Source organism: Paramormyrops kingsleyae, chromosome 1, assembly GCF_048594095.1.
Source record: "Paramormyrops kingsleyae isolate MSU_618 chromosome 1, PKINGS_0.4, whole genome shotgun sequence".
NCBI classification, from domain to species: domain Eukaryota; kingdom Metazoa; phylum Chordata; class Actinopteri; order Osteoglossiformes; family Mormyridae; genus Paramormyrops; species Paramormyrops kingsleyae.
In genome coordinates this window covers 21092196-21236374 of record NC_132797.1, presented here as the reverse complement: position 1 = coordinate 21236374, position 144179 = coordinate 21092196, and the positions used below count along the sequence as shown (strand labels likewise).

At 41.4% G+C, this 144179-nt stretch overlaps 5 protein-coding genes, 1 long non-coding RNA gene and 1 other non-coding gene across 10 annotated transcripts in view; 4 read left to right on the top strand and 3 right to left on the bottom strand.

Annotated features, from left to right (window-relative positions):
- LOC111841588 (CDK5 and ABL1 enzyme substrate 1) overlaps positions 1–15633 on the top strand; it is a 20807-nt gene extending 5174 nt beyond the window's left edge. Inside the window, exons 2-10 of one of the 2 annotated variants that reach the window (XM_023807442.2) lie at positions 4886–4957; positions 6762–6854; positions 8049–8126; positions 9910–10015; positions 10572–10728; positions 11356–11453; positions 12745–12851; positions 13072–13279; positions 13428–15633. In XM_023807442.2, the coding sequence (XP_023663210.1) occupies positions 4886–4957; positions 6762–6854; positions 8049–8126; positions 9910–10015; positions 10572–10728; positions 11356–11453; positions 12745–12851; positions 13072–13279; positions 13428–13568 (1060 nt within the window). In that variant the 3' untranslated portion in view covers positions 13569–15633. The remainder of the gene's footprint in view (positions 1–4885; positions 4958–6761; positions 6855–8048; positions 8127–9909; positions 10016–10571; positions 10729–11355; positions 11454–12744; positions 12852–13071; positions 13280–13427) is intronic. The other variant, XM_023807443.2, reaches the window with a different exon arrangement.
- A 1425-nt stretch (positions 15634–17058) lies between these two features.
- tmem241 (transmembrane protein 241) lies at positions 17059–28224 on the bottom strand. 3 transcript variants are annotated; one of them, XM_023807435.2, is made up of 15 exons: positions 28084–28224; positions 27724–27770; positions 27265–27342; positions 25720–25801; positions 25398–25475; positions 25255–25280; positions 24426–24513; positions 23641–23689; positions 23215–23260; positions 22535–22570; positions 21976–22010; positions 21699–21768; positions 20466–20559; positions 18767–18831; positions 17059–17957 (listed from the first exon to the last, which is right to left on the bottom strand). In XM_023807435.2, exons 1-15 carry the CDS (start codon positions 28153–28155, stop codon positions 17891–17893), a joined length of 933 nt encoding a protein of 310 aa, XP_023663203.1. In that variant the 5' UTR covers positions 28156–28224; the 3' UTR covers positions 17059–17890. The 3 variants fall into 3 exon arrangements, 2 of the variants coding, with proteins under 2 accessions (XP_023663203.1, XP_023663204.1); XM_023807436.2 differs by having other exon boundaries at positions 24462–24513; XR_002837712.2 differs by having other exon boundaries at positions 17874–17957; positions 18767–18966.
- Positions 28225–28713: 489 nt separating this feature from the next.
- On the top strand, positions 28714–34721 carry riok3 (RIO kinase 3 (yeast)). Its single transcript, XM_023807433.2, has 13 exons — positions 28714–29055; positions 29666–29781; positions 29871–30010; positions 30522–30629; positions 31218–31327; positions 31409–31552; positions 31681–31808; positions 31932–32114; positions 32500–32659; positions 32825–32905; positions 33149–33238; positions 33833–33940; positions 34037–34721. Exons 1-13 carry the CDS (start codon positions 29020–29022, stop codon positions 34145–34147), a joined length of 1515 nt encoding a protein of 504 aa, XP_023663201.1. The 5' UTR covers positions 28714–29019; the 3' UTR covers positions 34148–34721.
- A 2181-nt stretch (positions 34722–36902) lies between these two features.
- Positions 36903–49381, top strand: rmc1 (regulator of MON1-CCZ1). Its single transcript, XM_023807486.2, has 20 exons — positions 36903–37060; positions 37551–37627; positions 39298–39382; positions 39529–39585; positions 39673–39759; positions 41381–41521; positions 41844–41947; positions 42581–42670; positions 42760–42865; positions 43042–43150; positions 43241–43285; positions 43940–43993; positions 44120–44248; positions 44755–44861; positions 45183–45302; positions 47115–47192; positions 47363–47467; positions 47687–47755; positions 48132–48357; positions 48517–49381. The coding sequence occupies exons 1-20, from the start codon at positions 36962–36964 to the stop codon at positions 48594–48596; spliced, it is 1968 nt and encodes a 655-aa protein (XP_023663254.2). The 5' UTR covers positions 36903–36961; the 3' UTR covers positions 48597–49381.
- Positions 49382–58831: 9450 nt separating this feature from the next.
- Positions 58832–61291, top strand: LOC111841560 (uncharacterized). Its single transcript, XR_002837706.2, has 3 exons — positions 58832–59017; positions 60973–61056; positions 61269–61291. It is a non-coding gene; the product is annotated as an uncharacterized lncRNA (long non-coding RNA).
- On the bottom strand, positions 60122–60203 carry trnas-uga (transfer RNA serine (anticodon UGA)). The gene has a single exon. It is a non-coding gene; the product is annotated as a tRNA-Ser (tRNA).
- Positions 61292–62571: 1280 nt separating the features above from the next.
- Positions 62572–133768, bottom strand: LOC111841598 (epidermal growth factor receptor-like). Its single transcript, XM_023807456.2, has 27 exons — positions 133415–133768; positions 89666–89817; positions 87572–87779; positions 86975–87109; positions 86473–86541; positions 86100–86218; positions 84977–85118; positions 83718–83834; positions 82430–82556; positions 82192–82265; positions 81968–82058; positions 81435–81634; positions 81111–81243; positions 76469–76559; positions 75202–75359; positions 75077–75115; positions 74251–74395; positions 73728–73850; positions 73354–73452; positions 73010–73195; positions 72109–72264; positions 71665–71740; positions 70154–70300; positions 69270–69367; positions 68209–68382; positions 66115–66196; positions 62572–65891 (listed from the first exon to the last, which is right to left on the bottom strand). Exons 1-27 carry the CDS (start codon positions 133512–133514, stop codon positions 65521–65523), a joined length of 3612 nt encoding a protein of 1203 aa, XP_023663224.2. The 5' UTR covers positions 133515–133768; the 3' UTR covers positions 62572–65520.
- Positions 133769–144179: the final 10411 nt, after the last annotated feature.

Here is a 144179-nt window from a genome sequence, read left to right as displayed (position 1 = left end):
TAGTCTGTAAATTAAGAGATGGTGATATGTAGGCAGCATTTTTTCCCCCTTTTATTTCCCAAAGCACCGATTTTGTTTTGATGTTCCACTCAGTATTGCCACTGTCTGATGAGGTCACTGGTCACATCTGGGCTGCATTACATAATTCCTTATTGATGAGGTTATTATCTAAGTCTGGGCTGGGATACCAAGTCTCCCCAGCTCGTAAGTAATTCCTGTCACTGCGCAGTTCTTTGTTCATGGGCCCAGCTAGCGGACGACTGCTGATGCCTCATAACTCACCTCTGGACTCTTCCAGCTGCATTTCAGGGGAGATTTTTCCTCCTGCGGTAGGAGAGGGACTGCAGATTTAGATGGTATTAATGAATGGCAGGGTTTTGACTTTGTTGTTGTCGCTTGCACCGTATAATTGACAGTCCTGGTGGCCCTAGACTGACATCAACACAGACACGCAGGTGTTGCTGGGGGGGACTTAGGAGTACCCCCCCCCCCCCCCCCCCCCACCCCCCACCCCATCCCGATCAGCATAATATACAGAGGGGCCTAAGGTGACATTTCTTCAGGAGGCCCTGAATTCCTTACTATGGCCCTGGTCCTAGGCTATAGTATATGCATATTTTCACCCCTGCTAGTCGAAATGCCTCTGAAGCATTTTAAGTCTCTGTGTTTTATTTAACAATTAGCCGATAAGCGTTGATGGATTGCTGCCATGTGAGATCCATTCATTGTGCAGTGAAAGGGAAAAAACACACCAGTCTTGCAGCCCAACAGGTTCTGCTTCAGATTTTTTTTTTGTTTTCAGAAGTGGCTGGATTGGAACGGCGTGTCCTGTTGGCAAGACCCCGCTGGATCGCTCCACATAACTGCCTGCTCTGTTCTTGTGTGCTTACACTGATCTGAGTCCAGTTCTTTTCAGGACATCATCTATAACCACTACTGCAGTTGTTTTTCTTAATCCCCAGCTTCATAGTTTCTGCATTACTAATGCACGACTGATTCTTACAGACTATCTTTCTTGGTTTGCACAAATAACAGATAAATGTTGTCTGCAATGATTGAACTATATTTATTAATGAATTCTTATCTATAAGTACTGATCAAGCTAAGCTGGAATTCTCATCATTTGGCTGTTGAATGAAATTAATTTAATCTTTATCATTTGTACAGCAACAGTTACATTTTTTGTCTTTTTCGGCATATCCCATTAAGCGCAGTATCAGCCGTCCATCCAGCGCCCCTGGAGCATATTTCAGTCAGTCATATTTATCATAGGGTTGAGAATGTTGCTTTGAATTCCGTATACAGAGAGGGAAAAAAATATATCGACGATTTAAAATCTAGTCGCGGGTCTTTCGTTTGTATCTGGATTTCTGAGCCCCGAAAAACGCGTTTTTGAGGAAAAATCAACAGTGCCGTGGAGAGACGCGCGCGTGTCACGGAATAACAGTGGCGCCGTGGAGGCGTGCGCGCGTCACGGTATAACAGCGGTACCGTGGAGAGGCGCGTGCGCGTCACGGTATAACAGCGGTGCTGTAGAGCGAAAGGGTCTGGATGGCAGAAGCACCGTCTGGGCTTGTTTTTAATATTCTCAGCGCAGCTGCTGCTCTTGAACCTGTCGCTGCATCTGTCCTTCCTGCACAACAGCCAGATGAAGAAGCTCCTTGTGCCCCCCCAGCCCCCACCGTAGCTCGGAATAGGCTTCGTTACCCGCGGTGGAAGGGGAGTTTGTAAGATTAGCCACCCACGCGGGAGTGACTGCATCCAAACCCGGGAGCTGGCGTCCATCCTCGGCGGTCGGGAGTGGCCCAGACTTTCCCAAACAAAGATAAAGTGTCCCGGACATAGCATAGCGGGCATGTGTTTCAATAGCGTTATTTTTAAGTGTTAACAAAGCCTTGTAATGATATCTCGTTTCTTTCATTTGCATTTAGATTCTATGATATCCAAATGCGCAAATTCTCCATGTACGTAAATTGAAATTGCGAGGATTACACTTGCGGAGCCTCTCACTAGCAAAATTGTTTATTTTATAGCAAATGGAGTAATATGATACACCCGAGACTGAAAGGCAGCTCATATGCAACTTAAGGACAGGTCTTTAACCCCGTTCATAATTGATAATATTTATCATTTATTTATATTGCACGTGAGACAGGGTGGGGTGGTGACTTCCCACGGTGTCGGTGTGAAAACATTTGACCAGCTTCTCCTCCCAACGCTAATTCTGTCTCTTCTTTCTCACCTTAATGGTGCCAGATGAATGCCCCATTTTTTCTGGCTTCCTCAATGAGCATAATCCACTTGTCATCCCAGAACAACGGGGAATCCTCAGTGTTTTCTAGTATTGGAAAACACTTATTGAATTATTGAAATTGTCAGGAAGCAAACTAATAAATTTTGAATGAATTATTAAACGGACTTTTCCATCCACCCGTTTTCCAGATGCTCATCCTGACTCTCCTACACCCTTTCAGTCAAAGGCAAGGAACGTGCATGTAGACTATAGGAAATTCAGAGACACCATTTAGTCTAGCTACATGCAGGGCTGAATGGAGATTAAAAATCACCCCTGAACTTTGGGGTCCCCTACAGTAAACCGGAGGGTCCTACAATAAATTTTTCAGGTCCATATACCTGTCAGCACATCGGGGAAGTGCCTGCTATGCCAGGCAGCCAGTCCAGTGAAACGGGACTAACCAGAGAACCCACAGAACACAGGGGGGAAAATGCAAATTCCACAAACACACAGGGTTGTATTCAAACCCCCATCAAAGACGGAGGTGGCAGGCGGCAATGTCCACTGTGTCACTGTGTCACTGTGTCACTCTAAGAGGATGTTTGTGTTTATATTTGCAGTGTTTTACCCTGGTGGTGACATTGGTGTCAGAAACGTGTCCAATTAAAGACGATTTTATTTTCTAAGATTTGCACTTTTCTTTGTAGTGTAGCAGCATCAAATGAACATATCAAATGGACATAATTTGTCTTTATATATCTCTCAAACCTGATGCCTGTTTGCGTAATAAGATGAATCGCTAAGCGCTCTGTATACAGCATCGGACATTTTGCCGTAGGGAAACATTTCTAATCATAGCTGTGAAAAATGTTCACAATGGTTTGACCCATTTAACTGAACTGCAATTAAAATAGGTGTGTTGGGTAAAGATTGTTGTGAGTGTGTAGTTTGAAACTGTAGTTTAAAAATAAAGTCAAGAAAAAGTTTAAAACAGGCTTATGCTAGTGTAATAAAAAATGCTAAATCATAAATTTCCACAAGTTCCAGTTCAGGGCTGCATTGATCCCGGTTTGAAGCCGGGTTCAGTTGGAATGGGACACCGGGCCCAAGCTTTTATTTTAAACGTGAGGAGCATGATTAAAACAAGGAGAAATGCATGAGCAGGAGACGCTGGACAGCAGCACTGTGTCCTGGCAGCTCCAGGGCAGACAGTACAGATCCCCACTCCGCCCTGCCTTCGCTTCTCCAGGTCCAGTCAGTTTCCTACAGTACTCTGGGTTTCTCCTGCAGTGTAAATACATACATAACTAATGGGGGTCTATATTAGTCACGTGTGTGTGTGTGTGTGTGTGTGTGTGTGTGTGTGTGTGTGTGTGTGTATGTATATATATATATATATATATATATACACACAGTATATATGACACATTTTCTATTTATTGATGTTTCTTGCACTATGACCTATAAGGTCGAAAGTTCATCTGTGTGTGACCCATGCATCATATAGCTGAAGATGATAATATAGAGACTCTGACTTGTATTGCACATAATATATGCCTGTGTGTGTGTGTGTGTGTGTGTGTGTGTTCTGTAATGGGCTGGCATCCCATCCCATCCCACCCAGTGCCCCAGCCTTGTGCCCTGTGCTACCTGGGATAAGTCCCAGGTCCCTTTGCAACCCTGACCAGCATAAACAGTTGGAAGACGGATGCATGAAAAAAGCAGCTCATTTACAAATGGGAATGTTGACATTAGAAATCCTGTGAGCCTTTTAAAATGGGTATTCAGTATTCTATGTTACCATTTGTTACGATTTGTGTGCAATATGAGGTGTCTGTTTAATAACTTGAAAAACATAAAGGGTGCTGTGTCAGTTTTAAGTTTGTACATTGCTGATGCATGTTTCTGCATCTGTTTGGGCTTTATCTAAAGACTGGCGTCTCGTCAGGGTGCCCAAAAGCTAGCAACCTGTGTAATCCACGAATTTCTAGGCCAGAAAGCTGATTATCTTAGACTAGACTCCTCTTCCCCTTATTGGAAATAATAATACTCTTTTTTTTAAAAAAAAATCATGTTTTTGTCATTGGAGCTTTTTTTTTTTTTTTTTAAAAAAAAAAACCTGTCTTTTGTTTGTGTCTTTATGTCTTTCAAACTTTGGACATTTTTTTTTCCCCTGTGAGGTCGCGCAATGAATAAGCACTCAATTTCCCTTTTGAAACACCCCCTTTACACTCTCTTGGTGTTTATACTACCTAACAATACCACTTCCTGTAGTCATTGTCCTTCTCTCAGTGTGATGGAGGAATTCTGGTCCCAGTTTTCTCTGTAGAACTTTCTGGAATAAAACCAAAGGCTTGCCAAATCTCTCTTACAAGCTGGTGTGAACTTTAACTGGGCCAGTTTAAAAACAAAAAAAAAAATAGATACATTCTTTTTCAACCATTCTGACATGTACATGCCTAATGTGTATTTGGTGTGTTCTGGAGGCAGCAGCTGTTCAGCATCAGCATGGAGTTGGATGACGTGATGTTCTCCTCTAGAACTTTCTGTTGCAGGGCAGAATTTGGGGGCCCACCTGTAGCCACACACTGTGGGGTGAGCCTGTACCTCTGGCGTTGCCGTCCTCACTCTACCATTTTTTTTCAAAAGGCGGAGGCTCATCTCGCAGCGTTCGTCCCTAGAGACGTTGGAGGACATTGAAGAGAATGCTCCACTGCGCAGGTACAGCAACTGTCACTGCCTTAGGTGGAGCATCCAGCTTGCAAGTGTCTTTATCATTGGGTATTTGGTGACTTGGCTGCTGTAAGGAGACCATGCAGGGCCGTGCTGTGCTTGTGTGACGTTGATTAACTTAAAGAAATAAAACAAAGCATGAATTACTGCCCCACAAAGGCAAAACGCTGTAACTACACTGACACTGAAACCTAGCAACCAGGGCTTCAAAGTTTGACTGTCCTCCTGCATGTGTACTAGGCAATAGGTAGCAAAACCTAAGCGACATTCATTTGCACAGTAAAAATAAATATGTAAAACAAAAATTCAAAAATCATAATGAACAATCATAATGAACTAAGTCTTGCCTGAATCTCGAGTTCTCCACTACCGAATGCGGTCACGTATCTGCAGCGTTAAACACCCCTGTAGCCAAACACTCATACATATATATATTTTTTAATTTGGTCTGAATTTCCTGGCAAAAACATCTTAGGTGCCACTGGGAGATTAACTTGCAAAGGTGATTTCTACCTTGCTCTGGTCATACACACACTTGGATGATGTCGCCTCTTATGTGTTGGCGCAAGAGATGCGTTTCCAGCAAGATATACGAGTTTGTCATAAGAGCCAACAGATAGTCTTGGTCTTATAAAGTACTTTCTTATAAAGTCTTCAGTGCTGATGTGATATTTTTGGGAAACCAAAATGTTCCCATACCCTGATTATGACTGACATGAACCAGCATTAACCGTAACCAACTCACAGCCATAATTAGCATGATGTTTTCCGTGTTGAACATCTACTCGTGAACTTAGTTATGTATTCATTTCATTGTGCGTTGAGAACGGAAAATGATGTAATTGAACACTACACGATGAACATGGGTACTGTTGCAGCCCTTGTCTTCACTAAATGTAGACCTGAATTGCTCTTCAGCAAATACCATTAAATTATTGCGATACATATGAAATCTGCAAACAAATATTGATATAACAACAATCTGGGAGGTCTCTGGTTAATTCCCACCTCTATGAAGAATGATGTACTCATTGAAAACCAAACATAGTCTGATTCAGATATTTTGTCACGAGATAAAACAGAGCTTGAGAGACCTGGGGATGTTCCTTGAAGCAGGATTTCTCAGTTAGCTGGGTTAACTGAAGCTAGAAGTCATGATTGTCCAATAAAAGTTAAGGTAAACAGCATTCCATTGGAAAGCCATAACTTCTGTCTTAAGGTAACCGATCTAACTGAGAAATCCTGCTTTGTGGAAGACTCCCCTGATTTCGGCCATACCTCATTTTTGATAAAATGTGTAGTTATGCTGTTTTGCCTTTGCATGCCAGAATATAATAAGATTAATGAACTGGGTTAGCATCCAAAGGTTGAGCAAGAACTGCTTGAATCTTTAGGGAATACATGCAATCTAGATTTCTTAAGGAACCTTAAACATCTAAAAAATATATGCTTCTGGGTCAGTTGTTTCAAAAAAGATTTAATAAAAAGTTAAATCACTGCAGTAGGAAATGTCACAGGATAATAAAGTAATGCTGTGGATCATTGCTGAAGCCTTTGTTCATTTAATGTCCCATTTTGTAAAGTTCCCCGTTTGCTCATATGTTTTCTGGGCTTGTTATACATCAGATGTTTGGATTGCATGCCAAATCCAAACATAATGAGATGTTTGCGGTCCTGCATCGTGGTGAACTTCACTTTCAGAAGTAGGTTCCCCATGCGTGTCAGGGGGCGGAGAGAGAGGGCTGTTCGTGAAAAGAGGCTTCCTGTATGTGTGTCTCTCGTTTGTGCTCAGATGCAGAACTATGTCAGGTTCTCCCAGACCAAAGAGCTCCAAGAAAATTCACTTCATCAAAAACATGAAGCAGCATGACACGCGCAATGGCAGGTACAGGAAATGACATCGTCATGCACCATCACGTGCTCTCAAGATCTGTCCGTATCATGGCCTCTTGAATATTTTGTCCTCCAAATAATTTACATGACAAAATAAGCATAGTTTTTTTTTTTTTTTTTTAAATATTGTTTCATTTATAATATACTAGAGAATTGTACACATGATTATGCATGCTTGTTTTGAAAGTTAATAAATGCTCATCTGCTCAAGATGCATTGTGACGAAGAATGGTGGTTTTTTTTTTTTGTTTGCTTTTTCTTGCATGAGCATTTATTGCACACTTGCATGTAAAATTGTAGAGGACTAAATAATAAAAACCCTGAAACAACTCAGCCTCAAATGAAAAACCAATACAATTTCATGCTGAAAACTTTAATATTAAATGAGAAATACAGCCCAGCCTTTGGGTTGATTACAGGACAGTCTTTCTCACTCTAGTCATTAGGACACCTGGGGCCTGTATCACAAAGTAGGATTTCTTGGTTAGCTGGATAACCTGTTGCCTTTAAGGTAGTCTGGGCTAAATGTAAGCGAATGAAGATACAGTCCATTTAAACTGCGGTACCTTAATTGCGACAAGTTTTCTGGCCAAGCAGGGAATCCAGTCAAGTCAAACCCAAGAAACTTAAACAAGTATTAAAATTAGAAGTCGAGGAATCATTATATATTTTGTTTGTCATATATTCATAAAATGCTCTTCCTTTTTTGTCCAGAATTCACTCTCCAGGTGAATCCCTTAAACGTATTTGAGAGTAAATTTTATACAAACAAGATTGCTCGTTTCTGTCCATCATAGATTTTATTTATCACAGGACATTTGCTCACTGACAGTCTTTATTATACATTTCATATTGTTTGAGCAATGTTTCTTCCCATTGTGAATTAGAGAACATGCATAAGTCATCCATTCTGTTGGCTTCATTATGGATCATATTCAATGAGAGGAGCTAGAATGTCTTGCTTTATGGTAATAATTGATAATAACAGTCTATGGATTTCTGGAAATAATGTATCTTTATAAGGAAAGTGTATAACCGAAGAGAATATGAAACTCAAAGCTACTTCTTTCCCTCCTGTTCTCTAACTTGCTTAACTTTATTCAGTAGATCTTTCTCTATTGTCGTTTTAGTTTTGGCATTGACTTGCTGAAGGCTGCCGATTGATTGTGGTATTTGTTGTTTATAGGATAGTCCTCATAAGTGGTACAAAGTCCCTGTGTAGCGTCTTCTCAATTCTGCCGTACCAAGACAGCCTCCAAGCAGGGTATGTATTCTTTAGCAGTCTAACAATTTTCCTTTAAACAAAAAAAAACAAAAAAACTTGTCTTTTCATGTTGTGGCAACTTGATACTTTTGTATGCAGAAGTGGATTTTGGAAACAATGCTGTGTGAAAGTCTGAAATCATTGCCTAAGACAAGAAATCTAATAAAACCTTTTGTATCTGAACTGTGATATTTGATGAGGCTACAGTGATTAAGTTTGGATCGTCCTTTTGATGTGGCTGCGGTGTAAGATACTAATGTGTCTTTCTGTATGCCGTTCAGACATGCATGAATTTTAGTGATGTTATTTTCAGGGAAGAACTCCCCACATTCCCATCACAAAATAATAGGGGCCCTCCAGGGGCTACATTCTTTGTTTTTTTTCTTCTAATAGAACAATAGCCTTGGTATGTGTTCAAAACATTACAGCGGCCAAAGACGTACTACTATGCATAGCTAATTGTTTCCTTTCTCTGCTTTGTGTGGGGGGAGAAAAGAGATTTATTCCAGCTACATGTTATTGTGCAGCAGCAATTTACAATATAATTCAAGGTGCATTCCATTATGGTTGGCAGGTGTAGAGATATTAATTTGTAAGTCTGGTCTTGCTTGTAATACATGTACATTGGGCATTTTTTTCAAATACGCAGTTCAGTCTCTCAATATGACATTTTTGATACATTTTTTTTTTTTTCTATTGAGATGTAAAGCTGGCCTTATCTGTTCAATCCTATTCCGTTTCTTAGCATCAGAATGTAAAACTGAAATTAAATTTTGTTTTTGATATCTAACAGAAACTGAACATAAAACTCAGCATCTCACAGTGCTAGTGTGCCACTGAGTCATGGGGTTGAATCCCACCTGATACAGTATTTAACCAGATTCATTCCTTACTGAGGGGAAAACCAAACAGAATGAAACATAGCTGAGATATCTTCACTTGTAATGTGATTATCTTTTTCTGGTTAATAGAGACTCATAAGCCTTTTTAAAGACTGGTAATAGCTGGTGTGTCGCAGACTGTTATTCTCACATTACGGCAATTAAATAGTGTGGCTGTACAGGTAGGGGAACAGAATGTTCTTTGGGAAGTACAGTCTAGTGCTCTGGGCTGCTGCCTTAAACAAGGTCTCATACTGTTTCTTACCAGAGTAAATGACTGGGCGTGAAGCTTGGGATTTACTCGCCAAAGTCAATCATTAACTGAATAATTCAGTTAGCTCTTTTCTTCTGGAATATTGGTTATACTACTTCTTCACCACTTTTACTGCTTAACTCCAAAGTTATTGACTGTTTGTAAATCTCATTTCCCTGCACAATCCTTCCTCTTAAAAGCTTGAGGTTTAAAACATTATTTAAGGAAACTTGAGAATAAAAAGTAAGCTGGTGAAATAGTGATAAAATAAAATGTCCTGTATAATGACAACGGATTGCCAGTCACAGCCTGGAATATGCTTATAAACTGACGTTTTACATTCCAATGACGATTCATGAACCTTGTAAACAAAAGTCTGAATAACTGGGTCACCTAATTCCCAAAGGTTCAGACAGATCGATCTAAAAATACAGCCATAGTGTTAAAATGGGGAGGAAAAAAAATGTCCGGTCTATTTTTACGTGGTCTGTTTTTTTAGACAGATGATATATGAGCTTTATTGCCAACATGAGTGTACGTGTACCGCTGACCGGCGGTAATGTCAGCCAGATGCGGACGAGGCTGAGGTCTGGTGAGGTGGTCTGGGTCCCTCCAAGGAGCTTGCTAACGTGAAGTTGTGCCGTGGCAGGGAGCAGAAGTTGGAAAGCGGCCGCCAGCGGCATCACTCCGGGGGAGTCGGCGCTAAGGACATGGTGGTGGGGCTGGAGGGTGTGGAGCTGGGTGCGGATGGCAAGGTGAGGCTGAACGGGGTGACCGATTCAAGGGGTGTTTCGTAATACCAAGAACACAAATATCGTACTTGTGGTCTTGACAAGACTGGTCTTGCTAACTTGCCTCCCAAGAACAAACTTGAGGAGCAATGATCTCGCTTGGCGAGGATGCATCCTTGATATTTGGGGCCGGGCAAGAACACCAGCTGGGGATTTTTATCATTCTATGTACTTCTGTTCATTCAAACTGATCTTCAGCAATGTAAGATGACGTACAACGGGTACATAACACAAGTACAGTCAAGTACACATATTGTGAAAAACCCAAGCTCTCTGCTGCAGAGTTTCCGTACCTCGGAGGGGTTTGTAATCTGGTCCATTTAATACGTAGCTGTCTGTTACCGAATAACCATTTGTTTATTCAGAATTTTCCGTGAATGCATTCTCTCGATGATGAGGGTGGATTTCGACATCTTTCTGGAGATGCTTTCTTCATCGGCAGGCTGCCGAATCCCCTCAGTCATTACTGCTGAACTGATATTAACTTGACATTTATCACGCGCACGTTCTGCCCCCCCAGACGGTCTCCTACACCCAGCTCCTGCACCCCACCAGCTCACTGAGCTGCCGCAGGAACACCATCGATTCCACCTGCTCCTTCTCCCAGTTCCGCAACACTAGCCACCGCAGCCTGTGCCTGGCACGGGCCAACAGCATCCAGGGCAGCATCGACGCAGGTCCACTCACCCTCCCGTCACTCGCTGGCACCATCAGACCCCATTTACAAATGGTCCATAAGCTAAAAAATGGAGCTTGTTATCATCAGGGTCAGATACGGACAGGAGTGGATGAAAATCGTAGTCTAACGAGAGGAGGTTTTGTGACACTACCATTGTAGATGTGTTCTTATATGAATTACGCCCCTTAATCACATAGGAGTGTATTGGAAACAAGGACCACATTTTCAGAATTCCTTATTCATTCAAACTTTACATTAGAATGTTATTACAGTGTTGAGTGTGTCTGAAGGTGAAATGTCGGTGTCGAACATGGTGGGTCAGTGTGTTCTAAGGCGGGCTAAGGAATGCATTTTCTTTATACTTGTTAGATTCTTCTTTTCCATCCATCCATCTTCCAACCTCTCATCCTGGTCAGGGTCACAGGGGGGCTTGGAGCCTGTCCCAGGCAGCACAAGGCTGAGGGACACACACACACACACACACACACACGCGCGCACAAGCACTATATTAATGTGTCTCACCTTATGAATGGTGATGCATAATAGAAGGCAGTGGTCTGGTAACAGTGTGTTATATCTCCACGTCTTGCTGACTGATCTGTGTCCCTGTATTCTGCAAGCACAGATGTGGGCGACTTCCTTGATTACGACCCCAATCTCCTGGATGATCCCCAATGGCCGTGTGGGAAGCACAAGCGGGTTCTCATCTTCCCCTCCTACATGGTGAGTATCACTCTGTCCGAGGGCAAGAACCGCTAAAAGTACAAAAAATGACATGATGACATCTGAGTATGTCCTTGTAGATCAGCTTTGCATTATCTTTTTTTGAAAATGTTACAGGTTTCGCTTTGGTTCGAGAGATTGAATTTGTTTGTGATGACAGTTAGTTCTTTACTATGTAGTTCTGACGATGATCTTGCCATTTATGCGTATGAGAACAGGCACATTGCAATGTGCCTCTTTTCCCGATGTGTCCCACCTTCTTCTCCTGTTCTTTTTTTTTTTTTTGTACGCAGACATACAGAGGTGAGAGTGAAGTTTGTGGTCTGAGTACAGGGTCAGCTGTCCGTTGTGAGCATTTTTCGGCGGGGGGGGGGGGTGGGGGATTAAGGATAAGGAAGACGTGGTTGCCCTGCCAAAGATGAGATTTAAACCCACAACCTTCCAAAGACCATTGAGCCGTAAGCCACTGGGTCACACGCCACCTGAGAGACGCATGGGTTACAGGCTAGATTTAAATTGAACTCCCTTTAAACACATTACTGAGCTGAGTAATGACGCTACATTAGATATGCACCACACTCTTTTTAGAAATGTTTTTTTTCTTTTGGCAATATTTTTCATGGTCATTCAATTTCTAGTGAGCATTTAACATCATCTAAACTGCTCTTTAACTAGACTACATATATTTTTAAGTATTACATTGATTATTTTTGTATTATAAAATACTCTCTTCACGCAGTTAATTCAGCTGTAATTTTTAATTTTGTGCATGCTTAATAATGTCCTATGCTCCACAAAGTATATTGAGCAATATCTCTGCAATCCATTTTGGCATAAGATGTACTTAAAACAGCACGTCTACCCATTCCCCTGTAGTTTCATAATAGTGCTTTATGCACTCTGTTTTAACAAGTCCATATAGACCGGGGTTTACAAGCCTGAAGTCTCCTTGAATAGAATGATTTTAATCAGAGGGATTGTGGTCCTTGGTGTTTTATAGGATTTTATAGCCATCAATCACTACAGGTGAACCAACATTAGCTTGATATTTATGTATCTGCACTGTAGCATGAGCCCCTCAGTGCTGTGCTCACTGTCATGAGGGGTTTTTGTGATTATTAATTTTACCTTTCCCATTTTCAGGAGACTAATAATATGTGTGGCATTCTGCTCCCCTAGTAACCTTGACTTTGGTTCAGATACCAGTATCCTTGTCTGCGTATGATTTTCTTTGGTCCTTGACTCCTCCACCAGAGTTTATGGCTTTTCATTTTTACCTCCCTCTCTCCAGACGACGGTTATCGAGTACGTAAAGCCCTCAGACCTTAAGAAGGACATGAACGAGACCTTCAAGGAGAAGTTTCCACATATCCGACTGACACTAAGCAAGATCAGAAGGTACCCGCTTTCACATAGTGCTCACATCAGTCATCAAGGTTGGGTTTCCACTGTCCCAGATATGAGACCTCGAAGTCTCTTACTGGCCCAGGTGTGATGCCCCTGTGAAGTTGTGAAGTTCCTGTACAGTTTTGCTAATGCCCATAGTTGGATTCCTCGTCACTGTCAAAGCGATGAAGGTGACCTCCTGTGTCTGTGTGCTCTGCCGTGACTACGGCAGTTTGAAGAGAGAGATCCGCAAGCTGGCGCAGGAGGACTGCGGCTACGAGGAGCCCACGGTTGCCATGGCCTTCGTCTACTTCGAGAAGCTGGCACTGCGCGGCAAGGTGAACAAGCAGAACCGCAAGCTGTGCGCTGGCGCCTGCGTGCTATTGGCCGCCAAGATCGGCAGCGACCTCAAGAAGCACGAGGTCAAGCAGCTCATCGACGTGAGTTTCTCGAGCCCCTGCTTCCGTGGTATTTTAAATTTCGCGAACACGCTTTCTGTTTAATTCTTTTCCTGTCACTCCATGTGGCGCTCCTCTGTTTCTCGTCCATTTTCCCTTTGATCAATAAACTGCGGACGGTGTTTTTCAGAAATTGGAAGAGAAGTTCCGGCTAAATAGGCGGGAACTGATCGCCTTCGAGTTCCCCGTCTTGGTGGCCCTGGAGTTCAGCCTCCACCTGCCAGAGCATGAGGTCATGCCCCATTACAAACGCCTCCTACAGAACTCCTAGCATTGGCTTCACTTCAGGAGAGCCCAGATCGCCATCCTCTCCTGACCTGGAACTCCTTCCACGGCTACATATTCTCCTAACGTATCACTCATCGATTATATGCAACCATACTTCTTGTTTCTGCTGGGATTTGAGCACTTCCTGTCACATGGTACCCCAAAATCCCAGCATTCTTTCTTCTTTTCTTTCAGCAGATATTCCACTCCACACTTAATATGCAGTTTAAAATATAATTTGTATGGCAAACAAGCAAGAAGCTTGAATAGGATGCACTAAACTTTTTACTTACATATTTGTACTATGACAGATTTCTTTCATCTTTTAATATACTTGTAGCTTTAGCAGTTTTGCTAAGAATGTATGTGAAATGTATGAGATGAGCAGCTTTTTATCCGTAGCAATAAGCCAGACAGCTTGGAGAATTATTCATGCTTTAACATTATTTGAGTGTTGTTTTTAGGTCCCAGTTTTGGACTGGTTGTCTAAGATGTTCAGGTGGTTCTAATTTTGGTTCAGGGATTTGCAATGAAGTCATACTTTTATGCCTTTTTTTGGAAAAAACAAATCAATGTCCTCTGTTACCAATGTTGATCAAACTCACTCGATAGCGATATCCAGTACTACTACAAGTACAGACCTGCAATGCGGCCAGTGATGTATTTTCTGTTTGTTAAGGATTGTTAATTTATATCTTTTGACCATTTATTGTTTTTTGACTTTTATTAAACAATCTGCCACTCAAGACAACAATACTGGAGTCTTTCAGAGAAGTGACGTTTCCACATTACAGGTTAATGACCTGCAATCTGGCATAAAATAACATGAATCATTTATAAATTTGTTTTTTTTTTTGCTAGTGTTTTTTTTGTACTGGTGGTGACTGACCCTGCACTCTTCAGTGTTTCACTTCCTGTGCTCTATGTTAGAGTATTTTATTGGCACGTTAATGGTGCTGATCTATAAGACATTTAAGGCCAATGAGCAATCATGTAGATCACATGATAGTCATGTGCTCATCACCCATGTGACTTTGTATTATCCAGTAGCAAAGGACTACCCAGATTATATCTCCCTTGTTTTTCTCTTCTGTTTTTACACAGGAAGAAACCAATTCCTGTAGATAGTTTGCACTAGTCTGGTTTAAGTAAATTGCTCAGTACTTTATTATTATGGACTGTAGATGTGTTTTTTCCCCCCAAATGTTTCCATTTGTATAGGTCCTGTTCTCAGCTCTAGCTGTGCACTCAGCTTTTTTCAGGAACGTAGAACCTCCCAGCTCCAATGCTGCGTCAACCAAAGCCACAGTTTCTCCTTGGCCTCACCTCGGTGACCTTTAAGCCTGTGCTACTTGCAGTTAATGCATATATTTGCATAATTTTCCACTGTCAATCTGCAGCCCCACCCCCACCCCAGAATACAAGCACATACTCATGTACCATCATAAATATATGGCCATGATTTGCATATATCCGTTAGCATCACCAGTGGGCTTGCCGTGAAATAAAACCTTCGCTGTAGTACACTTATGGAGAAACATATAAAATTATGAGGAAGAATTGCATTATCCATTTAATTATGGAAATTTATTATGCTACACATTTTTAAAAAATCACTTTTTTCATTGTAGAAAACTCTTATTTGCATATTGTGTCCCTTAGTGGATCTGTGTAGTCTTTGTTTACAAGTGACAAGCCATTAAGGTAATCTTCCTGCTTTATATGCCAGGATCGCAGAAGGTTTTCTTTCCTGCTCTTTTGTTAGCCGATGTGGGGGCTTGGCATTACAGGCCCTCAAAAAGGAGCTTGATTCAGTGAATAATATCAGCTTTTCTTCCTTTCTTATATACATGTAATCAAATAAGTACAAGCGGTAGCACAAAAAGCTAAAGAATGTGTAATTGAAGTATTTCTGATCTGATCTGATTTCTGAAGGAAATAATGGGGAACCTTGAATGTGCAGCACAGGGGAACAAAGACAAATATTGTTTTATGACTCTGGTAAATATTTACACGTTGTGTACAGAAACAACTTTGCTTCTTCAAATAAACAAGATAATGAAATTGTTCTCATTGAGTCACATTTTCCTTTCAACATCCTTGCTCTGCTTAGTTATGGTTTCGTTTCTCCTTTTAGACTGCCTGACGCTTTGTGCCGTTTTCATGCTGGGTTTTTTAACCGCTCAGCTGGTATTTTCGGAACGGTGTGCACCACCCATGCCCACAGTGGATAAACTGGCCGTGATTGCACTTTCGGGAAATTAGGCAGAAAACAGATGCTGATTTCACACACTGATTGTTGATGGCAGTAGAGGTATTCACATTAGATTTAATTTCATAAAATTCTTATCCTGACCACCCACGTTGTTATTTTTAGTAATCTGTGCCTTGAGGACCTTTATCGGGTAGAATCGCTCTGCATTCAGCATTTTTCCAATTTACTCTAATCTAATTCAGCTCAATTGTGTGCAGGTTAACTATAACAAAACGGATTTTAAAATCAGGTCTTGGCTATTTTTAGGATCACCCACTGTTATAAACACAGAACTTCTTACAAGAGAATCAGGCCAAGGACTTCCTCTTTTTGGAACTTCCTGTTGATTGTGGTATGTTACCAGTTTGCCGCTGTACCTTTTTAAGATGTCTGTCATTGAACTGCTATTACTACTTGATTTTGTAAAGCCAACAAAGAACCAACAGCACCAGTCAGCTTTCTCAATCAGTACATGTGGATGCCATGTGGCCATTTCATGAGGTACCAAGTAGCATCGTGAAATTTAAGAGGAACTGGAAACATTATGGATTTATGCTGACCCTATAGTATCATACACAGATATTTCAGCCAGACCATCTGTTGTGGACTTATGAAACTCAGTTCTTGATGCTACTCCAGTAAACCAAACTGGCTGGAAGCACCTAGAGACGAAGCAGCCTTCATCATGACACAGCCCCATATCCTGGAAGTATCCATTTGAATAAGGGTAGACTGGTCCTAATGGTCCTAAACTGGGACTGCAGTATGTGCCAGGAAAACATTCCCCAGACCATCAAACCAAGACCACATGAAAAGGTGCAGGCCTCTTTGAATCAGTAGAATGGAACCATAGATTTATGCTAATTTTTACCAAATTCTAACTTTACCATCAGCCACCTGCAACAAATCTGATGTTTCTCAGATCAGTAGATGTTTTTCCACTCTACAATCATCTAGTTTTGGGGATATCATACCCACTTTAGCCTAGCCTGTTCTTAGCTGATGAGAGAGGAGCCCTGAGTGGTCTTTTGTTTTTCTAGCCAATCCATGTCAAAAGCTTGTCATGGCTTTCTGCACATCACTGCTTATACTTAGCTGTTGTTATTTTTGCACTTGTGCCCTTCCTGTCTGTGTTTTAATGAGTCTGGCCATTCTCCTCTGTCCTCTTTCATTAACAAGGTGTTTCAGCCCACATATTTTCTGTCAGCTAAAGACATTATATTGCAAGAAGGCAAAGCACTTAATTTTTTTTTTGTTTTTATTTATTTGCAAAATAAATTTTAGTACAGTACTTAAGGGGAAGATTTTTTAAATGGCCACATGATGAACATCTGTTGATGACAAACAAAGACTTAAAGGAACAAACTGGATGATCAAGTTCAGGAGAAATTTTTCCAACACCGTTAATTTCAAAAGCACCACATATTTATAAAATAGTCACGGAGCAGATATAATGTACATTACAAAATGGCTCCCCCTTGGATGGTAAAGCTTCTCCGAAGCAATAGCACTTCTAGGACAGACAGAATTACTCTCTCAAGTTTAAATGTGCAAAGCTATGTTCTTCCATGGGAGACAAAACCCCACAGATAACATTTTTCCAATGTTCCTATGCTAATAAGGCAAAGTGACACACTGGATGCTGACGTTATTGAAACATTGTAAGAACATTTTTTTGTTACACCAGATGTCACTCCAGTAAAATACGGTACTACCTCCGAGTACACTTCTGACACACTGAATTAGAGGAATTCACCTATATTCATATTATGTATGGGACACACTACCACTTATTTAATTGAAGAGCTGAACACAGAGGTGATCATTCCCCCCACCTCTTATTTAGAGAAACATTAAGATAACAGCACTCTATTACGAAGAGGATATCACCTTTGGACTAACCTGGAAACTTTCCAAAACCTCTTTTCCTGTTTAGGTGGCCATTACTGGAGGATTATCTGCTTTTCAGTCAGCACATAGCTAGGGGGGGGGCGGGGGGTGGTAGTGCATTGTTTAAATTCCCTTAATAATAATGTTTACCTCCCTTTCTCTAAGCTCCACTATGTGGAGTCTCATCGACTGGCGACATTATACTCTGAATATACCAGCAGTCCCTCTCCGGCGTAGTTGACCAGGAGGCTGTGGATGTAACACAACAGTGGTTAACAGCAGATCAGGCTGGTTTTAAATGCACTTATAAGCATCAGTCAGTCCTAAAACCCCCAACCTACAGCATCTATTCATCCCATTACCGCCCTCTGTTACCTCTTCTACCATGCACTCATATAGTACCAGTCAAAAGTTTGGATACGCCAAGCCACCTATAAAGTAGAGTGATCGTGTGGTATCACATGACCTAAACATATGGTTGCGGAGGAGTGAAGGAAAAAATGGCCAATGAGTGCTCAGTGACTGGCACAGAAGGGTCAGCCAGTCCTTTGAGCAGTTGGCATTAAGGGACATCACTCTGCCCCCGACGAGGTTTCCGCAAACCGGAAACCTACGGAACTGCCCCCCCACCACATAAATTAATTTTTGTTCAGTACTTTTTCGGTCAGTACATAATGCCGATGGGTAGGTGTAACCAAACTTTTGAATAGTGCTGTATTTATTCTCTAGCGATTTATGTTTATCATACCGCCATTAATGTGCACCACTGCATACTGGAGCTCAGAACATGCAAATGTCATCAACTGCAGTGTTGAATACATATGAATTTCTCACTGTTCATCTTGAACTGGAAAAGGCCCATCTAACATATTAAGTGCTTGCCGATTTACATCAAAGTGTCACAAATCAAAAGCATCTATATCAACTGCAATCTGAGAAAAGGAATTTAGCACCAAATACTTAACTGATATAAATGTATTAAAAATCTGCATTTATGCATTTCATCTGCATCCCCACTGGTAGAATGTAAAACTCAGACAGTAAAGGGACATACTTACCAACAGAGAGCAGACTTGCTGACAACAATGTCAAAGACAAACGGAGACAAGCACGCGGCCAGGATCTACACGCAGGGCAAAGGACACATGGGACATTAAAAGGAGGCAACGGGACGGAACACTGGGCATGGGACATAGCCGCTAGCCTGCCAGGGCTCCTCTGGGCAAAGACGGGCATCGTATTCACGACACGGCATGACCTGCAATGAAACAGCCCAAATGGCTGCACCTTTTATTTAATCAACTTGCTAAAGTCATGTCACCAATCCCAGTTAGCTGAAAGTCTACACTGGGAGGACTTTGTTTAAGGGTGTAACAGTGGTCTTTTACCAATAATGTCGCTATCAAACATGCAGTTGTACAGGAGGCTCAGGGGAAAGAGCATCCCGCTGTTCGTAGGTAAGAAAAGGGCAGCCCTGCTCGATCTGTGCCCGCGTTTTTTGTTGTGTATTATGCATGAGTTTATTTTGGCATTTTGAGATGTTTCCATGGTAAACAATATAAAGAGAATAATATGCCGTGCATAGGAAAAGTCCTACGTGATTAGACGACTGACCACAAACATTTATGATCAACTTATCTAAAAAAAAGCAGACTTACAATGATATAGTAAAGTTCATACATTTTAAAGCTAAATGGTATACTAGTGGCTCAGTGGGTAGCATTGTGGGTAAATCTTGCTTGTGTACTTGCATATGATTGAGATGATTATAAACTTGCAAACCGTACATATAGAGCAAAGATGGGATTCGAACGCCCAGCACTGGAGGTGTGAACCACCATGGTGTCCCTGCTCTTCACTGCTGTACCCAAATTAATTCCCTAACCCTTGCTCCAATCCCACAGTTACATGATTCCATTGGCTGTCCGGCCCAGAGCCTGTCTTAAAGTGTCCCAATACTCCACGCAAAAAGTGAGACATAAAATACCAGAAGATACATACCGCAGACATGTGAATGAGCAGAACACTTAAATACAATGACAGATACGTACCAGGACACAAGTACATTTTACACTTGCATCCTGCTAACAGCTGTTAATGATCTCACAGGGGCAGCCTGGTAGCTATAGAAACAGTAACATTAATATTTCAGGAGCCCTTAGAAACATCAGGCACACTGTGATAAAGCTACCATCAATCTTCTCGACACCTCTTCGTATTACTTCATAATTATTAAATATGACAATGATTTAAACTGAAATAGGTATTTGTTGATTTGTAAACATAAAAATGTCCACCATAAAAAAGAAAACTAGATATCATAGAATGCGATTTTCTTTCTTTTCACTCGAGATTTGATCAAAGGCATATCAGGGTATGTAAAGCTGCTTATGCTCCGGCCATTCTGGAGAAATTTACTTGGTACAGAAATCCGTCCAGAACAATGAAGTGAGCCGATCACAGTGTAGTCTCAAGCTTGGCTACAGGAAGTCTAGCTGGAATTTGTGCCATATCTTGGATATTTAAGGCACCTTTAGGGTAAAAACTGGTAAATCTATATGGTTAAAAACTAGTGTTATTTCCAAAAGACACTAAAATGGCAAATGAACCCAACTCTACAACAGTTCACTTATAATAAAATTCGTAGAAATAAATGGTAGATAAAGTAAGCAACACCTCAACGTGTCTTTCTGAGTGTGTACATAGAAACCTGTGCACAGCATTTACCGCAGTATAAGCTAACGTGATGCTACTCACCTTGGCCAGGAAGAGCCAGCTCGCGCAGTGCTCCAGGGGAAGGCCATTCTTTAGCTTCACTGCAGTCAGTAGCAGGAAGAATCCTAGCAGTGCACTGTGGGACATGGTCAGGTGGGAGATCAGTGTGGATCACAAACGGCCAGGAGGACACTTACAAGCCTCCCCACATGCAGAAGCAAGGCAGGAATCTAACTCAAAGCCAAAAAGGCCATAGTGACGCCCACTGGACCACCACACAACCCTCCAGCCAAATCACTGCTTAAAAACTATCAGAAACCGGAAGCTAAAAATACTATGCTAGCAAACCGCCATAGAGAAACATGCCCCGAGCTTGCAGGCCTGCAAATCCATCCAGCTGGCCCTACTTATCCATAACTAGGAAATGACTCCCATCAGCATCAGCTGGCTCTCATTAAATGTGGCATCTGTGGGATACTGGACTGGTCATCTATCACAATGGTGACACAAAAACGTCCCCGAGGCCACACAGCATTGTTTCACCTCCCCCGGCCCCCACTTTCCACATCACTGTGTCCGTTAAGTAATCAGGCCCACGCTTCCTGTGCTGGCTGCACATCTTGCAAATGTGTTACAAGTGGATTGAAAGATCCAAATACTGGACGCAGAAGTTAATAAAGCGGGCAGTCGGGCACGAGGAGCGCTATGGCGCCATCCTCCATCACTGGGATTCAAGGACAGGCTTGTGCGAGAGGAAGAGAGTCAGGGACGAGGCTGAGACAGACCAAATTTAATTAGTCAAAAGTGATTTAAATGAATCACTAACCCTGTGACTCTGAACAGGACAAGCTGTTTCAGAAGATGGATGGATGGATGGAATTGCTAAATTATTAAATTAATAACTTTTAATCCACTGTTTGCCCCTCCAGTCAACATTTTTTTTCTCATTTTTGCTCCCTCCCAGCTCCCCCACACACCTTTACCAGGTATTCAGTGTTACTGATTGTTCTTGATAGTTCTATTTGTTCTTGAATGTTTGGTTCAGGTGCGCTGGGAGCTGAGAAGCAGCAAAATGTGGACTGACTGGGTCTCTGAAGACTGGGTTGAGAAACACTGCACTGATCGATTTATCCATAGATTTTCAGGGTCGATACTCTGCTAAGAGAGACGTTTATTTGTTGGTTTAATCGAGTGTGTACACATTTAGTGGAAACCCAAAGCTCCAGAGGAACTGGATGCACACATGTGAGCATCCCAGGAAATGCAAGCACTGACCTGGCACAGCAGCCACTGTGGAACCTGTAAGACTGCAGGAAGGGGAACTCGAAGACACCAAAGAGGTCACCTGACCGAAAAAGGTGAACAGTTGACACAGAAATGCGGCTACATCCCTCAGAGCCAAAACCAGTGTGCTACTTTAACACCATCGGTCCAGAACCCATTCTGGGTTCTGCTTTACTTATTGCCAAATAAAAATGTGTCCCCAATAACTGTATGTACCTTAAAAAGTTGGTGGGGTAAGGAGTGAATGTCACAGAAAGCAACAACATACCTGTCGGATGGGCAGCGACGGCTAACAGCAGAACACTGAGAGGAACAAAGGAATAATTACACAATTACAATTACACAGGCAATGGCGGCACCCATGACAGACAGCATAGGCATATGGTACAAACAACAGACTCTTGTCATCACCGTCATGTGTCATTTTGGATCTACACATGCTTTATTTCCAGGTTTATGCTAGAGTGTGTTTGCCATTGGATTCAATCTCAAATACCTCCAGACATTGGGAAATCATTCTACAAACAGGCATAGTCGAAACCATCTGATAATTAAAAAAATACACACGCACACACATTTTAACTTCCATAAAGATCTCTCACCAACAAATTTGTACAGCTCTGAGGTTAATTTTTAATTACAGCAATGCTGTCTGGCTTGTAGAGGATCCAGATGACCGAATCACTTGAGGGTTTTGTGGGAAATCATTTTAACTGCTAAGAATGATTTGCTTGTATTTTGCATAACGCTAGTAGCAACGTTTGACCTAAAAGCTCTGGTATTCATTCCTTACATGTCTGACGGGGAATGAGTCAGTTCAAGCTTACCTGAAAATGTAGTTGATGCACTGCTGTTCAAGGTCACTGAGATAAAACATATGCATTAGTAAAGTTATGCATTTTAGATGCACAATTATCCAGCCACCCCAATTAGAAATAAATACAATTCAGATTTTCTGTTATCTGAAGGGGCCTGATGTCATACCTTATAACATCACAATTAGAGTCCTGAATGGATAATGGACATGGAATTTAATGAAGCTTAAGTTATTTTATCCCTCTGAAAATCCCTCACTTATGCATTCATTCTATTAGCCACATTTATAAAGTCCAGCTCTACAGTCTCTCAAAATAAACATTTTGATGTTGCTTTAAAAAGCATACAACAGCAAAGGCTGATTTGCTGGAATCTCATACCAGTAATCAGATTCAAAGTAAATGCGATCTGAGAATTCAGTTCAATTTAGCAGAGACTTGTCAAGAATGACATACAAGTGAGGAAAGCTTATGGTCAGAGATTAAGGTAGGATGACACCTAGTGCTCCTAAAGCAGGTGGGGTTAAAGGCCTTGCTCAAGGGACCAATAGTGATAACCCTGCCGACCACAGAATTCAAACCCACAACCTTCCGGGCATGGGCACAGATCCCTACTATTTTGCTATATTAAATTCACAGCCGCATTTTCATAGTATGATTGTAGCAAACATAAGAAGGTCATTTGTCTATACCTTAGATGGCTATATTTGGGAAGCTTCTGGAATACTCGGTATGCCCCTGAAACAAAAGAAAATTCATATATGATTATGCTCAAGGAATCCAACCCCAACCAGTAAATGGGTTTCATAACACTTCAAGAATCGACCTCCAAGACCTATCAGAAAGCATTAAAGGCAGATTACATGCAGCCAATTTTATAGTGTCCGCATCTCCACATAGCAGTATCCCTTTTTCAGAAGATAACCAGATGCCAAGTGAAGTTTACCATAGTGTTGGTCATAATGATCAGCCTGCCACATGGATCAAACTCAAATAGTGATTTTTGGTTTGGTTAAGGACACTGCAATGCTGGGCTCTTATTAAAACACAGAATTCACAGACAGAGATAAATCTGAAGAAGCACTGTCAATGCAGAACTGACCGTTGGCGAATCTTACCAACACACAAACAGTGGATCATAGCCCAAAAGTAGCCACCAGGATCAAACTGCAAACAAATGAAAGTTATTGTAAGGATTCACACTACGGTAACAAGGTTCCACCTAGTGGTGCCATGAAAAAGTACAAAAAAATACAACTCATTAACATACATATTTTCATTTGCTACACGTACCACAGGTCAAAATTTACAAACAGCTTTATTCTTACATGTTGCATTGGAGGGACAGTTTGTGTGATGAATGCACGAGACCAAAATACTAATCAGTAATACCAGTAATATGGGCAGGCCTTGACAAACAGCCTTGTGACCTTTACTCCGGAATAAAGGACTACTCAGAAGATAAAGCATACCACAGCCTGCAACATGCGAGGAACGCTATGTCTCAAATGCCAGACGTATCAGAACAATGACAACAGAATCCACAAGTCTGTTTGTGAAATCAATTCACTTTAGGTTGAACTTTAAAATTGCAACAGTGCGAATTCTTTTTAGGGAATCAGAAACATGTCCTTTATCACTTTAATTTTTTAAATTATAAATACCTCTATTGAACAGCAGTTCATGTACAGCCTTGTGTATTACATAAATCTCCCTAAGATTAGTTTTTTAATGTGGTTGTATAATTGTACTTTCCCCCCATATTATCTGTTACTTCCTGAATACTGTACCATGTTACAATAACAAATTACTCCAGCAAAGCCAACCTCATTTACCAAGCATGCTAGTCATGTGACCTGGCAGCACATCCACCACGACTCGGTGCATCTGTTAGACATCTTACCTTAAAGCTCCACAGAAACACAGATATGAGACTGACCTGTGGGTCGACCAGGGGAAGGCTGACAGCCGACACCAGCAGCAGACTAACACTGCACGACAGAACAAGAAGGGGCACATATTTTTAGAGCTGCAGGTTCACGCTCCAAATGAAGAAACAGGCGATCCATAAACTCTGCCAAACAGGGCGAGTTCTGCTGGGCGAGTTCAGATATTACGGCAACTGGATCCATGTGTGAATACAAGGTCTCCCAGAATATACTCAGCTCAGGAGATTCCATGACGTAAACACATGCAAAGATTTACACAGCTTTTTAAGGCATAAGAAACCCGAAGGCTAAAATTAACAAATGAGAGACCTTGAGCCAACAATGTTGATTATTTATGCAAATGGTTCTGTCTAAGTAATAGACAGACAGCACAACCATGCCCGTAGCTACCATTGAGGACACTGAGATCAAGTCCTCAGTGTGTATTCTGCAACTTCAATAACCACTATCCATTACGGGCACACCTAGGATGGGGTAACACTTTTGACCTCGGTATTTTAAAAATCCTGGGTATGGCCTTGAGCACAATAGCTTAATTAACTGATTGATTAATTTATAAAGTGCATAGTACAGTGCAAGTGGTACAAATGAGAAAGGAACCTAAACTGCAAACATGGAAGATGTAGAAATATATAAAAAAAGAAAATAATAAAAAAAAATTGTTGAACTTGATGACAGTTCAATTTTATTGACTGATTAAAAATTTTATGATTTTTTACACTTAATTTGTACTCACCAGTGCGATTTGAAAAGAAATGAAACAGAGATAATAAAATTACATACCTGAGAAGTTTTGTCCAAGATGCATGCTGGTTTAAAACAAAAAGAGATAACATTAATAATCCTCATCCACTGTATAATGCTGATGCGCAATCCGGGAACAAGAGCCATTAGCAATAGCCACACATGATCAGCTGACCCCATACCTCTTTTTGGGTCAGCCTTGAGGTCACATGGGTCACCACTTCAGAGGCATTGTGTAGCGTGAAGAACATGGGGATGGGCTAGAGAGCACATGTAATAAAAGCATGGGCAAATTTCATAAATTATTAGACATTCTGAAGCAGAAAAAGTGCCACAGGCAGAAACAATAACAGTCATCACTTGTCTATTTTTTGTTTGTTAATTTGATATAGAATTGTACTTTACCCAGAGGGACTTGCAGCAAATAAGGATTTTAGCATTGTACAAATAAAAAAAAAACTGATTTCAATATCATTGGGACCAAATGTTTAAAGTGCCACCTACCAAGCGTGACAGTGCCCTGGATCCAGCATAGATGTTTCCCACAAACAGCAGGGACCCAGGCAGCCAAGAGAGAACAACAGCTCTTAAAGGGAACAACACACAATCAGGTCATTGTTACCTACAACTCCTAATCTGGGCCGCCAGTCCGCAAGATTAAAAACAGTATCTTACTAATTACCCTCAAGTGCTTTATACAGGTTACATATGCAGAGATGCAGTTATTTTCAGCCTTTCCTCACAGTGGCATTGGGGTGGCACAGTACTGGGCTGTTCAGAATGAGTGATCGAGTAGAGTTACAGATATTCAATATCTAAGAAGAAGGATCTACTGCAAGTAAGCGTATAAGTTCCAGGAAAACCTGCAACACTTGCTTGACTTGTGCATGTCCAGAGTGCTAAACATGATTAGGATTAATTAGTTATTTGGTAATTAAGTCTGTTGTAACTGAACACTATGGCTGTAGATGACTGCTCCATGTTGCAGAACATATGTTCTTACATGTTTTATTTGGAAGAAAATCTGGAATAAGAGCATGTTTTAGAAAATCATTCATACTACCGAATGGCTTTGTATGAATGTCCTCCTTCCGATAAAATCATTCTATTATTTACCTGCAATGACTTGTTTTAACACAATAGCTCAACTGATAACAGGTCAGGTCAGGTTGGGGAGCATGTACTGATGCAGCGCGCTGCTGCACGCAGCAGATGGCGAAACTCCTCGGGATCCTGGCCGGTGACCCCCCAGGCAGATACACGGTCCAGTCCCACCCTCCAGAAGTGACCATCCATCTGCCACAGCCAGGTGTTACGTGGGCGTTTTCCTTGGCCTGATCCAGCCACTCGGGTCCTCACAATGAGGGTCCTGTGAGCTGGATCACCCTCAGGGAAACGCGCCACATGGCCGTAGTGCCGTAACTGACACTCCCTCACAATGCAGGCGATGTGCCTCATTCGGGACTCCTCTAGCAACCGCTCGTTCGACACAAAGTCAATCCAGCGGTACCCAAGGATTCTCTAAAGAGACACAGTACCGAAATCTAACTGATAGCATTACATTAAAATGTGGTGTTCACTCACTATTACTCATGGCTCTGCAGACACCCAATCAGAGCAAAGAGTGGCTTTAGAACCCAGTCCTCAAATGGCAGTTTTGTGTTCTGTAGCTTGGTGTTCAGTAGTTTTGTGTTCAGTAGGCCTCTTCTTCACAGAGAACAGATATGTGGGGATCAAATGGAAATCTGTACCATAACATACTCGTACATCGTTCCAGAAATTAGATTTTTGTGGTTTGAACACAACAGAAGTAGTTTTTGTAGATTAATTAAATTTTACCAATTTAAGTTTCAAACGAAATGTACTAGAAGGTTGGTCTAAACATGTGTTTTGCTACACACGGATATGGCCACCCAGAAAAGCTCTTTCAAATTGCTTGTAGTGGTTTGAAAAAGTATAATAAATGCAGTAGCGATTAATCAATTTCGTCATACCTCAAATACCAAATTACTGATATAAATTATTGATTATAACATCCAGGATAGTTACCTAGGAAACCTACTGATCTCGACCAATCCCAGCCTCCCAGAGACCAGCAAGAGCAGCCCCCCAACAAATGTCTGCCACCTGTAAACCATGCGTGCACAGTAAAGAATGGGAAATTAAGAAAACTGAAACGGAACATGAGGAACTTCAATTATAACTCATTTTGACAGCATTGCTGAATATTGTTATGTTTCCCGCCTCATAGGAAACACACTCCAAACTTTAGGTTAAGTTTCAAGACCACCTGTCAGAGAATCATACGCCCTTTAAAAAGAATCAATGTTTATTTATCGACGGTAGATATTTCTTTGGCCAACAGAGAGCTATCAGTACACATACCACTTTCACCCCGCCCCCTAGAATATAAGGCTACTATGTTTAGTCTACACAATGTATACATTAATAAACGAAACGTGTGAAAGGGGCAGATGGGCTGTGCAAGAGAGATGTATGTGTACTTACCCCTGAAACAGGGTGGGATACGTGAATTTCAAGACAGAAAGGACATACTGTAAAACAAACACGTTTGCTTTATTACGTACCACACGTATACACGTATATACACCCACAAAACACAGGAAATAACTAAGGAAGTACTGCTTTACTTTTTCCTAGTGTCCACGAGCGTTTAATTAATCATCTCTAATAAGTAGGAAATGTTATTATAAGCGGGTCATCGTTGTTTGGAGTTCGACATCTAGTTAACATTATAAATCTAGTTAGATAAACCAGTTAGTCTCCCCATTGATATTACATTCAGATATTTACGCTTTACCGTACAACCTGAATTAATAAGAAAATGGAAAATCGATCCTAACCCACCTTGTTGGTGAAATACGACACGACATAAAAGCAGCAAAAGAGGAGACCCAGAGCATATCTATTTACAGTCATTTGTTCATGAACATTGCCTAGTGAGACGCGGACACCATCTTTCGGGACTGCTTATCCCAGCGCACTTCGGCCTCGATGGCTGCCGCTTCGCTTCTAGGCCAATCAGCGCCGAGCGCCACCACGCCCCTATTTTCATCTTAAAGGGACCACTGCACACATTGAGAAAACCACAAAAACACGGGGAGACCTCCTCACGCAAAGAGTGGGTAGGATTTAGCAGAAGACACGGTGTAACCCTTAAAGGTTGTGGTCATGAGTAAAGTATATTATAGACATATTAGTAAGAATTAAAGTGAGCACAAACAACATAATATATTTAAAAAGATGAACTCCTTTTTAGATTCCATCCATCCATTTTCTGGAACCGCTTAATCCCAACTGGGACCTGTGTAGATTGTCCTCTGTAAATAGCTACAAGGTAATTTGCATTGATTAACAACCTTTTCAGTTTCTGTGGTTTAGACGCGTGTGTAGTGCAGCATACAGAGTGCCAAAGATGACAGATTGGTTGATTAAATTAAAAGATGTAGCTGCCCCTTTAAGAGCCGCGTGCTCCACGTCTCACCTCCTTTCGTAGCCTTAAAGTCCTCCGGGCGTCCAGTTGCAAGCTATTCGCCGTATCGGTGGTACTTTGTGTGTTTCGCCTATTTTGACAGTATCTGTTCGTTTTAGTCAGTTTTTTATCGCGTATCGTGATATCTATTTTTCGCTGTCGTATTTATCATTTTGTTAGCCGTAGCCATTCGCGCGCCGTTTTAACAGGATTGGTGGTGCACTTTACAAACTTGTTCAGGCCGCGTTTTTTTGCTTGTAAAATAGGCGTTAACTATTTCTTAACGACGACATTTATATAAAAATATCAACATGGATCAAATAGAAATCACTGCCAAAGAAACAAAGGTAAGAACGTCCGTGTTTTACTGGTCGGTCCGTGAATTGAGTTGTGATATAGCTGGTGTAACTGACTGCCGTGGGGTAGCAGGCCACATAGTTAGCATGGTGTGTGTTAGGGAGGCTAGCGCGATAACCAGCTAGTGGGCTAACTGTAAGACTAGCATGTTAGCGGGCCGACGTTCTGACAGACATTTGCTGTTTGTTTCGGACATCTAACTGTGTTGGCTAACTGTCATAAGAAAAACATGATCAGAACCATCGTATAAGTACTTGTGACTCCTGCCATCGCATAAGAATGATTTATTATTGGTTCAGGGTTGTGTACTTCCTTGTTTCCCAGAAGAACGAATTACCGGTGCCTTTTTAGTGGCTGGCCGGTTCATTGAGGAGTAAAGGCTGTATCTGGCCGTAGATGGCGGTGTGGTGAGTCGGTAAATGCGGAAGGCAGATCCGGGTCGCGTTTGGAAGCGATATTTACTTTTTGCCCATTAGCTGTTACACGGAAACCTGCCCCCCGTCTGTTAATCGAGACATCTGATTAGTATTTGCTTACGTGTGGGTTGTCGCCACCGAATGTTACGTTGCAATACTGGCCTGACAACAAGTTTGTTCTCAGAACCCATGGGGAGCGTCAAACGAGGCTGCCACCCCCTGCTCCTTGGCTGATGTTATGAGTGAACAGCTGGCCACGCAGCTGGATGAGGAGTGCAGTGTCTTCCCCGCCTGTACAGAGTACGTCCAACAAAATCCAGTGCTTCGTTAACATAGACCAGCGGTAGACGTAGTCCGGTGGTTGTAGTGAATATTGTCCATGATTGCAGTGTGGATAATGTCATCACGGTGGATAATGTCGACACCTCGAGTGACCTCATGCTTGCCCAGATGCTACAGATGGAGTTTGACAGAGAGTTTGATACACAGCTGCGCAGAGAAGAAAAGAAATTCAATGGGGATAGTAAAGGTAAGAGATGTCTTTTTTCATGAAAGCCCCCAAGAATATGTTTGTGGTATACAAGAGGTTTTTGTATCAGACTTTGTTGAACAAAGAGATTTCAGTATGTTTTTTTCATCACGATCCTCATGTTTTTTTTGCATTCCAGTGTAATAGCAAGAGTCAAAGCTCAGTGTCCTCTGACTCACTGTAAATTCCCTGCATATCTGCTGTGCTCTTTGGAATGATTTCCTGGGTAGCCAGTGATCTTAAACCTGCTTTGCCTCATCACATAACTGACTACATAGTAATTTTCTAGTTTTTCCACCATTCCAGTATTCATCCATTACAGTTTAATTTCTCAGGGTTGATTTTGAGATATAGAGTAAGAAACTTGATATTATGGTGACTATTTTAGGGTGGTAAGTCCTGCTTTTAAACATCACCTGTTGGTTGTAAGTCTTTCAATCAATCCCCTTAATTACTGGTCATCATAAATATTTTGTCATCCCAGAGGTTTCATCTTTTGTATGCATTGCAGTGTCCATTTCTTTTGAGAACTATCGCATGGTTCACCCTTATGATGACAGCGATAGCTCAGAAGATGAAGTGGATTGGCAGGACACTCGTCACGACCCCTATGGACCAGGTGACCATAAGCACTGTGGTTATCGTGTAAATATATGTATGTGTGTATAATGTATATAATAGCGTGACATTGCCATACATGGACATACTGATTAATAAGCAGAGATTGACTGGGCAATTATTGACTCATGGAGATTTTTATCTTCCTGGTTGTTATTTTAGATAATTTAAGGTACTAATAATAGTGACATCCCACATCCAATAGGGAAATTACAAGCCTAATGATGTGATTGCCAGGGTCAAGAGGGGGAAAAATACATAGAGCAGACCAATGAAGTGCGTTAATCCTGTAGGACTGGAAGCAAAGCTCTAAAGCCACAAAGAAGACTAGCAAGCCTTTATACACTTCTGAATGCTACCAGTTTAGACCTTCTGTCATCCATGGACAGTGAGGGACCTGAGCCTATATTAGGTCTTTGTCTTAAATGAGTCGCCAGTTTGCTGTAGATTAGTTATGTTTCAAATGGTGCCTTAAATTTTGTGCCCTGTGTAACTGTATTTGTTTGTTTTTTTTGTTTTTTTTTTTGGTATGACCATGTTTGATTTCTACCATCGATAGTATAGCTGAGGTTAAAATGTCTACTTCCAGATAAGCCCATGACCACCCCAAGGAAAGGCTTTACAGGAAAAGGCAGGAACATCACTACGAAGCACGATGAAGACGTGTGTGGGAGGAAGAACACGGCCCGCATGGAGAACGTAGGTCATATGGTCTTCATGTCATCTTCATTCTGAGACCACATCACCCAGCTAATTTTTTTTTATTGCCCACTTGTCCAGTTTGCTCCTGAGGTCCAGGTTGGTGATGGCATCCGAATGGACTTGAAGCTCTCCAATCACGTGTATAATGCTCTGAAGCAGCACTGTTATGCCGAACAGCGCAGGAGCGCTCGTCTGCATGAGAAGAAGGAGCACTCCACTGCAGTAAGTTCTTACTTCACCCCTCCTGAGGGTCGGAGCTTGGTAACAGTCATGTGACCTATACTTTAGCTTTACGACTGTTTTGTATGTCAGACTTTTTGCATTGACTTGCTTGGTTTTATTTTTTATAGGAGCAAGCTGTAGACCCCAAGACTCGCTTGTTGATGTACAAGATGGTGAATGCTGGGATTCTGGAGAACATCAATGGATGCATCAGCACAGGGAAGGAGTCCGTGGTTTTCCACGCTGATGGAGGGAGGTGTGTGTCTTTTTTTTATTATTTATTATTTTTTTTTTGTTAATTCCCAGTGGATTTTTTCATTTGTTCGTTTGGGCACACTTAATCTTCTCTCCTGCTGTCATCCTCCTCTGTCCTCCGAAGCCTGGAGGAAAAAGCCGTCCCTACAGAATGCGTACTAAAGGTGTTCAAGACGACCCTGAACGAATTCAAGAACCGAGACAAGTACATCAAGGATGACTATCGCTTCAAGGACCGCTTCAGCAAGTTGAACCCCCGCAAGATCATCCGGATGTGGGCAGAGAAGGAGATGCATAATCTGGCCAGGTCTGACTGGGTGGGGGTGGGAGGTGCTGTTGGCGGGGGGCTGGGCACCCCCTAATATAATGGTAGGGAGAAACACTAGTGTAATTTATTGCCTGAAATGCTTCTGTCACATTTTTTGGTCTTGTCAAGTAGTCAATGACTAAGGAATGGTTTCCACTCTGAAAACACAATAGCATGTATGCATATATTTAGAAGAGAAGAGGAATTTTAGTTGATACCTCTATTAAAGCTAAAGAGAAGCAGTGCTGGAATGACCTAAGCACATTTTCTGACTGAATCTACCCTAGTCTTGTGGCCTCTGCCTGGGATAGACTCCAGGTTCCTCACAACCCTGTTCCGGAAGTCGGGAGGATGGATGGATGAATATTTTGCTGTATTCCATCAGGATGAAAAAGGCTGGAATTCTCTGCCCAGAGGTGGTCATTCTGAAGAAGCACATACTGGTGATGTCGTTCATCGGCCTGGACCACGTGCCGGCGCCGAAGCTGAAGGAGGTGAAGCTGGGTGCTGAGGATATGAAAGGAGCCTACTACCAGGTGCTGCAAGTAAGTAGCCACACTGTCGATCCACTGCAGCATGTTGTTTGTACTTAATTTCTGGACAGACATTTGAATTTCATTCTGGAATGACACACCCTGCTCTCCACTGCCCTCTCCTGGCAGATCAAACAATTGTCTTTTTTTACCCCTGTGTTTCTTTCTATCCTTTAGGTGATGCAGCAGCTATATCAGGAATGTAACCTTGTGCACGCTGACCTGAGCGAGTACAACATGCTGTGGCATGATGGGAAGGTAAACTTTCTTTTCATCACAGAATTTCTCTGCCCAGATATGACAACCCCTGACTTCAGTAATGGTCAGTTATGGTATTGGTCAGTTACACTAATGTTAGCTGTTGGTGGTCTGTATTGCTAACACTGGCCAGTGAACTGGTAATAGGCAGTAATACTTATGCTGGCCAGTTTGCTGGTTATGGTCAGTAAGACTAATGCTGGTCAGTGACATACTGATGTTTACATTGCCCTTCTGCTACAGGTGTGGCTGATCGATGTCAGCCAGTCTGTGGAACCCACTCACCCTCATGGACTGGAGTTCCTGTTCCGAGACTGCAGGAATGTATCTACAGTGAGTATACAGACCTCCTCTCATGAAGCTCTTCATAACGGTGCATTATTATACCCTTTGTCACTGTTATATGCATTAAATGTGTTACATACAATAGTCATTTGTCAGGTGCAGCACAGGATCTGGGTGGTGTTTTGCATTCAGTAATTAACTAGGGCTTTTCTCCTATTAGGGATCTCTTCTGTGTTAAGGTGCGGGATGGATGCTTGAGGAGAAATATGGTTCCTGGAAACCTGGGAAAATTTGTATTTTCTCTATATGAACTAATTTAGTCAGCAGCATACAGAAGCAGATAAGTTTATATGTCGGATTTATTTAAATCGTATCTACGTTGCATATAGAAAAGGGTTTGAAAACCAATGAAATTGTTAATTTAGGAGCACCTGTTCAGTAGATGCTGCTCTACAATTATAGAATGGCATACAAACCTGTCAAAATAAAAGCCAGTAGCTACTAGAATCATTAAGTTACTTTGGTGGTAAGAAGCTAGTATTATTGCTACAAGATGTGCCAGCTGAATTTGAGATTACCCTTAATTGCAGTTTTCCTTCTTTCATGTATTTCTTTTTCTATTCCCCTCCATCTGGGACACAGTTTTTCCAGAAAGCGGGTGTGGCTGATGCCATGAATGTTTATGATCTCTTCAATGCTGTGTCCGGCCTCCAGATACAGGCTGACACTGAGGCAGAGTTCATAGCTCAGGTAACCGGTTCTGCATTCATTAACCGTCACTCATCCTGTCAAAGTACAGATCCGTGCTCTGTTATCTGCATGTGACGCCCTGCATTTCCTTGGCAGATTGAAGCCTTGGAGAAGATGAACGAGGACCACGTGCAGAAGCGTGGGAGGAAGACCGCAGCCTCCATGAATGATGGCGGGCCGCCTATATTGAACAATGACGATGATTAGTGACGGTGATAAGTCTGGCTTAACAGCAGAATATGTATGGGTTTCAGAAAACTGGATAACACCCCTCCTGACCTCAGCGCGGGCACAGCGGAAATGTGGACTGTTACGGGTCACATCAGGGTGATTTAATTTGCAAACAAGACTACAGTAGATGTCCATTTGAGGTTTTGCAGTTAAGTTTTGCTGTAGTTGGAGTGGAGTGATTTTTGGAGGGTTGCAGTAAATTTGCTTATGTAATTGCATCTGAATTACAATGGGGAGCTATAAGTGTTTAGATACTGAACATGTTCATTCTAAGGCACTTTTTAAGATGTAACGTGGAAGAATCTTAATTTTGAAAATAGGGAATGATGGTAAATGCCAATGTATTAACTACATTAAATTCAAACAAGTCAAAATGACATAAAAAAAAAAAATCATGCTGTAAAATCGGTGCAGTGTGATAGCTGCTGTGCTCTGTTCATTGATCATGCTTTTGTGAATGTTGTTGACGTGAGATCACCACCATTGTGTGTTATCTAGAACTTTGTCAATGCAAGAACCATTAAGTAAATATAAGAATTTTCCTCGTAAACTGCAGAATATTGGAGATTATTTACAGTCTTGCAGCATCTCATCTCACTGGTTTATTTAAAAAAAAATATATATATATGGGGACCACACCCTTTGTTACTATTTGTAAAGTGTAATTTTAAAGATAATCAGTGATTACTGGCTACATTTTCAGGTTGAGTGTCCAGTTCTTTGGATAGAAGATACTCACTATAGTATACTATGCTCTCTCAACTGTTGGTTACAGGCTTGGGGTGTGTCAAAAGTATGTGTTTATTTTTAAACAAGAGCAGTGTGTTTTTGAGGGCAACCAGATTTATTGATTTTATTTATTTTAATATATAAAATGGTCTCCACTTGACTAGGCACCACACTTGCCTCAGGCATGTGACTTTAAATCACCAGCTGAATATTTTCTTTTTACATACATTGGTACTCAAACTTAATTCATTTCAGAAGGCTAGTCCAAGTCAAGTTTCCTCGTAAGAAATAACGTGAATTAGTCTAATCCTTTCTAGACCCCCAAATGATTCCCTAATTAAATGTATCTACCTACCTAATAATGATGAAAAGCATTAACAATCAATATAAAGCTAATACACACATGAAGAAGCACACATACAATTCTGGCTGTCCTTGACTTGATTCTGTTAGCATGTAATTGGGCCAAAACACATGAGCATAATCACACTTTGGGTATAATTACCACACACGGAGTGGTGTCTGAAATGTGACCACCTCTCCAGTATATCAATCCTTTTTTAATAATTTACTTTTTATTTAAAAAAAAAAAAAAAAAGTTAAAATGTACAACTGTCTGAAGCAGCAGTCAATAAAGACACACAACCTCAATATTGGGGCTTATTTAAAGTTTATTGAAACTTAATAATGAATACTTTACACAAATGTCCAAAAATGTAAATGTAGGAAAAAGGCTGAAAATGACTTTTCAGATCTTTTTCTATTGCTCAGGGGTTTACGTTTTATGCTCCTTGTACTAGGTTATATATTTTTGTGCATTGGTCTACAATATAAACCATTAATAAATATAAATCATAAATCACACCTATGTGAAGATCACAACATACTTTCTTTTTAGGCTGGGTCATAGAGATGCAGATTCAGTTTTAATGTATTTTTGTGGTACTTAGCAACTATCCCATCATGTGTCAATCTAGCACTTTTGGTGAGCTCCTTTCTGATGCAGGTTGTCTGTGTTTGGCAGGTGCTGTTATGATTTTTGAGAATGAATCCCTTGACTTATGGAATTATTTTTGTGACCAATACACCTGCAGGTCAGGCACAGACTGGCCTCTTTAGCTACCCTGTGTTACTTTGAGAACTCTCAGCCATAGTGCTGACTGACAAACCTCTCTGGCATTCAACCAAATATGAGTCACCATTGCAGGTGTGTTTGCAAAAGTGATTTAGCTATTTCAAAGTTTATCCACTCCCAGTTTTCTGAAAGCTAGTCTCACTCAAATACTTTTTAAAAAGTCATTCAGGTTTAAATTTGTATTTATTTCATGACACATCTTGAACTTATGTTATACGACTTCCATTATCTCTAGATAGGCTGTACGGCCATGGAACTTAATCCCTCTGATTTATTGGACGTAACTGTGAGAACAAATATGGGGCATAATTAAATAATTGTAATTATAACTATATTACAGATACAAAATCAGCCTAAAGGCCAAAGAGATATACAATAGAAAAATCTTTACTTATTTTACATCAAGTATAAATTGCAGTTAGGCTTTACACCATCGTCCCGTATAATACGGTTGCGACATGTTCCAATACGGGATCGTCCCGTATTACAATTCACGGGTGGCAGCCCGAATTTCAATGAAAGGTTATTGGATCAGTAAGGGTGAAAGAAACTCAGTGGCCTTGGCGAGAGCTTTGGGGATAATGTTTGCTTTCATATTTGATTGGTGTCATGCACATGTATACAGTGTGTGATACATAAAACGTGAGAATAAATTCTATGAGGTACGGCAAGTACACTAAGATTTCATCATCTGTACAATACTGTACATGAACAGGAATAGACCAAGACATAAAATATAACCATTTAAAATGGTCCGAACCACAGACCAAAGTTTTCAGAAAAATTTGCCGATAGTTCATACACAAGCAGGACGTACGACGTGCTCTGGTCATATGACACCGTGTCACATGACGATTTCACGTGACGCAGCCCTTCCTGAAGTGACAGTGACGCTATTGACACTCAGCTTTTCAAAGCCTGAAAATATGAGTGAGGAGCATTACCTAGAGCTGTGCGAAAGCCCGGTCCAGTTTGAAAATGCTTCTGCCGTCAACAACGTGTTTTTCGATGAGGCAAACAAGCAGGTGCCCCGTGTGTGCATGAAGAAGGCTCTAGTGTCTTTCTTTTGTATTAATTGTTCTTGGTTTGCTGTTGGTACAACTATGACAAACTGCATACAGTAACATGAAGTGGATTTGCTTTTTTTTTTTTTGCACGAAGTATATTTGTGAATATGATTCATTTATTTGAAAGTATTTGCGTTATTATAATCGTTTTGACAAATGTCAAACTAGCGAAGGTAGTTATAGCTAGCTAGCATGTTATGTGCAGCTGACTGCCACCGAGAATACGTTTGTCTTTATGACAGCTAGTTAGACATTGGCTAGCTGCTTCGCTTTGTTTTAGGGGTTAATTAAATATTCACAGTTTTCCTATATATATAAAACGATACATATATATAACAATATTAGCTGCAGCGCTTTATGGATGTATGATTGGCCGTGGTCACATTTTACTGCACTTAAAATATGGACTGGCCACATTTGATTAAATAGCATTTCTCTTATTTTAAAGGTGTTTGCGGTCCGGTCAGGTGGTGCTACTGGTGTTGTGGTTAAAGGACCCGACGATAAAAATTCAATTGCATTCAGGTATGTATGTACAGGGAGTGCAGAATTATTAGGCAAATGAGTATTTTGTCCACATCATCCTCTTTATACATGTTGTCTTACTCCAAGCTGTATAGGCTCGAAAGCCTACTACCAATTAAGCATATTAGGTGATGTGCATCTCTGTAATGAGAAGGGGTGTGGTCTAATGACATCAACACCCTATATCAGGTGTGCATAATTATTAGGCAACTTCCTTTCCTTTGGCAAAATGGGTCAAAAGAAGGACTTGACAGGCTCAGAAAAGTCAAAAATAGTGAGATATCTTGCAGAGGGATGCAGCACTCTTAAAATTGCAAAGCTTCTGAAGCGTGATCATCGAACAATCAAGCGTTTCATTCAAAATAGTCAAGAGGGTCGCTAGAAGCGTGTGGAAAAACCAAGGCGCAAAATAACTGCCCATGAACTGAGAAAAGTCAAGCGTGCAGCTGCCAAGATGCCACTTGCCACCAGTTTGGCCATATTTCAGAGCTGCAACATCACTGGAGTGCCCAAAAGCACAAGGTGTGCAATATTCAGAGACATGGCCAAGGTAAGAAAGGCTGAAAGACGACCACCACTGAACAAGACACACAAGCTGAAATGTCAAGACTGGGCCAAGAAATATCTCAAGACTGATTTTTCTAAGGTTTTATGGACTGATGAAATGAGAGTGAGTCTTGATGGGCCAGATGGATGGGCCCGTGGCTGGATTGGTAAAGGGCAGAGAGCTCCAGTCCGACTCGGACGCCAGCAAGGTGGAGGTGGAGTACTGGTTTGGGCTGGTATCATCAAAGATGAGCTTGTGGGGCCTTTTCGGGTTGAGGATGGAGTCAAGCTCAACTGCCAGTCCTACTGCCAGTTTCTGGAAGACACCTTCTTCAAGCAGTGGTACAGGAAGAAGTCTGCATCCTTCAAGAAAAACATGATTTTCATGCAGGACAATGCTCCATCACACGCGTCCAAGTACTCCACAGCGTGGCTGGCAAGAAAGGGTATAAAAGAAGAAAAACTAATGACATGGCCTCCTTGTTCCCCTGATCTGAACCCCATTGAGAACCTGTGGTCCATCATCAAATGTGAGACTTACAAGGAGGGAAAACGGTACACTTCTCTGAACAGTGTCTGGGAGGCTGTGGTTGCTGCTGCACGCAATGTTGATGGTGAACAGATCAAAACACTGACAGAATCCATGGATGGCAGGCTTTTGAGTGTCCTTGCAAAGAAAGGTGGCTATATTGGTCACTGATTTGTTTTTGTTTTGTTTTTGAATGTCAGAAATGTATATTTGTGAATGTGGAGATGTTATATTGGTTTCACTGGTAAAAATAAATAATTGAAATGGGTATATATTTTTTTTGTTAAGTTGCCTAATAATTATGCACAGTAATAGTCACCTGCACACACAGATATCCCCCTAAAATAGCTAAAACTAAAAACAAACTAAAAACTACTTCCAAAAATATTCAGCTTTGATATTAATGAGTTTTTTGGGTTCATTGAGAACATGGTTGTTCAATAATAAAATTATTCCTCAAAAATACAACTTGCCTAATAATTCTGCACTCCCTGTGTGTGTGTGTGTGTGTGTGTGTGTGTGTGTGAGTGAGTAAAGACTATTTATGGGCCACCTAACAAACATTTAACAAACTATGTTTTTTCTCTCTTTCCAGAATGGATGACAAAGGAGAAGTGAAGTGCATTAAGTTTTCCTTTGAAAACAAGATTTTAGCTGTCCAAAGAACATCCAAGTCTGTGGTGAGAATAAGCTGATTGTCTGTTGTTTTTGTGTGTTTGAAGTATTTTTATATTATTATTATTATTATTATTATGTGCTACCTGAAGTCCTACAAAGGGTAAAAAAGTATGTCATTGCTTACTGTTCTTTAATATTCCTTTTTCAGGACTTTATTAATTTCATTCCAGAATATCCTCACTTGGAATTCTCCCAAGAATGCAAGGTATGTTATCCATGCAGTCAAAATCTGCAGAACCACTGTGGATGTGCCCTTGATTGTGGAGTTTACTGCTGTTCTCTCAAACTCCAGACAAAGAATTCTTCTCTGCTTGGATTCTGCTGGACCAACTGGAATGAAATCATTTTCATCACTGACCAAGGGATTGAGTTTTATCAGGTAAGGTATTTAGATGTAATAACCAGATAAACATGTACATTTTCGCTTGTTCACTGGTGATGCCCATTGTGCATCTTTCACCCATAGTTAATGGGAAGCTGAAGAGTATGATGGAGGAATTGCATTAGTCTGGTGCTGGTGGTAGATCTCCATTCTGGAATTTATGAGAAACGCAGTTGGAGAGATATGGAGAGATATGAGCATCTGTCATGTAAATGTGAACATCTGTGAGTCTTTAAAACTAGTTATAAAATTCACTGTTGAACAGCGATACTCTGTTGATCCCCATGGGGAAAATATTTTTTTTCCACATATCCCATCTTGTTTTCCATGAGAAACGCATACAGGGGTTGGACAAGGAAACTGAAACTCCTTCTTTTAGACCATGATAATTTATTAGTATGGTGTAGAGCCTCCTTATACAGCATCAATTTGTCGTAGGAATGACAGATACAAGTCTGTCACAGTGACCAGATTGTGAGCCATTCCTCTTCCAGAAAAGTGGCCAGGTCACTATGTGATGCTCATGGAGGAAAACGTTTCCTGATTCGCTCCTCAAACACCTCAGAGTGGCTCAATAATATTTAGATTTGGTGGCTGTGCAGGCCATGGGAGATGTTCAGCTTCACTTTCATGTTCATCAAACCATTTTGTCACTAGTCTTGCTGTGTGTATTGGTGCGGTATGATCCAGGTACATGGCATCTCCTTCTGGGTACAAAGTTTAAACCACTGGGTGAACATGGTCCTCAAAAATGGTTCAGTAGTTCTTGGCAGTGACGTGCCCATCTAGAAGAAGTAGTGGGCCTAGGGAATGCCATGATATTGCAGCCCAAACCATTATCTACAGCCCAATTTTTGCATTGTTGGCACTATTACAACTGACATTTCGCATTGTCACATATTACCAGAGGTTTGCCTATAGCAGCCTGACCATGAATATTGACCCCGTGGAACTCTCAACAAGCAGTTTTGGTGGAAATGGGAGAGTTGAGGTGCGCATTTATTTCTGCAGGGGGTTAGGCAGCTGTGATTTTATAATACAGTCAGGGTTAGTACCCGGACATCACTTGCAGACAGCTTCCTGTTGCCTCCTCAGTTATTCCTGTTGGATGTGGTCCATCCTTTGTGGTGATGTGCCAACCAACAATTTGAACTCCGTCTCCCATTATGTTGTGTGGATTGCAGTATTTTATGTACAGCTGTGCTATTGCTCTTCTAATTCAAGCATCACACTCTGCTCTTACTGATGGAATGTGCATACAGTGAAGATTGGCCAGCAGGCCATGGATATATAGACGTTAAGCTTCAAACACTATTATGACCAGTGTTGCGGTTTCATTGTCCAGCCCATGTGAAGGTGTGAGTAAGCTTGGGGTCGTAGTGCAGCACCCGACAAGTCATTTGAATTAAAGGCCTCGATTAAGGATCCAACAGCAGCATCATTCTGCTGGCTCTGGGATTTGAACCAGGAACCTTATGGTTACTGGCACAGCCAAACCCCACCTTTAGATGCCCAGAGGAAAGTTTTTGGTACCAAATCGGTAAGCAGCTTTTTAATATGTGCCTAAAGACCAGCTTAATGAAAGGTGATGGTTCAGTGTTCCTGTCTCTCCCCTAAGGTGTTTCCCGACAAGCGCAGTCTGAAGCTTCTGAAGAGCCAAAGCATCAACGTGAACTGGTACATGTACTGCCCCGAGACCTCGGTCATCCTGCTGTCCACCACCGTGCAGGGCAACGTGCTGCAGCCATTCGCCTTCAAGGTGGGCGGACCCACATCACAGGGAACGTTCTAGTCCTTAGTGGTCGGGTTCTCGGTCGCGACCCACAGTGCTGCTGGCTTCAGTGTCAACGAGCCCCTAGCAGCAAGTCTGTTTAGGAGCTTAGTATGACTGCTTGATGACTTTTTTAAGTTTGTTAGTTAAATAACGTCTTGTTTTATTTTGCATTTACACTCTTAAAATTTAATGGTAAAAAATTATTTTTTAGTAATAGTAGGTGCATGTTGCGATGTTAGCTGATGTTGCTGTTAATTATCATTGTCTGTTGGGACAGTGCTATTCTCCTTATGTTGTTTCCATCCAGAACGGGACAATGTCCAAAATGTCCAAATTTGAGATTGAACTGCCTGCAGTCCCCAAGCCCGCCAAGCTCAGCCTGTCAGAGCGAGATATCGCTGTGGCGACCATGTGAGTCACAGACCTGTCATGGGTCTGCACTGTTTGTAGGGCTTTTTACCTCATGTGTGCCATAATATGTTTGTTTCAGGAAATGTATTAAATTTAATTAATTAATTTACTGATTAATCTTTTTTTTTTTTTGTACAGTCAAGTGTTGCTTAATGACGGGGATACATTCTGATAAATCAGTCATCAGATGATTTTCTTGTGTGAACATCATAGTGTCTTTACACAAACCCAGATGGTGCAGCTTACAACACACCCTGATTAATCTTATACGATAGTGTACAGTATCATAAATACACAAACCAGTAACATGATTCTGGCAGCACAGTAGGCTTTTTTTTTTTTTTACACCAGCTTCACCACAAACACATGAGCGATGCGTTGCGCTGTGACGTTACGATGGCTACAACGTCACTAGGTGATTAGGAGTTTTTAAGCGCCATTATCTTTTGGGATCACAGTCGTATATGCGGTCTGTTCTTCACTGATATGCCATTATGAGGAGCATGACTGTATCATGGGTTTGTCAGTTTAAGGCTTTTCTTTAGTTTATTTTGTTAAAATTGTGAGTTAGTGTTACTGCTAAATGCATATTAATTGATTGTGTGATCTTGGATTTTTCCTTTGTGCTTGTAGATATGGTCAGCTGTATGTAATGTATTTGAAGCACCACTCCAGAACGGCTAATAGTCCTGGTGCCGAAGTGGTCCTCTATCACCTCCCAAGGTCTGGGCTGCTCTTTTAACACCGATTAATACATGTGAGTTCAGTGCTTCTGCAAGGGAGAAGGTGCTGAAGAGTGTCTGTCTGTCCAGGGAAGGGCCCTGTAAGAAGACCCACACGCTGAAGCTGAACACAACAGGGAAGTTTGCCCTGAACGTGGTGGACAACTTGGTGGTCGTGCATCACCAAAGCTCTCAGGTGAGCAGGTGGTGTCACTATGGACCTATGGACGGCTGTAGGTGCAGATGCGGTCTGGTTTTATGTTGTAGGAATTCAAGACAATTTCTTAACAAAAACTGAGACCTTAAAATCTTTCTCATTTTGTACATTGCATGCACACAATATGTTCTGTGACTCAGTGATTTCTTTTCTAGACGTCCTTCATATTTGATATTAAAATGAAAGATCCAGACAGCACTCTGAACATTCACCTGCCTGTTCTTCCTCCTTGGTCCATCCATCCCTACAAAATCCCTCTGACTGGTACATCTTGCTGCGACTCCACCTTCGACATGTCAAATACAGTGTGACCCTGTGACTGTGGTTTACCTCCATTCTGTCCTCTTCCTCCAGGTCCAGTTGCTGTGGCCGCCCAGGCCCCAGTGTCCTGTGAACTTTGTATCCTTTCTTAGTAAGTGTGGTAGATAGGAAAAATTTGCTGCTCTGCGCCTGTGATCAGAAGGTTGCCAGTTCAAATGCCTTAATCGTCAGAGGAGTTGCATCACTGTTACTCCCGTGAGCAAAGCCTCTAACCCCAAAAATGTTTAGTGAAGCTCAATAAATGGCTCATCTGTGCTATGACCATCACCTGTATATGTGTGTGTGTGTGTGTCTCAGTGTCTCAAAGGAGAGCAAGATGGGATGTGCGAAAACTAAAGAATACCTGTGTACCTGTACTCGTAATTACACAAATGGCAAATAAAGTATCAGTTCATTCTTATTATGGTTTAGGTATCCCCAAAGAAATGTGATCTGTAATAAATATAATTATGGAACTGTAGTAATTAGCACATTGCTTGCTGTTAGTACTGTATCATGTTATTAGTCTTCAGAATTGCTATTCATTATTAATTGAGAGTCACAGTAGTGTACCTGTAATGTACAGGTCATTCCACTTTAATTCAACAAATTTCCAAAAAGTGTTTTTTTTTGTATCATCATTTATGATTTTGATGAAATATGCCATGCAAATGACATACCTTCCAAAGCTCAGAAATGATTTTATTTGAAAAATTTGAGGTTGGTCGTTCCCATGTTCACCTTGACTTTCAGACTCTTCAACTTGGAGTGTCTTTCAGCCAGACATTATCATAAGTGCCAGTGAAGGTAATTTCATGAAATGGTATTAAAAGAGCGTCGCATGCATTGTCTAACTCTATTCGTTAAACCCATATTTGCTGTTGATGCCATGTCTGTTTGTGTTTGTTCGTCATGGGGGTGGGGGGGTATCAGGCTATCTATGGCATCTACAGGTGAAGCTCCAGCCTGTGGTGAACCTTCTGCAAGACAAGGGCAAGCTGATGGACTTTCTGTTACGGAGAAGGGACTGCAAGATGGTCATCCTGTCTGTGTGCTCTCAGAGTAGGTTTTTTTTTAACCCTTTCATGAGAAAATGTGTGCGTGTTTTTTTTTTTTTTTTTTTTTTAATTAACTAGACAATATAACAATAATCTCCCAAGATTAGACTTAATCTTTAATCCTTATTAGTAGTATTTGATTTGAGCCATACTGTGCACTAAGCATGGTTACATACTGTGGAATTCAAAGCCTGAGGGATACAGTAATGCTGTAATTCAAACGTCCTGAGGGATACAGTAATGCTGTAATTCAAACGTCCTGAGGGATACAGTAATGCTGTAATTCAAACGTCCTGAGGGATACAGTAATGCTGTAATTCAAACGTCCTGAGGGATACAGTAATGCTGTAATTCAAACGTCCTGAGGGATACAGTAATGCTGTAATTCAAACGTCCTGAGGGATACAGTAATGCTGTAATTCAAACGTCCTGAGGGATACAGTAATGCTGCTGTGAACCTGCTCTTTTTTACCATGAAGAGTCTGTAGCCTTGTGTCTGTCTTGGGACAGTGCTCATCAAAGGAGACAAGGGCAACCTACCTGTGGTGGCCACGGTCTTTGACAAGCTCAGTCAGGTCTATAAGGAGTATCTGGAGGCAGAGCAAAGTTACACCACGGTGAGTCCACTAGTCCCTTAATAGATCTTATATAAATAAACCCGGAGCCTGTCCCAGCAAGGATGGGCCGGGATGCCAGTCCATTACTGTGCACATGCAATAACACTCACAGTCAACATCTCACAGACTGCATATGAGAAATCACAGGCAGGCTATGCAGGCACCATAGGGCACCAGAGAGGGGTACACCCTGAATGGGATGCCAGTCCATCACAGACAAACACGATCAGTAAGATGACAGATGGGTGCTCTCCTTGCAGATCTGCTGATGAGATTTCTGGCTTATACTTCATTGTATCGTGTGTCCTGATGTATCTTCAGGCTGTGGAGTCTGGTGCAAGTCGGGCCAGCACTGTTCACAAGAGGCCGGTACGCACGCAGGCCGTCATCGACCAGTCGGACATGTACACGCACGTGCTGTCCGCGTTCACAGAGCGCAAGGTACCGTATCTGGGTGGCTGGACTCACAAAGGCTGCATGAGTCTCCGAGTGGCGTAGCGGGTTACGCTACTGTACTGGTCATCGGAAAGTTTATGGTTCAAATCCTAGGATTTGACTAGGAGTGATGTCACTGTTGGGCCCCTGAGATTTTTTTTTTTTGGATAAAAGCATCTTCTGTTAAAAAAACATACCTACAAGGCTAATACCACATTCCCATGTTCTCTACCACTGTTTGGGGAAGCCAGTGTTGTGCCTTAGCTGTAGGGTGTGTGTGAAATGATTCTGGTTGGCAGTAAAGGGGAATTAAGAGTCAGCTGAACCAATGTGCTGTGTAAGTCAGCTCAGTGTCTAGAAGGTTTTATTTTGTCAAGGATCTAGTTTGTTTTTTCAGATTTCGTTTTCTCTTTTTGTCAAATGAGACAAAATAAGCTGAATTAGCTAATTAGTGGTTTAATTAATTAGTGGCTAATTGGTCAGATTACTTTGATCTCATTAAGGTCTTCCAGAATTAGCATGTGAATGCATGTAAAATAGTATCATTTAATTGGAGTTGTCACGATTACTTGATTTTATAAAAGAGCATTGATAAAAAATTTTCTAATCAATTATTCACTAAGGGCGGAAGGAAAACAGATAACATGAGCAAAAGCTACTACCTTGAGTGGAGATCACTGGGCATCAGTAAGCAGCCACAGTGACCTGGGCGTAGCGGCACATTTTACTGGTGACTGCTGGCATCTGCATGCGGTTGCATCATCCAGTGATGCAAACGGAGGAAAGGCACTCTGCCGAATCCCATGCTAAGAGTAGGGAGACTAATCATAAAATCACTCTTGAAGGAACAGGTAGCACCCATAATATGATCACTAGAGCAGGAAATATAGCCTGTGTACCACACGTTGTGCAGAGAGCAGTCTCAGTGTTTGACAGTGTGAGATAACGTTTTTACCATGTCCCGGAAATTAACACAGTCCCAATGCTTCAAGTGTGTGTGAGTGTGTGTGTGTGTGTGTGTGTGTGTGTATGTGTGTGTGTGTGTGAGTGTGCGAGTGAATGAGTGAGAGAAAAAAACAGTTTGATTGCTCCAGTTTTCTTGTAGTGTTTAGGCAATTTTGTTCAACCAGCAGAGGGCAGTCATGGCCTGAATAACATCTTATTCACATTATGTGTGTTTAAAATGTAGAGTCATAAAAGGATAATTGATCAATTTTGCAAGTAGCAAATTATACTCAAACTGGTACATTCATTAAAGAAACGTAATATGAAGATTTTCAGTTCTTAATAGTAATAAAACAAATTCTATACTGTAATTAATCAAAGCTTGCATTCAGTACTGCTGTTAGTGGTTTGTATACATTTTGAAGAAGACAGTGTGGTCCCTTAGGATTAGGATCAGAACCAAGAACCAGAGGCAGTTTGACTGCTTAAGCCAAGAAATGGCCTGCAATGAGATCCAGCCACCCTATGACTGGATGTGGCCTGAGATTCCTGCTCCAAGTGCTTAACCGGTTCTGCATCTTGGTGGATCACACATGAGATTCATCAGTTGTTGATTTTAAGTCCAGATGAGATGCCATAAACAATTAACAAAAAGTGTATTCTTTAGCAGATTGTTATACTCAAAACAGTATAAAGTTATTCCCTTTGCCTTTTTATTTTTGATATTACCTTATGGATTAATTAACGTAACACTCATTAATTACACACTAAAGTTTTTCTAGGCACCAGGTTGCAAGTACAGTTAGAGGAGCACTGCTCCCCATGCTAGGCCAAGTACTGAAGTAGTAGATATTAACACTCTCTCTCCACCAGGATTCATCCCACAAATTTGTCATTGCGGTGCTGATGGAGTACATACGCTCTCTGAACCAGTTCCAGATTACTGTGCAGGTACAACCCTGACCACTCTTGTTATAACCAAAGAAAACTAGTTTATTTTGAACTTTAATGTTCCTCAAGTAGATTTCAGTCAAGCTAATGATCAAACACTAGTTTCAGCTTCGGAACATTGCTGTTATCAGATGCTTTTAGTTTTCTGAGCATGCGACTGTCTCTTACAGCACTACCTGTATGAGCTGGTCATCAAAACTTTGGTCCAGCACAACCTCTTCTACATGCTTCACCAGTTCCTCCAGTATCATGTTCTCAGCGATTCCAAGCCCCTGGTGAGCGTGACCAGCAACGGTTAAATCTGAATCATGCATAAAATAAAACGTGAAAAAGATGTTTATACAGCCAAAATGCACGACTGAGTCTTTTGAGCTACTGTATGACCCAAGTCGTTGTAGAGGATGCCAATGTTGATAACAAATACTAATTCTAAGGAAAACAATGGACTCGCTTATTCTTATAAAGGGATTCTGCGTCTTCCTCCTTCCTGCCAGGCCTGCCTTCTGCTCTCACTGGAGAGCACGTACCCCCCCGCGCACCAGCTGTCCCTGGACATGCTGAAGGTACCACACTCTCTTCCTCCGTATTGCGTGCGATGTGTCTTTTGTTAACTATACTATATGCTGCTATTTATGGCAAAACTTGTCTGGGCAGACCTGAGGGCCATAAACTAGGTTCAAGCTCACATTAGACAAATAACCCAAAATATTAAACTTTCTCACAAACCTGCTGTGCAACAGGGGTCATGTTAAGTGATCTATAAAACACAGCTGCCACTTGGAGTCCCAACTGAAGCAAACACAGCTACATACTGTAATTGCTGGTTAACAGTTTGTTTGAAGGTGCTCATGGTTGCCCTAGTTTTCTGTCACGTATAGTTCTTTGTTGTTAAATTCTCGCTCCTTGGCCTAAATATGAGCGGTGCCTGTGTGTCAACAGCGGCTCTCCACGGCCAATGATGAGATAGTGGAGGTGCTGCTGTCCAAGCAGCAGGTTCTGGGGGCATTGCGTTTCGTCAGGAGCGTAGGTGGACATGACAACATCTCTGCCCGCAAGTTCCTCGACGCTGCCCGCCAAACCAAAGACCAGATGCTCTTCTACACCATCTTCCGCTTCTTCGAGCAGAGGAACCAACGGCTGCGAGGAAGCCCCAGCTTCACTCCAGGTAATCTCAGCAAGTTGGTCAAGGAGAACATTGTAGGTCTTATAAAATGTCAATTTTGACTTTCACAGATAACAGATAATTTTGTATTTATTGCCAGAACTGTTGCTTCGTATAAACTCTACATGTCACTGAATATTGAACACCTCTCTTTTCTGACAGGAGAACACTGTGAGGAACATGTAGCATTCTTCAAGCAATTGTTTGGGGAACAAGCACTAATGAAACCTGTAACAGTTTAAGTAGCTGATATGGTGGAAATGCTGACTGTACATAATGTTTATGTACGGAACTTATTTATCTTATATGAATGCCATATGCTTATTGCCTCAGTTGATTTTGTGAAGGCATTGATGCAGTTTTGGCTGCTCTCTGAAATTACCAGGGAAACAATACTAGAATAATAGATTACTTATAATTATTAATTTTGTAGAACATACAAACCTAAAATGGAGTGAAATCTTCTGTGACAGCAGTTTTTGAATGCTCGTATTTCTGCAGTTGTGCCTGGTGAAAGTCTTAATAGGAAGCTATTGTGAGTTTATCTTGATGCTATACAAAGGATGAAAGTGTGAATGTAGATGGGAGTTTACCATAGCTACTCTTATTACCACAGCCGTCGCCACCTAGAGGTTGAGGAGTGAATGACTCTCTTGCTACCCGCCATTGAAGTGCTCTGTTCTGTCTTTAATGTGGCACCTAGGTGGAGACAGAGGACAGTTTGTTTAAATATGTGTTCAGTGAACGAGATGGTAACACAATTAAGTTAAACGGGGTTTACCTTTAATGTGTACTGTCTGTAAGTGCAGTGGCTACTCACTGGTACCACGTGGAACGATGAAGTATCCCTGTGAAAACCGGTGCCGCATGGAATTAAAGACGTGAAATCCTAAGTTGTAATTTACAGTTTCTCCAGCAAGAGTATATTTTTAATAAAGAGGGACCCATAAAGCTGACATGTAAATTGTCTAGTTATTTTTGGAGCTGTTGGCTTGATGTGTGAATAAAGCTTGTCTCATAGGTGTAATTCTTTTATTACACAGCACTGACCATTTAGCTTAAGATCATTACACTTAAATATAATAACATGATAATAATGATGAAATTAGCATATCGTTCCAAAATTCCATAAGGACAAAGGTGATAAACACAATCGTCCACCTGTGCTTTATTAGCAGTCCTGGAAGACTGGGTCCAGTCCCCCACCCCCACGCCCAGAATCTGTGCCCAGAGCACAGTGCCCAAGCTTGCACACAGCTGTAGCCCTTTCAGTGATCCAACATCCATCTGTTTGCTCTGTTCTCCCTCAGTCTGATGCCAAACCAGATGTCTTTTGTTTTCATTTATCTCCACTGTTTTATAAATCCCCCCCCCCCCCCCCATTCTGATATCTAAATAAAGACTGTGCCTCCCATCCCTGTTTAATGTGGTTTTGTTAAGATCTGCTAGTCTTAAGAATTAAATAACAGCACATAGTACAGAGGTTCACTGAACAGCCATAGCATTAAAACCACTGCCAGGTGACATAAATAACATTCGCAAGTGATTGTTCTAAGACTACACAAGAAGTACAGCTTCCTCACAAAAATTCCAAAAGAAATGTATCAATGCAAACATTTTATTTTGTGATTATAAGTGTAATCTATCTTATCTTTGAAGCATAGTGCTGATCATTTCATGGAAACTGCTTTCGACAACATATTTGTTAATCTTCCCTTTGAAAATGGAGTAGTTACAGCCCATCAACACCTCCTCTGTAAGTATGTGGAAGATAACAGTCCGCTTTGTCTAAATGGAGAGTAGGTGAAAGCTTATTGGTAAAAATGCTTCTATTAACTCAGAGCCACAGAGAGGGTTGCATCACTGATTGATCTCACTGCCGTCACATTGCGTGATTCACGAAACCTTCGATAGTTCCAAACAAACTCCTTGCTGTTAAGTATTCTTATGGGACAGTCAGTGTCAAATGTGTCATTAAATGATAAATGTAAAACCATTGGTGTGTGTTGTAACTGCCTTTACTGTATAATATGCTAATGTCAGTTTGGAATGAGTGGCAGTGTGACAACTTAGTTTTATTTGTGAAGGGAAAGAGTTTGTTAGCATACATTACTCAATGCAAGATTATTAGTAGTCAGATTTATTTTTAGATTTATTTATGTATTTTTATAATTTGCAAATGTTCATTTTAATAGAACATGCAGAAGAGTTATTTCCAATCATAGCTCTTGAGACCCTTCAATAAGAAATACAAATACAGAAAGTGGAAATGCTGCTGCTTTGGAAAAAGTCTGCAACGTACAGAAACTGAAAATGCGCGGAGGGCTTGTGAACAGGAACCTCGAAATCATTCCCAATAACATGAACCAGCGGCCCTGGAATCACACATTACAACAGTCACAGAATACGGTGAAACGCCAGAAACCCATGGTTCTTAAATTTTAACTAAGGAGTAAAAATTATATTTTAAACTGGAAAGAAACAGTGTATTGACATTTACTGTGACAATAATTACTATCGACCGATATGAATTTTTTTATCATGATAACATCTTTGGCCATATCCCCCAGCTCTAAACTGACCCCCCCTGCATAACTTTCCTGAGGATTTCTAATATAAAATGTTTTTTGGCCATATATTACACAACAGCCGTGTTATTGGGTTCATGAGATTTGGCTGCATTAACTTAGCAAACATAAAAAATACTACCCTACATGACTTACCTGGGATCTGTGTCATGAAGCTGGATTCCTTGCTTAGCCAGATAACTTCGGGGATACAGTGCCTAGAAAAAGTATTCATACCCCTTGAACTTTTTCACACTTTGTCACCTTACAACCACAAACTTAAATGTTACTATTGAGATTTTATGTGATAGACCAACACAAAGAAGCACATAATTGTGAACTGGAATGAAAAATACATGGTTTTCAAAAAAGTAAGCAAAGAAAAATCTGAAAAGTGTGCCGTGCATTTGTATTCAGCCCCCTGTATTCTGATACCCCTAAATAAAATCTAGGGCAATCAAATGCCTTCAGAAGTCACCTAATTAGATAATAGAGTCCACCTGTGTGTAATTTAGTCTCATTATAAATACACCTGTTCTGCAAAGGCCTCAGTGGTTTGTTAGAGAACAGTAGTGAACCAACGATATCATGAAGACCAAGGAGCTCACCAGACAGGTCAGAGATAAAGTTGTGGCAAAGTTTAAAGCAGGGTTAGGTTATAAAAAAAAATATCCCAAGCTTTGAACATCTCAAGGAGCACTGTTCAATCCATCATCCAAAAATGGAAAAATTGTTGAAGGAAAGACATAAGAAGTCCCATTTGCAGTTTGCCACAATCCATGTAGGGGACACAGCAAACGTGGAAGAAGGTGCTCTGGTCAGATGAGACCAAAGTTGAACTTTTTGGCCAAAATGCAAAGCGCTATGTGTGGCGGAAACGTAACACTGCTCATCACCATGAACACACCATCCCACTGTGAAACATGGTGGAGGCAGCATCCTGCTGTGGGGATGCTTTTCTTCAGCAGGGACAGGGAAGCTGGTCAGAGTTGATGGGAAGATGGATGGAGCTAAATACAGGGCAATCCTGGATGAAAACATGCTGGAGGCTGCAAAACACTTGAGACTGGGAAGGAGATTCACCTTCCAACAAGACAATGACCCTAAACATACAGCAAGAGCCACAATGGAATGGTTTAGATCAAAGAATATTCATGTGTTAGAATGGCCCAGTCAAAGTCCAGACTTAAATCCCATTGAGTATCTGTGGAAAGACTTGAAAATTGCTGTTCACAGACACACTCTATCCAATCTGGCTTAGCTTGAGCTATTTTGCAATGAAGGATGGGCAAAAATTTCAGTCTCTAGATGTGGAAAGCTGGCAGAGACATACCCCAAAAGACTTGCAGCTGTAATTGCAGCGAAAGGTGGCTCTACAACAGGCACGTGCAGAGGGGGGGGGCGGAGGGTGCTTGAGCACCCGCACCTTTCCTCCAGGATGCCTCAAGTGCCCTTTTCTTGGGTTTTTTGTTGTTTGTTGGTTTTTTAAAAAATTTTTTTAATGTGTATGTGCATATGGAGCCCTGTCTTTGCCCCTCAACAATAAAATGTAACTATTAATCTCAATTTTGCTAAATAAAAGGATCTGGCTTGCATCAGTCACATGACTGCCATTAACCAATGCTCGCCCTTGAGGGCAGAGCGCGCTCGTTACGAGCCGGGTACGAGCTCACAAAGTGCACGCGCATTTTCTGCAGGCTGGGTGGTGCAGAGCTGGAGGAGAAGCAGGCAAATTAATTGGAAGGTGCAGACTGCAACAAAACAGTAAATAGGGTGTACAGCGCACACTATAGTCTATAACAACAAATGAATTGAAATAAATGAGCGTGCTGTTAGTGCAACAGCGCGACAAACATTACCTGTCCTTTTATGAACTGCACAAGTAGTGGTGGTCATTAACTGCTAGCTAACTTGGTAAGGGTGTTACAAGGGGGTCTGTAGCTCTGTCCACCGTTTTAGGGAACATGTTTTGTTTTAAAGTAAGTTACAGGACTTTTCCCTTCTTTTCTGGAGGGCTTTTATTTCACTAAAAACGATCTAATATGGATATCCACATAATTCCATATTAGATTCGTCATGAATGTGAGTTGTTGTTATTCAGCCTGTTCTATCTTTTTTAACTTTGAACACCCGCCCCTTTAAACGTCTCTGCACAGCCCTGCTCTACAAAGTATTGACATAGGACGGCTGAATACAAATGCACGGCACACTTTTTAGATTTTTCTTTGCTTACATTTTTGAAAACCATGTATCTTTTTCGTTCAACTTCACAATTATGTGCTTGTTTGTGTTGGTCTAGCACATAAAATCTCAACAAAAAACATTTAAGTTTGCAGTTGTAAGGTGACAAAATGTGAAAAAGTTCAAGGGGTATGAATACTTTTTCAAGGCACTGTAAGTAATGGTAACTCTGCCTTTTCGACAAGGCTGGTTCACTTCTTAACAGGCTACATCACGACTGTGACTCATGCAACAGAACAAAGATTTTAGGACCACTGATCTCAAACAGTGCTTGGACCAATCAAAGAGAAAAAGCAGTATATTACCTGACATAACAAATGAGCTATAATTTTATACTGGGATGTCCCCTAGCTCCACCACACATGCCTGATATTTTAATACTTTCACACGTAACATAAGACAAAAATATCAATGAATACTAATAACTCCTCAAATTAAATAAGCAAGTTTGGTCAATAGTGCAAAAGATACAAACCAACCAAATGCATTCAAAATAACAATTGTAACACGTTACGGCCCAGCTGGTGAACCTGCAACATAAAATGGGAGGCTGACACAAATTTAGGTTTTAAATAAAATAATTTATTAAATGGTTTCAATGTTGGCAACATAAGAGAAAAGGATAAGACAAAATGGTGGAATGTGTGTGAAGATGTGTGGGTGAACAAAAACAAATAACAGCGAGCCATGGAGGAAAACGTGGGTGGTTCCCCATTTATTGGGCACAGCTAGGCAGGTGTGACCAATTTAACTAATAATTTCTCTCCACTAGCAGCAGAGCCACATCACTGCCAGTGCTGGACTAGCGGGAGCACAGTGTCATACCGTCTCCCTCCCTAAAAGGGCCCCTTCATTAGAAGGAGAATGAAGTCCTCCTGAAATCCTCCTGTGGACATTCCAGTCAAACCTCACGTCCGTCTGGTCCTCTGCATCCTTGCTTTTGACGATGAGGGAACACACACACGGAAATTACAATGCTGCTTAAAATCTGGAGCACAATCTAAATTATCCCTGTAATGTGAGCGTCTTGAAGTACAAAGAGGACTTGGACCATGTCTTTACTCCTGCCTGAGACAGAAATGCCCCACCTCTTAAGCACAGTGATCATGACATATATGAGTTGCATGTGATATTGGTATTTTAAGAGAACAAAAGTGACGTAACACAATCGATACACCATTGTTTTGTAAGGATTTGTCTTCTTGGTCTTGTAACGAACTCTGGCCTCTCACCTAATCTAAGTCAGGGAGACATGCGTGGATAGGTGGAGATTGCCACCCGTTCTTTGTGGTCTGCACTATTGTCTGAGGTCTGACAGCAATGACTGTAGCTAACGTTTTATAAGAACATAAGAACATAAGAACTATACAAACGAGAGGAGGTCATTCGGCCCATCGAGCTCGCTTGGGGAGAACTTAACTAATAGCTCAGAGTTGTTAAAATCTTATCTAGCTCTGATTTAAAGGAACACAAGGATTCAGCTTGCACTACGTTATCAGGAAGACTATTCCATACTCTGACTACACGCTGTGTAAAGAAGTGCTTCCTTAAATCCAGTTTGAAATGTTCTCCCGCTAATTTCCACCTATGGCCACGAGTTCTTGTATTTGAACTAATGCTGAAGTAACTATTCGGTTGAACAGCATCCAAACCTGTTAGAATCTTATAGACCTGGATCATGTCCCCCCTCAGTCTCCTTTGCTTGAGGCTGAACAGATTTAGCTCAAATAACCTTTCCTCGTAGGACATTCCTCTAAAACCAGGAATCATTCTTGTGGCCCTACGCTGCACCTTTTCTAAGGCCGCTATGTCCTTTTTAAGATATGGTGACCAAACCTGTACACAATATTCTAGGTGAGGTCTCACCAAGGAATTGTATAATCTTAGCATTACCTCCCTTGACTTAAACTCCACACACCTGGAGATATACCCCAACATCCTATTGGCCTTTTATAGATGAATTGTCATACAATGGTTGGCTGTGCGGAATTTGGATGCAACCGTCAGTCAAAGAAAGGAATGCTGTTGTATGGCTTCGCAAAGGAAACAGACAGAATAAAGAAATGGTTAGGAATGGTCACCAGAAGCAACATGACAATCACACTACAATAACAGAAAAGCCTGTCAAGTAAGTTATGTTTAGACAGGTGAAATAGAAGTTACTTGTGGTTAACATTTATGCTATTAAATGTAAAGCACAATGAAATTCCATCTGACTGTTATGCAATATGCCCGCAATATGTCTGGAAACTGAACGTGCAAGCCTGTCTTCAGGCACATTTTGAGACGGATCACTTCGTTGCCACAAACAATGAACAAGTGAATTTCAGGGCTGATGCCATCCCCACAATATTAGTACATCGCCTAAAGGCTAAAAGGAGGAAAGCCCTTTCACTGAGAATCCCACCAGTATTAGTAATGGTTAATGCAATGGCCTGTGACCACACCCACTGTGCTACAACAAACTTCGTAGGATACATTTAATAATATTTAACAACATTTAATGTCTAGCCCACACTCCCACCATGTAGCAACAACAACAACAACAATAACAACAACACCTTATTATTACAGAGATTAATAGAGAATGTGAGGGCAGGGACGGCACAGATTGTGATTATTGTGAGATGAACAAGAGACTGTGAGCATGTAGTCAGTGTAGCAGGAGTCAATGTATCAAGAGCCGATCAGCCAGAAGCCGGTCAGCCAGAAGCTGATCAGCCAGAAGCCAATCAGCCAGAAGCCGATCAGCCAGAAACCGGTCAGCCAGAAGCCAATCAGCCAGAAGTCGGTCAGCCAGTAGCCGATCAGCCAGAAGCCGGTCAGCCAGAAGCCCGTCAGCCAGTAGCCGGTCAGGCAGAAGCTGGTCAGCCAGAAGCCGGTCAGCCAGAAGCCGATCAGCCAGAAGCCGATCAGCCAGTAGCCGGTCAGCCAGAAGCCGATCAGCCAGAAGCCGGTCAGGCAGAAGCTGATCAGCCAGTAGCCGGTCAGCCAGAAGCCAGTCAGCCAGAAGCCGGTCAGGCAGATGCTGGTCAGCCAGTAGTCAATCAGCCAGTAGCCGGTCAGCCAGAAGCCGGTCAGCCAGAAGCCAGTCAGCCAGAAGCCGGTCAGGCAGATGCTGGTCAGCCAGTAGCCAATCAGCCAGTAGCCGGTCAGCCAGAAGCCGGTCAGCCAGAAGCCAGTCAGCCAGAAGCTGGCCAGCCAGTAGCCGGTCAGCCAGTAGCCGGTCAGCCAGAAGCCGGTCAGGCAGATGCTGGTCAGCCAGTAGCCGATCAGCCAGTAGCCGGTCAGCCAGAAGCCGATCAGCCAGTAATTGGTCAGCCAGAAGCCGATCAGCCAGAAGCTGATCAGCCAGTAACTGGTCAGCCAGAAGCCGATCAACCAGAAGTCGATCAGCCAGTAGCTGTTCAGCCAGTAGCCGGTCAGCCAGAAGCCGGTCAGCCAGAAGCCGATCAACCAGTAGCTGGTCAGTCAGAAGCCAATTAACCAGAAACCAGTCAGCCAGTAGCTGATCAGCCAGTAGCCAGTTGGAAGGACCGGAAGGAAGAACTGAAAATTGAAAAAGCACTAAGAAGATAATCCTTGAAAAAACAGTAGGGTTCCAGCACTACATGCTTAGACCCCTAGAGAGCAGAGAGAGAGCTTTGAAACAGCAGAAAAGAATAAATGCAGCACTATGGTAGAGAAAAACAATATGATTCAAAAGAAATTTGCCGAAATTTTAACAAAAGATCAATTCCAAGCAATTGAAATAGAGGGATATGTTAGGGAAATTAAACTGTAAGAAAAGCAATAACAATCCAGTTCACTACAGTTGCAGCAGGCTTCAAAATGCTTTAGGAAATGCAAATTCCACTGCTGGGTATAAGAACCATACAAAGGAGGATGCAGCACAATAAGGTGGAACCAGGAGTATTAGGAGAGGTGTTTGAGATAGCAGATGGCCTGAGAAAGATGCAGAGGGCGTGTGCACTTACTCTGGATGAAATGGGACAAGGAAGCTGTATGGGGATGTGACACTACCCAGCCACAGAGGAGCTGCACACGGGAATGGGGAAGCTGCATGGGGATGTGACACTACCCAGCCACAGAGGAGCTGCACGCGTGGACGGGGAAGCTGTATGGGGATGTGACAATACCCAGCCACAGAGGAGCTGCACACAGGGACGGGGAAGCTGTATGCGGATGTGACACTACCCAGCCACAGAGGAGCTGCACACGGGGACGGGGAAGCTGTATGGGGATGTGACAATACCCAGCCACAGAGGAGCTGCACACGGGGACGGGGAAGCTGTATGGGGATGTGACAATACCCAGCCACAGAGGAGCTGCACACGGGGACGGGGAAGCTGTATGGGGATGTGACAATACCCAGCCACAGAGGAGCTGCTCGCGGGGACGGGGAAGCTGTATGGGGATGTGACAATACCCAGCCGCAGAGGAGCTGCTCGCGGGGACGGGGAAGCTGTATGGGTGATGTGACACTACCCAGCCGCAGAGGAGCTGCACACGGGGACGGGGAAGCTGTATTGGGATGTGACACTAACCCAGCCACAGAGGAGCTGCACACGGGGATGGGGAAACTGTATGGGGATGTGACACTACCCTCACCTATCATCAACTGCCCCTATTATACTGGACTGTTTTGGACATTGTTGGTAGTGTTTGTTGTTTACTGTTGATCGTTGGAGTTGTAATTTATGATCGCCGTCAAGGACCTGGGGGAGGACTTTCTGTACATGGTTTCGTTATATTGTGTGTTCTATTTAGTTTTACTTGTTCAGAGTGTTTAGAGCAGGGGTCTCCAACTCCGGTCCTGGAGAGCTACCGTCCAGTAGGTTTTCTATCCTACCTGGCTTCTGATGAGCCACACCTGTTCTCAGGTAAATACCAGGAACAGGTGTGGCTCATCAGAAACCAAGTGGGACAGAAAACCTACTGGATAGTAGCTCTCCAGGACCGGAGTTGGAGACCCCTGGTTTAGAGTATGTCAACATTAATGTTTTTCAGTAATAGGATCTTTTGGAATTACATTAGTGAAAATATGAGTGCACTCTACCAAAAAATCCAAAATTTTGATTGTGAATGTTCAAGTTTTGGTCTTGTTTCGGTCTTGATTGAAAGTCTTGATCTTGTCTTGGTTGGGATGGGTCTTGGTTTGGATGAGTCTTGATTTTGAAACAGATGGTCTTGAACACATCACTGGTGCATGCTTGTACAAGGCACTGTACAGGATTTTCACACTCTTTTCTCTGAGACACTCTGAGATTCCCACAGATGCACAGACAACAGAAATGCATTCTTTCACATTCAAAGACATACCCTATGGTACTGAACCCCCAATTTTTCATTTATGCAATAAGCAGAATCTTTTTCTGTGCTTCAACAGATTCTATTTTGTGATTGTACTTGAAAGAGATTAGTCACTGCATAACAGAAGGTCTGGTTTTAGTGATGTGATTACTGGTGGTCTAGGTATTATGTGATGGAACTGAGAGAGAAGAGAAGCTTCCCAAAAGTAGGGCAAAGTTAGGAGCTTAAAACCCTGCTTATTACATTCTTTATAGACTCATTGATTTCAGGGACAAATATGCCAGCAGTATGTTTGTTTCATCAAGCAACAGCCCTCTCAGGCACGTGAGGATGGAACTATGTGTCTATTTTATAGGTGATTAATACCCTTAAAGTAGCACAACGTCTGCTGAAAGCACTGGGGCCCATCGGAGCAGGTAAACGGCTGGGAATCACAATCTGCAAGCCCAGCTTCATCACCAAGAAGAAGGTGACCTTCCTGTGGAAGCATTGCCAGCGGCCAGGAAGCTTGGAGCTCACCTGAGAGAGCATAGTCACCTCAGGTAAGAGATGTGTCACCTGGGGATCTCATCCAGGTGGAAACTGGTGTTTAATGGAAGGCAGATATGACCCCAGGGCTAGAGAGAGCCTCTGGGTACATGGGCAGCTCAGTGATCCATTTCCATGTACAGTCCAGTCTATTTATCAGAACCATTCACCTTCTGTCTGTAACCATTAATATTGTTAATTGGGGATGTTGCTCAAATTCTGCATTTATGACTTAGTGATGGTTTCAGAGGATTTGGCTGTGCTATAATGGCCCATGTACCCATCAGATACACAATTGCCCTAAACAAAAAATATCAAACTATTTTTACACACTTGGTAATTAATGTGATTTAAATAATAATTAATCAATGCATTTGAAATATATTCCTTTTGGAATCCATGCCATGTGAATTAAGTGGAAAACATTTGTACTCTCCAAAACCATTAACGATCATTATAAGACATTACAAATATGTTGTTGTCAGGTACGTAAAATAATCAGAAGTTGCAGTGTAACAAAAATTATACTGGGCAATTCGGTGAAATCATGCCCCGGGTGTCACTTAGCCCCTGTCTAACCAGTGGCAAAGATAAAACGACAGCCACAGGCACAGATGTGGTGAACCTGACCTGATCACTGAGACACAAAGTTGGGCTTTTTGAATATCTTATATCATCTTGTCTGATCTTCAAGGTGTATTTCATTCAGTTATTTGGACATGCAGAAGACCTGTGAGCAGACCCAAGTGAAAGTCTACTTTTTTGGTCTCACCAGAATAAAAACACAGCTTTCTGTGAAAAACAAGGGCATGGTAAAGTCTCTGTGTCATGTTAAAATGACATTTGCATTGGCTTATTCAGCAGCTGCTTTTGTCCAAAGCGACATACAAGTGCAGTTGGTGGGATATCCCACCCTGGGTCAGTGCCACACCTGCCAGCTGTGATGCAGTGACTTCATTTGGTCTCGGGCGTCTACTGGTCTCTGAGCTTCTTCTTGTGCTTTATGGAACAACTATTCATGTTCATAGTGCCAAGTAATAACTGATAAATGAGACACTGCATCTTCACCTCAAGAAATGGTGCCCCCCCCTCCCTAGAATGAAAGGCTAGGAAAGAAGCGCTGTGAGTAGAATTCGAACCTACACAGGGAAACCCCATTGGATTTCAAGTCCAACGCCTTAACCACTCGGCCATCACAGCCTCTCCTAGGGGCTGATTTGAGCACCACTGTTCTCAGCCTGATATATAGGCCTACTGATAGCTATCTAATAGCATTTTAAGCCAGTTAAGTAAAATAATATTTTTCTGTGGGCATGACATAATCTTTTTTTTTCTTCATTTTTTCTTGTTCAATTAATAGCCACCAGATCATTTTTTCTCTAAATGGGGAAAGATAAGAAATATATGTCATATGCAAATAAAGAGGAGACAGTTCAAGGAACATATTTAACCTTTATTTTCAGAGCCTGCAGTTCTACAACATGTTAATCCACTGCTAATATTCTTCCAGGCTGTGTTTTTATACATTGTATTTTACAGTATCTTACCTTTAATATTTTTGCATTTTAATTTCACTTGAATTGAGGTATACATGTGAAAATATGTGTAAACCAATGAGGCATGTTAAATGGGGTAACTGGGAGGGGCTTTGTGCCAGCACCCAATGTGCTACCCACTGCATGTCTGTCATCTCACACATGATCACCAGTGGTCTGCTCATTTGTGCATAAGTGTAACAACAGATTAAAGCACTTCTTCTGGCCTGTTCTGTAATGCTATGTAGTTGATCTTTGTTGCGCAGTCACTCATGTCAGTATACAGGATAAATCAGGTGATAACTCCCGCTCCCCTACGCTCTAGCCTTGGTGCTGGTCAACCTCCTCAGTGTGCCTTAGTAGATTGTGCTGGATCTCTTCCGAAAACCAAAGCAGGTGATCAGTTTCTACTCACAATCATGTGCTGCTACCAGGTCTCCTGAAGCTGTGTCACTGAAGCATATAACTACTGCAAAGATAACAGCTGCCGAACTTAAATTATCACCACATTCGCACTGGTAAGTCCCCCTGACTCCCCATGCATCTGAACTGTCTCCCTTAGTAACACTTGACTCTTTTTTGCAATACACCGTTATACCTTCTGCTCTCCGGAATGCATCTTCCTTCATGGAAGGCTTAGCTCAGTGTCATGCATTCTGTGGTTCATTTAGTGTAGAGAAACTTGGAAAACGTTTTATTATTTTCTGTTCTTTAATGCTCCCTTCCTTAGTGGACGGACTACCCATCATGGACGGCTGGAAGACTTTATAACATTGTATGTATTGTATATGTGTATATTTATGTATATATTTAACTGTATAGCTCTTAAGCCATTAAAAGAACAGAATCTACTCCGGTTGTGTTTTGCGTTACTCTGCTCAGGTTCCCTGTGACCCACGACACGTTTATGTCACCTGACCTAGTCCAGGGGCCTGTACTACAAAGCGGGGTTACTGGCTTATCGGGGTAACTTGTCGGATTTAAGGTAGTCTGGGCAAACTGTAAGTGAACGAATATGAAGTCCATTTAAACTGTGGTATCTTAAATCCGACAAGTTGCCCCGATCAGCCAGTAACCCCACTTCGTAGTACTGGCCACTTGGGTCATAACAGGGACAAAGTGTTTTTATGCGTTTTATTTATTATTGTGCAAACATAAAAAAAAAACTCATGTTATGACAATTTATCAAAGTACTGCTGCATCAGGAGATGTGATGGCTTCTGTGTATGCACTTTGTATGCCGTCTCTCTCTCTCTCTCTCTCTCTCTCTCTCTCTCTCTCCCCCCCCAGGGCCAGTAGGGGGGGTACTAGAAGATATAAGGAAGAGGAAGTGAAGATATCGAGAGGCGGACAGGTCTCTGTGTTTGACCTGTGTTTGTGGTGCATGGCCTCAGTGTGTTTGGCCATACTGTTGCCGCTGGCACTTCTGCTTGGTTTGTCTTTATTGTATTAAGCTCTCAGATAGGAGAACTTTGTCACACTTAGCACACAGCTATATGTTCCAGGGATAGACCCTGTAGGAAAAGGGGGCCTTTGTTTTCAGGGGGGGGATTTTTGTGCCTGTGTTTTGGTTAGTTAGGGAGGTAGTAGTAGGTTTGTGTCTTTTCTTTCCATGTTTGTTTTGAAAATAGGTTGGTTAGTGGCTTATTTTGTCTCAGTTAGCATTTGGGGTTCTGTTTACTGTTTTGGCCACATCCCTTTTCTGATGTCAATGGGTCAAATAAATAATCAGACACTTTAAGCTGCGTCTTGAGGTCATCTTTTGGGTCTGGATGTCATGTATTAAGGTTTATGTGCGGCCCTTTTGAGCCAAGGTTCTAACATAAAACAAGAATCACTTTATTTTAACTATATCAAATAGCCTTTGTTGTACAAGCACCATCACTGGAAATGTGGACTAGCAATGTGACTTAGCAACAGTGATAATGGATGTGCAACCATCAGTGTTTTCCTAATTATTTTATATATATTTAACCTAGAAGTACATTTCTAATGAGCAAGATTAAGAGAGCAAAACAGGCAATTTATCAAGATTATGAATAGTAACTGGAATGTTTTAATGAATTTTGACAGTAGTCTCATAGCAAACGTGTGACATAAGACATTAAAAGTGAAATACTGTTTATGTCACTTTATCATAACATTTTACTATATCATCAGATTATGACAGTAAGATGTCCTAACCTGCTGTGACATGTTTATAATAATGAAAGCATCATAAAAGGAGCCTTCAAGTGGCTTAACAACTGTACCAGATCTCTTTTAAACAACAATCAACAGTAACACCAATGGCCAATGATACTTCTCCAAAAGCAAGAGAACATTTCAGAACAGAGAAAAAGTATAAAACAAAATTCACAGTGTTTACCAGGTTATAATATTCAAGTTTAAGGTCAAAAGAAAAGACTTGCATTATTCTACTTCCAAAATGGAAAATAAAAACAATTCTAGCAAGTAATTCTATTTGTGTAATGCTATATGAAGACTATGCAGAATATTATCCTTTTATACAACTCTTAAAAGGAATCTATTACATGTAATATAAGAATATTACCAAATTCAATGTCCATCAGTCCATACATTCATGACTTTTCTAGACCAATCATCTAGTTGGTTAAGGAGGATGCATGCAGACCAACCAACCCCATAGCAACTATGTTACTCTTGGTGATTTCCAAAGTGAGGCCAGGCCAGTCAGGCATTTTATCCTCCCTGTATGCATTTAAATAGCTGTTCGCCTTGTATGTAGAACAGAATGTAAAGAGAGAAGTCGATTGAAGAAAGCAATGTTATCAACCTTCAATGAGATTATAACGCCACATTTTCAGCAGAAGACAAAAGATACATGAGAACCTTTATAAGGAACATTAAAGGGTTAAATGAAAAGATGGGGCTAAACATGAAGGGAATAGAGGTTACGACCATGGAAACTGCAGTCAGGTGTAGTGTTACTGGTGAAGGCCTACAGCTCATGACGACTATTGACTCTTTGAATCAAACCTCAACAATGATGATGAAGAGCCTAGAGTAAAGTCTTCAAAAGTACTGAAGTATCTCTAAGAACAAAGATTAGAAATATTCAGAATATACTATTTCCTATGGATGTGAAAGCTGGACAATGAAGAAGCAAGGCAGCCTTTGAATTGTGGTTTGGGTGAAGACTTCTAAGAAAAAGCTTTGCACCACAAGGAAAACAAACAGGATTCTTCATAAAATTAAGCCCAGACTTTCACTTGAGAAGACCCAGTGCATTGGAAAAGATCATATTACTTGCAATAGTTGAAAACAGAAGAAGAAAAGGACATCCAAGAAGAAGATGAATGAACTCAAAAATCTGAAGGCCTAGAGGAAACCAGGTTCTGAAGCAATGCAGTCTAAGAGTCTCCATCCACATCAGTTCAATGGTGTCTAATAATAATAATGGCTTTCGATCTCTGTTGAGTCAGATATTCCTAAGAAAAACTTCCAAAACAAGCCATTTTTGTACTGAATTCTGTTTTGAAGTTTAAAATCTAATGAATAGTAAAGCTGGTTTTATAAAATGTAGTTGACATCTCAAAGCAACAACTTGCTACATGTACTTGAACTTTCATTCCGATAATCACGGTAAAACCGTCAAATGCTCTCACATGTTGTCAAACTGTCTTCACTCCATGAAAATACATTTTACTGAGACTGGGCGGAAGAATAGAAAAGGTCAACATTAGCTTTAAAACACATTTCATTACATTGAAATGGCATTTCCATGCTTAACCTAGATTAAGAAAGCAAAGTAACATAACCACAATTGAACATCAATTATTAAAGGCTAATTTCAAATTCAACCTTTGGGTAAAATAAATTATTTTAAGCACTTCGAGACCGAGTGCTTTTTCCATTAAAAATATTGTGCTACTGCATTCTAAGATTTGCTACCCTAACCTAATTTGAAATGAACATTAATTGACACTCAATCCTAATTGTTAAATTACATCTATGTGAAGCAGTTTAACAAGGAAGAGCAAAAGCTAAATCACATGGAAAATCAGACGGAGATGGTTGATTCAGCTTTTTGAATAAAGTTAAACCCCAATACTATGACAGACCTTAGTATCCCAAAGCATAGAGAATCTTGGCATTGAAATAAAAAATATAAACAATCATCAATGGCCGTTTATACAAAAAGCATAAATTAAAAGCATATTAAAGCATACATGTTTGGCAGTATATCAATACATTCTGACATAAATACCATGTAACAATAAGTAGCATTCTTTATATATTACACATCCTGGTATCCAACAAGGACATCAACAATGTCTTCTTTACTGTTTATCACTGTGTTTATGCCCTCAAGGCCAAAATTGTAAAACTATAACTCTAAATCTAAGCTATATTTGCCCATATGAGCATCACGGATCATCAAAGATCTGTTTGTTTCTTCTTCCATTGACCCACGTCCTTCTTATTCACATTTTAGACAAAAAAAACCAACAAACAAGAGAAATTGGGATGCATTTTTTTTCTGAGAAAGTTTTAAAAGGGTTGATGGAATCATCAACATTAAAATAACAGTTTTGCACTGGATCAATGCTGGATTTATACACAAGAAGCTCTTTTAGACCTTTGTGTGAAGATCTTGCATTAAACATCTTAAAGATAAAAGGTGTCAATGTCTTGAAATGTACACTTGGCCCTGACACCTCTGGTGCTTCCAAACGAAAGGTAACCACTGAAAAAGAGCTTTTAAGACACATAAACTAAGTAACGGAAATGTCATTTAAAGGTCAGAGATCATTCCTGTGTGCTGCATTTTGGTTGTTTCTCATCATCAGACAGTCACTGGAGCCTTCAAAGCAGACTTCTATGACATTAAGCAAAGACAAACACAAATGAAATCAACCTATAACACCTCCAAAACACTTTCTGCTACACAAGCTGGAATCCCAAGAGTCTGGAAAAAAAAGGAATATTTCCTGAAATGTTCATTCCTCTTAACTCCACTAGTGGACCTCAGCCTGTACAGCAGTGGTCAAGCCCAAGTATTCAAAGTTCTCTGTAGCTGGCAGGTAGTGTCCATTAAGTTGAGACTTATCCATGGGGGAGAAGTTCTGTTGATAGTCTGGGTTGTCCAGGCTAGTCTGATAGTCACCGAGACGAGGCCGGGTGAAGGTGGCCCGGGGGAGGGTGGGTTGTGCTGTGTTCAGGTACTCGGGTCCCTCAGATATGCTTTTGAAGGATTTAAGGTACTCAACTTCTGTCTCCTCAACATCGCCCCCAACAGGAGAGGACAGACTGAGGCAGGGAGGCCCGGGATCTTGGTAGTTTGGATTCATAACGTCTGACAAAGCGGTTTCACTCTGGTTCACATATTCTAGAAAACAGGAAAGAAACACTCAGGGTGTGTATTAATGGACGGATGGATGAACTGATAGCGATGACCTGTTTTATTATTTAATGGTAGTATTGTCTCAAAGCACAATACTGTAGGTTTTACTCACTATTACTCACTAATTAGTTACATCAAACATGAAATCAATTCAGAAAGCAGATCCTTTGAGTTAGCTACAAGGAGATTTAAAGTTGGAAGAATTTACCTGGAATAGATTGCAGGTCCTTCTCAAAGGAGCCATCCGTTGGGTCAGTGATGTAACGGAGGATGAAATTGGGATATCCATTCTACGAAAAAAAAACAATAACAATACAAAATAAACTATCAAGTAAGCAATGTTTATTTGCTCAAGTTTGCCTACATATGAGATTAATATGAAATCTCAACAATCTAAACTAAGACAATTGTCACACATCTCTAGCAGAGGGCTTTGATGGCTCTAAAAAATCAGGTCTCGAAATCTCACCTATTGACATATATCCATTTATCAGTCTCAAACTAATTACTTCCCATTGACTGGTACACAAAATTTCAAACCTGTACTAATGCCGTTTTATCTGTTAAGAACATAAGAACATAAGAACATAAGAAATTTACAAACGAGAGGAGGCCATTCGGCCCATCAAGCTCGTTTGGGGAGAACTTAGCTAATAGCTCAGAGTTGTTAAAATCTTATCCAGCTCTGATTTAAAGGAACCCATGGTTTTAGCTTCCACTACAATAGCAGGAAGACTATTCCATACTCTGACTACACGCTGTGTAAAGAAGTGCTTCCTCAAATTTGTTTTAAAATGTTCTCCCGCTAATTTCCACTTATGGCCACGAGTTCTAGTATTTAGACTAATATTGAAATAGTCATTTGGCTGAACAGCATCCAGACCCGTTAGAATCTTATAGACCTGAATCATATCCCCCCTTAGTCTCCTTTGCTCAAGGCTGAACAGATTCAGTTCCGCTAACCTCTCCTCGTAAGACATTCCTCTAAGACCAGGAATCATTCTCGTAGCTCTTCGTTGCACCTTTTCTAAGGCAGCAATGTCCTTCTTGAGGTGTGGTGACCAAACCTGCACACAGTATTCTAGGTGGGGTCTTACCAAGGAATTATATAAGTGTAACATCACCTCCCTTGACTTAAACTCCACACATCTAGAGATATAACCCAACATTCTGTTCGCCTTTTTTATTGCTTCCCCACATTGGCGAGAGTGGGACATGGAAGCATCAACATACATACCGAGATCTTTCTCGTAATCAGCTACCTTTATTTCAGTGGAACCCATAAAATATCTGTACTGTATATTTCTGCTCCCTGCATGGATTACCTTACATTTATCTGTGTTAAATTTCATCTGCCAAGTATCAGCCCATTCGCTAATTAAATCCAGATCCCGTTGAAGCCTCTCTGCTGCTAGATTAGTATCTGCTACCCTGCCCACCTTAGTGTCGTCTGCAAATTTAACCAGTTTACTGTATGTATTCGTGTCAATATCATTAATGTAAATTAGGAACAATAGTGGTCCTAAAATTGAACCCTGCGGTACCCCACTATAAACGGAGGCCCACTGTGACATAGTGCCTCTAATAACTACTCGCTGCTTCCTATCAGTTAGCCAGTTTTTGATCCAAGCTGCCACAGTTCCTAAAATTCCTGCAGCTTTAAGCTTTAACAAGAGCCGTTTGTGGGGGACAACATCAAAGGCTTTCTGGAAATCTAAGTAAATCACATCATAGGCCTTTTTGTGATCAATTTCACTTGTAGCTTCCTCAAAGAATTCAAGCAGATTCGTTAAGCAGGATCTACCTCTCCTAAATCCATGTTGGCTATCCTTTATAATGTTATTTGCATCTAGGTAATCTACCATTTTCACTTGAATTATAGCTTCCATTATTTTTCCAGTAATGCTAGTTAAACTGATTGGCCTATAGTTTGCTGGATTACTTCTATCCCCTTTTTTGAATATGGGTGTTATATTAGCATGCTTCCAATCTGATGGTACCACACCGGCAGATAACGATTTCTGGAATATTAAAGTCAAAGGTTGGCTAATAATATCCCTCATCTCTTTCAAGACTATAGGTAAGATGCCATCAGGCCCCTGCGATTTATTTATTTTGAGTTTAGCTAGGCTTAGTATCACATCAACCTCAGTTATACATATATTGGTCATAAATTAATGTTAATTTCTTTTTTTTTTTTTTATATATTTTGGATAAATTCTTCAGATAATAAAAATCCATTGGATTTCCCCCAAAGACCCTGCACCTACAGCTTTGAAGAGTAACACTTTGTGTCGGTTACCATGGAGTTCAGAAGATGTGGCTGGGTGTGGGGAGTGTTGGGCCCATTGAAGAAACCGCGGTATGGGACGAGGTACTCGTCTGCGTCCACCACGTCCTCCATGTCCTCACTGCTGATGAGCGTGCGGTAGAACTTCGTGTCGGTGGGCGTCGGAAGGTTCATGCACTCATCTCCCTGCGGCAAAATCACATGCATAAAAAGCCAAAATAGCTTTGAATTAACATGCCAACTGCTTATTTAATGTCAGAGTTGGCGCCACAAAGGGCTCGGGGGGGGGGGCAGACCCCTACAATCAATTAAATGTGCCCCAAAAAGCAAATTTTCGGCCAGGACATCAGACTTATACTGGCACCGATATTACTCAATGTGAGAATGACTTTGCCAAATTGAAACCTATTATTATAAGATTATTAAAGAAGATTTACAGTTCCTGTTGCCTATGGATTCATTCACTTAATGGAAAGATAATAAGCACAAGATATACTTTACTGATATGAAAATGACTAAACCTTCTTTGATATCCAGAAATTAAATGAAGTAGTTAATTCTGCACTTGTAATTTTAAATCTGAATACCATGATTAAATTATTATGAGTAATAGTTTAACTTCTAATAAACAACCAAACATGATTGGCTGAGCAGTTATGTGTTCTTTTCCCTCATTTAATAATTACGATGTGCAATGTTTTAACTTGCAGTAAATTATCAAACCTGATTGGTTGTGCTGTTATTTATGTATCCTTTTATCTTATTCAATAATTGCAATGTGTAATAATAAACAAACCTGATTGGTTGAGCTATTATTTGCATGTTCTTTTATCTACATCAATAATTATGATGTTTAATGTTTTAACTTCCAATAAACAAACCTGATTGGTTGTGCTGTTATTTATGTATCCTTTTATCTTATTCAATAATTGCAATGTGTAATAATAAACAAACCTGATTGGTTGAGCTATTATTTGCATGTTCTTTTATCTACATCAATAATTATGATGTTTAATGTTTTAACTTCCAATAAACAAACCTGATTGGTTGAGCTGTTATTTATGTGCTTTTACCTGAATCACGAGGTACCGCTGTGGGTCACGGGCCATCTTAGAGAACTCAGCCACAAGCTCCCGGAAACGAGGCCTGCTCTCCGCGTCAATCATCCAGCCTGGCAGGAGCCCGACCAGAAAATAAGGCAGTAAATCACCATTCACAGGAATGCATCATGGATCATATTGCACAGTAAATCATGCCTTACGGATCCTATTATACAGTACATCAGGTCTCATGGGAATGCATCATGTGTCATGCTACAGAGTCAGTCAGGCCTCAGGGGAAGATTGGGCTTCACTGACTCGACACCTTGCCATTCACCAAAGGAGCCATTTTTATTAGGCATGACAGTTTTAAAGATACATAACATTTATCTGGGTAATCTGAATGTGAGAATGCTTTTGGGGTTAGACAAAGAGACACTCACATAAGGTATTAAATTGCGTCTTCAGAAGTTAAAAAAAAAAAGGTCTCCCTGTTATTTTCTGTATTAACAAAATCTAATAAACATTAAACTATTGTGATATTATTCCAGAAACTATGGAATTAAGGGAAAAAAGGCAACTTCACAGAGGAGTAAAATTTCCATTTAATTAATGTATGAGCAACAATATGTATAGGATACAAGTCAGTGATTTGTGATTTTATTTTCTTTTTTAAAGTTCCCAAGGGCCATAATTAACCAAGTTTCTGTGAGACATCAAGCACATTCAATGAAACAAAAATTTATGGTAGGAACTTTTGGTAGAAACATATTATATGAGAAATGAAATAATAAGATGCCTGCTACGGTTATTAAAAGAGCATTTCTGAAATCGACGAGCACAAACATGCAAATTTTACCGTTATATTGATCTGAGTCAGTGACTGAGGCTTAACATAAAAACACCGGCAGACTCACATTTAACCATGATCATGTAGACGTCGATGGTGCAGATAGGCGGCTGTGGCAGGCGCTCGCCTTTCTCCAGGACCCCTGCGATCTCATTGGCTGGGATGCCGTCGTATGGCTTTGACCCAAAGGTCATCAGCTCCCAAACTGTCACGCCTACCAAGCAGAACCAGAATCAGGCTGAGAGCAATTGTCTCAGGACCTTGGGCTTTGCTGTCTCAGGCCGTCAAAATAATTACAGTATGAGCGAAGAAAACAAGCAGAAACGTAAAGGCTGCCCCAGGGGAGAACCAAACTCCCAGAGCTGTCCTGACAGGAGTATAGCATCGGAACTTGTGAAGATGATTTTATGCAATGATTGTGCAAGAACCAGGAGGGGCTGGGATAGGGGGGCTTTTCATGTAAAGTTCCTACAAAAGGAAAATGCACAGAAGCCCATAAACACATTTTGTTGTTCTTTAAAAATTCAATTGACTGAAGCTGTGAGATTTATGGCACGTTTCAGCATTTACGATTGAGTCCTTCTCAACATTCCGGGGAACACAAAGGCAGGAGCCGCTAAGCTGCATGAGCATGTGCCAACCTCTCAGATGCTGCTTTTTACCAGGAAGCAGCTGATTCATCATATATCACACATACAGGTTAATAAACCCGTCTCAGGGTCTCCCTGGGAGCACTGAAGGTTTACGAGAAGAATAGGTCTCCTGTCTGTGGTTGGACTCTGCCAAATTCATTCATGCTTGATAGACGGTAAGGAACTCTTGGGCTTTGGGAAAGAAAGAGGTTCATTCGGACTGGATGTGTGGGATACCCACATTTTATGGGGAAAAACAGAGGCTGATTACTGCTCTGAGTCTCAGAAGGAAGGGGACCTACAGTGATGTACAGACTTGCTTTGTCACTCTTCAGAACTTTATCTTTTATCTCCAACCTTTATCTGTGGATTAAATATATGCAACTACTGCAACAAAGTAGATAGTCATACACATGGTTTTGGGCACAGGCTGCATATAAACTATCAACTTTAATGTAAAAATTAAGTGGACTGTACATTGTCTCTGGCCGGATAAGTTTGTAATAATTAATAATAATACTGTAATAATTAATTAATACTGGAGCTATATCATAAATCTTGCACCAGCAGTGTTGTGTGACCAAGTCTGGAGAAATGTTTATATATTTGTTCTGGTCATAAAAACTAAACTGCTTTCAGCTGAGTGATTTACTTTCGTGGTGCAGATTTCTCTTGGAAAAGTAGATTTACATCAGCATTAGGTTTTAAGAGCTTGATCAATCACATTACACCTACCAAAATAATGCTCGCATTTTGAAGATGACATTTATACAGGAGACCTATATGGCCTGTATATGCACATATATGCACCTCAATTTTGCCTATATGTGGCATATATACGCATATATGCAGCATATATATGCATATATACTGCATATAGGTTTCATATATGCGCATATATCCTCATATACAGTAGGTTCTTTCCATGTGGGTTTGCAGTACTTACCATAACTCCACACATCACTCTGATGAGTGTAGGTCCTGTGCAGAATAGACTCCAAAGCCATCCACTTGATTGGCACCTAATGACAGAGGCTCTTAAAATTCATGCTTTTTGACTTTTATTAAATGTCAGTGATCATGTTATTATTAAAGTGATAACATTCTGACCAGCTGTTTTGTTGAATATTTTCTGTAGAAGCAATATACAATATATGGCTCACTTCAATTCATGAAAGACACAAATGAGGAAGAACAACCAGTGTCTGTGATTGGAAGGTCGTTGATTCAAATCCCATAGCCAATGTCACTTTTCGGTCCGTGAGCATGGCCCTTAACCCCAGCTGCTCTAGGGACTGGCTCACCCTGCCTTCTAATCCTGACTTGTAAGTAGCTTCTACAACTGTGTATTACATAAGAGAATCTGGTGCCACAAATAAGTAAAACTTACCTTCCCACCATCGGCGTGGTACTCCTTCTCATCGGCGTTGAGGAGCTTGGCCAGGCCAAAGTCGGTGATCTTGACGTGCTGGGGGGTCTTCACCAAGACATTCCTGGCTGCCAGGTCACGATGGACCAGGTGACGCTCCTCCAGGTAGGACATGCCCTGAGAAGAGGAGAATCAAATACCATCAAGTCCACGGAATGGCGAAACTGGCATTTCATTTCAAAGTATTCTGTAAAATATTATCGCAATTAAACATACATTACAAAAGTATTGGGTCACACCTCTTAATCACTGGTATTTCATTCAGTTGTTTCATTCAGACCCATTAACACAGGCGTATAAAACCAAGCACCCAGCCATGCGGTCATGTTTACAGAAATGTGTGAATCGTTCTGAAGAGCTCAGTGAAGTCAGGCATGGCACTGCCATAGGATGCCACCTTTGCAATCAGTCAGTTGTGAAGTTTCTTCCCTGCTAGATAATCCACGGTCTACTGTAAGTGGTATTGCTGCGAAGTGGAAGTGTCTAAGAAAAACATAAACTCAGGCATGAAGTGGCAGACCACGAAAGTAACAGAGCGGGGTCGCCAAATGCTGAGGTGCATCATGCTTAAAAGTTGCTAATGATCTGTTGACTCAACAACTGCAGAGATCCAGTCTTCCTCTGGCATTAAGCCCAGCACAAAAACTGTGAACGGGGAGCTTCATGGAATGGGCTTGCATGGCTGGGCTATGTTTTAGAGAATTGATCTTTTTTTTTCAAAAAAAGAATTCTTCCTTTTTCTTTGCATACTTTAGTCTCTATAAAGCCATAAGATTTGTATGTACAGAGAACGCAGAGGAAGGCAGTCTGCTAAACACACTCCGACACAGATCTCCTCACCGCGACGTCCAGATCGCCTCACCTTGGCGATCTGCACACACCAGTTGAGCAAATACTGGGAGCCCACGTTGTCCTTGTTCTCCTTGATGTAATCCAGCAGACAGCCGTAGGGCATCAGCTGTGTGATGAGCTGCACAGTGGAGGTCAGGCAGATGCCCAGCAGGCGACAGACATAGGGGCTGTCCACGCTGGCCATCACGTAGGCCTCCTGGAGCAGGGCATGATGGGAACACAGCTATGTATCAAACATGAGCTAAGCTAATAACAACAATGAAAGATGACATCTTCTTCTTGCATTTTAAGCAGGGGCAGGCCCCAGATCCTCCAGCCCTCCAGTATCACTCAAAAGCCCAACAGAGGACTCACATCCAGGATCTCCTTATTGGCTTTGGGGGTTGTGGCCTCTCTCAGCACCTTGATGGCCACTGGTATCTTCACATCCTCTCCTTCTGGAACCCACAATCCCTGGAAGAAGGTTATGACCATAGCTGAAACATTTAATTTACATAATTTTCTACAGTACTATATAACTTTCATTTTTCACATTTTTATATTAAAGTAATTCTCAGCATGAAAAATGTACAAATATATCTGTGCAGTTTTTGATAAAATATATCTGTGCAGTTTTTGATGAGTGTATAAAGGAGTTGCAGTTTCAATGTGTTTCTGTTAATAAAATATCATACCATGCAACTTATCATAAGCAGCCTTGTATTTAATTAGTAATAATGTGCTATTACCTTATAAACGGTCCCAAAGGCTCCAGAGCCAAGCACCTTGACCTTCCGGAATTCCGTCTCCTTCAGGATCCGGAGCAGCGCCTGGTTGGGAGCCTCTCCGCTCGGAGTCAGTGGCTCGACTAGCTGTCAGATTAGTACAGAAGCACATCAGCACTTTTGAAGAAACATTTCAACGTGACATTGGGACAGCCACTGAAACCTTGCACAGCTCCCCCTCCATTGAAAGGCCCTGATTGGGCCTCTCCGTGTCGCACTTGTCTCAGCTCGCTCTCTCATTGGACCCTTAACCCATCATCAATGGCCTATGAGGACAGCCATTTAAAGGTCCCATAATTTGCGCCTTACCTCTCTCACTGAGACCTTAACCTATTGTTTCCGACTTGTCCCTGACTTCACCCTCTCTCCGTTAAAAGGCCCTGGGATTGGCCTCTCGCCCCCTCTCTCATTGGACCTTTAACCTCTGGTTTCTGACTTGTTGGCCAATCAGGACAGTCGTTGAAAGGCCCCAGGATCGTCGTCTCACCTCTCGCTCCTGCAGCAGCCGCCGCAGTGTCCTCTTCCTGGCGATGTGTCGCCTCCGCAGCAGCACCAGGACACCCAGGGAGAGGATGACGAAGGCCAGCAGCCCCCCCACCACGCTGGCGGCGATCAGCGGCAGCCGGGAGCCACTGCGTGGCCAGGAGACATGCTCAGGTCACCATTAGATCACCATATACACCAGCTCACACACATGGCACTCACATCATATTTGCCGTGATAATGTCAGGCTCACTGCTATGGTGATTACTGCAAAAGCTACCAAAGACTTTTCCTAAACTACTTTTTTCATATGAAGCTACTTGTACTGCATACTAAACATCATTAAGGGACTTTTAAATTATCTCATACTCAAATACTGGTCATGGTAGATGTCCTGAATATCCAACACATTACATCAATGTCAGAAAAATAGTAGGTTTTATTCCAGGTTAAGTGTGGTGGTATAAGTTCTCAATTATCTCCCAGGTATGTGAACCTGTCTCTGTGGGAGGAACTGCAGGTATGTTCTGGTACTTCTCAATTTACTCCTTGATAAATGCATATGAACATGATAACATGATTTGAAGTATATAATTTATCAAATCAACTGAAAAAACAAAAAGAGACTTTTATATATCAATGAGAGTGTGCTTTTTAAAGTTTTAAGTGAATATATTTCTGGTGGACTAGCATCCTGTCCAAGCTGCACTCCAGCCTTGCATGCTTCCGTTCCTGGGATGGGATCCCCATGACCCTGACCAAAATCAGTGGTAGGAAAGATGGATGGACATTTTCAGTTTGAATGCATGGTTCTGAACCTTCATCCTCACCTTTTGGTGTCACACCCTGCCAAACCTGGACCAGTGCATCTGCAAAACAGTTAAGAAGGACATCAGTGCCGCCTCAGTTGACCCCAAAATGGCTGACATGTTGTGTGTGCGGGACTGAGGCTAACCCTTGCGTGCAGTTCTCATGGCATGACTGGCAGACCTTCATCTTATCAGCATACTTCCAGATGTAAGTGTCCCTCTCCCCCGGCACACCAGAAGGACACTTGGAGACGCAGTGGGAGCCATCTTTGAAATGAGCACACTCTAGGCATTTATCGGGGCCCTGGAGAGAGAGACCATCGCATCAGTAGGAAGAGACACACCTTGTGGAGTGTAATATGTAGGGACAGCAGGAGGTGTAGTGATTAAGATGCTCCCTTTCTCTATAAACTGAATGTGTTTTTCTTCAAGTGAATTTGGTTAAAGAAGCTATATAGCATGAAAATAACTATTATGCTATTTTCTAATAGTGATTATATGAGTTAAGGCTAAGGATATGGCATTGGACGACAGACCATTGCATGTCATACCATTGCATGCACAGACCATTGCATGTCATACCATTGCATGCACAGACCATTGCATGTCATACCATTGCATGCACAGACCATTGCATGTCATACCATTGCATGCACAGACCATTGCATGTCATACCATTGCATGCACAGACCATTGCATGACATATGCTCCTGAGATTCAGGGGAAAAAGTTTTGCAATTCTGATTTAAAAAAAAAAAAACAAAAATTGTGTGGGAATGGGAGAAAGTATACCGCACATGTGTTATCATCATAAAGCCAGATGATCACATGATCACATTTCCTCCTGCATTAAGAAGGCCCACCAGTGCCTATACTTCCTCAGGAAGCACAGCCGGCTCCCTACTGTTTATTACTGGTTTTATTACTATTATATCACTATTTATTTTGTTTAGTACTGTCTGCATCCTGTACATATCATAACTCATCTTTGGTACTATCTGCATTATGTATATATCATCATTTATTTAGGTTTTATCTACATTCTACACTCCCCTCTTTCTGTCTGGTTTATTGTATTGCTGTTTTTCTTCTTATTTTTACCAATTATCTTTTTGTTAAGCAGTTAGAGAGTAGCAAAATGCATCTTGTTAAACTCCGAAGCATAATGACACTAAACTTAATTCAATTCAATTCAATTCAATTCAATTCAATTCAATTCAATTTCAATTCCATCCAATTCAATTCAATTCAATTCAACTGCCGTCTTTAAGAAACAACAAAACTTACTATAGTGACATAGAGTATGAGAAATATGAGGAAAACACATAATGTCCTCTGCAGAGGACAAAAATTAACTGTTGCATATCAGATACATGGTGAAGTGCTTGATGCCAGCAATTGGCTGGAACATACCGGGCCGTGGCATGTCTTTGTCCCGTTCTGAAGCTTGCACTCCGCGTCACACTGCAGGCATGTTGTGTTCTCCACATACTCACGTGGCTCCCTGTAAGTCAGACGGTAACCACACTAAAAACTGCTCTTCCAGTATCTATTATGCAGAATAACATACGCCACATTACTGGGCAATACATGGACTTACTTTACTTGCCTGAAACCATTAGAACACATAAATTTTATTTATAAACATAACTGGATTTCTTACAGGGCAGGGGCTTAAAAATACAGCTTAGAGTTTATAATTACATTAGACAAACTTTATAAATTGCAGGAAGACATCATTAAGAAATAACTAAATGCAGCTCCTCTAGCAGAGGATGGTTTCAATCCATCGACCTCTGGGTTATGGGCCCAGCACGCTTCCGCTGCGCCACTCTGCTCCATGCGCAACCTTGTGTGAAATTACCCCTAACTGAGACTGCTGTACTCTAATTCAAACAAATGTACATTTTTCCTAGTGCTCTGTCTCCTTTGGTGTGAGAGATGGGCCTTCAGAGGGTGTCACAATGGACTGATATGTTAGTTAATGCGGAAACCCACTCACAAAGGCTTACAGCCCAGGGAATGACCACAGAAGGAGCAGCCAGATGTCAGACTATATGTGGGATGAAATATTTCAAACCTCATATAGACCTATTTCCTCAATTATTTCAATATTATAATATTATTTTGCTGTGCACAAAGTGTACTTTTATGGATTGGCTGCAGATGGCACTATTGGGGTGATTTTTTTGTGTAACATTCAACAGTTTTAGCCTTTTTTTAATGCACTTAAGCTTATACTTCCTGCTGTAGCAAGGGAGGTTTTAAATTTTCCTCTGAAATCACTATAGAGTTAGTATTTTGATGATATGATGCTTCTTGGAAATACAACCTCATGTCATAGACAAATGTTCAGATTCACTATTAGTTCACTGGAATAATCATTAATTTTGTTTTGCTTAAGGTCTGTTTTGTTCTGAGTATTGCAGTTCTCATCTGCAATTCTCATTCATATAGGCATCAAAAATGTAAATTATTCTCTTCTTTGCAGCAGTGAATTGACCTGCGATGTACTGGGCTTGAGTCCAACTGGAGTGTACGCTTAAACAGTGGCAGTATATGGCTGTTTTTGTGACATACCATTGGGAATTCCCACAGGAGAACAGCGAGGCAAGACAACGACGTTGCAAGAACATAAAAATAGCCCGGAAAATTGGGGGATGGGGGTCATTCAGGAGACGCAAAGTACAGCCAAGAGCATCGTGAAGATGCCCCTACTTGCCCAGGTCAGTGAAAGCCCTGCTTACTCTTATGACATCACCAGCATGGTGGCATCCATAATCACTGCTATGCTGCTGTAGCATGAAATTAACCAAGGCTTGGGTTTAGAGGAAACACGAAAGTCATTATTCAGTCACAGTGGAATGGAAAAACTGTGTGCGTGTGTGTGTGTGTGAAGGGAATCCCTTTATCCATCGTTAGATGATAGTCTGTCCTATTATAAGGTTTGAGCCATGCATGGGGATGGTAACATAGGAATTCTAGATACTGTGGCCATTCCCTCCTTGATGACAGACTATGTCTGTGCTGGAGCCATCTGGCCGTCTGTACAAGGCCATTGGCAGTGGCAGAACAATAGGCAGTGCAGCCAGTGCAGCTAGTGCATCCAGTGCAACTGCACTGGGCCCCCTGAGAACAGAGGGCCCATGGAGGTTCGATGGGAGGATCAAGGGACGATCAGGGGGCTATTGATCCATTAGTTTAAATGACCAATTAGCAGTGTTATGAACTGCTGAGAACAAAACAACACATATATCCTTTAACTGTCTTGCTCATCGTCCCATCTTTGTTTTTTCTTTTTTCTATAACGAGGCTATAAAGGTTCATATTTCATAAAGGTACCTGGTACATATGTAACATTTAACTGTTTGCGTTCCTGGACAACTGTCCAGAAATGAGAAGGGGCCCTCAAAAAATGTCTCGCATTAAGAAAAAAATCTGATTGGACTGAATACTAACACCTGATAAACTACTAGCATTATAATACATATTATTTGGGAATGATCAATACAGTTGAATTAGAAGTTCTACCCAACTGATCAAGCTAATCAAGATGACTACACTTGTTAAGATGTTACATTGGGCTGTCCATCCATCCATCCATCCCAGAGCATAGGAACTGGGGGGAAAGGGGTGGGGGGCATGTACACGCCCCCCAATACTTAATTTGGCTTCATTCATCCTCCCAATAAACAGACCTTTGCGTGATCCCCACCCCAATATCAAACTCTCTCCTACGCCATTGCATCCATCTTCTAATACCTGATGCTGATTTGACTCACGAGGGGCCTGGAGCCCATCCCAGGCAGCACAGAGCAGACGGCAGGGATTACAGCCTGGATGGAATGCCAGTCCATCACAGGACACATCCACATACACCACTATACTCTACGGGCAATTTAGGGACACAAATTAGCCTGACTGCATGTGTTTGGACTGTGGGAGAAAACCCACACAGCATAGAAAGAACACGTAAACTACACAAACAGTGCAGAGGCAGGATGTGAGCCCCCAGCAGAGAGGAAGGATTTCGATGTGGCGTGAATCCGCTGTCCTTACTGTCTGCGTTAGTAATTATTTTGCCTCCCATATTTCCATTTGTTCCAGACATGAATATATATTTTTTTAGTTTATTGAAGGAGAATTTCTCAACTTCTCTCCTACGTGGATCACAGGAAAAAATTCTGCAAAGGTATAGTGTGAAAAGTGCCTCACTATGTGCTTCAGTGCCACCTTAAAAATACCCACTGCCCCGGGCGACATAAAATTACAATACTTCTCTCTAATCTGAAGTTCTTTCTTTTGTTGTGTTTAAGTCATGATTATAGTAAAATCTTTCAAATGAAAGTCCGTTGCATATATACTGATTTAAATACCGAGTTACTCTCCAAAAGCTGTTCTGTTGAGGAGAGTCAGGTGACTAGGTATATTTGTGTTTATTAGTGACATTAGTCACTCTAGTTCTCAGCTACCTGTTATCTGGTATGATGCGTCAGTCCAGCATAGATCTATTAGCTTTGTGCTCCCAGCTGCTGGATGTGGTATTTACATTTGCCTCGTGATGGCCTGAACTACGCCCTGTCCTCACTAACCCCGAAAAAGGAAATATTGACAAAAAACCTGTTCTCAGCTGACAAGTCACATTGTTTTGTTTGGCATACTTGCTGGGGAAATTCTGATAATTATATAACAATTAATTAATAAATAAAGCAATTTTTCGTCATTGTACTCTTGAAGCATGAATTAACGTGGTATCCCTGTATTAATTGGAGGATTCATCCGCATCAGCAGTTTAAATATTTTTAGTGCTTTCATTAATTACTGTAACTTTCATGAGTTATTTTGTGAATTTACATTGTGTTCTCCATTTTAACGGTATGTTGTTTACAGTAATAACATTGGCTGAACAAATATTGCGTTGTGTTTTCTTTTTTGTTGGATTATGCTTAACCTAACAGGTGCAAACGTGTATATTTTGATTTTAAAGGCCTGTAAACTTTTGCTGGTACTTCATAGATGAACAAATGCAGTGAACAACTGATTTGTCTCTGCACTAGTCCAGGTTATTGGTCAGTTCTGCATCTGTGAAATCATCACTTTGCTGCCCCTTTTGCACATGGTACTCTTATGCTCGTTTATCGTCTTAAGACGTCTTGCAATGTGTATCCTGAAAATTTGTTATTTCTATTATATTATTTCATTTTGCATATATTGTACTGTGATGAGTTTCTTCTTATTGGATACTTCAACAGGTGGCTACCTTTCGCGGCCAGCTTGCTCTCACCTACAGAGACCAAGTTGGGGGAGGCGCAAAGAGAATTTCCCCAAAGGGATTAAGTTTCTATTATTATTATTTATTACAGTGTTCTGAGTTCTGAGAATCACTCTTACCCTTAGTCACTAGTGCACAGTGTGAAACGATGCCAAGTCTCAAAAGAACAAACTATATTTTACTCCCTCTAAATAACACATGACCAGACAAGAACCCTGCCACTTTTTACTTTATTCACACTGACAGAGCAATGGGGCATGAACGCATTTACAAAAGCACTTCATAAAGCTCGAGTGCTGGCTGCAAGCCCAGTCTGTCAATGCAAGGTGCTGTCGTGTTTACCCGCCTGAAACGCGGCAGCATCTTTGAATCATATCGCATTATATCAGTGTCCCAGCACTAAATACCCCCCCCCCCCCCACCCGGTTCCTTTTCCCTTGGCCTGTTACTCTCACACAGCATGTTCTTCCCAGCACGCTTGAGCAAATATTGCCAATACTTTTCATGCCTTGTGCATCTCCCAATAAGAAATGAGCACAAACAAACAAACAAAAAACATTTCACAAGAAAGCAGGATAAAATGCCAGCTCATCTCATTTTTGAAGGGAAAGATGTATCATAGTGAACTGGGTTAAAATGAAAATGCAACCAAGTGCATCTTCCCCATACGATCCCTGCTAAATGTATTCTTTTCTTGTGGTGATATAAAAGCTGAGTTAAAAAAAATCCGAATCACTGAGTAATACTTTAGTAGTATTACTTAAGTACTGACTTGCCACCTACCCGAGCAGAAGGTTACAGGCGGCCACACAGCGCCCCCTACGCATGAAGTGCAGGCAGCTGAAGCACATAGTGGGCCCCGGGCCCCAGCATCCCTCCTCTGTGCACATGGTGTCACACGTGTTGTTGTGCAGCTCTGGGAGAAATCACACAGAAATGTCCATTATTCAGGGGCTCTGTAGTATCCGAAATGCATTTTACACTGGGGCGACAGGAATATAGCTACTAATTTCTTGTTATGCTAAGCTACCATTGATTTAGCTGATATCAGCTATCTCGTAATTTCTGTAGCTAGTTTCATAAACAAAATCTGCAAGACAGACTTACTACACACTGTGGACTTTGCATTGCCCTCCACCTTAGACCTCTGCTTGTCTGATCTGAATAGCATCCTCCACTGCTGACCACTGGTGAAGCACAGTTTGGGGTTGTTCCTGATGACCACATCTCCATCACTGATCTCCGTCAGGGCGTGCAGACCCAGGTGGGTGATGGAAATGTTGAGTGCAGCAAAACTGACCGTACCTCTGGAGGAGACAGATGGCAGGAGTAAGAGCTCCTTCAAAGGAGCACTCATGAGCACGAGGATGGTATGAGTACCTACAGCAAACATATATACTATGCACAATGAGGTATTCTATATAGAATGACAGAAAAGTATTTCCTGTATCGGAAATTGTATGAAAATCATACATTATGCATGTTAACATTGTTAAGAAACTGATTATTTGACTGTTACTTGTACTGGGAATTGGGTTGATTCTTTTAAGAATCTGTTGCATTGGTATTTTTTCTGTTTATACAGCCCATAAATTTTAAATTAAAAACAAGTGTGCTGATTTTAGCAAAAGTAAGCTTACAGCTGCTTGGTTCTTCCACGAATTATTTCCAAATTTTCAAATGGACTGAGGGAGGTTAGACGTTCTGGCCAAGACTGAATCAGCAGAAATCCTTTAAAAAAGGAAGAGTAAGCACATTGGGAAGAGGACAAAGCTTATTCCGCCGTCTTCTACATCAGATAAAAGGCTTTGATCTTACACATAAATATAAAGCATGAACTCATTAGAAATCGTGTTTGTTTTACCGGAAATTTCTCTCACTGTCTTGAAGATGTTGAGTTTGGAGGGATCCAGTTTCGGTGTTTTGGTGTAGGTGTCACTGAGGAAACATTTTTTCATGTTTAAATGAGATAAATCAAAAGCTAGACTGTATTTTTTATTTTTCAAGTCAAGCCATTTAAAAAAAAAGAAAATTCTGTCAAGATTTATGTTTTGGTTTTGACAAATATAAAAAAAATCTACTGAAAGGTTTCAATAACCTACCCATTAAATGTGGTTGAAATGATAGAAACATCCCCGTTAATCTTGGTGCAGTTTCTGAAAGAGTCTATATTTGATGCGTTGATTGACAAAACTCCAGTTAGCGGTCCCATTCCCAGGCCGTTGCACACTGGGAACGAAGCATAAAAAGTAGAAAATAACTCATAATAAAATGCTTTCTTAGGCATATCACATATGTTAGCTATTCTGTATGGGCTGATTGGTTTTTCATTTTCTAGAATATAATGTGGATATTTTCATACAAAAATTCACATGGGAAAAGAAGATACCATAGAGAATAAGAACCAAGTACAGGTTAAAAGGAGAACTGGAAAGCAGGGCTGGGTCAAGGCTATGATTCATGTCAGACACAATAGTTTTGAGTCCATTGGTCAATGGAGTCAGACACATCTGGTGGTATTTCTGGGTGTGAAAGTTGAGTGAAAACTTGCTGAGCCTTTTTTATGCATTTTTTTCAAAGTAGTTTCTTTTAATGCCAAACTATTACCCTAACCCCAAACTTATAACACCAAACTCTAACCCTGAAATTCCAAATTCTAACCCTACGCTAAACCCTAACCATAACACTAACCCTACAACGCCAGTCCCTACACCTGACCCAATGCCAAACAGTAGCCCTGACACCAAATTTCAGCATCCTTGCTTTTTTACTCAAACAAAAAGCTACATTTGTTTATTACAATACGATACTGTAGCGCCGGAGCATGCTGGGAATATTGTAAATAGCCCCTTGTTCGTATAATTATAAATACTTGTTGTATTCCCTATTGTGGCATGTGTCCTTGCCTGTGTCTTCAGTGAACCGTCTCTGATCCTTGCGTGTGTATAGTTATTGTGTAAACTACCCTTACAGTCCAACATCAGACCTTAGGGTGTTTCCCCATTATGTATGGTTTGGGTGGTTGTTTGATGTCTGTGTTATTCGTTTTAAGGAGTGGCAATTAAATAAAGGCGAAAATGAAAGAAAAAAAAAAGAAGGTTAATTATACTTGCCAGCACACTGGTTATGACATGTGGTCAATTTGCTGGAAAAAAAGAGCCTTTCTGTGGAAACATGTCTACCCATTTAAGCATTTCCAAGGATATATGTGTGTCTGACCCTCCTCCCCCATGTCATTACTGTACATAGTTTTATGCAAAGTACAAAGATATTGCACAGGGAACCAAGTTTAGCTCATTTTCGGCATTTCCTTTCTGCATTCTGTTAGTTGGACGACTCTGGGAATCCAAAAATCTGGATGATTTATGAGAGATGGACCTTTCAGCCTACCTTTGGGACACGGCCCATCGCATTTCTTGCACTTTCGGACCCCATTCTCATCCGCCTCGTACATGTCTGCGCTGCATGTTCGAACGCAGGCCCCGTGATCAGTCACCACGTAGTTATCTGGGTAAAAACAGAGCGACACGTTCTGTGAGGGTCACATGACACCATATGAGCTACGATCCTGCTACATTAACTAAATTTCTAAATTTGCTCCATCCAATTCCCCTTTTATACTTAAAACAATTTCATTTGTGCACAAAATGTATTACCCAATGACCCTGAGCCAGACTGGATGGATGAATGGATGGATGGACAGTATTTATCAGTACCTTATCAATAAGGTCCTGCAAAATCTAGCACAATAACATAAACACATAATTATTTAATAATGTATTATTTATGGGCTCACAAAAATACAATGGTACCATGGAACATGAACTTAATTCGTTCCAGAAAGCTGGTCGAGTTGTGATTTGGTCGAGATCCAAGTCGCATTTCTCTATAAGAAATAATGTAAATGAATTTAATCCGTTCCAGACCCCCAAATGATTGCCTATTTAAACTTATCTACCTAATGAAAAAAAGCATTAACAATCAATATAAAAGTAATACACACATACAAAAGCAATAAACATGAAATAAATGACAATCTCATACTCCGCACAGAGAGCAGACATACGTGCACCACCTTCAAATCCCGCTATGATTTCCTTTTTAAGTTCCACAGTTACTCTCACTACTTTCCTCTTCGGATTGCTGCTATCATTGCTCACTTTCTTAGGGGCCATGATTACTGTATCACTAAATGTACTGTAGATAAAGCACAAAAAAATTCACACCAGACACAGCTTTCGCATGTTGAATTCGGTCATGAGGTATCACAAAACTGAGAGGGATTCATAGGCATAAGCAACCCAGGAGGTCCCTTTGCCCTTGTAGATGCGTCTCCATCCGATCACTTTAGCAGGTCTGTTTTGTTTTGTCGTGCTCCGAGTTTTCAGTTGAGTTGCGGCTAGATTTTTCTAGACTGAACCGTTCGAGCTCCGAAATGGTGGACCTGAACGTGTCTCGACCCATACAAGTTTTACCAGGAATGGATGAGTTCCAAGATTTTGTTTGTGGTACAAGTGGAAAGTAATTCAACAGATCCGCTCGACAGATTCAACAGAGGCGTTCGAGTTCCAAGGTACCACTGCAAATCAAAGCAAAGCCGTAACCTGTCCTAACACACCGTGGCATGAAGTTAGCTGAGACTCTCTTACGTGGACAGTCCTTAACACAGGTGGCCCCGAAGCTGTACTTCCTGTCCGGATTGACGACCAGCTGGTGAGTGTTAGGGTTATACAGCATGAGGGGGGGGCAAGTGTCCTTGCATGTACTGTCATCCTGGAAGTCTCGGCAAGCCTGAGGGCCACATCACAACAATTAAAAAAAAAAAAAAAAACGTTGAAAAATAAAATAACTGTATATTGCTTACATAAGAACAGAAAAAATATACACACGAGAGGAGGCCATTCAGCCCATCAAGCTCGTTTGGGAACGAGCTTAACTCAACTAATAGCTCAGAGTTGTTAAAATCTTATCTAGCTCTGATTTAAAGGAACCCAAGGTTTTAGCTTGCGCTACACTGACTGGCAGACTTCATTATCGCCAACCCCAAGCTTTCATTCCCTAGACAGGGAAAGGGCTTTGAACTAAAACCCTGATGGTTTAAGGCACGGGTGTCAAACTCCAGTACTGGAGGGCCGGAGCCCTGCACATTTTTGGGTTTCCCCTCATTTAACACACCTGATTCAACTCCTTGTGCTAATTACCACACAGCTCTTGAGCTGAATCATTTGTTGTGGAATGGAAAGAACTAAGCTATACAGGACTCCCAGGACTAGAATTCGACACCCTTGGTTTAAGGACTGAATCACAAACTATACCCCCATAACCAAAGACTATGTATGATATGTACCCACTATTTATTGATTTAGTGGGTAATTTTATCAAAAGCGATCGTAGCGGGATTAGCCAGTCCCCGGAGCAGTTGGAGTTAAGGGTCGTGCTCAAGGGCTCAACTGTAAAATCAGTCTGCTGACCATGGGATTTGAACCAGCAACCTTCTTATTTCAGCATCCTAACCTGCTGAGCCCCACATAGCTCCCTGAGGTCAGTGTTTCTCAATCCAGTCCTCCCAGCTACCAACACACCTGTACCACGTATTCAGTGTTCTTGATTGTTTGGTTAATTCTTGATTGTTTGGTTTGTTCTTGATGATTTAACTCAGGAGTGCTGGGAGCTGGGAGGGAGCAAAAATGTAGACTGTCCAGCAGCCGCCTGATACTGGGTTGAAAACACTGCCCTATCTGATCGCTGGTGTTTAAAATATGACGTTCTCACCAGGCAGTCTGTCGGTCTGGGCCCAGTGCATCCTGCAGCACAGTGCTCGTTGCAGCAGTCGCTGGGCTTGGGACCCTTACACCTCCGGGAGCACTGTTCCGCGCAATTTAGCTTGGTGACTGCAAACACACATGCTTCCTGGATTACTGTCATCTACAGCCTTACCGTACTCATAATCCGCTCAGTAATTACACACTTTTATACTCATGTGGATTATTACCTTAAAAAAATCTATCATTTCACTAATTATAAACCCAGAGTCCTTTTAGCTACAAATGCTTTTTGTGATATTACACAATGGCTACTTTGTCATAAATGGGTTTATTGAAACAGGAGCCGGCAATGATTGATGTGAGAAGTGATGTGTAATTACAGGTTTGACAGTTTTCTGGGCCTGGTGCCCAGCACGATCCATTGAAGCAGCCAGGGTCACACTTTTCACCTGTCAAAAACACGGAAACATTGTAAAAGACATCAGCTACTACGATAAAACTACTTATTTGTAATATAATACGGAAAAACCTACCATTCAATAAACAACAGTAAAATAAGCTGAAAAATATGTCATAAAAGGTGCCATTCATCCATACCACTTTAACTGTTACTAAACTTCTGACTGACTTCTAAAACACTTTCAATTAATTCAGATATTTCGATTTCCCAGGACAGCCACTGCCATTGTGGTAATCATTAGGGTGGATCCTGTTTATGATACAGGAACTACATGAAGAAATGTCACAGACACCTTTCACTGAAAACAAAATAATAGTAGAACATGTCTTCATGTTCAAGTCACCATGCTCTAATATTCTGGTTTCATTTATTCATCTATTGTACCAGTTCCTCGACATATATCAAATGCTGCTGATACTCACAGTGTTGGCTATTATTCTCTAATATTAACTCCATGGCTGGATTGCTGTTCTTGTTCACGATGTCATACCACTGAATTGTCTCCACGTTACACAGCAAATGGTTGCGGGTCACTTTCACACCGCCTTTTAGAATCTCTGTGTGAAACAAATGAGTTTTAATGGGGCAGCGTGTGGCTCTGTGGGTTAGGACTTGGTGCCCCCAATTAGAGGGTCGTTGGTTCTAATCCCCTTGTAGGGTGAGTGATTTTACTATTGGGGCCCTTGAGCAAGACCCAAAACCCCAACTGCCCAAGAGAAACTGGCTCTTCCTCCTTTCTGATCTTCTAAGTAAATGCATGCTTTTCAGTGACATAGAGGTACTTGTGCCCATAAATTTGCAGAGATCTGGCTATTTAAGTGTCCTTGCCAAGGGGTTGTAAAGCATTTCCACATCTTAATTAAGAAGTGAAATACTTGATGGACCATATTGACATCGATATCGAAACTTTTCCATGTTTTGCATTATGCTAGATGTGTCATTTTTCCTGTGGCCAGTCTATGATAACATTGCCTTGGTATGTATTGTCTGTATGGTGGGAACTAAGAGCAAATACTAACCTGTGAGGCTCCTCAGTGACAACTCCCTCACTCCCTTGGTGAAATTTTGCGTCTTTGTGGTGAACTGCTTCTCGTAGTTGGACATGACGGCCAGGGCGAACATGTCTTCGTAGAGGGTGTGGCCTCTTATGATCCGCAGGTTGTCCAGGGGGATGTTAGCTGCCTTGTTGAGGGCAATTAGCACATAGCCACCCACCTCCTGGACTGTCTGTTGGGGGGGGGGGGGGGGGATACTGCCTTGATTCTTCTCATTCTCTCTTGCATATGTTGAGATAAACTTTAGTGCGTTGCTACATAAATACATTAATACTTTGATGCGGCAGATATCACACTGATAAAACATGAAAAATAATAGGAAACCTCTGCTCTAAATATATGAAACATCAAAGGTCCAACGGCCAGACTCAATTGCAGTGTGTTTGGCCTCATAAAATTTTTCCTTTGGTAAGTAATCTTTAAAATAACTTTAATGCTTTAAATAACCTTAATCTGCACTTGCTTTAAAACATGTTGACTTTCAATAACATTGAAGCATTCTGACCTACTTAATAAAACATACCCACCATAATCAGACTGACCTGGATTAGGCTGCCATGCCAGGTACAGTTCACAGTGAGATATGGGGGGGTACACTTGCTTTGTACTAAGCCTACTAAGACACTTTGCATTTTAGCCAGCTGGGAACCTGAAATTCTTCTTAGCTTCACCCATTTATTTCCATCCATCCATCCATCCATCCATCCATTCTTCTATCTATCTATCTATCTATCTATCTAATCTGTCCGTCCATATTACTTTCTATATATTTATTTCATCCTTCATTCCACCCCATGCTGCCTCTGACTGTCGGTAAACATCCAATGTTAAACGTATGTGTCTTTTTTCATGTTTATGTGCTTGTAAATTGTCTTGAAATTGCATGTTATATGTTATACGAAGAAACACCCACCAAGGGTATGTTTAACATACTTACTCAATACAGATGTTTCAGATTCTGATATTGATTCTATCTACTATAGTATAAAATACCTTAAAATTTGCCTGGTCAAATGGAAAATGCATGCAGCCAGGTTTGATCCTACCTCACCTAAAGTAGCGGTGGCTCAGGATTAAAATACCATGGACTTCAGGTACCCAGAGTTACGAATTAATGTGACTCTTAATGTCTCTCCGGTGATTTCAGCTAGTTAGGGCACTGGAATAAATCACTGATTGGCTATGCCGAACCAAAAAAAAAAAAACAAAAAAACAGGCTAACGATCTCAACCAACAGAGTGTGTAAGGAGAGCTGGGGTTAAGGACATTTCAAAGCAGCCTGGAATGCAATCTGCCAGCTAATGAGGGAGGGAAGGTTCCAGAAGCAAGATGATAAATGGAGCGCAGGATGCTATGGGCACCTCTGACAGCTAACGGCATAGAGTACAAAACTGTGGGATATTATGTGAATGTACCAGAATGTGAAAGTGCTAATTTTACATATCAATCATTGCATTTTTTCCCCCCATTAACAAGGTATGCTAACAGTAATAGATCTTTCGGGTGTAAAATAATTTAACACCGGTGACACAAAGGAAAAAGGAAAAGAAGGACAGGTGGCCAAAAATATCTCCCTCTGGCACCTCTGAAGTAGCAACAGGATGACATGAGCAGCTATATAGGATTCAGCGCGTTAAAGGTACAGGCCATGAATGTAATCCTAAGTCTTTATTATAACCTGCTAATATCAGTGGTAGAAAATGATTGATGGAGGCGGATATTCTTTGATTTTCTTTTTCAGTTTTTTGTGAACCTGATTTGGGTTTTGTTGGGTTCCCTGGTTTATTCTATTCTGCCAAAATAACAGAAACAGCATCCCTTGTGTTTGCTTATGCTAAGTTTCAGCTGCACAGCCCTGAATAAACTTACTTTCCCACAATGATGAAAACTCGAGTAATGCAAACATGATATTTTTAAAACAAATTTCTGTATATTTCTGTATATAAACCAAATCCCCTTTATCCATCAAGCAAACAGCACAAAAGCTGTTTTGTTAGTTGGCATAGGATATATTACAGTGGAATCATGTAAAATTTATATTATTTTGACTGCACGTACCTGGAGAAAAGACAGATCATGGTAATCCTCAGTATAGGTGATCTCCAGGTTCTCCAGCACTACAGTGCAGTTGCTGTACATCCTCACAAGGTTCTTGTAGTGGTCATCTGGTGTCCCTAAGAGCGTCAGCTTGTTGTTGATTCCCTGGCAAACTGAATAAAACAAAACAGGGATGGAACAGGCTGGTGGTCTTTCTTCAGTGAATTTAAGGGCATTCTATACATTTACAATGATGTATTGATTTGCCAAACAAGGTGCGCTAGTGGTCGAGTAAATAAAAATACATTGGTTCCTGCTAATGCTGGGGAGACTTTATGAGAGGTTTTGAAATGGCTAACCTGACACACTGTGACATACATAATATCATAGTTTTACAGTAAGATCATTTGAACAACATGTTCTTTGAGTCCCTCAGACTCCCTCCCTTTTTCAAAGTATAAGGAAAGCTGGGCTCAGAGTTAAAAAATATTTCCCCATCCCTCCATCAATCCATCCATCCATCCCATTGTTCATTTATTCTATGTATATTGTATTCTCAGTACACTATTGGTAATAGTGCTCATGATTATATAAACAAGAAGATGATCAGTCAGTGAGCCTGCCTGGGTTCTGTGAAGATCCTTTTTGAGAATTTATTGCATCCCTCCATCCCTGCAGTTGTTGTCCCTGATTATGTGCGATGTCCCTTTCCAGTGTCTCCGTCTACACCTAGGGTGTCAAACCCAAATCCTGTCAGGCCATGTGTCTGGAAGTTCCCTTTCCAACCTATTAACCAGTACAATTAGTAGTTAATTATCTGTGGGTTTATGCTCTGTTTACACTGAGCCACTCTGGGCTGCTTCCCTCCCAGCCGAAATGCTGAAAAGTCACGACTGTTTTGCTCAGTAACTGACCAGAGGAAAAAGATTTTGTGTCTAATATAGAACATGGTGTGTGACAGAAGGGTGAGTCTTGTGTTCCAGAAGGAGTTGCTCCTGTCTGCATTCCTATAACCACTTGTTCAAAAGAGAAATGCTAAGTATCCCAAAAAAATTGGGATGATGACATCATGTGCTGTTTCAGGGTCTCCTGTCATGGAATATAACTGAAGATCAAATCTCAAAATCTCTGTCTCCATTTTTTGTTGTTTTTGAGCGGAGATCGCCAAAGACCTCAGGCTTCCTCATCACACGTTACAGTATTGCGAACCAAAACTCACTCAGTCCTCATGCAAAACAATGAAGAACTTTCATGAAATTTCTAAATCTCATTAAGTCCCCAGAAATTGCCGTGAAAAAGTATCCCTTGGTTTGAGTGAGTTTGGGAAAAACATCATACAAGCATGACATTTGTGATCTATACCGTCCTCTGACAGAATAAATAAATAATCTCAAATCTCGAACGGACATACAGCGTCCTCTAAGACACCAAATGCGGTCGCTGGTTCATATCCCAGGATTGGCAGAAGGATTTCGCCAATGAGCCCTTGAGTTAAGCCCTTAACCCCCAAAAGCTCCAGGTTCTGTCTGACCCTGTTTTTTCAACACAAAAAAGTCACTTTAGATAAAAGTGTCTGCTAAATAAGGAAAAAAGTAAAATGTAAAATACTTTTACTAGTGCTGCTAGCGACCTTGGTAAGCTTACCTGCGTCCTTGAAGTGTGAAAGTTACTATGGCTAATCGCAAATCTTCAGGGGAGAATCTTACAGAAACATGATAGTAATCACTGTTATGGGCGCAGTGGCTTGTTTGCAGTAATGAACCCAAAAGTAGCACAGAGCCATAAATATGCACAAAACCCATGACTAAGTGCACATGGATTCAATAAAAGTATAATAGAAAAAAATTATTTAAAAACTGCTGAAATAATCAGAGAGGGAAATGTTGTGTCAGGTGAACTCAAAAGCACTTTCCCTGCGTGTGAAACAGCCCTGAGATTCTGCTCCATGCCAATCCGGCAGGGAGTCCAGCCTCTCGCCAGGGGCGACCGCATAATTTTAAAATACAGGCCAGCAAGTTTGCTCAGTTTTAAAGCTTTGGAGTGGCTGAGCACCAGCAAGTCTCACGCATGCCAGAACAAAGCATTCAAAGCAAGTCCCGAGCCAAGTAATACAGCGAATTTAATAACAGCCCGAAATATTCAAACAGTACTACGTTCATCATAATAAATAGGAGGACACTTTTAAGAGATTTTAAACTGGGGAGAATCATTGATTACTACACGTAATGTATTATAAGATGGTTTCCAGACATGTTCCAGATGTGTTACATGACAGCCAGTCTGTTACAGCATCCATATCACACATCTGTTGATTCACCTTCAACAGTAATATACTGTTACTGCATTCCTCTCCAGGTAGCTGACAAATCACTTTCCCCTCGTTTAACACAGCCATACTTCACTTCCTCTCCGTTATCATGAGGCGCCCATTAAGGCTGAGTACGATATAAATTTCATCCGGTGTGGCACCTTAAATACCTCCTCATTTACTCTATGATGGATGCAGACCATGCAGAGGGAACGGATGCCACAAAATCCCTGTTTGCAACCTGAGAAGGACATTGTTACTGAGACAAGCAGGCCAGGATAATCACTAGAGTTCTGACTGTAGGATCACGTGTCGACACGCTGACAGCCGTTACAGCTACGTCTGTCGGTTCTGCTGTATGATCAGCAAAGGTCAAACTGTCCCAAATAAAAAGGTACACAATGCACTAGTGTGGAGCTGCCAGTCTGCCCCTGAATCGCGCCATATGGAAGGCTGGGCCACACAGTCATTAAAAAGGGATTCCACTCCATCTGCCTGTCAAAGACCACCGCACCCCTGTAGCCAAAACACACCCCTGCGGCACCTCGCAGGCCCTCGGAGCTTGGCACGGGCCCTCGGAGCAGGCACGGGCACCAGGGCCGCGCACTGGGAGTTGGCATCGCTCGCTCGCCACACTCTGCTTGTTTGTCTCGCAGGCTTCCCAGCCCGGCCCGCTGGGCCCGTCTGCGGACCCGCTACGCTCCGCTCTGCCGTGAACGGTGTGTCCCGGTGGGCCGCCGCGGTTCTGTCTGGATCTGCGTCTGCTTGGGATGCAACCGCCACACGGGAAAATGTTTAAATACATCTCGGCGCTATAAATACAGCCGTCAATGGGAAGGGGGGACCTAAGGCTAGTTTAGGCGTCCAAATCAGTGCCCATTCAAAAAGAGTTTAGGTGTGTTCTGCGTTTGACTATCAGATCCTGATATGAGGAAGGTGCCTGAGTCTGTGAATGGCGTGGCTAACTGTGGCACCTTCCAGTAACAAGTGCACAAATTCTTGGCATGGTGACCTGAGTGTGCATGGCGTTTATAGGCCTGCTAACGCCTTGCAGCGTGTGGTAATGCATACATAATGAAACGCCCCATAGACACTAAGGCATCATTCATTGCTTAACTGGCATACAGGGAATTAGTACATTTACTACCAGATGAAGTAATTCAACTAACACTATTAAAATTAGGGTACCACTTGTGCAGTAAAAAAAAATGTTAATGGATTTAGTGTAAAACTACGATATGTCTGTTAAAATTTTATTGAGTTGTAATGCACTTTACACTGCACATTCCCTATCGTTATTCACATGCATACTTTATATTTTTGTGTATAGCTTATGCATGTATTTTTTTACATTGCTTGCTAACTTTCTTCTTGCGTTTCTTTTACTTCTGTATTTGCATCAGTGGTGGATATGAGTGTTTTGGAACCTCATCTACTCTACAGCATGAATTTCATTGTGTAAATGCTGTACATATGACAATAAATTGCTTGAATCTTGAATCAATTTACCATTATTCATAACTCATAAGTTGGAAGGTTATGTCTTAAAATGGAGACTGACGAGTATTAGTTAAAACCACACAAACTTTAAGGGATGGGAATAGCTTGAAATAACAAAACAAACAAACAAGCAAACAAACCAAAAGAAAAATAATTTAAGCAATTAATTCCTGAAAATGAAAGATTTTCTCATGGTTTGGAATTTCTAACATCAAAACCCAGTTTTATAATGTCTGGAATATTAAATCAAAAGTAAATAAATAGATAATATTCAGAGTAAAATGTGTTTATGCCCACAAATACACAGAATCAGCCTTGTATACTTTTCCAAAATAAGCCTGGAGGCTAACATGATCTCCGATTTCAACCAAATCCAACTGCACCATTTCATCCATTTACCACAGGGAAGAGAGGTAAGTAGCCAAAAAAAGCTTTTGTTCATGATGCTGCTCACTGATATAGAGAAAGATGCTGTGCATGAGTGAGTACACATTTCAGAAAGGCGCTTTTAAACCCTAAGTCTGCACTCTGTGCTTGTGAGTGAACTGTAAACACGGACTTGGAGTTGGCTGGATGGATGCATGGCGTCCGTCTGTTAAAGCAGGTCGTTGATCCTCCCCATCTGGACACGATAAAAGGGGAAATCAGTGGGTAATGTAGGGTAGGGCTAAGATGCCGTGAGTAGCTTTCGGGGCCATAGATATTTATTAATTATAAATATGGGTCTTTACGCATGTTATAAGTGCTTCAGTGCAAATGTATAGATGAAGAGGGACATCTCAAAACTGTTTACATTTGAAATACACTTAGGTAGTTACTTAATTTGAGTACTCATAAATCAAGTACTCATAAATCCCAATAGCCTAAGCAGGGTCTATGAGATTCGGTGCACATCCCAGATGCATAAAACACAAGGAAACACCACGAATGGGATACCAGGTTACCACAAAAGCCACATGCATTCAAAAGAGCAATTCAAAGTAACAACCTTTCAGCAGAATGTTTGGATAGTGGGAGGATTCCCACGGAAACCAATCCAGGCAAGAGAAGCTGCAAAGTCTGCATGAAGAGAGCTAAAGTCACAGCTGAAGCCACAACCCAGGAGGAATGAGACAACACTGCAGCTTCATGAACTTCAGAGTGCCTGATTCAGGGTAATGCACCGATGCGTCAACTATCATAACTCATAACGCCCATCAGCGCTTACATTCTGCACTATCATTAGCCCAATAGCAATAAGAACAACAGAAGTTGTGGCAGGAAATGATCTTGATGTTTCGACTCATGGTTCATGTACTCTCTGTGAGGGGAGCACCACCATACCATCAAAATATTCCAGTTCTCACTCCGTGCCTAACGTAATATTTTCCCCCAGTCTTTATTTATCACCGAAACTGGGTATGTCATTGTGACTGGTCCGGTGCAAGCTTCCCAAAACATGTTTGCTTGGCATGTCTCGGTCGTATGGGCAGATGCCACTGCCAGTGGGGGGTTCATGGAGTGGGGGGTGGGGGTGGAGAGCAGAAGGCGGGGGACGACCACGTCCGCCTCATTTAACACGGCTCTCAGGAAAAGGCCGACTGCCACCAGAGAGTCTCTGTGTTCGCACTCGCACATGCATCTGGTGCCTAACAAAAGAAAGAGGCTTTGCACGGCAAGCTTGCAAATATTATTCTGACAAAGGACTTCATATCAAATGAAGATACATTTATCTACACTGTGGCTGATAATTTAAATTTTACTGAACATTTTAGATATCAGGCATAGGCAATTTTAGACCCAATTAAGCGGCGTAAGCCACCCCCCCCAAATAATTATTATTATGGCTAAATCCGTCTTACGCTTTCGTCCCATGTTTCTTGGGGTTATGTCATACAATTGTACCTGATATCAGGTAAAAATCTTGAATCTGAATGAAACAGGCATCAGAAAGCACATTTTATGCTTCATCCCGGTTTAGATTTTTTTTTTCCAATTTCTTGGATCTGTCTATGATTAAATTTTTTAAGGAGTGTCCATGTATTAATTGCCTTGTTTTGCCCCCCTCCTGTTATTTAATTAACCTTTTGCCTGATTACATTCCTGATTAGCGTTGAGAGTACACGCACCATGTGATCTGTGATGTGTTATTACCTATATGCCATAAACAGATCTGCTTACATGATGGAACAAACGAAATCCGGCGCTCCTGACATATTCTCGGGGGACGTCTTAGGTGAACTTAGCTCATTTACTCCTGGGCCCCTGTCAGTCATTGCTGATGATTTTTTGCTGGCAATCACAGCTTTCTTCACAGTAAAGTCACACATGGTTTCCTCTCATTAGGACACAGAGCAGAAACAAATGACTTTGCAGGGAATTACCACCTACACACTAACCCCTAGATACATGTAAACACCCAGTCATCAGCCACAGAAAATTACCTATGACAGTGTAAAGAAGAGGTAATGGAACAGAAATAATTTCCTTTTATCCATTTCTTTACCACCAAAACAGAGCCATTAGATAAACTATACAATTTTAGTTCCATCATCCATCAATCCATCCATCCATCCATCCTCAATAACCACTTACCCGGTACAGAATCACAGAAAGTTATTTTAAAGCTTATCATTAAGTTGTGCTACATGTCTTAATTGTTAATAAATGCTTTATGTTTTATCCCAGACTTCTTTTAAAATAGACATATTCTTTTTCACTTTATTTCCTTATTTTTGTGATTGTGATTTTAATATTCAATTAAATAGCATAATGTTCTGGATGGGCACACTCCTATGTACATACGAACAATTATTTATTATCTATCTAAAACACAGTAGTAGAATATAAAGGTATCCTTCCTAAAAGTGATGTTTTTATACTTTAACAATATACCAGAAAACTCGACTGAGTGATAATTGCTCTATCCCTAGCTGGGGACAAAATTCACAATTCATTCAAACGAGGTGGTTGCTGGGGAGACAGATGAAAATATTTTTTTTGTGGTTAATTCTAAAGTCCTGAATCGACTGTCTGAACCTTGATCAGCTTCAGCTAGCTTTAGCTAGGACAGGCTTGTGTCAGGTGGTTTCCCCCAATAATTTAACATGACAGCTTAATTCATATGGCAATCCGATGTACTTTAAAGAAGTGAAGCATGTTAAAATGCATCTTTAAATATCTTCTTAAATTTATGTCCCTAAATTTAATAAAACAGCGAGGTGGTCGAAGATTCTGCAGAGCTGAAAAGTGATAATCAAATGATATACGCTATTATGATGCTACAGCACCAACAATAATCAATATTAATCGATATTAAAACGTGAATGTCACTCTGCACATAACTGTAGTTTGATAAGTTGCATAAAATGGTTTCTCTAACCATCTTCTGTGCATTTCCGGTGGCCTGCAAAGGGATGTCATTAGTGATTTTGGGCCCCATGAAAGCACATCATATTGGGGCCCAACCCAGAGCAATCCAATTATTTTCCAAGCTTTTTAGGGTCCTTGGCCAGACAACCTGTCTGGTATAAAGAATTTTGATTGTGAGCATTATCAGTCATTCAACCAAAGCTAGACATTGAATAAAGAGGTATCTGACTGAAAAAGGTGTATTCTCATGTAATTTGTTTAGTAAGAAATATTCAATGTCATTTGCAAATTAGGAATTATCCTCCCCCCCCACACACACACACAAACACACATATACACACAGACACATTCATTGGCTGGTTGTTTTTGCAGCGAAGACGGCCACCCAGCGCTTCCTGTAGTTATTGTTCAGAATTTTGGCCTATTCCAACACACAGAACAGCTTGTTTTTGGTCTTGCCACAACATCTCAATGGGGTTTATGTTCAGACTTTAACTAAGCCATCTCCAAACTTATCCAGATTCCTGGATGTTGTTCTAGAATTCTTTGTGACTTCCTGGATGATTTTACACTCCTGGGGGGATTTTGGCAGGACACCTACTCCCGGGAAGATTCACTGTTGTCCTATTTAAACAGTAAGGGTCTTATTTTGGTTCACTGGGGCCTTGAGGCCTTTGAAATGCCTTTATACCCTTTTCTTACGCATCAACAATTTCAAGATCACAGCACGATGGACCTGTGGGACTTGAGTACACTCTGCCTGTTCGAAGTTCGATATCCATCGATTTACATTGATAGGGCTGCCCCAAATCAGGCCTGACTGTTTATTAAACAGCTAATGCTAAAGACATCATTATTCGGGTAGAATTAACTGGAGGGAAAACATCTTTTTCTTATAATTACAGACAGCATGTTGTTAAACTGCAAACCAAACAAATACAGGATATACTAAACTGTAGTGTATTGCTCATCTGTCAGTCTCTCTGTATGTAATTCTACAGCCCACAAAAAAACATAGACGAAATGTAAGAATTCTGAAAATTATACAAAATATACAGCAGGATGGATGGGGAGAGGCTGTGGATGTCCCAAGGCAGGGTGTGGTCAGGTGAATAATCCCACAATACATTTACAATCACTTCTTAATTATTAAGGATATTAAGTGATAAGTTACTGCAAGGGGGACATGAAACTGCGTTTCCGCTTTCTTAGCTCCCGCCTTTCTCCAAGGTCAAACATGCTGAGATAGTAACAATCTTCCTATTCTGTCCTCCTCTTGTTGTGTTTTGTGGATCTATTCCAAGTTGATGCAAATACTTTGCATTTATAATTCAGGCTTCCATTCATGAATTTTGCTTTGATGGGGTAAATGCACACTGGAAACCTTATATTCCATTATGTTGCTGTTACTAGGACCACTTGAGGATTATTTGAGAAAGGGCTCCTTGGTGTAAATATTGTAACGTTATCTTTGGATTGAAGCTCACTGAAGAGTCACACGTGGAAACCGGAGTGAACTTTCTGTTCTTTTTATGAGAGGGGTAAGAAGAGATATTAAAAGGGCTACACAAAAGTGTGGGCTAGTTTGTAACCTGGGCAAAATATTTAATTATTAAATAATATTTAAATAATTTAGTCAGCTTAGTGTTTTGGATAATAAGCTCACAGAGTGAAACTGAGAAGTCAAAAACATGTTTTTGTTCTAGCCCATGTAACAGAAAGACACAGTAATAATGATGCTCTTTCCTTTATGGTGGGTCAGTTCATATATCGCCTTTACGACGGTGCAATGGCAACGCTAATTTCTCCTGATGCTGGGTGATGTCAGCATCCTCACAGACACACGTCGAGTCTCTGTGGCGATCTTGAGGGTAAACACTTCATACAGTGTTTAACGACGTATAGCGTGGTGTTTTTTCTTTTACTAGGTTTAACCAAATAAACTTGTATTAATTTATTTTCCAATTGTTTTTTAGTTAGTTGCAGTAATTGTGTATTTACTTATTCAGTGACAGAAGTTATTTACTTATTTATTTATCATTTTCATATTTGTATCATACTCAAATTTTATTTACGATGTTTACCACTTATGATGGGTTCATTGGAACGTAACTCTTCATGAGCTGAGCAGCACATGCAGAGATGCAGATCTGATCATTTAACAATGACATCTCAAGGACCCGCAGTAGGGTCGTCCACCAACGCTGCCTGATTCTACATCATGATTTATATTTAATACTGACAGTGGGTGACGGACTTATTCCCTTCTGAATAACAGTCTCCATCAGAGTGCATAGCTGAGCCGTCTGTAGTTTGCATGTATGAGGGGAAGGCAGACGGATGTATGCTTCAAAATGACTCGCCCCCTACTCTGTAAGGCAGGCATATAGCCAGAGATGGTGTTTCCCACCACTCAAACCACGCATTTGCATGGGGCTCTAAGGCTTGGGCCCCCCCTGTTGGCCACAACAGTCAATACCCCGAAGTAGGCCCTGAAGTGACTGGGGCACCAGAAACAGCAAACACACGCCGGGATGTTCCCCCAATGATTCACTGTTCAGTTACATAGAACATACACAGTTCCTTCGCTGTTCTCTTAGGACGGTTGAATGCCATGGGCACACAGAACATGGAACACATTTTCCCAGGCATCGGCCCTCCATCACGGCTGCGGAAAATGGGCCAGGCCTGCCTAACCTCAGGAAAGCAGGCATTACTGTGCGATTATCTCCTTAGAAAGTTCTGGGCACACACGCTCGTACGCCCTCGCATCCCATAAACAGATGATCCGTCCCCACAGAGCTTTCACCCCGACAGCAAACAGGACGCGTAACGGAATGGATGGACAACCCGCCCTTTTATTTCAGGCTGTGTATCGAGTGTATCGAGGGAAGGATTAGGAATAACCCACTCAGTTCTCATACTGCTCCAGCTCTCCCACTGTATTCCCACCCAGACTGAGGTATTCCTGCAATTTCCCAACCCTGCTGAACACAGAAAGTTAACTCTACTTCGGAGAGTGTTACGGAAATGTCAGAAGCATTAAGTGACAAGTGACTACATACATCCAAACTATTTTGCTCATACTTCTTATTCTCTGATTGTTCTGCCACCCATATTACTCTGCTGAAAGAGAGAGAAAAATAATTATAATACACTGAACGGCTGACAGTAAAGTCTACAGACAGGAACGGGGAGGCGATGGCAAAATTTGGTGTCAGCTAATGATACCACCACTGGTTAGCAGAATGTTACATTGTTTTTATTTTTATCTGAAAAGCAATTCATTGGTCCACAGGCCAGATTTAATAATAATTAAAACCACATCACACACCTTGACAGAACCATCTCATAGGCTGGATCTGGATTAATTGTGTTATATTAGCTCATTATCCTGCTTAGCTAATTCCTTAAAAAGCAGCTATCCCACCGCTTAAAGTGTTCTTGTTATTTGCAATATACATGTGAGTAAGTCATATGGGCAGATTGTTCTAACAGAACAGCATACATTCGGCAGGTGGATGGTCTTTCTCCATCATCGGATTTCACAAACTAGGGCCTAAACCTGGAGCTCTGCTTCTTCAAAGGCTGCCTTTGGCAGGAGATCTCCAAGCCACCCAGGATTGGCAACATTTACGCCGGTCCCATCAGTGCGACACATTCACAGTGCATCGGGGTCCCAAGTGGTCAAGCTATAAGGTCAAATGCAATGCATCCTGGGAAGATGGCATATGTAAGCCATAAACAGAGGGCCAGGGTCTAAGGAAGCCTGGCTGGCAAGGATGGCCAGTGCATTTATACTAAAAAACTCCTGACTGTTATCTCACGCTGCTGGGTCTCCCCTCAACAGCACTGCGTATCACCAGCCAGACGCACAGGTCCAGGTAAGGGAGGCTGTTTAACAGACTGCCACGCGGCCTGCAAATTCACGCCTCTGATCTTTAATCTCCTTAATCCCCATCCTCACACACTGCTCCCCGAGGGCTAAAGAACAAATCAGCTTATAGGGAACCTCGTCAAACTCACCCTACACTTAACCCCATACCTTTGTCAGTGCAATGGTGTAGGCTTTCCTGTTTCACAACACAGACGGACGCGGTTCTAGAGACTGTGGTTAAGGGGGGTGGGGCTATGGTTTGGGGGCGTGGCTGTGGCTGAAGGGGGCGGGGTAGTGTCAGAGACTCCTCCCTCAGAGACTCTGTTTCCCTCTTTCACTGTGTTCAAATGTACCTCAGCTGCGAGCTCAAATGCAAGCTAATTGGTAGCATGTGTGCACTTTGGAGGTCACAGAAGAGGAACTGGGAGATCCAGCGACACAATTGACAGGGGACGTAAGAAGTGGGACACTACAAGGATGATGGGAAACAAATACCAACCCCCCCCCCCCCCCCCCCCAAAAAAAATAAATGTATGCAATTATTTTGAAAAATATTTATTGATTTACATTTATTGGCATTAGTTGCATGTGTTCTACATGTTTATTAACTGCATATGCATTAGTATAAAAAAGACAGAGGTAAGTGGAGCATTTATACAAGATTACCACATCACTTACTGATTCTGTGCTGACACACAGTGTCCTTAGATTACCACATCACTTCCTGTTTCTGTGGTAACACAGTGTCCTTAGATTACCACATCACTTCCTGATTCTGTGCTGACACACAGTGTCCTTAGATTACCACATCACTTCCGGTTTCTGTGGTAACACAGTGTCCTTTAGATTACCACATCTAGAGATGGGCGATCCACGTTTTTTCAGTTCCGATCCGATTCCGATACACAACTGCCGATACCGATACAGATTCCGATACAAGAGCTCTTTTTACTTTGTTATACTTTACATATTATTTTTTTTAAGCTAGTAAATACAGATGGAAAAAATGTATGACAAAAAATATTTAATTAGGCTACTACAAACATACATAACGTACTGTTCCACCTCATTTGTTTTAAGCGTTTTTGAGGCATTTGCAGTTCAATATGAATATCTTCAAAGCAAATATACACAAGTGGCGAATGCTTAAAATTTTAACAGTTTTTCTCCCATTGGCATCAGCGCAGTTACACTTTTGTTGCGATGGCAGCCCCTCTTGTATCTCAAGCAACGAGTTCGCAAAACAGTCCAATTAAGTTAGCGACTCCCAAATCATCCATTGCTTTGTTTTGTCTCGCAGTTGCGTGCGCTTTGTTAAATGGGATTTTCCATTAAACGCTATTCCCACCTCAAAACCTTATTTTACATAGATTGCAAAACGCTGTGCTTCCGATTTCTGTTAAAAGCCTAAAATACTCCCAGATCGTCACGTCTTATCTTTACGCTCCTCGTACTGCGAAGGGTATGCGCATGACCTCACAGCAGGCGGAAGTCACTGTACTCACATCCACTGAGTAGCAAAAAAGACTTAGGGGCAGTGATAGCGTTCGATTTGAATTCCGCAAAAACACACATGTAAAATGGGAAAGAGCTGTCGTGCGATTGATTGCCAAAAACTAAATAAGTAAGTATAGGACGTGGATCGGTCACGCATGGCCGATTCCCGATCCGTCAAATAGGTCTGGATCGGCGCCGATACCGATCCGAATATCGGTATCGGTGCATCTCTAACCACATCACTTCCTGATTCTGTGCTGACACACAGTGTCCTTAGATTACCACATCACTTCCTGATTCTGTGCTGACACACGGTGTCCTTAGATTACCACATCACTTCCTGATTCTGTGCGTTCGTTTTTCTCTCGGAACTCGGAAATTCCGAGTTGAGTGACATCACGTCCGACAATCTCCCGTTCAAGCTACCCACATCTCGGAACAAACATGGCTGCCTCCATGAACACGTTGCTGTGTATTGTTGCTTTATATTTTAGCAGATTTGGAGTTTTACAAATGAAGAAAATGGAGAAATTTAGATTTTTCCGAGAGACAAACAAGAAACACGAACTAGTCAAACCACATTAAAAGCTTTATAAAATATTTTAGTACATTCATAGCGATATTCTTTTTTCGAACAGTAAATAAACTACAAACAAACCAAGTCGCCATGTTGAAATTACGTCACAAGGGCAACTCGGGCAACAAAATCTTATCCGACTTCAACGTCATAAAAGGGGCGTGTTTCCGACGGGAAGTGATGTTTTTCGTGACGTATCGTGACGTTTTCATCCGAGTTCCGACTTGGAGAGTGTCACTACCGAAAATGTTACACCTACCGAAAATGTAACTTCCGCTACTACGCATGCGCACGCTAGCGACTTCTGGAAGGAGGCGTTCTATTTTTACGGCATCGCGTCACATTTCATCGTCTGTTGATTTTTGATAAGAATGTCGACAGCGAGAAGAAAGACAAGATTTAACCGGATAATGATGGAGTCCTTCGACTTTAAAAGATTTTATTCCGCATAGGCCTTTAATGCCCAACGTGCTTCAGAAGGAGCAACGTAAAATACAGGGTATGGCCATCAATTTTACAGTCAAAGGTGACATTACTTTAATGTTACCATTATGTACTACTCCCAGTTCGATGTGCTGTGAAGTTACTTAAACTAAGTCTGCTTTTTTTCTCCTTAGTCATTTCATTTCTTAATTGTATCAGTGTAATTACCACACACTCGTGTCAGTTATGGCAGTGTCTTGTGGTGCTAAATAAAGCTAATTATATTTGTTTCTGACAGACGACGGATTGTTTTTTCTTGGGCCAAACCGCACAACATAAACATTGTTTATGTTGTGCAAATAAAAGTTCTTAACTATTATTTTGGTGTGACTTTTTTTTTTTAGAAAATGCTGTACATATATCACAGCCCCTTGATAAGCAATATGGGTACACAAGATTGATATACACCCCAATTTTATTACGTTTTCTAAAGAAAAGGCATCTATTCAGCAATACCCTTGGGAAAAACCTTATGTAAGATTACTGTCAGGCACTACAAACAACGCGCACACAGATGCAAATATTACAATCGGCAAAGCAATATGGTTTAAATACCACACTAAAGTGACGGCTGAACTACAAATATAAACATCAATGACCCATTTCACAGTACGTGACCAATGAATGATGATACACGATGTCCAAGCCCTGAATCACGCAATCACGGTCTGCCGCAAAATGTGAATACATGCGCAGTATCGGGCCTGTGGAAGTGTACATTACGCATGCGTAATAAAGAAGTGCCAGAAAATGTGGTTTCGTGGACGCATGCGTGATGAATGTGCGCATGCGTAGTAGCGGAAGTTACATTTTCGGTAGGTGTAACATTTTCGGTAGTGACAGAGAGAAATAATCGAACGCACCAGACACACAGCGTCCTTAGATTACCACATCACTTCCTGTTTCTGTGGCAACACAGTGTCCTTAGATTACCACATCACTTCCTGATTCTGTGCTGACACACAGCGTCCTTAGATTACCACATCACTTCCTGATTCTGATGTCCTAAGGAGAATAATCCACATGACCACAACCTATATAACCCCCCCCCAGGAGCTCCAAGCCAAAGACAAAGTAATACACAGCCATTCACAGACCTGGAGACCTGCTGACTACCTGGTGTCGCTAAATTATTGGGAAATGAGGATCAGAAAGACAGACGACACACAAAGACAATGAGATTAGAGTAAAAATGGCTGAGAGAATGCATTTAATGTTTTATTTGCTGTTGCTTTATTGCAATATTATGTTTGTTTAAAACTGAAAAATTGAAATTGAAATTGAAAAACAAATTCTGATTAAACCCTTAGAGGGGAGGGTAATTTCTCTCTGTTCTTTAAATTTCAATTGAAAACTTTTCTCTGTGACCCGCCCCCCTTCACAATTTATTAGCTTACGAAGTAAAACGGCAGTTATGGTGCGTTCCATTTGCCCTGGGAACTCGGATTCCGAGTTGGATTCCGAGTTTCAAAGCCGGAAGTGACGACATGCGCGCTCCCGTTTCTCGGAGATCCGAGAATGATCTCGGATAACGCAGAGGATCCCGAGTTCAGAATCGAAGATGGCTGCGCCCTTTATCAACAGAAGGGAAAGTTGTAGTTTTATCCTGTTTAAGCACTACTTCTCATTTCTGGCTCATTAAATCGGTCGCACACACTATACCGTCCAACTTATCTGTGGACGTGTTGCTACGGAGTTTTATACGTGAAGCACCGCGCGTAATGTGTTATCAAGTGATATGGCTAACAATGGCTACCAATTAACCGGTCTAGAATTGGATTTCATGATTAGTCGGATTATTTGTCGGATTTAAGGTAGTTCGGGCTAATTGTAAGTGAACGAAAATAAAGGCCATTTAAACTGAGGTACCTTAAATCCGACAAGTTGTCCGGCTAAGCAAAAAATCTTGCTTTTTCATATGGGTCGATGGTATTGCTACTTCTTTGGCAAATGGAACGTATCCAACTCGGTTTTTCCGAGTTCTTACCGGATGTGACGTAATCTCGGATTCCGAAAATCGGAATCCGAGGCAAATGGAATGCACGATTAGTCTCTATAGTCAGTGACAGTCTATGTCGCCATTATCTCCCAACTCAACAGGTGAATCAAGCATCTACTCTTAATGGGACTCAGCGACATTAACATGAAAGGACGTCCTCCGTTCCTTCTCCATTCTGCTCTGACTGTCACATGACTGTCCCTGGCACAGAGCCAGGGCGCTGGTGTTGCAAGTGCAATGCCCATGATGCCAATCATATTTCAGTTATTGGCTCTGAACTGGTGTGTCTGTCTGGCAGAAATGTTGACATCTGTGCCAACGAACTCCTTATCTCTAGTAACGACCAAGTGCACAGATGCTTAACAAATGTAGTATAAATTCACCATAAGTTCACTGGCTTCTTCACCATTTTCAAATAAGTAAAAAGCACATATGTGATGAATAGAAGGCTACCTTAACTATATTTTGTGACTCAGGTTCTCTAATTGATTATAATTTTAACACTGTAACAGAAATCAATGAATGTTGTCCAACAATGCTTGTCAAAAATGAATACAAAATGATACTAAATAAACAAATAAATAAGAAAATATGTAAATATAAACACATGTTTTTTGCTCTGTGCTGGATGAGAGAGGCTCCAGGTTCCTTACAAAGCAATACTGACTGGAAGATGGATGGATGGATGGATGGTTTATGGATGGATTGCTATGTATCATTTGAATTTTATCCTGGTAGCCTTTCAATAATAATAAAAAAAACTGGTTTAAATCTTTATGCATTTCATTGTGTTTATGATCAGTAGGCAATTTGTTAACGGGGGGATGGCTCGAATAATTAATAATGAATTAAATAATCCAATTAATAATTAATTGAATGTTGAATAGACACTGAAGAAATTCATAAATTTCTCTTTTTTGTTTTACAAATATAAAAGAATGTGAAGCTGTCCTCCTCTTCTTTTCGGTGCCATTTTCTCTTCTCTATAAGCAAAGCTGCTTGCACTGACATGTGCCTCTCTTCCCGTCACGCGCTGATCGGCAATCTCGCGGGGGCCGCCAGTTTTAAAGTCCCTGCAGGTGGGGGAGTGCAGGCGAAATGTAAACAACAGGCCTTGGGATTTATCTAGCGCTGACCCCAAGGATGCTCACAGCACATGTAACGCTCTCTCTGCTGGGGGGTGGAGGGGTGCCAGGTTAGCAAGGGGGATGCATTTTTTTATATTTTGGTAACATTGAGAATGGCATCCCCCATCCCCCCTCAAACCACCCAATGTTTATGCTGCTATAACTTCATAAATGCACTTCACTGGTCAATCGAAATCGATTCTTTGCACAGTACAATTGATCATATTTCTATTTCAGCCATTGCGTTCATTTATCTAATATTAATTTCATATTTATTTTCATATTTAGCCATGCCTTCTCTTTCAGCCCTTTCTTCTATTTATGTTGAAATACATACCTCTACAGCCCCTAGTCATACGTCTACTTTGATGTTTTGCAAGTGCATTGTCTTGTTTTGTGCTGTCTAATCCCTCTTGGATGCTCTATGTTACTGACTGGATGGTACCAATAAGAATTCCTATAGCTCTGAGCATGGATTTGAGGGACCATTTAAACACAAACCCTTGAATGCAAACAAACTGTGTCAACAAGTAATAGATGTTAAATGTTGTATTTGTATATTAAGGCAACACACACATTGATTTTGGATGTAGGTTGTGCTCTCAACAGGTACATCAATGTCAGGTACTGACCAAGAACGCATTATAACCGAACAAAGAAGCTAAAATGAAAGCTGGCAGCTATCAGTAAATCCTACGCCATTATTTCAGCAGCCTCGATACACTCTACTGGTGAGGCAGCCCATACCACAGAAACATAAATAAAATAAAGAGGGTTGAAAGGAGGGTCTTGGCAACAATTTCCAAACTGACAGCTTTAAAATGCAAAGCTCAAGACTTTTGAGAAAGAATGTCATATTCCCCCTAGCAACAGCCTGCAGTTCGCTGGCACAATCTCAAAACGGTGTTATCGCTCTTGCGCCTGTCTTAGGCTCCTACGGGTCGATCGCTCTTAATTTATGGCATTGAGATATCAAGGTCAGATTAAAGGTGGGGTATAATGGTGTAATAAAAATATTCTTCATCATGCGATCTGGGAAATGAGACGGTTAACCTTGCTAGTGTTCCAATTCACCTTTCATTTGGTTGGCGACTCTTAATCAGATCGTCCGTCTTTTCCGTCCTCTCGGATCTGAGCCACGAATGGTCTCGCCCAAAGAAGAACAAAAGAATCTCTGTCTCTTGCTCGCCCAGCGGGTCTCTGTTAAATTGTATTATTATGGCTCTTTTGCAGACAAGCAGCTGAGAAAATAGGTCAGTTGGTTGGAGCAAAGTGAAGTTCCTGGAATGAAAGCTCGACATTTCTGGAGCTGCCATGGTTTTGTGTCTTGGTGTGATTTCCCATCGTTTCATTCAAAGGGCCATGAAATGGTAATTGATGTCTAAGTAAATAGAAATCTAATAGAATAACATGCTATGTTAAACTCACTATTCTCCCACGGTCATTGGATCAGCTCTGAAACAAGTAGCTATTTAGTGTCCATGATACTGAACTCTACAGTGTCCAGCAGAATGGTTTATTTTTAATTATTAAGTTAGGAAATTACATAAATACTACTGAGTGTTCACTGTCAGGCTTAACTTCTTAACTAACGTGTGCTGCAGTATAAAAATGAACACAGTTCATTTAAATAACACACAGAAGTAAATGCATAAAATTTGAAAGGATGAGATCTAATTTAAGAGAAGATCTTTAGAGACCAACTGGAGAACTACCTCTGCAAAACAAAAGCTCTGCAGAAACACAGTCCCTTGTGGAAAGCAATTCTTAATGAGATATGATATTAAAAGGCTGCTACAATATTGTTCAGTGTTTTGCTAAGCAATTAGAATACAAAGCACCCCTGTGGCCCAACAATAAATAACGAAATAAGTAATGAATAAAAGATGCATTAAAGCGACATTTAAAACATTCTAACCTCCACTGATTATTGCAACTTTTAAAATAGACCAGAGTAAATGTTATATTTCCACCTAAAAGAGAGGAATGATAATTACAAACGAGAATACTTTGATTAGATGGCATTCATTATGAGGGCATTCATTAATAAAAGTGATAACACTGATTGATTTACCCATAAAAGGCAGTCTTTCTATGTGATTACACGATGGGTGCCCTGCTCTGGGTTCTTTATGCGGAATGTTCTATGTTGTCATCTGTCAAATGTCACTAATACTGTCCCTTTGTTACAAAAGCCATTCAAAATCACACTTGCACTGTCATGTGCACAGGGCACTTTCTATTTTTTGCACATGGTTACCAGGGAAACCAAGGAGCTATTAGGCTAAAATCAAATCTCAAAACTTTGCACCGCTTCCTAAATGCCATTAAAGGCCTATGATGAATCGAGACAAAGACAAATCAGAAAATCTCGGAAACGAACTCTAACCGTATTTCAGATGGAAAAGCACACTGATGCAGCTTTTTTTTTTACAACAAATTCAGTATGGAAAGTGTAAAGTTGCAAGAAAACTGCACACTGGAAATTTTAATTTAATCAATAAGAATATAAAAGAATGAAGTGCTCCAGCTAATCTGAAGATTTCAATTGTTATTCTTGATTCTTAGAAAAAAAAAAAACAACTTAATAAGGACAGTGTCTGGATTAACATGCAAACGTATGCATTTTCTCCTTCTCAGAAAACAAGCTGCTTTGTAACATACTGTTCACCCCCATTCCCCCCCCCCCCCACCAAAAAATATATTTTCACTGAAAGCACCCTGGGCTGCACAATATCAAGTCTATACCTGCACAGAGACTGCTGTTGAGCCGGCAGGCAGTAAATGTACACAATGCCCATTTTTCAGATGCTGTGGAATTTCCCTCTGGCTGCAGCCTATTTGAATTAACCTCATAACTGCATTGTATAAATAAATCTAGTTAATTATGGCCTGCTCTTTGAGGGCTGCGTAATTTTTAAAAACAATGTTTTGAAAGCCTGCTTGGTATGGATGATTTAATTATCTGTTTTAATACATCAACTGCGGAAAGTAAAGATGTACAATGCGATATTAATTGATGGTTACGTAAAAGACTTATTTTGAATTACAGATATTTAGAATGTGGGGTGATGTGATTGTCAGTGGGCAGCACTGTACCCTCTAGCCTGCAGGGTTGCGGTTCACATCCCATCTCTGTTTCTCCCTGTATCACATGGGCTCCCCCCTCAGGGTTGCGGTTCACATCCCACCTCTGTTTCTCCCTGTATCACATGGGCTCCCCCCGCAGGGTTGCGGTTCACATCCCATCTCTGTTTCTCCCTGTATCATATGGGCTCCCCCCTCAGGGTTGCGGTTCACATCCCATCTCTGTTTCTCCCTGTATCATATGGGCTCCCCCCTCAGGGTTGCGGTTCACATCCCACCTCTGTTTCTCCCTGTATCACATGGGCTCCCCCCGCAGGGTTGCGGTTCACATCCCATCTCTGTTTCTCCCTGTATCACATGGGCTCCCCCCTCAGGGTTGCGGTTCACATCCCATCTCTGTTTTTCCCTGTATCACATGGGCTCCCCCCTCAGGGTTGCGGTTCACATCCCACCTCTGTTTCTCCCTGTATCACATGGGCTCCCCCCTCAGGGTTGTGGTTCACATCCCATCTCTGTTTCTCCCTGTATCACATGGGCTCCCCCCTCAGGGTTGTGGTTCACATCCCACCTCTGTTTCTCCCTGTATCACATGGGCTCCCCCCTCAGGGTTGCGGTTCACATCCCACCTCTGTTTTTCCCTGTATCTCATGGGCTCCCCCCTCACTCCAAAGACATGCAATTAGACTAATTAGCATGTTATTTAACATTGTTTTCATTTCAGCTGTGTTGCACCTACATCATTAATCTTGGTAACATTGTTTTTAGAATTAGCTGTCAAAGCAAAACAAGCTACAATCAGGAGAGGAGATACCTGAACCAGGCAATGGGGCTATATTTAAAACCCAGAAACTCGTAAATATTTAAGTGAGCCTGAGGATATGAGCAAACTGGTTTCTCCAAATGCATCACATAATAATTGTTATGAGTTTCAAATAAACAGAAAAAAAATAATTAAAATACAAAAAAAAAACGTGTGAAATGTGATTGTGGATTCATTATCATAATGTAATAATCTGAATCTGAAAAGTTTGCGACCTGAATCAATTTTTCCCATTTAAAATAATTATATACAAATAATTCGTTCAAACCTCAGAAACACTGAATTTTTTCAATTTTTTTTGTTTTTCTGTGACCAAGAACATAGACTTAAGTTAAAATAACCTTAATTATACACAAATAATGCTAAATTAAATAAAACAGTACAACTGAGCATACGATTGTTGGCGGGCTGGTCGCTCGAAAGATGCCAAAACACGGAACAGAACCACAAAACATTCCCCCCAAAAAATGAAACAATTACAATTAAACGACTGAGTAACAGTCAAAAACAATACAGTAATTTCGAAAATGTGATTTTTTTTTATTATACGGTACATAATATTCATACGCCTAAACAGGGCGTCCCCTGCCCCGTGAAGGACAGAATATAACACTTAAATAGGAGTTACTTAATAATTTATGTTATTCATAAAGTATTATTTTATGTATAGATATGTGACTGTTAAAAACATCACAAACATGTTTATCAATCACTGAAAGATACCGCTATAACAGAATATTCTCTCTCTCTATATTTATTTATTTTTCAGATATTCGACCTCTGAAGAGATATAGTAAAGATATACATCTACAAACAGTTTTTTATACATTCCACAACCGTTCTTGGCCATAATGTACACTTCTTCGTGTTTTGGGTGGTTCTTTGGGGCGCTTTTGGGGGATGTTTGTGTGTTCGCAGTCTGAAACATGGTTCACGAACCGTTACATAAAATTTTCGAACATTTGGTTCATAATCCGATTTGTTCGTGAACAGGACTGTTTGTGGGTCGAGGTACCACTGTAATTTTTATTGCCTAGTGCTGTGAATATGCTATCCATCACATAGGGGAGGGTTACACTGATTAAATTGAACTAGTTTTTTTAATCTGTTTCTATGAATTTGAATAATCCAGCAAATAGAGAAATGGAAAATAAGCTTCAGAGTTACAACATCAAAAATCAACATATTGTCACACCCTGCATCCCTTCCCCCTCGTTCTCTCCGTTGTGTGGCTCTAATGAGCCACACCTGTTACTTGTTTAATCATGCCTCTTGTTACAGCCCTTGTGTGGATCACCCCAGGTGCCTCTCGTCTGCTCCCTCGACAGTGGTGTATATAGGGCCTCCCTATCTCGAGCTCCCCAGTCCAGTCATTGATGTTGCTGCCTGCGCTCCCCAGTGTGTCCTGTGTCCTGTGTCCTGTGTCCTGTGTCCTGTGTCCTGTGTCCTGTGTCCTGTGTCCTGTGTCCTGTGTCCTGTGTCCTGTGTCCTGTGTCCTGTGTCCTGTGTCCTGTGTCCTGTGTCCTGTGTCCTGATCCTCCCTACCCCGTTTTGACCTCTTGTGGTCCGTTTCCTTTTGCCGTCTGTACATCCTTTTGCCCTGTCATTTCCTTTTGGTTTTCCCCATGCCTGCCTTCGCCTCTATCCTTGCCTTTGATGTGATACATAGATGACAGTCATGCATACAAATCTGTATAAATATGAATGCAATCAAATGGTGATGAAAATTCTTGTGCCCCAAGAACAACTGCAAAACCCAGGCTATTATAAAACAGGTTGGGGGTGAGTTCTGAAATATATTACTTAACAGAGTCAGGTCTTAAAGTAAAATGATGGGTGGGAGGAGGGCTTATATTAATTTTGGTTTTTAAATGCACATACAGCAGACTATTTATAACTTATTAGTGCACATGTGTTTTCATTAAACCGAACAAAATCAATCATGCTTTTTAATGTCTTCAGATGGAAAATATAAGGGACAGTCAGTAAACTGTTTTCATATTTGCACTGCACTGTTAGCACCCGACAATATAATTTAATTTGTAAATAATTAAGAATGACTTTCTACTGCAGTCATCCACACTTAACAGAAAAGAAATAATTGTACACGTCCCTCTAATCCAGGATGGTCCATTGCCTGCTCACGTGCTTGAATTCTAGGTAGACTTTCCTGAAAAGAACCATGTGATGCAAATTCTCCAGATGAACATAAATGTTATTCATTAAATTCAGCATGCATGCTCGTATCAGAGAGGCAGTGGCTGCAGTAGGTTAATCAGGTTTTAACAAGTGCCTCTGAATTTACTCCCCAGCAAGAAATTGGAACCGCCTCAAATGGCAAAAGGAACCCAGCAGGCCTGCCTAGTAGACGGTTCTCACAAGCCTGGTACATTTAGCTGCTTTTGTTTTGTTTTACAGAGGGAATTTTACACCTTCTTATCACCCAGAAAAACAGCAAAAAAACCCAAACATGCATGCAATTGGCAACTGAAGAAACTTACAATCAACAAGCTAGCATTACCGCAGTTCACCGATGTAACTCAGAAGCTATACACTTTAAAAATTCCAAAATATTTTAAAGTTTCATGCCTTTCAAAATTACTATATGATTTAACCATAGAAACTATAGACATTATTAAACCAAGCCTCAAACCTTAATGAGCATGTGGGCCTTGTTTGAGACTTATGAAACAAGTTCTCCTGTAGAGGTCGGGTCAAAGTTTCGATCAAGTGTCAGTGAACTCAGGAGTAGTGAACTTTCTCCTCTGTGAAACAATAGAAATTATAGAGTAGAAAAAGTGAGATGATCAGACATGTCAGATATTACAATCCTTCCCAGAGAATGGCTGTAATGAATAAGCCAATGTATTATTACACACTGACCTTGTGTACGGGTCATACAGCAGATTTCCCCTCTGGCAATTCAAATTCATTCCAAACAAAGGGGTTGGGCTTTTAAATAAATGCTCATTTATATACTGTGTTTTTTCAAGTCTCCTTTGCGTGGTTATAATTTTAACCAAGTAACGCTGAATTCCCTTAAAACACAAAGACTATTTCATTGCATGTAGTAGAGGGTATCCAGAATGTTGCCCTCTCTTGTGCCCTATGCTTCATTGGATTGGCTCCATCCCCATGCAACAATGGCCAGGATATGCAGTTGGAAGATGCTTGGATGAATATATAAATGGCAAATTTATATTACTCTTGGATATATGTAATCAGAATTTCATTAAAGATAACTCACATGTTTTCTAGTAAAAGTCCACAGGGAATAATTTCTACGAGGGTAGACAGGCATATTGAATTTGGCAACCACTGAACTGCAAAACAAGCCAGTGTTTCTAATAATCTGCAATTGCTCAATACATGTTGCAAGTCTATATTCAGACAAGTTTACATGTCTACAGCACTTCAGCATCATTTCTCTATTATTGTGTTGATATTTCATTGGACTTCAGCCTCAAGCTTTGATTAATGTTCAAATCACTGAATACAGACAATGTATGAATCGTTTAATTAAATTACATGGATGGGTGGATGGAAACAAAAAAAACTTTACACTCATGAAATTCTCCATGTTTTCCAGGAAAAGTCTATTGACACAAAAGGCCACAACAGTGGCTGGCTAACAGAAGATCAGTAGTATTTATCATGTGTTGTCAATTCAGTGTTTGAACTTCGCTTTCAAGTGAAGCCACAGCTAATACTGCTATCAAAGATTTCTAAGAACATTTGTAACATAGTTATTGATTACTTTCACAGGTCAAATACAAAATTGTTGTCGAAACACAAACAGCTGAATCTCTGAGACAGAATGTCAACAAAATTTTAAACAGATATAACATTCAGTGTTATATATTATTATTTTGGCATATTAATTGCCCAGTAAAATAATTTGATAATCATTTTAAGTCTGAAGATGACTCAGTATTGTAATAACTGGGCAATTAAATATGGATGTAACACTATTCAGCAACATCAATACAAATACAATGTTAAATATACAATTGATAAAAACAACATTGCCTTTATGGCTAACAAAATCACTTCAGTTGAAAGTAAAACATGTATTGTAACACAGTCCCTGTGATGCTAGTTGAGGGGATCTCATGTGTAGGTTAGATAATTTCTTAATTATGCCACTGGCCTTTTTTGAAGCTTCTGTAAAAGAGGCATCCCACCCAGGGCATCCACCTGCCCCGTGAAGGACAGGCATCCCACCCAGGGCGTCCCCCTGCCCCGTGAAGGACAGGCATCCCTCCCAGGGCGTCCCCCTGCCCCGTGAAGGACAGGCATCCCACCCAAGGCGTCCCCCTGCCCCGTGAAGGACAGGCATCCCACCCAGGGCGTCCCCCTGCCCCGTGAAGGACAGGCATCCCACCCAGGGCATCCCCCTGCCCCGTGAAGGACAGGCATCCCACCCAGGGCCTCCCCCTGCCCCGTGAAGGACAGGCATCCCACCCAGGGCATCCCCCTGCCCCCTGCCCCGTGAAGGACAGGCATCCCACCCAGGGCGTCCCCCTGCCCCGTGAAGGACAGGCATCCTTCCGAGGGCGTCCCCCTGCCCCGTGAAGGACAGGCATCCCACCCAGGGTGTCCCCCTGCCCCGTGAAGGACAGGCATCCCTCCCAGGGCGTCCCCCTGCCCCGTGAAGGACAGGCATCCCACCCAGGGTGTCCCCCTGCCCCGTGAAGGACAGGCATCCCACCCAAGGCGTCCCCCTGCCCCGTGAAGGACAGGCATCCCACCCAGGGCGTCCCCCTGCCCCGTGAAGGAGGTATCCCACCCAGGGCGTCCCCCTGCCCCGTGAAGGACAGGCATCCCTCCCAGGGCGTCCCCCTGCCCCGTGAAGGACAGGTATCCCACCCAGGGCGTCCCCCTGCCCCGTGAAGGACAGGCATCCCTCCCAGGGCGTCCCCCTGCCCCGTGAAGGACAGGCATCCCACCCAAGGCGTCCCCCTGCCCCGTGAAGGACAGGCATCCCACCCAGGGCGTCCCCCTGCCCCGTGAAGGACAGGCATCCCACCCAGGGCGTCCCCCCTGCCCCGTGCCCTGAGATGGATAGGCATCCCACCCAGGGCGTCCCCCTGCCCCGTGCCCTGAGATGGACAGGCATCCCACCCAGGGTGTCCTCCTGCCCCTTGAAGGACAGGCATCCCACCCAGGGTGTCCCCCTGCCCTGTGCCCTGAGATGGACAGGCATCCCACCCAGGGCGTCCCCCTGCCCCGTGAAGGACAGGCATCCCACCCAGGGCGTCCCCCTGCCCCGTGAAGGACAGGCATCCCACCCAGGGTGTCCCCCTGCCCCGTGCCCTGAGATGGACAGGCATCCCACCCAGGGCGTCCCCCTGCCCCGTGAAGGAGGTATCCCACCCAGGGCGTCCCCCTGCCCCGTGAAGGACAGGCATCCCTCCCAGGGCGTCCCCCTGCCCCGTGAAGGACAGGTATCCCACCCAGGGCGTCCCCCTGCCCCGTGAAGGACAGGCATCCCTCCCAGGACGTCCCCCTGCCCCGTGAAGGACAGGCATCCCACCCAAGGCGTCCCCCTGCCCCGTGAAGGACAGGCATCCCACCCAGGGCGTCCCCCTGCCCCGTGAAGGACAGGCATCCCACCCAGGGCGTCCCCCCTGCCCCGTGCCCTGAGATGGATAGGCATCCCACCCAGGGCGTCCCCCTGCCCCGTGAAGGACAGGCATCCCACCCAGGGCGTCCCCCTGCCCCGTGCCCTGAGATGGATAGGCATCCCACCCAGGGCGTCCCCCTGCCCCGTGAAGGACAGGCATCCCACCCAGGGTGTCCCCCTGCCCTGTGCCCTGAGATGGACAGGCATCCCACCCAGGGCGTCCCCCTGCCCCGTGAAGGACAGGCATCCCACCCAGGGTGTCCCCCTGCCCCGTGCCCTGAGATGGACAGGCATCCCACCCAGGGTGTCCTCCTGCCCCTTTCTCTGTACTTCCTGACCGGGGGCTGGAGCATGGAAGAGTGAAACACATCATCTGTAAATTGACAATACAATACTTAACTGAAGCTTACTGGCCACACATTTCTGTCATATTTGACATGGACCACATATACAGTATGTGTGATTGTTTATAGAGTTAATATTGAACAGCGGTGGAAAGTTCCGGTCCAGAAAGTACAAATCAAGACCAAGATTTTGTTGGTTGTTTTTTGAATTAATTCACAGCATACAAGAACAATGAAATTCAATGCTTCCACAGCCCTTCTTGCTCCTGATGAGACAGAGAAACACACAAAAATACACATATATACAGTACAATAGTGAGGTTTGGGGTCAGATCACAGGGTCAGCCATTTTTCCTGCATCCCTGGAGCAGTTGTTTGGGGTCATGGGCCCTGTTCAGGGGTCTGACAGTGATATGATTGCTCTCCCAGCCTTGGGACTGTAACTGGCGAGCTTCCAGACCCAGGCAGAGATCCCTAACCCACAATGCCACACACAGCCCCAAACAAATCCACAACATACAAACACACATGCTGGAGTGTCACGTGGAGTGACATACCAAGTGTAACAGAAGGAGGGTGAGGTGATTAAAAAAGCAGAACCACGTTCCCAGAGCTGCCAAGAGATACCAAGGGAAGGTGCTGTAAACGACTGCGATCCGTCCGGAAAAACATGCTGCCATTTGATGACAGCAAGCATATCGAAAATATCAGTTATTTACAGACTTCAAGACAAAGGGGAATACACCATATGGCTGAAAAGCCGTAGACAAGATGCTGTGAGAATCTGCCTTATTAAGATGCAGAAGACAGCCTTCTCTTTTCAGCCCAAATGCTTATGTGTCTTTCCAGCATAGATTATAAACCAGGCTAAAGCCCAACCATTTTATTCTGAATTTCGATCAATTTTATAAACGTTTCCAGCACTTTTTATAGATTTTCACTGCAAAATTGAGAAATCAATAAATACTTCAGTTAAAACGAGCCATTTAAACCAATATAGCACAGCATGACTGATATGACCAATATGGCCCGTGAAAATGCTGTGAGGTTGTGAAGGTCGTACCAGCAGTAGGGGGGCGGTCCTATAGGGTGAGGTGCGCAGGAGCATGTGATTGAGTGAACGCTAGGTTAGGCTTGTTAGGAATCAGCCAGGGCCCTGGTACTGAGATTCGTCTCAATTAGCTAGGGGGTGGGTAAGGACAGTGTCATGTGACCTGTCACAATGAAACTCATACAGTAAATACAACTTTATTGATGGATTTCACAGTTGATCTTTCAATATTTCTTTTTATTTGCAGTTTTTAAAATAAATACTAATAACAACCAATTTGATTAAAATTAAAGAGTAAATTTCAGAAATTCAGTTGTTTTTTTTCGTTGTCTTTTTCTATGAGACTGCCAATGGCTTCTGCATCATATGTGATGGTACTGGGGACGAAATCTCACTCAGTCCTCATGTAATGCAACAGAGAACTTTCATTAAATTTCCCAAGCTCACTGAGTCCACTAAAAACATGTCCCATGGACGGAGTGAGTTTTGGAAATTCGCCCTTCAGTTACAACACATCTGATTTAATATGACGGATTCAGCATCTAAAACATGCATTGAGGTCAGTAAGTATGTCTTGTATGAGAAAAATAAACAGCATACAATACCAAGGAATAAGTCACATTATATTCCTCCCTACATGTTATACATTTCTCTATAATGCTTTACTTGAAATTAAGACATGCATTATAACAGGTATGACCTTCTCACAAGTGGGCTGTGCTTCGTGATTATCACGGCAGCTATCGTGCCATCTAGGAGGTCCCCCTCCTCAGAGACTCACCGGGACCCAGTGCCAGGTTATAGAAGATGAATTAATATAACAAGGCATTAAAATACACTCACCTAAAGGATTATTAGGAACACCATACTAATACGGTGTTTGACCCCCTTTCGCCTTCAGAACTGCCTTAATTCTACGTGGTATTGATTCAACAAGGTGCTGAAAGCATTCTTTAGAAATGTTGGCCCATATTGATAGGATAGTATCTTGCAGTTGATGGAGATTTGTGGGATGCACATCCAGGGCACGAAACTCCCGTTCCACCGCATCCCAAAGATGCTCTATTGGGTTGAGATCTGGTGACTGTGGGGGCCATTTTAGTACAGTGAACTCATTGTCATGTTCAAGAAACCAATTTGAAATGATTCGAGCTTTGTGACATGGTGCATTATCCTGCTGGAAGTAGCCATTAGAGGATGGGTACATGGTGGTCATAAAGGGATGGACATGGTCAGAAACAATGCTCAGGTAGGCCGTGGCATTTAAACGATGCCCAATTGGCACTACGGGGCCTAAAGTGTGCCAAGAAAACATCCCCCACACCATTACACCACCACCACCAGCCTGCACAGTGGTAACAAGGCATGATGGATCCATGTTCTCATTCTGTTTACGCCAAATTCTGACTCTACCATTTGAATGTCTCAACAGAAATCGAGACTCATCAGACCAGGCAACATTTTTCCAGTCTTCAACTGTCCAATTTTGGTGAGCTCGTGCAAATTGTAGCCTCTTTTTCCTATTTGTAGTGGAGATGAGTGGTACCCGGTGGGGTCTTCTGCTGTTGTAGCCCATCCGCCTCAAGGTTGTGCGTGTTGTGGCTTCACAAATGCTTTGCTGCATACCTCGGTTGTAACGAGTGGTTATTTCAGTCAAGGTTGCTCTTCTATCAGCTTGAATCAGTCGGCCCATTCTCCTCTGACCTCTAGCATCAACAAGGCATTTTCGCCCACAGGACTGCCGCATACTGGATGTTTTTCCCTTTGCACACCATTCTTTGTAAACCCTAGAAATGGTTGTGCATGAAAATCCCAGTAACTGAGCAGATTGTGAAATACTCAGACCGGCCGTCTGGCACCAACAACCATGCCACGCTCAAAATTGCTTAAATACGTTTAGCTACACTTACCAAAACCTACAATTTTTAAATGGACTGCACATACTGTATTTCAGCATGATCCTAACCAGGGCAGGACTGAATCGGCCCTGGAAGTTGGGATGCCCCATGGTCAATTTTGCTGCCGATAAATTTTGCTGACCTGGGTTGGGTGGGGGTGCGAGCACATGCCCATTGGCCCACTAAGAAAATGCCTGGTTTGCCAGATGGCCAGGACAACCCTGACTTCTACAAAATTTTCAGTCTGTAAACCATTGCTACTTGTGGTAATGCTACCTTTAGTGTTCCCAAATCACTTATTAATCCTATCATCGGTACGTCCCTCCTAGACTGCCTCCACTTTGCTGGTCAGGGTTGACAAGGAGATCAAGGCATGAAGATGAGCACACGTTTACTTTCGGAACAGCTGCTTCATATTTTTATGTTTGCTTTGGCGTCAGTGGCAGACAACAAAGACTTTGCATTTTGCTGATGGGACGCACACATTTGCAAACCTATTTGTGCAGGCAAGGCATACATTATTTATTTATTTCATATTCTGGTCACTGTTAAAATAGATACACAAAACTCCATATACATGCCAACCACAAATTTACAAGATAAGTGTCATAACTAAAGATGTGTAATGGAACAGCTGGTCATTGTTTGTCCACCATCATTGTTCTCCTCAGTTTAACACAACAGCTACTGCTTGTTTGGAAGGTGCTGGTCTGAAATGGACATGTGTAATTGGTCGTTTTTGAGATTGACAAATTCACCTACATATTAAATCAAGAAGCCTATTCAGGCATTTTTAAAAACAACAACCCAATGTAAACAAAGCAAAAAATATACAGCAGGGAACAAAAATGTTTTTGTTGTCAATTCCCACAGATCTCACTCAGCACAGCCAGCTCCATTCAATTACTTCCACATCACTGGACGGGAAAGACGACAACGTTGTGATTGACCCCTTTGTTACGAGGGATTGGGAAGACTGCCTTGTAGTTCTGAGATGTAAGCATTTATGTTATTTATAAACTGCCAGAGGCTCAAAATGATTGATGATCCTGAGAATAACATCTAAAAATTTAGTTCCTAGTGAGAAACTGCCACAAAAAGTAACCACTGTCATTACCCAGAAATATATATATATATATATACATATATATATATATATATATATATATGTATATATATATATATATATATATATATATATGTATATATATATATATATATATATATATAGAGAGAGAGAGAGGGGAACATGATGTAATTTATCCTTCTTTCATGTATGTTTATTTTCTCATGCCACAATGGTTTCCTTTTACAATAATTTCTAGTTTCAATACTGCTAAATGCTTTGTATATTCAGTTCCAGGAAATGAAGACATTCATTAGAAAATCTTTTTTTTTTTTGACAATAGAACAGTTAAGTGAAGATCTAAATTTCATTAAGTATAATGAACACAATTTGTAACAATTTGCCGTTCAGGAAGAACAGGAAGGTTTCTTCTGAGAAGCTGTGATTCTTTCCCTCATTTATAATGATCATTCAGTGCAAGGTCACAGTATATTTTTGAATACCTAAAAATGTATTTAACATCACTGAGACACATTGAGCCCTGGAAAACCTGGCCTGGTGCTCCTGGACCTTGCAGGCTTGAATCCCCTCCCTGACTGAGTACCTTCCTGCATTTCCTTGCTCACACAGACCAAACACACACACACACACACACACACACTTTGGACAGACTTGATCCTGTACAGGGTGAGCCAACCTCATGCCCTGTGCGTCCTGGTGCAGGTTCTGCGTTCATAACAACCTCACAAGGGGTTAGTGGTGATAGAAGGTAAGTGGGAGATTCACAGACAAGGTCACCACGAGTATCTTAGCAGAACTGCCCAAGAAGACATTTTGCATAATGACTATAAATAAATAAGACCTACTAATGCATCAATTAGAGGTCAAAGGTGAACATTACTACCATGAAGTCTTCATACTCTGTACTAATTTGTCAGAGCAAAAAAACTACAAAATGTTAGTAAACTCTGAAGAGTAGAAGTGAAATGTTTCTTTTCGAAGTACTATATGTCTCACTTGTACATTGCTTTAGATAAAAGTGCCTCCTAAATAAAATAAATGTAAATGCAATTTGGGGCCAAGGATGAGTGGTTTTAAAGGTATGTTAGTGATACATTTTCTCAGAAGCTTTTCTTACCCAGATCTAGAGATATGCAGGGATTTTATAATTAAGGTGTGTGAAATTGTGAAACTGTAAGTGCTTCAAAAGTCAACAAGATGTATCACGCTGATCTCTGGCTAAATGTGCTGGTAATGTTTGCATATTTCTAGGAAAAACCTACGTAATCACAGCAAACTGGCAACCTACAGCTATTGCACAACCTCAGTCAGGAAAGACAGAGGCAGCAGTGTTAGTGGAGAGAGGGATACTGTCCAAAAAAGTTTGGAGTTGAGAGACCTTTGAAGGGCACCACACATATGATGACATCTGTTGAGAGAAAAGTGTTTTCATAATAACGTGATTCTTAGATTCCGTTTTTTGATATGTTTTATTAGTGGTGAATGGTGTGTGACTCAGTGGGTTGGGATCGGAAGGTTGTCAGTTCTGATCCCCAGGTCAGCAGAGTTATTTCACCATTGGGCCCTTCAGCAAGGCTCTTAACCCCCAAGTGCTTTCAGGATTGACTGACACTGCTTTCTCAAAAAAAAAGTCTGGTAAATAAACAAAATGTAGTATATGTTGCGTGTTTCATGGTGACAAACACAACAGAAAACCTGTTGTATTGGCATCCTTAAAGTGACATTAAAGGATATAAACACAAAATGGACGAATTTCATTTTCAGAAAGAAAAAAACAATGTGGTACAATGAAGTTTCAGGATGTACACATAGGTGATATTCTGAAATTACATCCATTCATTCATTCATTCATTCTTCCAACCTGCTTATCAAAATATTCCAGTTAAATATATTCAACACAATTCAAATTACAGCTGTCATAATTATGTGAAAGGACTTTTCCCTTCATTACTGAAGGCAAATGCAGGTCTTATGGATGCTCTCTGTAAACTCAGGTGTTACTTCCATGTCCGCTCAGTGGCCAGTTTACCAGGTACACCTGAACAAACAGCCTGCTCCTTCAGTCAGCCACCCATGTGGCTGAACCAGAAAACACACACCTCACAGACGGGGTCAGGGATCACTTACTGTTTGGCTAAGCATCAGAAACGCAAGATGCCTGAAATAAGTGATATTGAATGTGATGTGAGTGTTGGTACCGGATGAGGCGGTTCCTGCGTCTCAGAAACAGTCACCTTCCCGGGACATTACTAAGGTGACCCCCTAACCCACGTCAGGGGGACACTATGAGGTAGGACAGGGTTTGTAAACTACCATATCAATTAAAAAGACCTGGATTACACTTTAGCACTGAGTTCTTGCTGTGTGCTGAATGGTCAGTCTCTTATAATCATACACGTGTCGCTAACGTTAATATGAAACAGCTGAATGAGTAGCTTGTAAGTAGTTTGTGAAACCTGAATTAGCTCATAGTGTCCCACCCAGACAAGGATTTAATGGTCACCTTAGACATTAGTGTCTAGAGAGAGAAACCACACAGTCAGTGGCAATCCTGTGATTGAAAACATCTTGTGAATGAGGGAAAAGCAGACCCCCCCCCCCCTCCCCTGAGTACCAGCTGAGTGTGAACGTCAAGTGGCAGCTGAGAATACATGGCATCAGATTATGTTCTTGTTACACTTTGGCTCAGTGTCAGTCCAATCAATGAATGAGTTTTGGCTTGTATTTTAAAATGTGTATATCCTGAATATCTGTCTCTTCATTCTCAGACATGAATATGCATATAAGATTCTGCTTTATTAAAGTAGGCGGTAATCAGCCAATGATTGTCGTGAGAAAAAGGCATAATTAGCGCACTTGAAGCCACTGTTGAATACTGAATATTATATAAAATTACACAATATAAGATTTAGCATAGTCATACAGTATGTATTGCTGAGAGCATCGCACACCTCTGGTTGAGTCCTTTTCCCCTTTCAGCACATCCTGCAATGGCCTGACTCTCCATCCAGGGAGTCGCCTACCTTCATGCACTGTGCTACCTCAGGCTACAGCCCTCTACCCCACAGACCCTGACCAGGTTAAGAGGCTTGAGGAAGGATGGATAATATATTAGTAAGCTGACTAAAATGGTATCCTGTTCCTTCTTATAGTCCACATGCTTAGGCACGATGTGCTGAGCAATCAGCGAAAGAAAAGCTAGTTATGAAAAGAATATTTACCTAAGTGTTCACCGGTAAATGTCTTGTCTACGATACTATTTTTTTTTGCGTAAATCTTAAGAAATTTGCTCATATTACATACAATGAAAAGCCCTATAGATGCTTGTACTACACAACTTTGAAATCTCAACAGATTAATTTCTGATGTCATTTTTCTCTCAATATTTTGGTATATGTAAAAAGCAATTTAAAAAAAATCTCCTTCAACACAAATAGGAGAAATCCTGTCTACTTGGCAGAAAATCATGCAACATGTAACTCTGGAGAACTGCTGATACAGTCCCAGGAATTCCAGTTATTTGTAAAATGAGATTACAGGCTTAAAGAATAAAGAATTTCAGCGGGACTGCTAAAGTGCACAGTAACAGTAGTTGAACAAAAAGCAGCTCAAGCTCTCTTTAGGGAGGCAGTTTTCCTTATTAATTCAAGATGAATGAATAAATGTTGTTGTACAGATACTCCTCACTTAACAACCGAGTTTGGTTGCTACAACCAGGTTGTTAAGCGAGTCGTTCGTTAAGTGATACATTGTACTGGTAGTGAGTTTGTGTCAACTACCTTCAGATATTGTTTTAATGTTTTATTGTTTTAACCTTTGCACCAATTATATTATTTTGTAGATTTATATACTGTATAATGCGAGATATGATGCTTGACCCTGAGATGCCGCACTACCATTTCCACGACCAAAATTCTCGTACAGCGTACAATACTAACTGGTTGGAGATCTGGTCGTAAGTCTGACTGGTCGTTAAACAGGTATGTCATTAAGTGACGAGTATCTATATTATATGAATTGGCACCCATGTGCAATTAGAGGCATTCATTAGATAATAATTTGGTAAAAACTGTTGTCAAAACTATATTCTTGGCACACAAATAACACACCTGTGTTAATCTACAACTAATGCCATAGTAAAACAATTTATTGCATCTTCAGCCCTATAGTTCATCATTCTGGATATATACTGTATACCCTTGTGTCCAGCCCCCCTGTTTTAAACTGTACTGTGTCTTTGCATTTGTATTGTGAAAACCCTCCCTCTATCACTGCTGTTGTATTTTGCACCATGGTCCTGGGGGGGGGGTGTCATTTCAGGCCATGTTACATCTGTATTTGGATGAAATTACAATAAAGGCCACTTGACTCAATGCAGGAAAATGAACTGAAGGCTACATTGAGAAGAAAATGAGAGCATGTTGAAGGCATACAAAGCTGACCCCTGGTCTGGATGATATTTAAAGGGATCCTCTCACTACATTACAGCAAAGTCCCTATTTTAGTCATTATAGAACAAATCTTCCCTGTGCCACCCAAGCTCTGCTGACTTGCTCTGACTGTGCAGATCTTTCCAATGACAGCAGAGTATGGTTTGTGGTTTGACCACTGAATGATGTCTAAGGGACCATACTGATGTGAGTCAGGGAAAAACAAGAACGTAACATTAATCATATTCCCATAAGAAAGTTTTTTCTGGGTGAGAACTTATCATAGACCTACATGATGGAAAACTGCACATAGAGCTACACACTCCCATCAGGAAGCGTAGGACTCATGTCATACTGTATATCTATGTACCAACATCATGCACCAATCAGCCATAACATTAAAACAACTGTTTGGCCGGGTGTGTGTGTATTGTTTACCCGGGGAAGAGATGGCACCAGGATACACTATGGGGAGAAGACAAGCCCACAAAGCAGTGTGATGCTGTGGGCAATGTTCTGCTGGGAAATTCTGGGTCCTGGCTTTCATGTGGATGACTATGGCCTCTTTCAGCAGGATAATATGCCCAGTCTTAAAAAGAAATGGTTTGAGGAACATGAAAAAGACTTCAAGGTGTTGCCTTGGCGTCCAACTTCCTCAGATCTCAGTCTCAGTCTGAGCTGTTTTGCCGGCACGAGAGGGCCCTACATAACATTAAAACCACCTGCCTAATATTATGTCTGATTGGTGTAGATCTCTGTACTTATATAACATTGACAAATCCATTCTGATGACTGTTAAGATCTACACCAGAGAGCAAAACAAATTAGAGTGGGTCATGACTCACAACCAAATTTATAAATTTACAAGTTCATATTTTAAAGCATCCGGCTCAATGCAGTTGTAACTCTAGTTTCCACTCTAGTTTATTTGAAATAAGAGTCCATTTGGGTTGTTCCTTTTATGTCAAATTTATATGGCCTGTCACATCCAGACCAAGTACCATACTTTAGGATTTGACTTCATAGTGATCTGAGAATCACGTACTGTTTTCTTCATAAATCCTGCTACAATTAACACTCAGATACTTTATTCGCCAGCATATACATTCAATGCATCTGTTGCCCATGTAAATACTGTTCTGTATTATTTATTGTTAATTATTGTTTATTGTGCAGGAATTATGTAAGAATTTAATGGTGATTTGTACACATCTATCCATCCATCCATCCATCCATCTTCTAGCTGATTATTTTTTTTACAGAGGGGCCTGGAGCCTGTCCCAGGCAGCACAGGGCATAGGGTAGGTGTACACCCTGGATGGGATGCCAGTGCATCACAGGGCACAGGGCATAGGGTAGGTATACACCCTGGATGGGATGCCAGTGCATCACAGGACACACATATGCAAAATTATACAATATGTACTCTTGACAATAATAATAATAATAATAACTTGAATCTTGTACCTACTTTTGATTGTTTTGTACATTCAGGTATCAGATGACAATCAACTGATCAGAAGAGTGGTACAACATTCTGCTACATTTTTAATATATTACAAAGAATCGTTTAGGATTTCCTTTAATACTGGGGAAAACAAAGGAAGCTTCTGTAATGAAGATCAACATCACAATTATGCATTTTAAGATCACAATGTGAGGGATTATATTACTGGTGGTTGCATTCACCTTCTCATAGAATCCAGATTTACAACAGAAGGTAAAACAGGTTTGGCCATTCAAACATCACCTTTTCTGTGGTGACAGTTTTCACGCCTGCATCCAGCCAGGTTTCAGCTCTGCCACACCCAACCTGGCCACATACTGCCTCACTGGAATATTGTGTACAGTGCACGGTGCAAAAGGCACAGGCAGTCAAAGCAAATGATGTTTAAATAATCTTCATGCTGGTGTAAAACTGTATTATTATGTGTGTCAAAGTATAACAGATTAGACATTTCAAAACCTCTCCTAAAGTCACCCCATTATTTGTAGGGGCATCTAAAATACCCAAGTGTTCGTTGACTACCCCACCTTGTGTGGATAAACAATACCTCATTGAGTTATTTAACTAATCAAGTTGATTAATTGAGCGGGTTGTGAAAATGAACAAATGCATGAAATGGTTGGGGTGCCTCTGTGAGGAGGGGTTTGGGAAATGGAGGGGTGTTCTAGTCAATGAACATGACGTCAGCAACTTTGGTAATACTTTACATTCACTGCACCTTCATAATGCATTCATAGAACATTCAGTGCGCCTTCATAATGCATTTATACTGCATTCATAGAACATTCATGGGCAGCATGTAAGTATACCTTATCCTAAAATATCTCAACAACTTCAATATACATTAATGACAAACATTATACAATTATAAAGTTTATTATCATATAACGTTCATTATTAATGTATATTAAACCTGTTAGTGAGTTTGTCACCTGTTAACCTCATGCAGTGTGTTAGGATGTTGTGGTATATTTACATGCTACTTATGAGTACTTATCCATTATAAAGGTGCAATGAATGTTCTACAAATGCATTATAAAGGCACTATGAAGGTGCAGTTAATGTAAAGTCTTACTGTAACTTCTTAGGAAATGGAAGAGATTCAAGGTCCTTTTTATTGTGGTACTGTGTATTTGCATGTACTCTAATGTTAAATTGTGTTTCTAAGATAATATGCACTTACTACCCACTCAGTTTCCTTATGAGGTATTATGTATCAATGGTAGTGAGCAGTTCTTACTTGTAGTTCTCTTCTTTTATACAATGCTTTTTTTCTGATTTGCTCTTTGTCTTGCACTTTGAATTGAGTTATTCTATTCTTCCTCCTGATGTATGATCCCCTGCCGATGTTTTGACTATGGTTAAGTTTGAGTTAGTTTTGCCTCCCCCATGTCTAGCCTGGCCATTGACTCACTGCCTGTGTCTTAATTACAGTAGTTTTTTGCTTCCACATTTCAATCCTCTGTTGTTGTATAGTGACAGAATACCTCACCACCGTGTGGATCCAGTAGAGGGAGGGAAAAACTGGCACATACTGTACGAAGGACAAGTTCAGTGAGTAACGATTAGCATACAAGCTAGTCTGCAGGCTCCCTTGGTACTGTCACCTAACATCTCACCAGGTCTGAGGGTAACAGCACACCTCTACCAAGCCTGTTGCCTCCCATCGGTTTTATTGCTGCTCCCAAGAGGTATGACCGTAATCCAGACAAATGCTCAGACTCTCTTATACAGAGACAGATAAGATCCATTTAGTCATATTTGTCTTATCACAGTTGAGGGGAAAGGCTCTGAATTGGGTAACGGCTCTGTGACACCAAATTAGCACGAATGCAAAGCAAAATTCTGCATTTTAATTAAGAAAGAGTTTGGTTACCTGGTAGCTTAATCTTAAATACGTCAGAAAAATCACTAGCGGAATATGCAATACATTTTTGGATTTTGGGAACAGGAAGTGGGTGTAGTGAGCCTGTTTTATTAACCCTGTACCGTTGTGGTTTAAATTCAGACAGTGAAATGCATCCATGTCATGGGGACATGTATAACAACCATATATATAACTGCTAATATTCTTTGACAATTTATTGCATCTTCAGCCCTATAGTTCTTCGTTCTGGATAAGCCCAATCACTCCCTGTGCTGCCAGAGCTAGGAGAAACATCAGAGACACCTTCAGCATAATGTTTGCATGGTGGGGAAGCTGGACCAAAGCTGGACCAAAGACTGCAATGTCTGGTCTGTCCTCAGGGAGAAGGAGAATCCCAGGGAACCACAACAAGGGCATCTGTACTGTTAAACATCTCTCATAAACAATTCTTCGTGCTAGTGTAGATATTGCATGGTCAACTGTCCCTCTAAACTCTAGTGCAGCTGGTAACTTTACTGGAGCAAGTTCATTCTGCCACCATCTCTACAAAGTTGGACCTCTGAAGCACATACAATTCATCGGAATTCAACCTGCTTTTCTACTTTACCAATGTAGCCAACCAAAAGGATCATGCAATCCAAATATTCCAGAGACTCGGGGAATACAATTTATATGCTGAAAAGTGTGAGCTTCATCAGTCTAGAATCTTCCTGGGGTATGTCCTGGGACCTGAGGGAGCTTGAATGAATGACAATAAGATAATGAGATAAAAAACTTTCAAGAACCAAGAACTGCTGAAGATCTGCAGGCTTATCTAACTTCTGCATAAGATTGATCTACAATTTCAGCACAGTCGCAGCATTTTAAGTGCCACATTATCGGTGGGTCTTTCTGACTTGTTATGCTTCATTAACTGTCTCCTTTAGGTCATCAGGGTGGATGCATCAAGCTGAACATATAACTGCGAAGGGGAGTCATTTGTCTTCAGACTGGAGCGCCCTGTCCAATCAGTGCTCACCTGCCCCTATAAAAGTAGTGGAGGCTCTTTGTCAGTGGCAGACCATTGCTTGCCCGTTGTGTTGGTAGAGGTCCTGTCCTGGGTATCGGCTGCAATTAAAGCTTAGTCTTATAAGCTGGTTTATGCGAACTCATATATGTAAGGATTTGGCTCCCCACTGCTGAATATTTAGATTAGCTTAGTAATAGTTTTAAATCATACTTCATGTGTATGGAAACCAAAACAATCATCTGGAATGACTCTGCTCATGCAGATTTTCAACAATTCCGAATGCTATTTCCATCAGATCTGGTACTCAAACAACCAGACCCAATCCATTTATTGTTTCGGAGGTTTGTGCGAGAGCTGTCCTTGTACAACGTCATGGCATGCACCCCCAAAACTATTTCCCTCTACATTTTATTCCAATAAACATATCTACAATGACAGGAATAGAGTACTGCTGATTTTATGGCTGAAAGGGGTAACTCATCCATTTGTAGTCCTGATAGACCATTGAAATCTAGAATATATTTGAGAAACCAAGAGGCTGAATCCTGTTCACTCTTGTGTTTTGTCCTGGCAAAAGGAACGGCAAGGCAGACGCTCTCCCCAGGCAGCAAGAACCTCCTCATAGATTTTCAGTTCCAGAGACTATATTGCCTTCCACCTGTGTTGAGGCTCCTGTCAGATGGGACATCATGGATGCCCTCCAGGTGGCTCTCTGCATTGATCCCAGTCACCCACATACTCCCTCCAATAAGATCTATGTTCCAGCCAGCAATCATCACCGGCTTCTGCAGTTGGCTCATACCTCCCACTGTATCGGGCACTGGAGTATAACCTGAACCTCAGAGCTACTCACTCAGACGTTCTGATGGTCATACATTTGTGATGATGCCAAGAAGTGTCGTGTCCTGTTTGTACTCAAAGACTCCATAATCAATACCAGCAAATATGCTCACTCCATTATCCATTTCACAAAAAATATGGTCACATATCACAATGAATTTCACGACGGACAGATTGGCCATGTCAGTGGGTACCTTTTCCAGGCCTGTCTAGTGCTTTGAGCGCCAGTTCAACCAAGTGTTTTGGTTCTTTGATATTTCAGAGGACAGAATGTCAGACAGGGGACCACAATTTACATCTGAAGTGGGGAAGGCGTACTGTACGCACCTGGATGTCAACATCCTCAAACTAATAGCCAGAGATGCTTTCCACAATACTGTGCCACCAACCAGATTTACTGGAGCCTGGATCTGGCCTGTGCTGACTATGCACAGAACAGTCATGCTTTACTTCAAAGATAACAGATCCCACCAACCTTCCAGGGCTCCATGCTGAAACCAGTCTATTACAGCCCAATGCAATCACCCTCTGCCCCAGAAGAACCTCCTCCCTTCTAGATGTTGGTGGGATCCCTCATACTCAGGCCATGCCCTGTTGGATTCTAAGCGTGGCCTTGAAGATCGGTTCTGGGGACGGGCCTGTGACACGCTGGACTCTTTGCTCATTGTGGACTTCCATCGCTTGCATCCAGATCGTCCTGCTCCACGTCCCTGGAGCTGTCTGAGGGTAAGTGGTCTAGGGCATGGAGAATCACCCATGGAGGTGTGGTAATGTCACACCTGCATACAGCCAGGTCTCCGTTCAGCCATGCACACTCTGGCCACGTTCCACCTCACCGGATTATTCACACCTGACACTCATGAGCTGATTTACTGGATACGTACATTAGGACCTTTGTCTTCACTATGGTTTGACTTTTATTTTTTATTTTATTTTGCTTTTATTTTTTATTTTTATTTTGCTGTGTGCGTGTGTGTGTGTGTGTGCGTGTGTGTGTGAGCGAGGGGGACACACAATGTCCCCATAACGTGATAAATATTCATTATTTTATAAAAATCGGTAACTGCTTTGAAAAAACTAAAAATGAACTGCAGTTGTTTTTTGGAAAAATAAGCCTGTTGCTTCTGCACGGATCCTCTCTTATCATTCATGTCAATAGAATAATTTGTTTGTATAATTTACAAAAAAAAATCACTAATTAATAGATTCTATGACACAAAAAAAAAAACAGATTACATCAGAAAAAAGATTAATGTTTACATTGGGTCTATGATTAATAAATCAGACACCTCAATTGTATATATACTTTCCTTTTTTAAAAAAAAATGAAAGAAAAAAATGAAATAGTTTTTTTCTACATGGTCCTGAGTTTTGAAAGGAGTCTGACATATCCGTAACACACTGTCATGTCAAGTGGACCTCAGGCAACCTTATGGAATTATAGTGTATCATGTAGAATCTAACTAACCATTGCTGATGGTTGCAGCTTGTTAAGAAATTCTGAGGAAACCTCTGGATTCAAACGAGTGACCATCCAGACAGGCACAGACCTGCAGCCACATACCACCCCCTTCTCAGTTAGCTGTTACTATGCGCGATGTTCACTAGTCAGTGTTATAAGTAACGCTAAAATAGGAGGCAAGCTGAGAAGGCTAGCTGAAAGTACACACAATACCAGTTACCACCACCTCACAATAGTAACAGAGGTGTAAGCAGCTAATAAACGGGTCTTGCGTTTGACACAGAAGAGTGATGCAAATCCGCCAATATACACATCCTTGCGCGACCCCTTTAAGAAATTTACTATAATTTAAACAAATCCCTGATAATTGTTTGCCTAAACAGGAAACAAGTTGACTAATCAAATGCTTACATGCATCAGGATTTCAGTCAGAACTGCAATAGTGTTACTTGTCAGGAGATAAAACATCTCATTTCATCTTTAGCAGACAAGTGTAACATACAGTACTCATGCAGAAAGAGAATGTTCTGGTTTATTTGATTTGTTGACTTTGAGATGCAAGCTCTTAACCAAACAGCCATAATTCTTTGTTAATTCTTTAGGGGTAATGTGCGCCACACTGATTTGCCAGGAACATGCCTAAATTGCACTTTGTGCACAAAGACATCCACTTTGCTTGATCCGTGTCGAGCGCACAGTGCAAAACAATGCTGAATGAGGACAAAATAATCACTTAACTCTTATCTTTACCAACAAGAAACCATAATGTCACGAGACCGGGATTCAATAATGGCTCTGAAGTATCTGGAATGCAGCAGGCATTATTTACAACAAGGAACAGACAGAGAGCAATAAAAACCTCCTGCCTTAAGCAAGTATCCATGATGATGCTCAAAACAGGCTGACAGCCTTCAGGCTATTGGACACCCCTTTATTACAAGCAGAAAATATGAGAGGTTTGGGAAACTAAACTCGTCTCCTGTTAAACAAACAGACAGACAGACAGACAGACAGATAGATAGATAGATAGATAGATAGATAGATAGATAGATAGATAGATACGGTTTGTTGTAAAACATGTTGCCAGAAGTTTTCAGTACTTCTTTAGCAATTTATTATGCATAAATCAACTGAGATGCTTGAAGCGGTCCTTAAGCCTAATGATTAATCCCAATTTGTGATAGTGCGTTTAAGTGATGCTCTTTAGCACATAAACCGCGCTCCAGGTTTGACTTTGGCTTCGCTGATCCAGCGTGGCACCTAATACCACACACACTATTTAAACAGCCTTGTAAAGCGATAATTTACAAGCAGAAATGCACCTTGGGCTACACCATACACTCAAACACAAGCGCATATACTGTAGGTCTATCAGAAACAAAAATAAAAACTTATAAGTTTACACGTTTCCCAGAAGACGTGTATTTATTTCCAGATAATTAAATCGTAATTCATTGTCACTTCTGTCTGACCATCATTAAAACTTAAATCTCATTAGAACTGAAATCTCCAAAGTTTCAATGACATCATGACTAAATGCATGCTTACCAATCGCGGCAAAAACTATACATTAAAATGATATCAGATGCTTGAACTTATTTAATTCCAGATGCATTTAATTTACTCTTCTCACCGGTTCCTTAAACGATTCTGCACGTTATATTGCGGTGGTTATAAATGTTAGTAAGTATACATTTTGTTTTTGAAACTAATCATCATTTTGAAAAAAAGGACTAGTTAAGCTACCACGCTACTCGGAAACATTTTTCCATGGAAAATGAGAAATCATTACAATTAAATGTGCTTCTGCAAAGTCGTACGACCACTATATTCTTTTGTCACGCTGCCTGCATTTTTTAAGAAAACCCCGTCAATGGCAGGACGCCTTTTAAGCACCATTCCACTTAGTCGGAAACTCTTGAAAGCAGCTATTGTGCTGTAGCATATCTACATGAAGTACATTTGCATATTTCTACATACTGAAGGATTCTGTAAAATAGTAATAATAATTAAAAAAACTTACCCTTTTTGTCCGGTAGTGCGCAGGAACCAGCGGCAAGAATCACCACGAGTATTATCTCAATGTCAAAACGCATCGCGGCGGCTTTTCCCTGCATGTTCATTCCTTTTTCCCAGTTGTGAAAATATTTATCTGGGAAAAGTCTTGCAGAAATGTGCGAGCCGAGGCGGTTCTCCCCGGGAGGTGTCCCCTGGAAATGAGGGGGGGGTTCAGGGCGCGGTCTGAGATGCGACTTTCCTCCTTAAAGTTTGACAGCTCATTGCCGATCCGCCGAGTCCGACCGTGCAGGAGGTGCCCCCCTCGCTGCCTCTGCCGTGTTATTTTCCGACGTCAGGGGGGGGCAGGACGATTTCCAGGTGATTGCCGCTGGTTTAAAACTCCGTATCCACCCCAAGTGCGTAACCGGCTGCTGGGAAAATATTTATTTAGCAAGAGTTCTTGTTTACGTTCAGAATTGCATGGTTTTGTGCATGAGTGTCCCGATTACTGCCCGGGACACTGTGTACCCAATATCACCTTTACTGTAATTAAGGGGTGATTTTAGCAGGTTAAGGTTTTAATTTATTATGCATTACACTTTAGAAATATTAATGAAACATGCAGGTGTGTAGCCTACATAAAATCCATAGTTATACTGCATGTAAGAAAATGAGAGTTTGGCACTTTCCATTGTCTTCATTTCAAGCCAAAGATTATGATTTAGAGCGATTTGTAACAGCACCGGTATTCGGCAATACAGGTGAAAATGTCGGTTTTCGCTACGCTGGACTTTCTAAATGCCGTTTGGCGATAAAGGCTGATGGTGTTGCGTTACTTCGTAAGGAAAACGCTGGAAAATTATGGATCGGTATCGGTTGGACTGTGATGGGAGGAAGCACAACTGAGGGAAAACAAAATGTATTAGCATCAAGGCCGTAGTTATGGAGTTTACATCGGGAGGGAGGACCAAAGCGGTAACTATAATATGTATGAGGGGTAGGGTATTGTGAGCACATCTGAATGTTGGGGGGACGTGCCCCCCAATATACAGCCATGGAAAAAGTTAAGAGACCACTCTATATTTTTTAAATAATTTGCATTTCTAAATACTGGTTTTTCTGCTGACAGGTCGCTTCCAGGTTCAAAATTTCTAAGACAGTAGTACCCAAGAACAATTTGAGGAGACACTGGGAATGACCAGAAACCAGCCAGGTAAAGGGTGGAAGCGACTTTCTAATGCCAGAGACGACCCTCAACTTATCCAACAGCTTCTCATGAATTGTAGGATGACATCAAGTGACCTTCAAAAGGAATGGGAAACATTAAGTGCAGGTGTGAAGTGCACTGTTAGGACAGTTCATATCAACCTCCTAGAAGCAGGACTGAAGCCCCATAAAGAAGCCCTTCAATGAGAAGCAGAGAAGGACCGGGCTGCAGTTTGCAAAAAAAAACAAATAAATTACTCAGAGATGCACACCCTTGAATTGAGAAATGAGTGAAACGAAAAACTGTGCTGTGGTCTCTTAATTTTTCCGTGGCTGTATATTATAATTATGGTCTTGGTAGGCATAATAGAGTACGTTTTTATGGCTACCAATTCTACATTATTTATCTTAATCTGGCATAATTGCTGTCAGTTACAGACCAGTAGGGGGCATAGAGTAGCTCAGTTTATCCACCCCAGTTCATTTTGCATTCATTTTCTATTCATGGCATATTTGGCATGAAGAGCATTGGTTCACAAAACTTTAGTCTTCAAGCCGTTTAAGTGTCTGTTTGTTTGCTTATTGTTTATTATTATTTTTTTACATTGATCATTTACTTGGTGGATTCTGACGTCACTTGTTTCTGAATACACTAATGAACCCCTACAAGAATATTTGAAGACACCGATTGTCTGAAAGGCTGTGACAGAATCAGAAGCAATGCTGTCACTCACGTATCGAGTCCAGCTGGAAATGTCTGGTTCTGTTACACGTGGATCATACAGTCAGACACACATTTTTAATGTAAAACCTCGTGCACCATATATCCATTTGTTGCCTTCAATGCCTTGCCTTTTTATGCTAAGTATGTATCACTATGAATATTACACATTATAAGGCCACAGCAAACCAAACAGCTGTGTCCTTAACAAGCACATACAGTATTACAACATGACATGAGCCCTAAAGCCTAATGATACAACGTATTTTTGGGAAGGAATGTGACGGTGTGCGGGGCCTTTGATGGACTGCCATCCCAAACAGAACATTCCTTGTCACATGGCCTGTGGTTCCTGGAGTGGAAACCCTTTACTGAGGATTGATTTTTGTATTGATGGATGGATGGATGGATGGATGGATGATGGAAGTCTGATAGTTCTCACATTTTTTTATAGATTCTACTTAAGCAGATGACAAAAAATGGATCCACTTTCCAATCCCAACTGTACTATACAAACTATCCAGTGCATCACCTTAAAAACTGATTGTTTTTTTTATTTTTTACAATATATTATAGCACTGTGTCCGAGCAGCTGTTTGGAAGGTATCTTCATTCATGATCTGCGCCTTTATATTCAAAATGCCCCCGCAGTGCTGAGGAGAGTGTGTGCAATCAGGTATCCGATCTGGGTCTCTGAGTCACATGAAAAGGTGCAGTGTGGATGCTGTGAAGAACTTGCAGAGGTGAGACAAGAACAGTGTGTCATACTGGTAATGAGTCACAGAAAAGATGCACTTTTCAGTACATTCCATTGCTTTAAATATTATCCGGAAAACAGGCGGTGTAAATGGGGAGAGCAAAGAGGAGCCTTATCAACGCTGATCTTCACAAGACATTCTGATGCATCTGCAGCTTTAGTTTTCTGCTCTCAAGTTAAATGCTAAATGGTTTGAGTAAAAAATAAACAACTACAGCACAAAAGTTTAATAGTCGACTTCAAGGCTTTAGTTGACTTTATTTGACTTATTTAAAATTCATTATTTTTGAGCAGAGAATCGGTAAATAATACATTACACATATTTTTTACTTTTTTCCCATTTTTTCATTTTTCCTGCTTGAGAACATTCACTCATATAAGTTTGAGATTGTTTCTGTGAACCAAAAATCTCTGTTATCAGTATATTTTTGTCTTCCTCATTATGTGGATTCTGAAAAAAAGTGCTAAGCAGAGATACTTACCATATGCTGTGCTACAGTAATTGTCAAGTCCTACCCGCCACATCTGCCTGACCCTCCAGGCTCCTGGGTCCCGTGACCCTGATGGGCCACACCTGATGCTTGTTACCCTGCATTAGTCTTTGTAATTAAGTACCTGTTTGTCGCGTCCTCGCTAGTCTGGTCATGAATGTCGCTCCTTCTGTCACCCTATGTCTATCCCTGTTCTAGCCTTCTCGTTTTGATCCCTCGTGACCTTATTTTCCAGTCCTTGTTTGTTTCACTCCAATAAAGCCCCCTTCTTGTTTCCTCTCGTGACAGAATGAGCAAGTTGCTTCGTGGCTATCCCCGGGGGCCTCTTGTGCTGTGTATCTCTGCGTGCACGCTTTCCCCTGTGTCCAGCCACCTACCTCAGCCTGAGCCTCTGGTCTGCACACTCGCTGGTTTGAAGACAACCTGCTGATTGGCCCATTCACTGACAGTGACTTGGAGGAGACCGACGACCTCCATGAGCCTCCCACTGTGCAAATTGCCCCACTACTGTCAACCCAATACCAGTTACTGCACTGGGGAAGGAGACCAGAGATCCAGGGGCTAATCCTGGTACGGTAAGCAGAGTCTCACGGACCCATGACCCAAACAGGTTTCTCAGCCTCAGTGACGGAAGCTCACCTTGAGTTCGAAGAGGCTTTGCCAACTGATTCTGCCCGAGACTCCTAGTTTGGCAGAGATTGCTGCAGTCTCACCACATGCCACTTGTAGCGGGTCCACCGCTTCCTCAAAAGGTGGGGCTGCCCTGCCCACCAGCTCTCTGCAGCTCTCCTCGGCTCCACCCACCAGCTCCCCACAGCTTGCCCGGCTCCACCCACAGCTTGCCCGGCTCCACCCACAGCTTGCCATGGCTCCACCCACCTGCTGCCCACAGCTTGCCCTGGCTCCACCCACAGCTTGCCCTGGCTCCACCCACCAGCTCCCCACAGTTCGCCTCGGCTCCACCTGCCATCTCCCGCCGGAAGACAGAAGAAATGGGCTGAATCCCCAGCAGAGCCTGTCTCGCTTGACCCAGTTCTGCCAGAACCTGCCCTGTAGGTCCCTGGTCCCCTCCCTGTTCCATGTTGTCATGCTGTTTGTCTTGCCATGATCTGTCCTGTCTGGTGGGTCTGTCCCTCTGACTTATTGAAGTGTCTGTCCCATGTGCCCTTCTGGTCCTGCCTTGCTCTGTCCTTTCTGGTGTCCTGCTGCCTACCCCGAGTGTATGGCCTGTTATTTGGTCCCTACACTCGATGCTTGTTGACCTGCATTAGTCTATGTATTTAAGCACCTCTATCTCTTCCTCGCTAGTCCAGTCATTAACGTCGTTTCTCCTGTCAGCCCATGTCCATCCCCGTTCTAGCCCTCCCGTTTTGATCCCACACGGTCTTGTTGATTTCCAGTCCTTGTTTGTTTCAGTCCAATAAAACCCCCCTTTTTGTTTCCCCAAACGCCAGCCCACGAGTCATTCATCCTGTGTGTCATGACACTATAATCCATAAATTTACTGACAAATAATAAACACCCTCTGTGTCATTATTTTCATCTAGGATTTTTGTCAGTGTTAGTTTGTTTAATGCGAACAGACATTCCAGTTGATGAATACACTAACCATTCTTCTGAGTTAATATAAGCCGTGTAGGTAGCACTGTGACTTCACACCTTCAGGGGTGCGGGTTTGATTCCTGCCCAGGCTCCGCATTATGTGCAGTTTGCTTGTTCTTCCTCTGCTGTGTCCAGGTATTGGCTCCATACTTGGCATGACCTTGTGTTAGATATGTGGTTTTGTAAGATTGTCCAGTGACTGTTCAGTTAATACTTCGTTCAATTTGTTTAGTAAACAATATTTTTTTTACTTCTCTGGATGTACACATTAACAGTCAGTCTTTGATTCTTTGTCAGTAATCCCTTGATGTCTAAGCAGATGAAGCACGTGCTTGTTTTGGGAGTCCACATGTGAAGAGCCAGCAGGATTGTGGCAGAGCCATGAGCGTGAAGCACATTCCTGAGGTGCTAATGTGTGTCCCATCTGTGTCCTCCTTTCGAAAGACGTGAAGATCAGCACGCTTGGCTGCTATTGTGAAACCAGACAGCAAGACTGAATACTTTGCCCTTTTACTATTTGTTGCTCAATGGAAACACAAACCACCCCGTTGTAGGGGTGGTTTGTGTGTAACTGACTTAGGACTTTATACCTGTTATCAGGAGGTGGCTGGTTCAAATCCCGTGACCCATAAAGTAATTTCACTATTAGGCAAAGCCCCTAACTACCAGTTACTCCAGGGACTGGCCGACCCTGCTTTCTCAGTCACGCAGTGCTTTGGGTAAAAGTATATGCTGAATAATTGAAATTTCCAGTGCACAAGTTAGGAAGCTCTCAAAAGTGCTCTTACTAGTCTGTCTCAGGTTAACACCACAGTAGCCCTTCGTCAAACGTCTTCATGACACAAACTGCAAGAGGTTTGATGTTTGGCTTTTTTTTTGGACATCGCAACACTTGTTCAGAAACATGTAATGCAATAAGGATTTAAAAAAACGTATAATTAAGATTTAATATATGCACATTCTGCTATTCAGCTATCATTATTATTCTTTAAAGAACAAGCAAAGAACCCAAAAAGTGACTTGAATTAATATTTTGCACGATTTCCCTTCTAAGGAAAAAAATATGTTAATGCAACATTTATTTAAGGAAAACATGGAAGAAAATGCAGCTTTTAAAGCTCCAAGCTCCACTTCTGTGGTTTGGAGCCAATCTTTGGAAGCTCAAGGCACACGCTGGGTTTCACACTGAACGTGAGGTGAAGACATTCTCACACCCGGACTCACACTGAAGGCGATTGAGAGTCGCGATTCACTTAAACAGCAGGCCTTTGGAATGTGGATGGGCACCAGGACACCCTGAGGTTCTGACAGAAGGATGAGGAGAACATGCAAACTCCACACACCCAGAGCCAGGGCCACAATCAAATCCAGTGGCTGCCCATTGAGGAATATAACAAAGAATAATAATGGCAATAATAATAATAACAAATAATGATGGTCTTACAAAAACAAAAGCCTCACTAGTCTTACTGAACTACAGGAAGCCACACTAACAGCTCTGCATTAACATATTAACATTACATATAACACATTACATATAACATATTACATATAACACATTACATATAACATATTACATATAACACATTACATATAACATATTACATATAACACATTACATATAACACATTACATATAACCAAACAACTGAGGGGTGTATCAATCAGTCAATGAGCAGAATGTAGATGAACATGAGATGTTTATAGCTGAACAGAGAATAAAACAAACATGCAAATGCTTTACTTAGCATTTCATTGTATTTCAACACTTCTTCGCAGAATGCCTGAGCAACTACAAACACAGCAGAATCAATCTGTACCTTCAGCTCATATGAACAACCCCCCCCCCCCCACCCATCACAGGCACTATAAACTCAAACTAAAAAAGGAAAAACTTTTGCTGTTCTTGATTAAACATGAAATTGACTTTCACTGAATCAAATTAACTACAGATGTGCAGATCTTATAATAGCTATTATATGAGAATAGAGAGAAAAAAACATTTCCAAAATTTAAATTAAGTTTGTTTTAGGGATTTTTTATTCTAATACAAATTTGGAGTGCAAATTGACTGCCATAGCAAGCACGGCTCATTTACGTTTAAAATTCATGAAAAATAATATTTAAAGCAAATGAATGAGGAAAAGTGAATGAAGATTATTTTAACATGAGGGTCAGTCACTACATATCCTGGTGCAGGTAGAAACACTGAAACCCACTTCTAAGTTTTCACTTGCAAGAGTTCCTTTTTCTAAAATTAATTACATGGGTTTTCACTTGATAGGTTACTTTTAGTAACACGCAGCTGTTGCCAAGCCCTGATGTTTCTCTCTGTTGAGCATGTCATGGTTGGCTGAATCTTCATGATTGCTGAAGTATCCAGTATGACTCTGGGATATTTATGTCAAGCTTTTGCTATTTTCCAGAAAGTGTGAGAGATCCAGGCCTACTGTATGTCTGGCAGGTGGTGATGTGCTCTTTTCTTCAGATCATTCACCCTTCAAAAAAAATTTGGTAAATTCAATTTTCAATTTACAGTACCACCCTCTTATCAGTCCATCTGTCAATTTTCAAGACATCAGTTAATGCTGTTCAAAAATTTCATTAATTCATTCATTCTTTCATTTATGTATGTATTTATTTATTCTGAGATTCAGTTTTCTTTTGTTTACTTGCAGAAAACACTTTTTTCTGGAAAGTCCAGAACCACTATTGTATCAGGCATGTTATTTTGCAGACCGGTGAAAATCCACTTCAGGTTAAGCCAAACCTACAAATCCCCGCGGCCCTGTTTTGCATAACTGACCAGTTTTTCAAGCAAGTCGATTTTTTTTCCTTTGCGTGGATCTTGGCTCCCCTTGAATTGTTCCATTTAACTACCATTTTCAAACAATGTTTCTGACAGCTGAAACTGCTAACTCAAAGCATTTCAAAAATCAAAGCCCTGACGTGAATTGAATCAAACCGCATTTTCAAAACAACAAAAGTAATAAGGAATTTTCCAGAAGGCTGTCAGGCTTGCATATTCCATATTCACTTATAAGTTTTCACTTGCAAGAAATGCAAATAGTGTAATTATGTAGTAAAACCTGGTGAAGGCTGTAATATTTACTTTTATAGCATGTAGTTAAACTTCTAAATTATAGATTTATCGAAACTTACACTTTGAGTCAAGGGTCAGGCCCAAAGTATTTAATACAATGTATGTCTTTGTAACACAAGCAGTTCCATCCATCCATCTTCTATACCTGCTTGTCCTATGCAGGGTCACAAGCATCAGTATGCTATTCCACCGCCTACAGGCGCAGGGAATTACCCAAGAGAGGGAACCGACCCATCATAACCAGTTTGTACATTTTACTTATGTAGTTGACACTTTTATTAAAAGAGATGCACATGTATGAATAAGGTCAGTTCTGTGCCACGACACACAGGGCCTGGAGCTCTGTTGCATATGGAGCTACAGTATGTAGCCACAGGCCAGGCAGAGTGCACGCACTGACCCCAGTACACCATCGTACTGGGGTCAGCACCTACAATAGGCACACAAGTACTGGAACTGGACTCTGAAGCAATGGAAGAAGGTGGCCTGGTGCAACGAATCCCATTTTCTGTTGGATCATGTGGATGGCGAGTATGTGTTGAGCATCTGTGCGATGCGTTGGACCGACAAGTCCGACCCACGGCTACGTAACCCCATATGTACTGTGTGTCATGACACATTAGTCCCGTAATCATCAAACTTATCAACCATTTGTGCCACAGTAACCCTTCTGTTGGTTCATACCAGACAGGATACCCTTCATTCATAACTCACATTGACAAGTCCTGCCCTCCCAACACCCTGTAAGTGATTCATGCTTTTTCCCTCCTCTGACCACTCTCAATATTATTAATTATTATTTTATTAACTTTCATATTTATAACAAAAAAAAATAAGGTTGAAGCAAAGCTAATATATAAAGTGCTGGTAAAGCAAATGATTCACATGGAACCAGTCTCCACAATTCAACTGAGTAAATCCAATGAATACTTTTTTCAGTGTATGAAAAAAGGAGGGGCAATATTCCAGCATCTTCAGAGCTGTCGGCTGGCAGGGAAATCTCAGCCAGCATGTCTGTCATGTGGCTTGTCAGGAACCTGTTCTGTTATCTTACCGCTAAAGGTGAAACACGCTCATGAAAAAATACATTTTATACTGCAAGTTTAATCAAGCCCTCGCACGCAAAATACACTGTTTAGCTGGCTGTTAGCCACTGACCAATCATTTCTTCCTAACAGATAATGGCAAATGTATTTGAAATCCTCTCATCGACTCATAGGTGTATAGTCACGTTAAATAATAGAACGTAAGAAAGATGCTTTAATCTAATAAAAAAAGATCATTGCAAATATTTCAAGAAGCATGCCACATCTATATTTCCATGGATGTGCACAGGTTAATTAAAATAACATTGTGTGTGATGTGATAAAAAAAAAATCCAACAAACTTTACAAGGTGCAGTTCTCATTTCAGATAGCTAAACTATCTAACATTGGATTCCAGGACCACCTCTACTAGCCTACACCATTGTATGTCCCCTGAATGCTCTGAATGCTATGCTTTCTGCTGATTTGAATAGCTGTCTTACTAGGTTCTTGATTTGCTTGGACGTCGCTGTATAATTCTTGCTCTGATGCCGCTCAAACTTGTACCAGGGCATTCAATGGAAATTCAGCCTAGCCACAATTGCGCATCGTCGACTCCCCTACAGCTGTGTCCCTTTCAATGTCAGCTGATGTGCAGCCATTGATCTACAGTGCCCACATCACAGCACCCGTGCAGCAGGTCAGCCTCAAACAAGCACTGTAGATGTCACACTTCAACAGAACCGACACAACCTTGGAATTGGTTCCAAAGGGCAAATCTATTCCTGTTTAGCCTTAAGACCCTTGTGAGGACAAACAAAGGGCTTTTCCTTCCCAGGTGTAATTTCAAGCTCTTCACACTTCTTGTTTTGCCACTGACCTTTATTATACAGTCTGACCCTTGACCCTCAGGAATAACTAGCTGAATAATCATTAAGTTTAGTCTTTGCTGATTTTAATAGGCATCATTATTAAACAAGCAATTATTTATACAATAATGGATTTTAGTCTTTACAATCACCTTCAAACACAACTAACATTTTAATGAACTCACAACAATCTTTATGATCTGTTAATGAAAGTATGATTTTGGAAGGCATTAAGATATCAGAATGATAATATAGTCAAATTCTGACTATATTCTGAAAATGTCATTTTCTGTTATAACAATAAAACATTAATTATAAAAACAAGATATCTGATGTCTAATTCCTTGCCAAAGTACCTAGAAGAGTTGACTCAGGGATTAAGGCAAATTTTAGTTGTGAAACATTGGATGCTTATGGACATTCCTTAATGATTGGGAGACGTAAACAAAGACATTAAGAATACATAGCCACCTAATTGCAGTAAAAGATGAAGGTTCTTTCAAACCACACAGACATGGTATGAGCATGCTGGATGAATCAGGAGTGTTAATGGCTTGACTATCAGCTCTGTCAGTTATAAATGGTGTGGTGTAGCTAATAATATATTTAACTTGCAGGAAAAAAAGCTAATGGATTCTGGTATATTTCTAATTTCCATGAAATTCAAAATGAAGACACAAACAGATTATGTAACAGTCACTACTGCCAGGTTCAGCACCCGACCATCCCTGCCCTTCATGTCACTTCCCCATTTGGCCAGCAGGTGTTGCTGGCCGTCCTGTTCCATCCTGTCTTTATACTGGACTCTTGTGTGTTTCCCCTGCTCCCTGGACAACCACTACATTAATTACACTGTAATAATAAACATTATTTTAATTATATTGCTAATAGCCTGATGCCTCTGTACCTTCCCTGAATGTTCTTAATGTTGCATCATTTAATTCTCTTATTAGGTTTTTGCTTTGTTAGAAGTTGTACTGTAGCTTCTGCTCCAATACTGCATAGACATTGTAACTG

What these genes read in the sequence shown, in the direction of transcription:
- tmem241 (XM_023807435.2), bottom strand. Translation starts at nt 28,155, where the DNA reads ATGACTGTAAATAGATATGCTCTGGGTCTCCTCTTTTGCTGCTTTTAT. An exon ending in CGTCGCTGCCCATCCGACAG is followed by an intron (nt 21,769 to 21,975) that starts GTATGTTGTTGC and finishes TTTTTCGGTCAG; the next exon opens with GTGACCTCTTTGGTGTCTTC. An exon ending in CACAGTGGCTGCTGTGCCAG is followed by an intron (nt 20,560 to 21,698) that starts GTCAGTGCTTGC and finishes CATGTCCCACAG; the next exon opens with TGCACTGCTAGGATTCTTCC.
- rmc1 (XM_023807486.2), top strand. Translation starts at nt 36,962, where the DNA reads ATGAGTGAGGAGCATTACCTAGAGCTGTGCGAAAGCCCGGTCCAGTTT. An exon ending in TGCATCACCAAAGCTCTCAG is followed by an intron (nt 42,866 to 43,041) that starts GTGAGCAGGTGG and finishes TTTCTTTTCTAG; the next exon opens with ACGTCCTTCATATTTGATAT. An exon ending in CAGAGCAAAGTTACACCACG is followed by an intron (nt 44,862 to 45,182) that starts GTGAGTCCACTA and finishes ATGTATCTTCAG; the next exon opens with GCTGTGGAGTCTGGTGCAAG.
- LOC111841598 (XM_023807456.2), bottom strand. Translation starts at nt 133,514, where the DNA reads ATGAACATGCAGGGAAAAGCCGCCGCGATGCGTTTTGACATTGAGATA. An exon ending in CATGAGAACTGCACGCAAGG is followed by an intron (nt 75,116 to 75,201) that starts GTTAGCCTCAGT and finishes ACTGTTTTGCAG; the next exon opens with ATGCACTGGTCCAGGTTTGG. An exon ending in CACATCTTCTGAACTCCATG is followed by an intron (nt 66,197 to 68,208) that starts GTAACCGACACA and finishes TTTTTTTCGTAG; the next exon opens with AATGGATATCCCAATTTCAT.
- riok3 (XM_023807433.2), top strand. Translation starts at nt 29,020, where the DNA reads ATGGATCAAATAGAAATCACTGCCAAAGAAACAAAG. An exon ending in TCACGACCCCTATGGACCAG is followed by an intron (nt 30,630 to 31,217) that starts GTGACCATAAGC and finishes GTCTACTTCCAG; the next exon opens with ATAAGCCCATGACCACCCCA. An exon ending in CCTACTACCAGGTGCTGCAA is followed by an intron (nt 32,660 to 32,824) that starts GTAAGTAGCCAC and finishes TCTATCCTTTAG; the next exon opens with GTGATGCAGCAGCTATATCA.